Source organism: Trichosurus vulpecula, chromosome 8, assembly GCF_011100635.1.
Source record: "Trichosurus vulpecula isolate mTriVul1 chromosome 8, mTriVul1.pri, whole genome shotgun sequence".
Lineage (NCBI taxonomy): Eukaryota > Metazoa > Chordata > Mammalia > Diprotodontia > Phalangeridae > Trichosurus > Trichosurus vulpecula.
In genome coordinates, this window is record NC_050580.1 from 172004942 (window position 1) to 172149120 (window position 144179).

Genomic DNA, 144179 nt, shown 5'->3' on the forward strand with positions numbered 1-144179 from the left:
TGTGTGAACACAGGCGGGTAACTTCCTCCTTCTAGGCCTGGGTTTCTTCATTCCTCAAATGAAGGGACAGGAGACTGTGAACTTCAAGGTCCCTTCTAGCTCTGAATCTATATAATCCTGTGATTCCAGCTTTATCAACAACTTTCTGTGTGACAGTCTATAAATAACTTAAACCTCTGGACGTTCACTTCTCCATCTGTGAAATTAAACTTTTGTGAAGAGCTTTGAAATCTTTAGCTGAAGCAGACCCTATCAGTGTGAAGTGCCATTATAGTACTTAAGAATGTGTGGGAGTTAGGAGCTGATTCAGTTTGATGGGTTTCCCTTCTATCCTTAGGGAGGAAAAAAAAAATCATGATGATATTTAAAAACTCGTAATGGAATTTACTTGATTGTCCTCAAAGGCTTCAAACAAGCATGCGATAAACACATAATCAAAAGCTGAAAAATACTTGATATTTGCAGAATCCAGGGCAGGAATGTTTATGAAAAGGATAGACATTTTCCCCCCTCCCACGGACGGCTGCCCACAAAACTTTAAAGTACAACCCCATTATCGCGGGCTGAAGTCTTAAGCACCGGGAAAGCGCAGCAGCAGCCGCGTCTCTTGTCTCCTAGGAACCTAAAGCCGGGCACCAGGGGAGTGGGAATCATCCGGTCAATAAGTATTTATTGACTGCCCACAGGGTGCACACGCGCTGAGTGGTTTATTTGCAACGCTGCCGGGGTTTCCCAGGGGAGCAAGGAGCCACGGAGAGGTCCCCGAGCTTCGCACAGGGAAGCGTCTCCTCCGCTAGCGCCTGCGTCCCGGGCAGGGGATGAATGAGCGCCGGGGATGAGCTCGGTCCTAGTGTTTAGTGTCCCACGAGGGGACCAATGCCTTTGTTTCTCCCAACTACAGAAGCGCAGCTGGTGGTCTGGGTGCTGGGGGACAACTGAGCTACCCCCTCCTAAGGGAAAAGGGGGCGATCGGGGTGCTCCGGCTCCGCCCTGCTGGAGCGACAGGGTCAAGGCAGGGCCTTGGCCGCCGCGCACCTGGCCGACCCCTAGTGGCGCTTTCCCCCCCCCCCCCCCCCCCCCCCCCCCCCGCCTCGCACCCATCTCGCCCCATCCTCTCCCCCATCCCCTCCCGGACCAGTCCCGACCCGTTCTCGCGAGATCCAGGCAGCCGAGCGCTCTGGGCCTTTTCAAATCGGGATCCGTTACCGCTTCCCCCGCCGCCGCCATTGTCGCGCTCGGAGCCCCCCTCAGCGCAGGTGGCGGAGGCAGCGGCGGGCGGAGGGATGGCGGAGACGGACAAGCCCGAGGTGCCCGGAGCCGCCGGCGACGACACTCCGCGTCAGCAGTTGTCGCCCCCGGAGCTGCCGGAGGAGTCGGGTCAGGAACAGCTACAGCCACAGCAGGAGCTGGAGAAGCAGCAGCCGCCACTCGGAGGCAACTCCAATGGCGTTAAAATGTATTGTCTTTTCCTGGGGGTGGGGGAAGGGGACCGGGTAGGGTAGGGAGGGGCCGGGACGATGCAGGCCACCCCCTTTCCCGAGGCCTCGCTGCGGGGGCTGCCGCGGGGGTGGGGGGCACAGCCAGGCGGCCAGGCTACCCGAGCCCGGGGCTCCGAAGGATCCCGTTAGGCCTCTCCCGCAAACGATGCGCCCTCAGAGCAGGGCTGACCCCCTTCTAGAGGCCTCCCCGCGGAGGGGGGCGGCGCCGCGGGACTACGGCTCGGGTTGTGGACCCCGCGCTAGTCCGAGGCTTCCCCAGCCCTTAGGGGAGGTGGCGGGGGTGGGGGGGCGGGCTGCGTTATTCCGATTTATCATCATCGTCGTCATCACCATCATCATCACCATCATCATCATCATCATCATCACCACCATCATCACCACCACCACCATCATCATCCATCTCAGGGGCAGGAGGTCCCGGCCTCTTCATCTCGCCCCTTCTGTCCGGAGCGAGTGACTTTGTGTCCAGGAGAGGCCGGTGTTCAGAATCCGCTAGGACTTGCGGGGAATTTAGTGTTCATTCATCGCCGGAAAGTACCCGGCGATGACATCACTGCCATCTGTCAAATTGAGATGGTGATATTTTAAGAGGCTTTAAAAACATATGCCGGGTGTTCCCCACGTCCCGGTGTAGGTTTAAGACCTTTGAGAGGCACGCGTGTGTGTACATGTATGCACACATGTATGTACGCACCCATCTGTGTATGCATACGTGCGTATAGGCAGGCACAGACATTTACATACGTATAGATGCCTCTTAATTCATTCTGAATTAGGAAACCCCGCGCCAGTTCAAAGGGATGCGATAATTTCCTTAACTGTGAAACTTATTTTTTTGAATTAACCTTTACCGAAGGGAAGTTTAGTACTGTGGTGTTAACGTCGGATGCTTTGTGAATACCTCGATACGGGCTGCTGTGCTAAAAAGGAAAACTCTTCTCTTTACAATAAAACTTTGTCCAGTTCTGAGCCCCGATGTTTATCTGTTAAAAAAAAAAAGATGGAGCTGGGGAGGGAAATGTTTAAAAACTCAGGGCTGTTATGAGAAGGTAAGTCTCTTCTGTGGTAAAATTAAAAGAATTTATGGCATCATCGATTTAGAGCTAGAAGGGTCTTTGGGCATCATCTAGTGCCAATGTTTCCGCGTTACAAAATCGAGGAAACCCAGAGAGTGAAAGTTATTTGCCAAGGGTCACTCACATAGGTCGTTCACTCTCGTGTTCTCTACTTCCAAAGCAACACTATTTGCGCTGCAATAACTTTCAGCCTCAGTCTTCTCTTCACCTCCCCAAACCAACACACTGTTGTAAGGATTATCCTATTTGTGTGCGGGGCGAGAAGAACTTGGTTAATAGGAACTCTAAATAATTTCTGGGTACCTGAGAGTTTTGTGAGTTACCATTATCCTTTTTTTTCTGCGTGTTAAGAAGGGCAATCTTGTCATATGACACTAAAATTTTATTTGGCATTTCATAGCCCTTTTACAATAAAGTTGGAGACACATTAATCTATGAAAATATCTTTTTAATTCTCTCAGACATCTTGAAGAAGGTAAGTGATATGTTGACAAAAGAGAATATTTAGTTACTGGTCTTTTAATTAAAACGGGGAAGGGGGAATTTTGCTAATATTTTCACAATGAATTAGGGAAAATTATTTTCATTCTTCACCCTTTGCTAGGCACCACAGAGCTTGGAATCCAAGATTTGTTGGGGTCACCAGAGTAAAGGAGGAGGTTAGGATGCTTCTCTCTAGCCTGGTATTTAATTTTAGCTTGCTTTAGAGTGGGTTTAGAAAAAGTAGGGGTCACTTTTTGGATAAAGGGCAAAAACAGGTATAAGAAACTTTAGGTAAAATGAAGTTTCAGAGAAATGAAAGTCAATGAGTTTTATTTATTTATTTCTGCTGTGCTTATCACATTGTTTAGGTTGAGGGACTTGTGATCTTAAAGTGAGAGTAGGAAATAGTGGAACTGTTAACTTTGAAACACAGGTGAGCCTTTCTAGTTTATATGTAAACAACATCCAAAAGACAGTCTGGACATGAGGGTGGAGCCTTAAATTGTATGAAATGACATCTATTTATTGCAACCAATTACATTTAGAGCCTTTACTGATACAGTAAATGGTGCTTGTGTCCAATAGATCTAGAAATTGTCAACCCTCATTGTGCCTGCAAGTTCAGGTGGAGGGAGGGGAATTATGTATCTTCTCTTCAGAACTGAAGGAGACTAAATGATAACAGGAAATGATTGTGAATAAAGAGATGAACTAATTTTTTCACACTTCTTAGAATTCCACTGAGATGGCACAACTCTTCTCCTGAGGCATTTATTGCTTTATATTTAAATATTGCAGGCCATGCTTATGATATGACTCTTAGATTTCTGGACCATTTTGGTAATTTAGTCTGGATTCTACAGAAATGTGATAACTAGGAGCATTACTTTTACTTAAAGTAATATTTGAAAAAGATCATGGCTTGATAAGAATAGCTGTGAAGTACTTGGCTATCTTATCAGTTTTAAATGTTCCCTTTCTTAGTGTTGACTGACAATTTGCTGTGGAGTTGCTGATTTCTAGCTATCTTTGAGATATAAATAAGCTGTTTGGAAGTGACCTAGACCTAGTCTTTCAAGTTTGGAGAAGATCAGGACTTATATAGTATACGGGAAATGGCTATTATTTCTTCCAATATGGAATGTATCTTTGTGAATGTGTAGGTTATTTGTCAAAATTATTTTCACAGATTTCTATGGAAGCTCCTCAGAATGAGGTGAGGATCAATGTCATGTACTTCCTTAGTAGGATTTGTCTTTCTGCTATCAGTGTAGCTGCTGTAGTAATAAAATGTCAATTTTTTTATCCACATACCTCTTTACCCTGCTATAAAAGCAGGCAAGTTTTGTGTTTGCCAAGATCTTCACCTCCATGTCATAGAATCCTTAGCTTCCTTAAGCTCAACTCAGAAGCTTTCTTCTATAGGAAGTCTTTCCTGATTTCTCCAAGTGGTTAGTGCCTGCTCCTCAAATGGTTGTTGATTGAAGAAATGAATGAAACAAATAGGTAATCACTTTCTCTGTGATTTACCTGATCAATACTTAATAGACTTGGTTAGTAATCTTCTGAAAAAATGTCAATTAAAACAAATGCCCAGGTTCTGTTTCTATGATTAAGCCTGCTTGCTATATGTGCTACCTGTTCTGTTTTTCAAAATCTGCAGGTCATGCTGTTACAGCTTTTATTAATTCAGTTATGCTCAAATAACCTTTTTGAGGAAATAGAGACTAAGAATTTTATTAATTTTTGTTGTTGAAATAGGTAATAGGGGAATACTAGTGAAATAGCAAATATCAGCATATGTTGTTTGAGGAAATGGCACTGGATTGACTTTTAGACCTCAAACTATCATGGAAATCCTTTGATGTTACATATTAAATATTAAAAGTTTGGTGGAGGGAGGGAAATAACTTTAGGTTCTTTAGGCAGTATTGAAGCTTTTTATTAATAGGTGGAATATTGCATGTAGGTTAAAAAATGTTAAAGTTAGCTTTCATATTGCAAGTAAGCATTCTAAGTCTTTTTAAGCTATTGCTTTTGATTGGAGAAAAACTGAGAAACTCTAATTTGCTTTTTTTAAAAAAAATTTAATTTTAAAAGGATTCTCTGAATGTATTGTTATGCTAAAAAAATTGGATTATTTCAGGCTCTTAAATCTTTACTGTCAGGAAAAGTGCTCGATGCAAGGGTGGGAAACTTGGACCTCTAAGGCCAGATGTGGCCCAGATTTGTTCTGTGAAGTTTGGATTCAGTCAAAGGGCCACATTTGAGGACCTAGAAGGATACATGGCCTCAAGGCCATAGGTTCCCCACCCTTGAATAGAGATATCAAGTGTTTGGTGACTTACTTGAAGAACAATTTTTAGAAGTTTCAAAAATGAATAGCCCAGAAGGAAAGTACATTTCATAGTAAAAATATCAGCTTATTTAAAATGGCAACTTGTATGGCAAGTAGCAATAACATTTTCCGATCTTTTGTTTCTTATTTAAAAGGTAGGGATTCCCTTATATTTCATTTAAATAAATCATGGGGTAATTTTCCTTTTATATTCTCATTCTGGAAGGAATTTGAGATCAACAGGAGGCTAAAATCTATGGGGTTAGAGGAATGTTTGGAGAAGTAGAGAGAGGAGTGTCAAGTTGGCCAGAGCTCTGTTACTTTCGGCATACTTGAATGAGCCAATGAAATGGCAGCTGAGTTGAACGCACTAGTGTTGATTTAAACAGCCTGCAGCTGCTTGCCATTGTCATTTCCTTGGGACTGGTGCCCCCTCCTGGAGTCAAGTAGACCCCTTATCTTGTGCCAGCTCTAGAGAAGTAGGTTTGAAAGTGGTGATAAAACCAGGTCTCTTTGTTACATTCTGTTTCTTTTTTGTTGTTCATAGTTGTAGCTTGCATCAGGTGTTCCCTGTTCCTGAAATTTCTTTCCTCTATTTCTTCACCTCTTGACTTTCTACTCATCTTTTTAAATTAAAAAAATTATTGATATTTTGCTTTTTACGTTGCCTGCACTTCCCAATGTTTCCCTTCCTCTTCCTTTTCTCTCCTCTAGAGAGCTATACCTTATTAAAAAAAATTAAAAAGTTGAAAATGTTGATTAAAGTAAGCCAACATATTGTAATTATTTGACATCATAGACTTTGTTTCAAACCCACATATGCAATGAAGCAAGGGAAAATGCTGTCACATATCTTTTCTTTGGGACCAGGTTTGATCATAATTTTGTAGGATTTTGTTTTTGTTTTGTTTTGTTTTCACTTAACATTATTGTAGTCATTGTCAGTATTGTTTTCCTGGCATTTTGTTTGCTTCACTTTGGATCAGTTCATTAGTTCTTCCTGTGCTTATTTGTATTTATCATATCCATTAATTCTTACAGCACATCAATGTTTTATTAGATTCATATACCATACTTTTTTTTAGCCATTTCCCAATCGATGGGTGTCTACTTTGTTTCCAGTTCTTTGATGCTATGAAAAGTGCTACTATAAATATTTTGGTGTATCTGGAGTCTGTATTATGAGCTCTTTAAGTTGCATGCCTAGTAGTGGAATCTTGAGGTCAAAGGTTATAGACATTTTCTTTAAATAATTCTAGATTGCTTTCTAAAATGCTTGAACCAGTTCACATCTCCCTTTGCCAATTTGCTGCTTACCTAATCTTTTTAAAGCCACCTCAGATGTCATCTTCATGGAGCCGCCCCTCAACTTTCCTGTCCCTTCCTTCCCAACATACCCAACCTCTCTCTCACACCTCACATAGCATTTTTATGCCCTTATCTTATAGTAGTATAGAGATGTCTGTATCTTTTCTTCCCCCTCTCCCTCATTAGATTGTAAAATTTGATAACAGCCATCTTGTTATGTAGAAACTATTTCTTTCTTGGAGCCTGCTCTGAACAGAGTAGGTATTTAATATTTGTGGTTGTTACTGACCTGCGAGTCAGTTTACTAAGTGCTCAGGTTATAATGGTCTGTTAAATCCCACTTACTTTAAGCTGACTGTTTTTGTACAGGGGGGAACATAGTACAGTGGAAAGAGTGCTGGATTTAAATCCAACCTCTGATGCACTACCTGTGTGTGACTTGGGGCAAGTTATTTAATCTTTCTTGATCTCAGTTTCCTCATCTTCAAAATGAGGCGAGGGATTGAACTAGATGACTTCTGAGGTTCTTTTTAGCCTTAGGATTATGATCTTATGATGATAGTGCTATGTAATTATTGTTAACTTATAAAAATTTCAAAAAGCTTAAAATAGAATTTGATAGTATTTGTCTAGTTCTTTTTCTAATACAGATATGCTTTAATTCATCATAATTTTATGTATTTTCCTAAAGGTTAAAATTGATACTAAAAAGCTGTCAGTAAACTGAATTTTTATCAAATTAGTTAAATGTTCTAGGGAGTTTTGCTATTTTTCCTTTTTTAAATAATATTTTATTTCCCTCCCCAATTACACTTAAAAACTATTTTTAACATTTGTTGTTTTGTTGTTGTTTTTTAAGTTTTGAGTTCCAAATTCTATCTCTTTCTCCCTGCCCTTCCCCCTAAGCAATCTGATATAGGTTATACACGTACAATCATGTAAAACACTCCCACATTAGCCATTTTGTGCAAGAAGACAAGAAAAGAAAGGAAAGGATAGAAAGTGAAAAATAGTATGTTTGTGTATTCAGACAACATCAACTCTTTCTCTGGAGGAGGATAGCATTTTTAATCATGAGTCCTTTGGGATCGTATTGCTGAGAATAGCTTAGTCATTCACAATTCTTCATAGCACAGCATTGTTCTTCCTATATACAGTGTTCTGGTTCTGCTCACTTTACTTTGTATCAGTTTGTGCATATCTTTGCAGGTTTTTCTGAAATCATCCTGCTTGTCATTTCTTATACCACAATAATATTCTACTCCAATCATATACCACAACTTGTTCAGCCATTCCCCAATCGATGGGCACCCTTCAATTTCTAATTCTTAGCTACCCCAAAAAGCTGGCATAAATATTTTTATACAGATAGATCCTTCCCCCTCTGTTTTTAAAATCTCTTTGGGATACGTACCTAGCAATGGTATTGCTAGATTAAAAGGTATGCACAGTTTTATAGGCCTTTAGGAATAGTTCCAAATTGCTCTCCAGAATGGTTGGATCAGTTCACAACTCCACGAACAGTGCATTCATGTCCCAGTTTTCCCACATCCCCTCTAACATTCATTGTTTTCCTTTTTTGTCATTTTAGCTGATAGGTATGAGGTGGTATCTCAGAGTTGTTTTAATTTGCATTTCTTTAATCAATAGTGATTTAGAGCAGGGCTTCTTAAACTTTTTCTGCTGGTTATCCCTTTTCATGTTTCATAATTGTGTGGCCTGACAGCACGCACAGTGCAAAGTGCTCATGCTTTGTGTTCAGAACCAAGGCTCCAGTGAAGTTGCGTGATACAAGATGGGCAAGCACTGCCAGAAACACCTTGGATTCATTACATATTTGAATTTTAATTAATTTTTGGTCATTGTGTTTCCAGAAAAGTTTTGCTGTTGCCAGTTTTTTTGTGTCCCCGTATGGGGTTGTGACTCACAGTTTAAGAAGCTCTGATTTAGAGCATTTTTTCATATGACTATAGATAGCTTTGATTTCTTTGACTGAAAACTGCCTATTCAAATCCTTTGACCATTTATCAATTGGGCAGTGACTTGTATTCTTATAAATTTGACTCGGTTCTCTGTATATTTGAGAAAAGCCTTTATATGAGGTACTTGTCAAAATTTAATTCTAGTTTTCTGTTTTCCTTCTAATCTTGGTTGCATTGTTTTTGTTTGCGCAAAACTTTAATTTTATATAATCAAAATGATCCTTTTCATATTTTGTAATGGCTCTCGATAGCTTGTTTGATCCTAAATTCTTCTCTTATCCATAGATCAGACAGGTAAACTCTTCCATGCTTTCCTAATTTGATTATGGTATTACCCTTCATGTGTAAATCATGTGCCCATTTTGACCTTATCTTGGTATATGCTGTGAGATGTTGGTCTATACCTAGTTTCTGCCATGCCGTTTTCTAGTTTTCCTAGCAATTTTTGTCAAAAAATAAGTTTTTGGCCCCAAAGCTTGGATCTTTGGGTTTATAAAACTCTAGAATACTATGGTCATTTACTGCTGTGTATTGTGTTCTTAATCTAATCCATTGAAGACCCCTCTTTTTCTTAGCAAGTACCACCTGTTTTGATAATTACCAAGTTTTGCTATTTTCTGAAGTTAAAATACTCTGTAAGAGAAAGTCCATATATTCTTATATTGGGTTTGCTTAAAGTAGGGGGTACATGGCTTGCTATAGTAGTCTTACATTAAAATTTATTAACTTATAAAATCATACTTTTTCACTTATGTACTTTTTAACAGCTATGTTGTGGTAAAAGAAAAAATAACAGTATTGCTGTAAAGCGTTGTATCGTAGTTTGCAGTTAAAAAACTTAAGACATGAGAAAGTTAAAAGATCTTTTAAAAGCACCAGTCAATAAAAACTGAGAACAAGTTAGCCTAGAAGAGTTATTTTTTTAAAGAAGTGGTATGTGTAAGGAGAGTTCTTGTGATCCAGATTGCTTCCTGGGAATGGAATAGACTGTACAAAGATGAGAATGCTATTTTTCATTTAATTAATAAATTCCATTTTGGAGCGCACTCATATTAGTCCTGATGCCCCAAAAAGGGATAGAGTTTTACTTACTGTCATAAATGCTTACCAGTAGAATGACCTCTTTCCTTCTTCTCTGTCTCTTTCCTTTACCCCTTCAGTCTTATAAAAGGAGTGTTGGGATTTATTACATACTAGGTTAAGCAAAGAAAACTTACCTGGGAATTGGGAAACCCATATTTAAGTTGTACCATGGTCACATATTGGCTATGTGGTCCTGGGCTCTTCACTTTAAATTTCTTAAAAGTCCCAGGCAACTCCCTAAGATTCTAAGTTGAAGAGTAGTTCTGGTTCTGAATTGTGTCGATAGAAGGATTTTCCTTATTGAGAGCTCCGTACACTGATGAAATCATAAAAAAAAAAAATGATGTGCAGAACTTGATGGCGGTTTTAAATATTTGCAGCCTATTGGTGTATAATTCCCAGGTGAGGATTTGGGCACCATATTTTGAAATGGAGCTAGGTTAATTACTGTGCTTTGCTGAACATGAGCTAGTAGTCTGATACCCTCAGCTTCCTCTCTAGAGTCTATGCCAGGGAAGTGTTTTTTGAACTGTCAGATGTGAAATATTTATTTGATGTAGATTGTCACTTTCAAAGCACAGCTAAATTTTCCTCTTCCTTTTTTTTTAAATTTAGGGAGAATGATGACTCTGTAAAAGAAGAGAGATCTGACTTAAAAGAAAAATCTACAGGAAATAAGAAGGCAAATAGATTCCATCCCTATTCAAAAGACAAGAATTCGGGCACTGGAGAAAAGAAAGGTCCTAACCGTAACAGAGTTTTTATTAGCAACATCCCATATGACATGAAATGGCAAGCTATAAAAGATCTTATGAGAGAAAAAGGTAACTATTTCTGAAATAACTCACTCCTGATAAACCATTTCATATAGGAAAGGGAGATATGAGGGAAGTAGTTAATACAAATTTTTTATTACCCGGAGCCTCAGATTCATTTTTGAAATTTTTTTGTTTGATTTCTTGAGACCTGAATTATTTTTCACTCTTTTTTCCCTTGAGGCATCTGAATTCCAAGGTAGCATATGTAAATTAAATAGCTATATTTTGCAATATTAGTGTTATACTAGAGAGCCATTATATATGTATATGTAAATTATATACATATGCCACCATGAATTTTGTTAATCAAGGTTTTGTCTATAGTTGATGTTTTTTTCTAGATAAAAAGAAAACAAAAACAATATGGGGGTATTATATTTGTTAAGCAATACACTTAGCGAGCTAAAGTATGAATAAGGCTTGATTTTTTTTTTTTCAAAAGCTGTTCTGTATTTCCTTGGAGGAGTCTGGAATCTGGCTGTGGAATTAATTTCGTTTGCATTGTCATGACTGCCATGATGCTGTCTCTTCTGTTCTTTATAAAAATTGCGTTACTGCTGTTACAGTTTCGATATCAGAATAACCTAAAAACACTAAACTTATTGTATTTGGATGGTTTGGGGGGGATCATTCCAATACTTGATCTTGCAAAAGCTAGTTTTGTTTATCTTTTGATAATTTGAGTTTCAAAAAGTTCTGCAAAGTATGCACTTGGCTTTGAGGCTGCTCCCTTTCAATAAATAAAAACTTTGCACTGGTGTATCTGTTGTAAGGTGACAACTATTTGACTGGTTTTATTCATTGAACTCATTTAGAAAGTGTGTGGCTTGCTGTGAAATATGACTTGTAAATTTAGTTTACTGAAGGCAAACATGATTGAAGACATTCAGGTAGAAAGTCACCTTAAAACAGCTGTTGTGTGTAGGATGACAAAAGCTATTTGAAAAGTGCTAATGTTGATGTTTTTAATTTGATAGGTTAAGGGACTATCTGTATATCTGCATTTGTTCACCAACTATATCATGCTGGCCAAAATATGATCTGTAGTATGAATTAGGTTAAATATAGTTGTTTAGCTCCTTTAGAGAATGTGGATGCTGTATATTTTTGAAAATTAGTTAAACTTATATAGCCATTGATAGGAGGTATGTTGGTCTGGTTTTGATTGTTGGTGAATAATAGGTGCTTCTCTGTAGAGTTGTGCACAGGGGCACAGTAAAGCAAGATATTGGTGTTTAAATGCATTGTTTCTTGGTATTTTCCTTTTGTATGTCTTATGTAGTTGGTGAGGTTACATACGTGGAGCTCTTTAAGGATTCGGAAGGAAAATCAAGGGTAAGTGCTGTGGGCCATAATCTGCTAGAGGTTTAAAAAGTTCCTCAGCAGTTTAATTTTTGCTTAATAATTGTACCAGTTTTTGGAAGTAAGTTTCATTTTTATTTTACTTTATTTTGAAAGATTTGAGGTTTCTATGCTGGAAAGTTTGACACTGTCATGAAAATCAAACTAGCTGATGGAAGGGATGAGTGTTGTAAATGCTTACAAAAATGGTGTTTACTTTCCTAATGCTCTAAGGTAATGCTTCTTAGCCAATAGATTTTAACATAGGATTTTTGTTGTGTTCTGAATGTCTTAAGGGATCTTCTTTTTATTTTTTTAAGTCACCGAACTGATAAAATTTCCTAAGTGTAAGGCCTATGGCAGGCCTGTAGCTTAAAGGTGTTAATTCAGAATGTATGTTTGAAACGCTTGAAGAGCCTAATTTAGGAGCTTGCAGGACTACTTAAGAGGCAGTACTCTTACCCATTGGTATTAATGAACTAGATTATTAAATTGAAGTGGAAGGAATTGGTTGGTAGCAGACTTTGATTGCCAGCAACAAAGAATGTAATGTAGTGAAGGGTATACTGAGAAGTCCCTTTTTAAATAAATGATCATATTTAGCCATTTGTATCCCCAGCGCCTAGCAAAGTGCCTGGCACATAGTAGGCGCTTAATAAATGCTTGTTGATTGATTGATAGTGAGCAAAAATCTGTTGGGTGCATGAGAAATATAACTTAGTAACAACATTCCACTGCCAATTGATTGGTACTAATCATTTGTGTAATTATTTTAAAATTCTACAATTTATTTAATGTACCTGATTTTTTCATATATTTAATTTTGGTGCAGCCTTTCATCTGTAAAAGATCTATTTTTTTAGACGTGAGAATAGTTCTATGGTCAATGTTTTGTTTTTGGTAGAATTAAAGACTATACATTTTAAAAACTGTTTCCAATACAGGATTTGGAAATGCTTTTGACATTTTAATTATTCAAAAATAATTATATTGGGTATCTTAAATGATTCCTTCTGGCTCTTCTTATTTTTATTTGCGTAGTGGCATTTTTTTTACTTTTGTTTCACAGAAGATGTAATTTCAAAATAAGACCTTTTTTAACATGACAATGTTAGATGTCTGTTGATACAGTCTTATTTTAAGAAGTTTACAGAGAACTTTTTTGTGATTTGGAAATTAGAATTTGTATCTGTTCAGGAGGTGGAAATGATTGAAATGATTGTCTTACAGTGACTTGAAATGTCAGAATCTATTGTTAACTTTATTGACCAAAACCTTTTTTTCTCTTACATATATTGACAAATCTTCATGGATATAGGGTTGTGGGTAAGGATTACTTTTAGTATCCTAAAGTACAATTTTGAACTTCTGGTTTAAAGAAATATAATTACTTAGATACTTTCAATATTTTTTTCCTTCTCTAAGTGTGGTTGAGTTCAAAGATGAAGAGTTTGTAAAGAAAGCATTAGAAACTATGAACAAATATGATCTTAGTGGAAGACCCCTGAATATTAAAGAGGTAAGAATTTTTTTATTCTGAAAATGTAAAAACTGGAGCAGTTTTATTTTTGTCTTTATGCTTTCATTTTTGTTTTGTGGGTTAGCTTCATTAGGAACATTTTCTTTAGCACAGAAGCCTGCTAAAAATTTTATAGTAGTGGTGGTTATGCTTGTCATTTCATAAATTTTCTCTTTGCCCTTTAGTAGCTACCCCATGTGTTTGTTTTGCCCCATGTTACCATAAGCAGAAGTTGAGAAATTTAGTAATCTAAATGAGCTAGAAATTTAAAGTAGCCAGTTTCAAGTGCTCAGTGTTGTTTAGCATAGAAATTTTCCATTGTCTTTTAGGCAATTTAACTTTGTAAATGTATGTATTGTACAATTGTACAATTGATAATGTAAATTATGTAAAGTTAATATTTTGTTGCTTACCACAAATCAATAAGAACCCGATTTTTAAACAGTGATGATGGATTCTGCCCCATATTAGCCTGCTTAATGACTTTAGGACAATTTATAAATCAGTCATTTGAATTTGTTACTAAGACACAGAGTCCCTTAATTAATGGACTTAAAATATAAAACATTACATTTTGAGGGGGAGAAAGACAAAGGAGGAAAAGTACTCAAAAGATATATGAAGACTTATTTTAATTGAACATTAGGTTTTCAAAATGCTAAAATGATCATGGAAAGTTCAGTATGGGAAAAGCCAACTCATTAAGACCCTATCTTCTACAGCTATAATAATTTTAGTGTTTAGATTGTAGATTAGTTCTGCTTTTTTTTCTCCCAGAATTCTATGAGAGAAATTTTAGAGTTAGCATAGAGAAAAAACAGGTCCTATCACCATTGGAGATTCAGTTTGATGTGAGCCATTGGCTTGATGACAAATTCTCTTTAGATTAAACTACCAGTTGTAGTCTAGTGTGAGAATGCAATTGGATTGTCAGAGTGCAAAGCCTTAATAGCTTAAGATGAAAAGTTATGCTAAAAAAGATATAGCCACCAAAAGTGGTCCTTACTTAATAGTTGACACTTGTATTCTTCTTTTTTCCTAAATCTTTTTATTTTAATTTTTACAATTACATGTAAAAATAATTTTTAACATTTGTTTTTTAAATTTTTGAGTTACAAATTCTTTTTCCCCCTCCCTTCCCCCACCCTCCTTGGGAAGGTAAGCAATTTGATATAGATTATTATATATGCAGTCATGCAAAATGTATTTCCATATTAGCCATTTTGGGAAAGAAAACACCAATATTCTTCTAATTCTGATTCAGAAACCATAGTATTCTTTTGAGGAGTTTAATTATCTAAACCTCTTCATCTTAGAGATTTCTCTTTCTTATCCAATTCTATCCTATCTAAACTTTGTTTCCTCTGCTACCCAGCCTAGTATACAAATGCTAATAATTGTTTACTAAATTCAATTTTTTTTCTGGAGTGGAAAAGGAAAGAGATTTGGGCCAATGTGATTCATAATTAAATGTTTTCATCACCATTTTATCTGACCATATTTTTTAAAGCATTTTGTAAGAGAAATGTGAGTAACTAAGATTCAAAACTTCCTATAGTTCCTTAAATGTGTGACATTTATAATGTTTTATATATGGCAAATAAAATCATGGAAGTAGACAGAATGATAGGCTTGGAATCAGGAAGACCTTGGCTCAGATTCAGCTTCTAATACCAGTGTGTGAGCCTAAGCAAGTTACGTAGCAACTTTGAGTATCAAGACTCAGTTAACTCTCTCAGACTTATCTACTAAGTCATAACCATTGAAAAAGTTTGGGGGTGGCTAGGTGGCGCAATGAATAGAGCACTGGCCCAGGAGTCAGGAGGACCTGAGTTCAAATGTGGCCTCAGACACTTGACACATGTACTAGCTGTGTGATCTTGGGCAAGTCACTTAAACCCAATTGCCCTGCAAAAAAACCAAAAAAAAAAAAGTTTGCTAAACTGAGAAACTCTCAGGTCTTTTGTTCAATCTTCTATGAGGGATATCACTAATTTGGGGTTAAAAATTAGTTGTTCGGTGATAATACTCTTTTTCTTTTCCAAATATTGAAGTTGTAGTATATTCACACTAAAATGCCCATCATTTCCCTCCCTTCTCCACTCTGCTATAAAAATTGATTGTGAGATCATACGTTGTGGCCTTTTCAGCTTCTAGCACAGATGCTCCATTAATATTTGAATAAGGAGTCTCAAACACTGGAATGAAGTTTATCTGACCTGTCATACTGGTTACATGTATAATTACATGTTCCAAATGAAATTAATACCATGTTTTCACTCCTAACTTGTTTCTTTTTTTCTCTCTAATATTGAAGTTTAAAAGTCTTAGATAGTAAAGCTCTCTTAATTTTAATGAATCATTAATTGTCAACATTCGCACTGACAGTCTCCAACTTCTGAACACTCACAAATGACTTGAACATGAACAAGTAGTGTAGGTGGAGTCCTAGAACTCACAAGGCTAGAACTGGGAAGTCCTGCTGCTATGCATTTTCCCATAGAAATAACATTGTAAATTATGGTTAGGTATTATTTAAGATTGTGCTATTAGTACTATGCCTCAGGTACAATCCAGACCAAAAGGTTTTTGTAGTTGTTTTCAATAGGGCAACCTATAGTAACTGGAATAATTTATAACATTATTTCTATGAGGAAAATGTATAATGAATTTGGTCAGCCAACTTAAAAAATAAACTTTTATAACAAACATATTCCTAAGTTAGAGGCAGCTTAATTCAGATGAAGTAGGATGATTGTATTCTATTTTCACTCATAATTTAATGTTTTTGTTGTTATTTTGATAGATAAAATCTTTTAGGTTTCACTTTTTCATGTAGGAAATTGACCTATATTTGTTGTTTTTGTCAACATTGTAGTGACCTTAATTATCTTATTAAGTTAGCAAATTTAAAATTCAAGGTTTATGATTTGTTGAAAAGAGATAATTACAAAAGAAAAATGTTCATAGTGAGCACCTGGCTGTGTTGTGTGCTAGATTTTGTAACCTAACCTGTATCCTGAATCTGCCACTAGATGACCTTGGACAAATCACTTAACCTCTCTAAGCCTCAGTTTCTTTACTCATCTCTAAGACTATGGAGTTGGGACTAGACCTCTCAGGTCCCTTCCACCTCCTAGGATCTTAAACCATATTCCATTAATTGCATGAGTATCTTAGCATCAGCATCATTAGCTGTTTTTATCTACTGAAGTTTCCCTAAATATCTGTTCAGAATAAGCCATCAGTGCACCTGAAATTTATACTGCTTAGTTGATTTTTGTCATGGTTCAGTAGAGCATAGGTCATGGTGTTGATCTCACTCCAACCCCAGTTAGCTTTTTACAGAAAAACAACCCCACAATTTGTTCCCATGAAGTAGGCCTTCAACCCTAGTCAACTTTCCAGCAAGCATGCTGTTGATCACAAAGGTGTGAATAAATCTAGATGACTCTATGCAACCCTCCTCTATTCCTAATAAATACAAACTACTTATTGAAAACAAAACTCAAGGCATGTATGGTACTGGAGAAGTAGATAATGTTTGTCTTTGTATGCAAAAGACAGCCCATAGTTGTAGGGTAAATCCATTCTTAAATGAATATTCATGGAAATTCTGTACACATTCGTATTTATAAATTTGTCCCCCCACTCATGATAGATTTTTGGCTTGGCCTCTTGAGAAAGGTACTATTTTTATGTATTGGCTCATTTTTTATTATTGTCTCTGTAGTAATATTGGAGACCAAGTTTGTTCTAGAGATCCAGTTTCTAGAGAGTGCTTGTTTCTTCCCATTAATAGAACTTCTCGACTTTACTTTTCCATTTTGAAATATGACATTAAATTTTTAGGTTTTGTGAAAATTTTCCTCATTTAACTTAAAAAGCAAAAGTTGCTTGTTTTCCCACATACTTTCCCTACCAGTGTTAATTGTTCAGCAGTAATAACTTAATGTATCTAGCAACTTCAACTGTCTAGAACAGAGTGGAAAGTCAAGAATGAAGCAAAAACCAAAATAGATGTCACAAAGTCTGTGCGTTAAAGGTAATGTGCTCTATTCACAGATGAGCCCTTCTGGCCTCTTAGATTCCCTTTACTCTTATTTTAGGTCAAGTTCTAAAGAATTTGATTATTCTATTTTACCACATAAACTGGAGAAAATTAGAAGTAACAAATTAGAAGAGATAAGGCACTGCTAGAAGTCAGCATAGGGACATGTAGGAAAAAGACTAATAAATAGATGCTATTTGAAGTCAAATCAAAAGGGATTTATATAGTGCCAATTTCCACACCTAAAGGTCTTCACATTCATGAAATTTCAGGTCTACTTCACATGTCTGACCCAACAAACAAAAATAAAACAGACACCAGAGCTTTAAAAAGCATGACTATCTAGGACCATTTAGCACGGGGGCAGATAGCTCTTAACATGCTCCATGAAGACATCAGCTTTGGAGGCCTGAACCATTATTTCTGCCTTACCTCCTATGACTTTTGAGGCTCCCCACAAGCTCCAGGGCTCCTCTCCCTTTCTGATTAGCCTTTTGTTATTATAGCCTAATCGTTCTTGCAATGAAATGTATTCAATGGATGATGAAATGTATTCATTTATTTAGCACGTGGTATATTACAGATGCTATTGTGTATTTTGTAAAGTAGGGGAAGAAGTTCTTCACATTTTCAGCTTATTTCACTTCTTCTTCACTTAAAATTAAAATATTTCTTAGATAATAGAAATCTTGTATTATTGACTCTATGAGGGCTTTAATCTCTAATCCAGTTTGTAACTAAAAACTTTCTTCTCCACTTTTGGCCTCAAGATCATGATCACTTCAGTAGAGTGACAGGATTTAAGGAGTAGGTAAATATTCCCATTTAGGAGAGAAACTAAGACTTCATAGAGAAGGAATTTTAAAAATTACTTTTCCTTCAAAGCCCTGGGTCATGTAACTTCCAAGGCTTTAAAGCCTTGCATTTGCTAATCAGTCCAAATATTGTATTTCACTGGGGGCATCAGTAGTGACAATTCACTACAGCTGCATTTTGGAAAGAAAGAAGCCACAGGTAAGTACTTTTCTTCTTCTTAGGGTGTATATTTATGTATATATGTTATGCTATGTAGTATGAGGTAAACGTAAATTAATTTCAAGTTCTTTAAGTGACTTTAGTGATTGGAAAAAGGTGCTAAACTGACATCCCTGGAGATTGAAATCTTTTATCTATCCATAGACTTTGTACAGGGTTCCTTTCTATGTATAAGAATAATTCAGTCTCTGCCTGTAAGTCCTTGACACTTAAGCTGGGTCTGCAAGATGGTCATTAATATTGAGCCAGTTGTGTTAGTTTCTATAGAATTTCAAGTTGTTTTAAATGATTTTAGACATATTGATTCATCTAGTGGTATTTAATATTCAATGTGTGTTATAGGATCCTGATGGAGAAAATGCTCGTAGGGCACTGCAACGTACAGGAGGATCATTCCCAGGAGGACATGTCCCTGATATGGGTTCGGGGTTGATGAATTTACCACCTTCCATTCTCAATAATCCAAATATTCCTCCTGAGGTTATCAGTAATTTGCAGGCTGGTAGACTTGGTTCTACAATTTTTGTGGCTAATGTAAGTTTAAGTTTTAGTCTCAATTTTTTTGTTGTTCAGATGTATAGCTCTAATTTTTCATTAGTTCATTGTCATTGGCCAAATTGCTTGTGGGTTTTACAAGAACATTTTGCTTATTTTTAGTAAAAATAAGTGAAATAGTAACTATTTAAATTCTTAAATAAAAATACATTTGTACAAATTGGGAGTATCAATGCAATTATTTTAGTTTAGGTTTTTTCTTCCCCAGAAGAACTGTGGAATTAAAGATTTGTACAGTTCTTAACATTTATTTTATCTGCATGTGCTCTTATTTTTATGTTGGCAAATGGGTTTCTTCTTGGTAGTTTTGCATATCTGATCCATGAATTATATGTATTCATGAATTGTCATGTGTTGTAGTTGGTTTGTTTGGAGAATACCTGTCCAGCTGTTCTACACTTAAGAAAGTAAATTAAATTAACAACACTGTTCAATATTAATTTCTTTTAGTAGAATTAGATGTACAAGTATCAAATGTGTAAATTTTTGGTCAGGGCTGAGATGTTTCTCAGAGCTAACTGAGCAGGTGAGACTTTTGGGAATTAAACTTTTAAGGAGAAGGGAATGTGTAGATGTGACTTATTAAGTGAGTTTAAAAATACTTAAGGAGATTTACAGTTTATTATTTGAGAATTATTGATATGTTGTATGATGGTAGTAAGAATTATAGTTCTTTGGTATTTATAATTTTGGAGTTTAGAAAAGATTTTGTTGTGTATAATTGGGGAGACAGGTGTATTAGTAACATAACTTTGATATAATTTTATATTAAGCTTGACTTCAAAGTTGGTTGGAAGAAGCTAAAGGAGGTGTTCAGCATAGCTGGAACAGTAAAACGGGCAGATATTAAAGAAGACAAAGATGGCAAGAGCAGAGGAATGGGCACAGTCACTTTTGATCAAGCAATTGAAGCAGTTCAAGCAATCTGTATCCTAATTTACATTTTAGTATTATATCTAATGTGGTTGAAGGAGTCTGATACCATTTTTCCCTTGTTTTTTATTGTTAAAGTTCAGGCCAGTTGTATTTGGTATACTTTGTTGCCTTGTGCCTTTTTGCACTGTACTTGGCTTAGCTGTATGTTAGACTTTAGTCTCCAGTACACGCAGACCTTTATTACATCCAAGTACTAAAGTCACTCCTGAAACTTGAAATAGCATTACAGTTCTGTCCTGGTAAAATACTTGGGGTTTTTTAGCCATACATATAAAGGTAGCTGTTTTATATAATCCCTTGTACACTAATAATATACATTAAAATGAAACATCATGTTTTCTTTTTTCAGTGAGTGGATTAAATAAGTTATATGTGCCTTCTAAAAATAAATTTCTTATTTGCCAAGAGAAAAACTAAAACCTTGTATACCTAAAAGAGGCTATTAATTATAGTACTTAGTAACTTAGGAAATAATTGTTTGAAGTAGTTGTAATTGTTTAAGTATAAAATGGGATTTGTTTGGTTAATTTCTCCAATATTCATATGCAGTAATTTGATTTAGCTTTCCTTGACTGACTCTTCAGCTATGTTCAATGGACAGTTTTTATTTGATAGACCTATGCATGTGAAAATGGTGAGTCCTTGCCCCACCCACCAAAAACGCCTCCCTTTGCCCTTATATATATTATAACATCTTTGTGCTTATGCTTTTTCACAGTTTAACCGCATAATATATGTTTTCTTATTAGGATGACAAATCAGTCCCTCATGAAGACTATCGCTCACATGATAGTAAGACACCCCAATTGCCCCGTAAGTGAAGCTATAATTAAAAAATGAAATATTTTGAGACTAAATAACTATTTTTGGTGGACTGGGGAATAAATTCATTCTTAGTCTGTAACATGAGTTAACTACTCAGAAATGCTTATGGTTTTAGGTCATTAATTAGTAATTTTAAAATACATAGAGTTCTTTGCTATATTTAGTTAAATGGAAATAATATTATTTACGTGAAGTTTTCATCTATAGTTAATGGACATGGCTTTGTTGCTGTTGGTCCTTGAAATGTTTTTATAACTAGATTATTAGAAAGGCAGTTAGTACTTAATGGAAATTGTGAAAACATTATCCTGTTTTTACACGTACAATATATAATCTACTATTACAAATAAATTTTAGTCATTTTCAGGTCCTGTTTTGGAAAAAATAAGCAAAAATTATCTATAGCCAGTAGGAACCAAGATATGAGAAAATAAGGAGCTTAAACCAAGAAAACTTTGGTGATGGAGTGGGTCCTTTAATAAAAATGTGTTGTTTGGTGTTTTTTTTTTCCTATGGTGATGTACCAGAGTATTGTGTTCCTAAATTTCTTTGTCAGTTTTTTCGGGTCTATAATTTTGTAACAGCTTAGTATGTTATAATAATTTATTTGATTTCAGGACTGGATCCTTAATACCACCAGGTTTTGTGTATTGTTATCTTTATTTTTAGGTGGTCTTGGAGGCATTGGAATGGGGCTTGGACCAGGTGGGCAGCCCATTAGTGCCAACCAGTTGAACATGGGAGGTGGAATGGGAAATATAGGACCAGGAAGTAAGTATTTTTATGTTGTTGTTTTTTCTTGAAAATTGCTCTGCTTGGTTAGTAAGAAAGTTTATATCCTTTTCTGCAGTGTATTAAAAGCCTCCTTTAGAGCTTTGTGGATATGGTGGCATCACTTGAATTGACAGTGAAGCTAAACCATGAGAACAGCAAAGGGAAATGAGAGTGGAAGAAAGCAAGTTTTCTTTTGCAGACAGCTGTGCTGTGACTAATCATTTAACACAACATTAGGGGAGAAGGGAATGTGTAGCACATTGCCTTGCACAGAGTATGGCTAAAGATTTGTTGGTGGAATGAAATAGAAGTATATCACTACTTATTTATTAACAAGGTAGTATAAATTTGAATATCAGATTAAAGATAAATATAGGTAGATGTGTCCATTCAAATGAAACTTAGCTGAGATGATTTTTACATTTGCTTACTTAACCAACGAAAATTGCATGATTTTTGTTGGCTTCTATAATTATTCCATAGAACTTGAGGTCAGTGATAATAGTAGCTTTTTCAGTCCAAGCAGAAGTGTTCTTAGCCCCTTTGTTGTGTTGTTTTTTTAGCTTCCTTGGTTGAATTACCTCTACATATCCCTTAGTGGCTTTATAGTGTTTGTGCTATAAAATAGAGGTGCTTCTGGACTTGGAGATCTGAGGTTGAAGGTTTTATTGAACAGTTATAGCCAACTGAAGAGAGTATACTGCTACATAGATGTTTGATTTTCTAATACCTTCTCCCTTTTCTTCTCTGAAATGTTTGTTGAATTTAAACTGAATTCTTGTACTCATTAAAAAACACTGTGGGGTGGGAATTGGATCTGGGAGGTGGGAAAAATGGAAGCAACACTTTCCTTTCTTGTCCTCCAGTAATTTCTCAGGCCTAATCCTTGAACCTTCACAACTGGATGACTGGCATAGGGGGTCAGGCAAGTGACCCCACCCCAAATATTCCATTGTCACTTAAAGCATTTGTTTATGCTTTGTTGCATCATTTTGTGGCCAGACATGAAACATTACATTCTTTTCCCACATTTTTCTAAAAGTAAATATTTTGTATTTCATTTGAGGTATGGGAATGGATGGTCCTGGTTTTGGAGGAATGAATAGAATGGGAGGAGGTATGTACAAGACTTTACATTTTGTGTATATGATCATCATCATTTACTGAAAAACTGTCAAACGTGAAACATAAATTCCTGCTTCCCTTAATGCTAACTCATTTCCCTGGGAGCTTTTTGTAGGAATTGATTCTACACAAAGGCTTTTAGTAGAGTTAGGAAGCAGCCACATAAGGTTGGTGCAGTAGTCTGATGGGTAGAGGAAAAACCAACAGGTGGCACTTATTGCTGACAAAAGTATACCTTTAAACTATGTAATTAACAATACTATCTTCAAATTTATCCTTATTATGTAGGAGTTGGGTTTGGTGGCATGGAAACAATGAATAGCATGGGAGGATTTGGAGGAATTAGCCGAATGGGAGGTAGGTACATTATTAATTTGGAGGAGGGAGGGGAATTGGAAGTATGTTATGTGTATAGCTCTTCCCTACTATTAAATTGTTCCCTCCTTCACTTAGGAATGGGTGCTATAGATGACTTCAGAGGGAGCATGGGCAGTGGAATGAGTGGAGGGATAGGGACTGGCATGGCAGGAATGGGAACTGGTATGGGCGGCCTGGGAAGCAGCATGGGAGGTAAGTTAGGTAAATAACATTTTCATATTTACAAGTTTTACTGTCATCTTACTTTTATTTTAGGCATGTTCTTAAAGAAATATTGAAATGCTTGAAAATACTTAAATTGTTCCTACTATTATTTTCACATTCTTTACAGAATTGTACCGTGGTGGAATGGCTAGTAGCATGGAAAGAGACTTTGGACGTGGTGACATTGGAATGAATCGAGGCTTCGGGGATTCTTTTGGTAGAATTGGTAGGGCAGTGATGTCATGTTGTGCTTCTTTCTCTTTTTGTGGGTCATGTCAAAATACTTTTATTTCTTCTGTCTTAAAAATAAGGAATATTATGTATAGTGTTTCATTCAATTTTGTTTCTTTTAGAAGGGGATACTTTTGATAATAAGCTGGCAAGACTAACATCCTTGTAGTTTACTCTAAAAACAGAATATCTGCATACTTGAGAGTAAACTCTTTTAGAAAGTCCTCAATGAACTCAGTTTTCTTACTTTAGCTTCTTATAAGTGAAATATTAAAATGTTGTCAGATTAATTATACTCTATTGAAAGTAACTGTAGTTAATTAGCATATTATCTGTCTTTGTTAAGGTGGTGCAATGATTGGAGGTTTTGCAGGAGGAATGGGAGCTTCTAACATGGGTCCAGTAGGATCTGGCATGAGTAGGTTTTAAAGTTTTTCCTAAAATTAATTTTTAAATGTTTATTATATGCAAAAAATGCTAGGAATTTATAATGACAGTGTAAAAAATCTCATATTACGCTTATTCTAGAACTATACTTTTGTCTGGTGAAGACTGTTATATAGGAAAACCTTGGTAGTTTGATTGATGGCTCTTTTTCTTGACTATTGATTTTTACTTCTTTACTATTCCTGTGCAGATATCTAAACATGTATGAACTAAAGCCCCACTTTAGGTTTCTCTTGTCCATCAAGAGTTTCCTAAACATATGTGACCATGTGTAGAACAGAATTATTTTTGCCCTAGCATCAATCTTATCTACCTTGTTAAGCTTTGCAGCTGCCACTGTTTTTTAATTTATTTAAGAGGTAGGGAGAGTTGTCCAGTGGATTGCTTTACATTTCTCATTTGAGGGGTTCCTAAGATTGTGTAGGCAAAGATTGGGAGGTGGATTTCTTTCATATCTCATAAACTTTGTCAAGTAGAAAAGTACAGAAGAGTAGCTTTATAACCTTACTTAGAAACAGATGTTGAGTTTCTTCCACTTTAGTCCTCTTCCTCTTATTTGTTACCTTATTTTACCCTTCACCTTACTTACTATTTATACCCAGTTTATTGATCCCACTTCCTTATTAAACCATTATTTTTCCTATGAGCTTTTCTTGAAGTACTGGCTTTTTGTTGGTAGACCTAAAATACTCCCTACATTCCCACTTTGAACATCTAAACTCCAATTCCTGAAAACTTATTAACAATTCTTCCACTGAACTAGTCTCTTCTCTGGCTTCCATGTTGTCATAAACTGATCAGTATGTGATTTCTGTCAGCTTTTCTTATCCCTAACACAGAATCATAGAATTATAAAAGTTGGGAGTGACCTTTTAATAATGCCTTGCTTTGGTGCATTTTCACTGGCTGTGCCTGGAATGCTCTCCCTCCTCAGTTCTATCTCATGGTTTCCCTGGCTTCCTTTAACTCCTAGCTAAAATTCTACATTCTACATGAAGTCTTTTGTGTCCCCCTTATTGCTAACACCTTTCCTCTGTTAATGATTTCCTATTTCTGTATATAGCTTGTTTGTACATATTTGTTTGCTTGTAATCTCTCCCATTAGAAGATGAACTCCTTGAGGGCATAGACTGTCTTTAAGCTTTCTTTATATCCTCAGCTTTTAGCACAGTGCCTGGCACATTGAGGATGCTTAAATATTTATTGACTAATTGATTAGTCATTTAATTCAACTAATACCCAAATAGGAATACGTGGCAAGTGGCCGTTCAGCGTCTACTTAAAGACCTCCAGTGAAAGGACACCCACTAGCTCCTCAGACAAACTATTCTTTTTTGAAAACTGATTATTAGCTTTTCATTAAATCAAATCTAGATCTGCCTCTTTGTAAGTTCTACCCAGTGCTTCTACCTATGTCATCCAGGGCCAAGCAAGAGGAATATAGCCCACCTTCCACAGAATAACTCTTACGGATAGCTGTCATATCCTCCCTTCTTTCTCTTCAGACAGACATTGTCATTCTCTTTCCTAAAATTATATGCCCAGAAATGAGCATACATTACTCCAGATGTAGTATAAATAGGGCTTATTAAAGCAAGACTCCAGCCTATTTTGTTCCCAAACACAACTTAGAGAATAATAATATTGAGCATTTGTATAATGCTTTCGTTATTGTCATTCAGTCATTTTTCAGTCCTCTCCAAGTCTTAGTGACCTCTCTTGGGGTTTTCTGGATACTGGAGTGGTTTGCCATTTCCTTTTCTAGCTCATTTTGCAAATGAGACAAACAGGGTTATGTGAGTAGCCTAGGGCCACACAGCTAGTAAGTATCTGAGGCTGGATTAGTACTCAGGTCTTCCTGACTTCAGACATAGTGCTCTGTCTACTGTGCCATATCTAGAGCTGGAAGGGATCTCAAAGGCCATCAAGTCCAACCCTTTCATTTCATGTTTGAGACAACAGAGGCCCAAGGTCATATAGGTAGTAAATAGCAGAAACTAGATTTGAACCCAGGTCCTCTGACTTCAAAACCAGTGCCTTTTCTACTGCACTACCATTATCTAGCCTAAGGTAACCTTAACTTTTTTGGCCGCTACATTACATTGCTGACCCATAGTGAATTCATTGTTCATTAATATCCCTAGTTCCTTTTTTATGTGCACTGTTGTTTAGCTATATTATCTCCATCGACTTTATTAGATTGCATCTTATTATATTTAGCCAATTATCCTCCAGGGTTGGGGAACCAGCAGCCTTGAGGCCACATGTGGCCCTCTAGGCCCTCAAGTGCAGCCCTTTGACTAAATCCAAATTTCACAGAACAAATCCCCATAATAAAAGGATTTGTTCTGTAAAACTTGAACTCAATCAGAAGGCCTTGCCCAAAAACCTAGAAGGCCATGTGTGGCCTCAGGGCCACAGGTTCCCCACCCCTGTAAGCCTGTCAGGATCTTTGGGAGTCCTGTTTAACTATCCATTGTGTAAGCTATACCTTATAGCTTCCTTCATCTGCCAATTTGATAAATATTTTAATTGTATCTTCATTTAAATTATTGATAAAAATAGATCCAAGGATAGGTGTCTGAAACACTCTGTCAAAGACCTAGCTTGACACTGATCCATTAATTACCACTTTTTTGGTTCTTGTTATTCAACTAATTCCAGATCCAACTATCATCCAACCTACATCTCTCTACCTTGTCCACAAGGATGTAATGAGAAATTTTGTCAGATGTCTTGCTAAAATCCAGGTATACTAGGTCTGCAGAATTTCCTTGACCCACCAAAGTAGTAACCCTGTCACAGGAAACGAGGTTAGTCTGGCATGACTTGTTTTTTAAAATAAACTTATTTTTTTTTCAGTTACTAAAAATCTATTTCTCTCTCTACTACTTCTCAGCAACAACAGCAAAAAATCAAAGCCCTTATAAATGTGCATAGTAAAGCAAAACAGATTCCCGAATTCACCATGACTTGTTCTTGATAAATCTGTGCTGACTTTTAGTGATTGATAATCTTTTCAAAGTCCCCCCAAATCCATCCCTTTAATAATAAGTTCTAGAATTTTACCAGGAATTGAAGTTAAACTCATGAAGCCTGTTGTTTGAAGAATGTACTTTATTTTAGAAATTGCAAGAACTTTTGGTTATCTCTAGGCCTCTAGCATCTCTTCTATTCTCCACATTTTTCCAAGATCTCCAGTAACAGCTTAGCCATCACATTCACAAATTCTTAGGATATCAGAATGCCCAAGTTTGGTTACTTCAGTTCATTGAGTATCTAGGTCATCTAATTTTTTTCACTTACCTTGGTTCTGATTCCTTGCTCTTAGTTTTCCCAGTCAAAAGATCCTTCTTCTTAGTGGGGAAAAAAACCAAGCAAAAAAGGAGGTAATATGATTCTATCCTTAACCTGATTTCCATTATCATTATTCTGTTTACCTCTAGCAGTGGTCCTGTCCTTTTTAAATTTCCTTATGCCCTCAAAAAAAGAGTCTTTAAAAGATTTTTATTGCTCTTCAACATTAATTGTACACCTTGACTCATTTTAGCCTTTTTAGCATTCCTAACATCCATCTTAGGATTCACCCTTGCCTCTGTCTTCTGTACATGTCTTTTAATATAAATTAATCTAGTTCCCTTATGTATCTCTTCAGATAACTTCTATTCTTTCTCATTGGAATTATTTGTGTCTGTTATAAGGATTTAATTCCTCTTGAGATGATTTCCCCTTAGGCCATGAGTTCCTGCCTGTTCTTTTTCTGATCTCTACAAAACCTACTCTCCTAAAGTTTAGGATATTCATTAGATTATGCCAGGCATTCTTTCTCTTAACCTGCCCCTTTCCTGTTTTTCAGTTATAAGCTACTAGTAGTCAGTGTATCTCCAAAGGCTTGTTTTTTCTCATTTGACAACCAGTCTGGTATTTTTCATAACCAGGTCTTTGAAAAAAGTAGGTTGAAATTTCTCAGCTGTTCTGATTTCAGTGACTAGCAGACTTCATATGGCTGAAGTGATCCATCACTACTCTGTCCTTCCCCTATGCTATTTTTTCCTGCTTCAGGAACCCATCATCCATCTGTGATTATAATTTAAATCTTCACCATGCTTTTCTCCTACAGTTGGTAGACTTTATACCCTAGACTATATCTCCTTGATATTAATCTCCTGATTAATATTGAACTTAATGATCTTGCTGTTAGAGGATGATATCTATCTTATATAGTATCTATTGACTCTTACTATCTGAGGAAAACTGGGAATAATTTTAGCAAACAAGTGGAAATGTATAAGGAAAACTGGGGAAGTAATATAATAGCAGAGAATTTGTTTAGAGTGGCAAATTAAGAGTTTGTAGGAATTGCTATCTATGAATTTACTTACCATAGTTCTGGGTTTAGGAATGATCAAGTAAAATAAGGGATGAAAATTAAAGGCAAAAACCCAAACTATGCAATGTTTTGTGCAGGTTTTGTGTAAGTTGGATGTATTTGGTCCTGATAGAAGCACATAGCTGTATATATGTAATATGCTCCATGTATGTATAGTAGGTAGTATATTGTAGGTATTCAGTTAACCAACAGTAATCTAAATTAGATTTTGTAACAATTTTTAGGAAAACACTTGTATTTTAATGTTAAATGTGTTAAATACTAATATGATTATATTAAAAGAAGTAATTTTTTCCTCTCCCTTTTCTCCAACAATGACTTACTCCCCTACCTTTTTGTTTATCTAAAAAACAAATCATCAAACTACAAACTCCCAAATCTTCTTTTCCCTCTCTAAAAACCCCAGGTGGTGGAATGGGTGGTATGAACAGCATGACTGGAGGAATGGGGATGGGACTTGACCGGATGAGCTCCAGCTTTGATAGAATGGGACCTGGCATGGGAGCTGTACTGGAAAGAAGCATCGATATGGATCGAGGATTTGTGTCTGGCCCAATGGGAAGTGCAATGAGAGACAGAATAGGCTCCAAAGGAAACCAGATATTTGTCAGAAATGTAAGCAAATAAATATAAAAGATACTTTTTTTCTTTAATTTTCTTTGTGTATCTATTACTAATACCTGTTTTCATTCTAGCTGCCTTTTGACTTGACTTGGCAGAAACTAAAAGAGAAATTCAGTCAGTGTGGTAAGTATACAAATGATTGCAGATATGTTCATATTGATTGTGGAGAAGAAATTGGTTCTTAAAATTCTAAATACTGACAAAGGTACTTACTCATACCTATTGAAATTACTAATTCCTGGGTTGATTTCCAGGTACAGTTACTTCGGGCTTAAATGGGAAGGTAAATGTATTTTAAAATATTTTCTTGGAACAGTACAGGTCTGTGAGGTAGAAGGACAGAGATCCTAGGGAAGTCTGAAGGTGTTTCTCCTGCAGAGCCTTTGACTTGACGTATATAAGTTGAAATTGATGTATGTAATTTTATTGTTTGATTTTATTGTATTTCCATTATTGTAACTCACACTGTTGTCTAATTTGTTGTCAGTACTAGGCAAGTGACTTCATTCCATTCGTTAGTTCTTTGTTGTCTGTGTAGATGAGTGGTGTCAAACTCAAATAGCAATGGGTGCTACTGATCCATGCATAAGGATCCCCACAGGCTACATATAGGTTTAGTTTTAAAATATAATGTTACCTATGTTTTTTTTTATTTTGTCAGATATCGCCTACATTTTGTGTGGGCCACTCTCAGGAGTGTTGAGGGCCACATATTTGTCACCTCTGATCTAGGTCATGACAGGCTTGGGCATATAGCATAGAATTAGTAAAGTAGGGCCAAAATGATCCCTAGATTGAGGTTTTCATGACATTTCTGTCTCATGGTTCTCCCACTTCTCTGGCCGTTACTTTTCAGTCTTCTTCGTTAGGTCATCATTTATAGTCTCTTCCATATTTTCCCCTACCCTTTCCCACTACATTTAGGGTTACTCCAGATGTCCTGGTCTCTCTTCTTTCTCCTTACTCACTGTGAGCTCGTCAAATCCCATAGGCACAACTGTCATCTATGTGCAAATGACTCCAAAGTAATAAAATTCAGTTCTTTCTTTCCCCTTCCCTATTCATCTTCCATCTCTTCAAGCTATTTAATATTTGTCTTCTGTTTTACAACCATACTGTTTGGAAAAGCCTTCTACACTTGGTGTATGTTGGACTTTTCCAATTAGATATCCCATAAGCATCTCAGACTCAGCATGTGCAAAAATAGAACTCATTATCTTTCTCCCCAAAGCCTTACTTTTCTCACTTTTCTATTTCTTTTGAAATCTCCATCATTTTCTTCAAGTCACCCACGTTTGCAACCTTGAAGAATCCTTGATCATTCTCTCCCTTAACCCTCAAATCCAGTTACTTGCCAAGATTTGCTGATTCTCTTCTCTCCACTCTAGTGGTTACCATCCCAGTTCAAGCCCTTATCACCTCTCACTTGGCCTGTTATAGTAGCCTCCTGATTGGTCTTTTCTGCACCCATTCTCTTTCTTTTCCAGCTCAACTTCCACACAGCTGCCAGTGATATTCCTAAAGCACATCTGCTTAAGAAACTTTTGTGGTACCCTTTTGCATCTAGGATAAAATACATACTCTTCAATTTAGGATTTAAAGCCTTTCAGGCTGGCTCCAGCCTACATGTCTAGGCTTCTTGCCCGTTATACTCCTTCAGGTAGCCTGTGGTTTAATTGAACTGACCTACTTCCTGTTTCCTTTGCAAGGCATTTCATCTCCCTTTTCTGTGCATTTACACAGGCTGCTCCCTATGCCTAGAGCATTCTCCCACCTTACCTCTGCCTCTTAAAATACTTCAGCTTAGCTCAAGTGCACTTTGCTACACAAGGCCTTTGCTCTTCCTTCCTCACAAAATTATTTTTTGTTTATTTTGTGTATATTTTGTATTTACTTATCTGTATATATGCTGTTTTCGCCCAATAAAGTACAAGCTCCTGAGGGCAGGGATTCTCATTTTATGTTTATATTCTTAATGCCTAGCACAGTGATTCACACATAGTAATCATTTAGTAAATACTTTCTTAATGAAAATAGGCTGTCTTCAAGCAGTCTTGGGATGGATGAATGTGGTAATTTAGTTACTTAGAATAGAGGAGAAGTTAAGTGTTTTTGAGTACTTTTTTGGTTTGTTTATTTTTTTACTTTGAGGTTGACATCATGGTGGATAGCTTTGTTAATATTGGCACTAAGGGCATTTTATGGACAGCCAGTGATCATGGGCTTAAATACATGCCAGCCACTGTATTTAGTGCTGGGGATATGAAAAAAGGAAGGAAAAAAATTGCTTGTACCCTCAAGGACCTCACGTTATAATAGAAGAGAAAACATAAAATTGCTATATACATTCAAAGAATAAACAAAGTAGATTGAAAGTAATTTCAGAGGGAAAGGACTAGCAGTGGAAGGGATTGGGAAAGGCCTCCTACAGTGGGTGAGGTTTGAACTAAGTCTTGAAGGAAGCCAGGGAAGCTAAGAGGTGAAGGTGAAGAGGAAGAGCCCATCAGGCATGGGGACAGCTAGTACAGAGGCGTGGCATCAGGAGAAGGAATCTCATACATAAGAAATAGCAAACAGGCCAATCTAACTAAATCATGCATAAAAGCTATAAAAGTATAAACAACTTAGAAAAAGATGGTAAAAAGGGTAAAGTTGTGAATTCCCAAAAGAATAATATTTAATCCTGGCAATAAGAGGAAGCCACTAAAGTTTATTGAGTAGGGGTGACATGTTCAGATCTGTGCTTTAGGAAAATAATTTTAGCAGCTCATGGATTAGAGTGGAGAAAAAGTTGAGGGAGACCAGCCAGAAAGAAAGCTGTAGCAGACCTGAACTAGAGTGATAGCTATGTTGAGTGGAGAGAAAGGGACATATAGAAGACCTATTGTAAAAGTACAAATGACAATTTTAAAATACATTGGATATACAGAGTGAATGCCAGTGAAGAGTTAAGGATGATGTTGAAGTTGCAAGCCTAGGTGACCAGGAAGCTAGTGGTGCCTTCAACAATAATGAGAAAGGTAAGAAGAGGGGAGCATTTGGGGGCATCATCTTTAATAATGACTTCTCTTTTGAACAAATTGAGTCTGAGATGCCTATGAGACTTCTAGTTCAAGGTGTCTAAAGGTATATATGTGTGTATGTATATATATACATATGTATATAAACTATATCAGATCAATATAATTGGTTTCCTATGTAATTTATTTTCTTCATTTAAAAATATTAATCCAAGAGGAAACCCATAGTTTTCAACAGACTGCCAGAGGGGTCCATGACACAAAAAAGGTTAAGAACCCCTGGTCTAGAGGGAGAATAGGGCCCAGAACAGAGCCTTGGGGGATATTCATACTTAGTGAGCATGGCATGGATAATGAGCTAGGCAAAGGAAACTGCGAAGGAACACTTAGACAGACAGTAGGAGAATCAGGAGAGAGCAGTATCAGAAAAAAAACATTATCCAGGAGGAGACAGTGATTGACAGCATGAGAGGCTACAGAGAAGTCAGGAAGTGTGAAGATTAAACCCATCAATAAACAAATATTTTTCAGTGCCTTCTAAGTGCCAGGTGTGGTGCTAAGAGCTGGAGATATAATCACAAAGACTGAATACTTACTCACAATGAGCTAAGTACACATACAACATAAAGTTTGTAAATACATACACATATATACACACACGTGTATACGCATATGTACTTGTGGTTTATACACATATGTGTATGTGTATACATACAGAGACATATAGGCAAAAACATGTGAGTATACACAGACATTGTAGTTAAATATAAGGTAGCTTGGGAGAGTGGGCATTAGCAGATGGGGAGATTAGGAAACCCTTCACGTAAATGGTAGTTGAATTGTATCTTAAAGGAAGAAAAGGACTCTGAGACAGAGGTAAAGACAGAGTACATGCCAAGTATGGGGTACTGTCAATTCAAAGGCATAGAGATGAGAGATGGAGTTTTGTTTGTGAAAGACAGAGATGACTACTTTAGCTGTATAATCACAGTGTGGATGTGGGGTTAATATCCAATGAGGGTAGGGTCAGGTTGTGTAGGACTTTAAAACTTAACAAAAGAGTTTATTTTAGAGGTAAATAGGAAGCCTCTTGTTGGAGTAGAAAGTCACATGATCTGTATAATGGAAAATTAGCAGCAGTATGAAGAATGGATTGAAGGGATGAGAGAATTGAAGTAGCCAAGACCAGTTAGGAGGCTATTACAGTCATCTAAATAAGCTGGTGAGAGTTGAACTAAGATGGTAGCCGTATGGATAGAGAGAAGGAATTGAATACAAGAAATGTGGTAAACAGCAAGATTTGGCATGTAATTGGGTATATGGCAAAAAGGAGGGTGAAGAGTTGAGGAAAATGCTGAGGTTATAAACATGAGACATTGGAAGGATGGTGGTGCCTTCAACAGACAGGGAAATTTGAAAGACATGTTTGGGGAGAAAGATAATGAGATCGTCTTTGGACATTTTAAGTTTACATCCATTGTGAAATGGCCAATAAGCAATTGGTGATACTGGACTTAAGCTTGAGGGAAATATTGAGACATATGCACATCTGGGTGTCATCTGCATAAAGATTATATTTAAGCTCATGGAAGCTTATAATTTATCAAGAAAAGGATGGTAGAGGAAGAGGAGAAAAAGGCCCAGGACAGAACCTTAGGGAACACCCACAGTTAGATATCATCATGTGGATGATAAGTAAACAAAGGAGACAAAGATTGAATGGGTAGGAGGTGAACTGGGAGAGAGGAGTGTCATAAAAACCCAGAGAGGAAAGTGTGTCAAGGGGAGAAAAAGATGGTCAATAGTGTCAAATGGCATAGGGAGGTCTAGAAGGGTTAGGGTTGAGAAAAGACCATCAGGTTCGATAAAGAGATCATTGGCAACTTGGGAGGGAGCAGTCTGAATTGAGTGAGAGGAGAGGAAATTCAAGCAGCAAATGAAGAAACAATTTTAAAAGTTGAAAGGAGAGATCTAGAACAATAGCTTGGGAACATAGTAGAATTTTTGTAGGATAAAGGCTTTAAAATGTTTTTAAAGATTGGGAGACTTGGACATGTATGAAGGCAGTGGGGTAGGAACCAGTTAACAGAGGTTGAAAATTTGAGAGAGAGGGAAGGTGATTAAGGATGGAATCTGCTAGAGAAGGTAAAAGAGGATGGGATCAATACAGAGAGGATGGTCTTGGCAAGGAAGAGGGATGCTTGTTTGTCAGAGACTGGGGGAAAGAAGCAAAGAGTGGGAGAGAGAATTCAAACAGTTTTGGGATGAAGAGAATGGGAGAAGAAGGAGCTCGTGTTGAATGACCTTAATTTTTTCATTAAAATTGTAAACAATGTCCTTAGCTGAAAGAGAAGGGAGGTGGGATTTGGAGGGTGGGAGGGAGTTCAGAAAAGAAGAAAAGTCTTGGAATAGCTTCTGTAGGGAGTAAGAGAACCAAAGAGAAATAAAAAGATTGAGAAATGACATGAGATTTGGCAATGAAGAAATCATTGATAACTTTGGAGAGTACGTGCAGTTTTAGTTATGTTAGGATGTTTGAAGCTGCCAGATTATAAAGGGTTTAGAAGTGAACGAGAGGAGCTGAAACACCTAATGTAGGTTACTTTCTCTCAAGCAGTTTAGCAGAGAAGAGAAATATTGGATGATATTTAAGCTCATGGAAGGTTTATAACTTGTCAAGAAAGAGACTTCAGAGGGAGAAGAGAAAAAGGCCCAGGACAGAACCTTAGGGACACCCACAGTTAGATATCTGACATGAATTTCTGTATAAAAAAATGAATTAAGGACATTGTGGAAAATGGTAGAATGGCTTTCAGTCATTATTGGTAATTTGTATAGGGTAACAGATTAAGGGAACAGTACTAATGATTTCTTTTAATAGTTGGAAAGTGAAGATACTATGTTCAAAAGAAGAATTTAAATGATAAAAGCAGGGACTAGAGCAAAGAAGAATGTGTTTAAAATGTGAATTATGTGCACAAATTCCTTATAGGGGCATCGATTGAATCCTGTCCTAGCTGTGTAACAGAATTGAGAGTCAAGAAGGGCTTGTTGATATTTGTAGTTTGCAAGAGTGGTAGTCTTTTCAAGTAAGGAAGTAAGTTTTGAGGGAGTAGTTTTTCAAAGGGACCAAATATAAGATTAACAATATGGTTTTAAAAAATCAGTTAAGTGTACGGTGTAGTTAGTTAATAAAGTTAGTCAAGGTGGTAAATACGCTTTTCCTTCTAGATCCATCTGTATGTGATCATTAAGATTTGTATTCTATGTGCAGCAAAATTAATTCTTAATTCTTAATGTAAACCTTTAAGGTTCATAGTTGAAGTTAATTGCATGCTTGTTTACATGATTTTCTTATTTTCCCTCTGATTACTTTTTTGCTACAAAATGTGGGGATTGGAGGCAATGAAAGCACTGCCATGTTTGGGGCTCAGCTTTTATTCTGCCCTAGTCCTTAATAAATGTTTGTTAAAATGAATTGCTATCCAGCAGGTGATAAATTCAGGGTTTAGAAAGAGAAATTTTTTTGCACTTGGCCACTGTGGGAATGTATTTTGCTTGATTGTGCATGTTTGTTACGTGAGTTTTGTTTTTCTTTTCAATGGGAGAGGGAGGTGGAAAGGAAAGGAAATCTATTTTAAAGTGAAAAAGAAGTTAACTAAAAAACAAATGAACTAAATTGCTTCCTCTGTGCCTCTGGTAGTGTGAGCAGCCTGTTTTCTGTCTAACCCCAGGTGAATTCACTCTCGTTCTTTTCTGCCTTTAGCATTAAGCCCTAATAGAGGGTTTGGAAATAACAGCAGTTATCATAACATCCCTTGACTCCTAATAGATAGACAGGATTTATACCTTGACAAGTTATATAGCTTAAACTTATTGCTCCCACTTCCTCACTACCATGTTTAAATTTTATTTTTTTATTATTTTGGACTTAATAAACATGAACCCTGCCATATATAAAAAATAGAAGAAGAAAGGGTTGTATATGAAACCATGAATCTTTGTTATGTACATTTTAAAAACTATATAGTAAATGTATCATGGTAGTCTTAACACTTCCAGTTTTTTGGTATCTCCTTTTGAATTTACCTATGGTTGACTTTTGTATACTTTTTACACATTTAAGTGACTCTTCTTTTTTGTTCTTTTTTTTGCATCACTTTCACTGTCCCTCTTTCTTTTGCCCTTTATAAAAAGTATAGTCACAATCCATGCACATTCTGGAGTATGATTTCCTTCTTTACTCTTCTACTGAAATTGTTCTCTGCAAGTTCGTTGATGACCACTTAATTGTGAAATCTTATGGCCTTTTTCTCGGTTTTTAAACTCATTAATTTCTTAATGTTATTTAATGCTGTCAACTTCTCCTCTTCCTGTTTTTTTGTGAAAAGTAATTTTCCTTTGGTGTTATGATACTATGCTACCTTGGCTCTCTACTTGTTATTTCTATCTCCTTTACAGAATACCTAAATGTAGACATATCCCTGGAGTGATTTTTCTATGTTCTACTTTGGTAACTTTGCCTGCTTATATGACTAAGTATCCCTTTTATATAAATTAACACTTCATCTGTATCTCTAGCCTTGACCTTTTTTCTGAGCTACAGACCTATTGTCTATATTTCATTATTTATAATATTTGTCTATATGTCCGTATTTACTATTGGTACCGTAACTTCAGAATTTTCCAAATAGAACTCCCTTGTCTTTAGACACCCTTGTCTTTAGATACAGATCTAAATATGTTCTTGACTTGCCTGTTTCTGTTAATGGTTTACCATTATTCTAATTCACCCAGGCTGGAAACCTTGTGATTCTCTCTCATTCTTCTTTGCCTTTACCTTTACCCTTAATATCCAATCATTTGCCAAGTGCTATCATTCCTACCTTTGCAGTGTTTCTCCAACCTGCTTCCTCTCCATTTCCATTGCCACCATTCTTCAGTATTTATTATTTACACTGCTATGATAACCTCTTCACAAATCTCCATGCCTCTCATTTCTCAGTCAGTTACCCAGTATTTATTAAGTCCTTCTATGTGCTTGGAACTGCGCTAAATGCTGAGGTCATAGAGAATGGCAAAAAAGCAGCACCTGCTCTCAAGGAGCTCACAATCTTATGGGGGAGACATGCATACAAATACAACTACAAACAAGGAACACAAATTACGTATACATATATGTGCGTGTATATATATTTATATGCACATACATATGTCTACATGCAGAGAGGGAGAGAGATGAAAAATCCGTGTTAGTCTTAGAAGGAAGGTGACGCTAAGATTAAGAAGGACTGGAAAAGCTTTCTTGCAGAAGGTGGGATATTAGATGAAATTTGAGGGAAGCCAGGGAAGTTAAGGAAGTGAAGATGATGGGAGAGAGTTCCAGGCATGGAGACAGAGCCAATGACTTGTGCGAGGAACGGCAAGGAGGATAGTGTCACTGGATCACAGCATATGTGGTGAAGAATAAGGCAAAATCGGACTGGAAAAGTTAAAAAAGGCCAGGTTATAAAGGGTTTTAAAAGCCCAACAGGATTTTATATTTGATTGTGGAAGTAATGGGAGCCACTGGAGTTTATTGAATAGGTGGGTGATATGATCAGACCTGAGCTTTAAGAAAATCAGTTTGACAGCTGAATGGAAGATGGATTGGGGTAGGGAGAGACCTGAAGCAGAGAATGATCAGCAGACTATTAAATTTATAGAGAAGTGAGGTGATAAGGAATTGTACCAGGGTGGTTGTACTGTCAGAGAGAAGAGGGGCATTTAAGAGATGTTTCAAAAGTAGAAATTACAAGACTTGACACCTGATTAGAATGAGGAGAGGGTGAGAGAGTGAAGTCAAGGATGACACCTAGGTTGTAAACCCGAATGACTGGGAAGATACTGGTACCCTCTCCAATAATAAGGAAGTTAGGAAGAGGGGAAGATTTTGGAGGGAAGATAACGAGTTCAGTTTTTGGACATGTTGAACTTTAGATGTCTTCTTTGGAACATCCAGTTGGAGATGTCCATTTGGCAATTGGAGATGAGAGACTGGAGGTCTTAAGAGAGATTAGGCCTGGACAAGTAGAACTTAGAGTCATCTGCATAGAGATAATTGAAACCATGACAGCTGATTAGATCACCAGGTGAAATAGTATAGAGGAAGAAGAGAACACTCAAGACAGCATTGGGCAACACCCATGGATAGTGGGTATGATCTGGATGAAGACCCAGAATGGAAGACTGAGAGCAGTCAGATGAATAAGAGGAGAGAGCACTGTCAAGAAAACTTAGAAGGCAACATCAAGGAGAAAAGGGTAATGGATAATGTCAAAGGCAACTGAGAGGCCAAAAAGGTTGAAGAAGAATAAGAAAAGACCATTAGATTTAAGGCACTAGTAAATTTGGCGAGAACAATTTCTGTTGAATGATGAGGGTTAAAGCCAGACTGTGAAGAATTAAAAAGAGAATGAGAGGAAATGAAGTGTAGCCACCTGTTATAGCACCTTCTCGAGGAATTTCGTCAGGGAAGGGAAGAGAGCTATCGGACGATAGGTAGAGACGGACAGATCAGTCGAGGGTTTTTTTGAGGATGAGGGAAACATGGGCATATTAATAGGCAGTAGGAAAACAGCTAATAGGCAGTAATTAAAGATTAGTGAGACAGTAGAGGTTATAGAGGAAGCAGTCTGCTGGAGAATACAGGATGAAATTGGATCACTTGTGCATGTTGAGGGATTTGCCTTGGTGAGAATGTGAAATGGGTAAAGGAGGATATAGTTGCAGAAGGTGATGTGAGTCAGAGAAACATGAGACAGTGTTTTCACCTGAAAGGGCAGAGAAAGCTTTGGGAGTTACAAGGAGAGATGAAAAGGTTTGGAAAAGCCGTCTTGATAGGTTGCTAGTGAAGTCAGTAAGGGAGGTATAAGAGGATTGCCAATCCCCAGTAAGGGCCTGTTTGAGATTATATAATGTAATTTTATAGTAAATTCAGTTAGGAAGGTTTCATGATTTTCTCCAACTTCATTTAACAAGACATGAAGTCACCATAGAGTGGGAGTAACCCAGAGCTGGAGTTTAGTAGGGCAAGAACTTCAGTAGGATAAAGGGACAACGAAGAGAAGAAGCCAGCATAGCATTGTGTGTGGTTTGTCTTTTGTTCTTGAAGATGACTGTGACATCAGGAAGATGATGCTATGACTTGCAAGTGAATTGGATTTAAGTGAGGGAGCACTGTGCAAAGTCACCAGCCTCACTTTCTCCTCTACAGCCATCTGGGTTCAGTGGCCGGATATAGATTAGGACACCTAGAGATGGCCCAGTGTAGCATAGAATTCATTCACCAAAGGATCAAGATGGAAAAAGGAAGAGTGTATAGCCAGTGTGGGGGTAATGGCCTGGGAAAGACCTAAGGTGTGGAGGGATTGGAAATTTTGGTAAGAACAAAGAATAAATTTTAGGATTGCAAGGCCAAGGAAGAAGTAGAATCACAACAGATTATGATCAGATAATGGAATTCAGATTTAATGAATCTGGATGTGGAACACTTGTAGATGATGGCAAGATAAAGGGAGTAACCCTCTCTGTGTTGAAGCCAATAAATAGGTTAGGAGAAGTTAATAATTTGTGAAATTGGATATTTAGGGTATTTGAAGGAGTAACAGTGTGTAGGCTGAAGTTACTTGGTATGATGATGAGAAGATATTCTCTATTCTTACTGATAAATTAATTTTTCTAAATCATGGTCCAGTTGGAGGTGTGGTATAAGTAGGGTGTGCTTACTTGCTCAAAAAATCTTTCAGTGGTTTTTCACTGCCAGTCGTCTAGCAAATACTTGTTGAGTGATTACCATGGATAAGACAATATGCTGGATATAAAATTTGTAGAAGATAGCATACTGTCCCTTAAGATCTCATAGCCCCATTCAGAAAATATACACACGAAAAGGGTTGAGATACATACAAAAAAGGTTTTTACGTAGTGTAGAGAAGTGTGATTTTAGTGGAAAGAATGTAGCTTTGAAATAAAAGGATGTGAGTTCAGATTTCGGTTTTGCCATATCTGTATGACTGTGGGCAAATTAATTAGCCTCTAAGGGCCTTTTTTTCCTCAACTGGAAAATGAAGGGGTTAGACAAGACTACCTAAAGGTGGTCCTTTCCAGCTCTAAATCTATAATCCTATGAAGATAATGAGTGGTATGGATAGTAACTGCTTATTTGGGGAGTATGCCAAGGCATCGTACTAGAGGACCTCATAGAAGAGGTAGGCCTTGATAGATTTTGGTAGGTGGAAAGTATTCTAGGCTAGGAAAATAATGTGGTTGGAAAAAGTTGTTCTAGGAATAGCAAATATATCAGGATGGAAAAAGTAAAAGTCTGTATATGGGGGGATGGGAATGATGAGAAATAAGGGTGTAAAGGAAAATTTGAGAAGGCTTTGAATACCTTTTTTAAAGACTTGCCATTCATAGCACAGTTATAGGAAATAAAATACAGATTATCATTTGCTGTGTTCTCATCTACTAAAAGTCAGCCCTTGTTCAAAAACCTTCATTGGTTACCAATTGCCTGCTGAATAAAGTCCTTATTGCTCAGCGTAGCATTCAGTGTTCTACAGTCCGGCCCCAACATCTTGCTACTTTATCTTTTATAATTCTCCTACATGAATCCTACACATCTGCCATACTGGATTACTCATTATTCCTCAAAATGCATGTCCTTTCCAGTTTTTCTACACATTCTTACTTCTAGGTGAAATGTCCTTCACTTTTGTCACTGCCTGTCAAAAAACAACCAACCTTCAAAGTTTCTGTCAAATGTTTTTTCCCAGCAGTGATCCTCCAACCAAATGTGATCTTTCCCTGTTTTGGACCCCTGTGACATTTTAGAATTATAATAATTGTTGTTATCAGCAATGATGATGACAACAATAACAATGGTCATCATCTATGTAGTGCTTTAATGTTTCCAAAGCACTTTATAAGCATTAATTCATTTGATCCTAACAACAGCTCTGTGAGATGGGGGCTATTATTATCCCCATTTTACAGATGAAAAAACTGAGGTGAGAGGTGAAGTGCCTGGCCCAGTCACAGAAAGAGCAACTGTCTGAGGTGGGATTCAAACTCAGATGTTCTTGACTGTAAGACCAATATGCTATACATTGAGCCACCCAGCTGCCTAACCTATTTTGGTTATTAAACTTATAGCACTTAATAATTATTTGGATACTTGTCTCTTCCATATTAGATTGTAAGCTCTTTGAAAGCAGTGATTCTGTTGTAGTCATCTTCGTTTCCTTTGGTTGAAGGCACTGATGATGTTTAACCTGTAGAAGGCTTGTATGGAGAAATGGGGGTACTGGTGGGGTATCACTGTTTAACTTCAAATATTTGAGGAGCTGTTATATGGAGGAGGGATTGGACTTATTTTGTTTGGCCCCAGAGGGAAGAGCCAAGACTAAAAGACTGAAATCACAGAGAGACATATCAGATCCTTACCAGGAAAACTAATTGTTCTATAATGAAATAAGCTGCCTCTGGGAGTTTTCCCTGTTATTGAAGCCACCAAATAAACAAGAGTAGATGACCAATATATCCTCAATAGAGGATATATTAGAAAGGATTCAGATTTTAGATCAAGGATGGACTAGATGACCGTCTGAGACACCGTCTGTTTGTGAGAAACTATGATCTAATTTATACTTAGCAGAGTCTAACACAGAGTAGGCATCAAAGTATTTGTTGAATTAAATTTTAAATTTGAAGGGGCTCTTGGGAAGGAGGGGAAACTTTACTTCCCATTCTGATCTGAAGGAGGAAAGAATAGGTGAGTAATATAATTTGTTATTGTCACATTTCATGATCAGCGTTTTAGTTTTAAAAACTATGTTCTTTGTGTTTGTTAATTGCCACTTTTCAACATATTAGTGTAACAGAAAAATTACTTTTGTAAAAAACTATTAGATAGCATAGATAATAAATACTATTGTTCTTTATTACTAGGATGTCCATTTTGATTTTACCCAAAAGTATAAGTGTAATTTACTCATTCATACTTTTTTGGCTCTATTTCTCTTAGCATGCTTTTCTACAATGGCTGATGGCTGACTTTAGGGCTATAATTGCAGGCCATGAAATATAATAATATTAATTGGCTAATGGAATTATAATTCACCTTTGCCTCAATAACATAATAGTCTGGGCTAACCCTTTACAGTATCTGAGACATCCATTAATCCCAGGTTTTCCACAAAATTCTTCTACCTTGGTTCAACGAAGTATAATAGTGTATCTTTTGGAGCTATAGAGGAGAGAGAATCTTCTTCCAGACATTCCAATTAAGAAGTGGTATGGCTTGGGAAAAAGAGAATGCACTTGCTCTTCTTATAAGCTGAATAGACTTATTTTCATGAATTTCTATTAAGTGACTAACCTACTTATTCATAACACACAACAGCAACTTGTAATAATCTTTATCCATTAAAATATTTGCTGTTTCAATGGTAATAGTGCTTTGAAAACTTCATTGCCACTCTTCTGGGTAGGGAGCAAAATATATGGTATGTCTGTTGAAAGAACAAAGTTATTTTGTTTGGTCCTTATACTGAAATATCTTCTATATATTTTTTCGCTTGGTATCCCAATTCTGCTATATTTTATATTTTAAAATCAGTGTTTCTCAGGATTGTGCCTCCATTGGTTGATTCACTCAAGGTTATAGGATGAGCTGAAAAGGACCTTAGGATCAACTGAAATAAATTTTAGCTGCACGCAGTTAAAAAAAAAAAACAAAAAACAAAATAAGGTAGTGATCACATAAAAATGAAATTCTACAAATGTATTAACCCTCAGTTTATAACAATGAATTGGTAGGATCAATAGAATTTTAAAGCTGGAAGTGAACTTAATGATTATATATGATATAAGCTCTTCATTGGGCAGATAAAAAAACAGACCCAGAGAGGTTGAGAGACTTGCCCAAAGTCACAAAGCTAGCAGAGTTGGGACGTAAACTCAGATCTTCTGATTGTCAATCTAACGTTCTTTCTACTCCATGATGCAACCTCTTAAGTTTTTTGTCTACTGGCAGAGTACTTTTCCTTTATGGTCTGAAATCAAATGTTAGTCTGTGCAGGAAGTGTAGTACTAGAAAATAGCCGCAACTGTTTTCCTTAGTAAAGATCAGAAACTATCTGATATGTCTGTGGTTGCTACACAGACTTATTTACCTTACTTTATGAGGCGTAAGTATAAAGTAAAGAGATTTTTAAGAACAAGCATGCTAGAATTTAATACATCTAGATTAGTATCAGCCTAGAGTATTCACCATGGAATTCTATATTCTTATTAGTGTTGCAGTTATTGCTTAACAATTTAAAAACATGTAATGCATTCCTTTGATCATACCAGGAAATGGTCATTTCATTTCTGAAAACAGCCAAAAGTCATTTATTTAGAGGCAACTCTGGTGAATGAGGTGAATCATTAAGCTCGCTATAACTTGGTCTCAAACAAGATATGACTAAAAATTGAGTCTGTTTGATAATTTGTGTTTATCCTAAAGTTAGTTTCAGAACAGAAGTTGCAAACATGTTTTGAGCAATGGCAGTATATTCAGAATTAGTATATATCTCCCAAGATAACTTTGAAAGATAATGTGCACATGGATGTATAAATTCTGTGATGTTAATAAGTAATTAGTCTCTTGTTATGTTACTAGTCATATTACTGTTGTTAAGTCATGTCTGACTCTTCATTACTCTGTGGACTAGTACTTACATGGAGTTTTCTTGGCAAAGATAATTTCCTTTTCTGGTGGATTAAGGCAGACAGCAGTTAAGTGACTGGTTCAGGGTAACACAACTAATAAGTGTCTGAGGCCTCATTTGAACTCAGGTCTTCCTGACTCTATGACCAGCTCTGCATCCACTGACCTATGTAGCTGAGTAAACTTTTGTGGAAATGTTTACTCAAATATTTCCCCTTCAGCTAATTAGTTTAAGTTGGAATGGTATTTAGTTTTCAGAATTCTCTGCCTAGAATACTCAGCTATTAAAGGAGCTAAAAAGATTTTCTGTCATGCAAGGTAGGTTTTGATCAGATTCTAGTGTTTTATGCAGTTGGTACCTATTTGGAAACTTTTTGGTCTTTCATTAAGAAAAGTATGTTTATTTAAAATTAACTAAGAATGTCATGTTACATTTTTCTACTTTACATAAAAATATGGATTTACTTTTCTTACATTATACTAGGCAGAAAAACATAAATTTCACTTCTCTTTTGGAGAAGTAGAAAAAAGTGAGGAGAGGAGAAATATAGAATATATTCTAAAGTGCAGGGGTCTGTGATAGATAAAAAGTGTCCAAAACTATGTTAAGAATGAGGAAGCGTGTCATAGCTGCTCTTTGTTATGACCTCACATTCCTTCAAGTGTCCTTAGTTACTACCCACTAAGTTCTGTTACTCATATGCCTTTGTGGTTCTCTAATGAATTTGGTTGAGGTAGATATAGCTTAATAAATACTTTAACATTTTGGTCTTTCTTTTAGATAAAAGCATAGAAAACTTTTTATTTTTAAACATTAATATTAACATAAACATATGTAATCTACATAATTAGTGTGTATTACAGTTATATGCACAAACATCTTTTAATAATACTTGGTGATACATTATTTCATTCATATTGGCAGTAGGAATTATTTTAATTGTCTTATTTTTCCCATTTGAAACCTTACGCAATAAATAGGTATTTTGATTCTTTGACAAAAAGGACCAAGCTGTAAAATATACCCAGAAAAGCCAACCAGACTTCTCAGTAATGTGAAATGTACGTTTTTTTTTCCTAAGTATCAGTACATTTGCCTCCACTTTGAGTTCAGCATCTCCTAGTGTATGTTTGAGGCGTCAGGGAGTGTTAACTAACCCTTGCTTTCATGAAGCTTATGGAGTAATATGGCATGGAAGACATAAAAATAACTGGTACATAATCCAAGTTGCTGAGAAAGTGTCAGAGAAGTCTTTATCAGGGAAGTTCATGGCATTTGGGATGAATAAGCGGGATTTATAGGTGGAAATAGGCTGAATGGGGAGAACATACCAAATAGAGGGCATAGCATGGGCAAAATAAGGAAGATGGGAAAGAATGGGATGTTTTCAGACTTGGGAGCAGGCTGGCATACACAAGATACTTTGGGCCCTGCCCCTCCATTCTCTAACCCCAAATCACAGCTCTGACCTTGGGGGAGGATTTAGAATCTGCTGGTGGGAGAGGCTGTGTTTGCTAGTTGCAGTCATCTCTTCACTGTGCTGCCTGTACTCTGACCATCATCCTTATATCTCTTCTCTTCTGTCCACCTCCCCCTACCTTAGACTACAACCCTGGTCTCCCAACTCTGGTGGGTTAGTTTTTTTACCTTACCTTGTAGGAATCTGAACTTCATGACACTTCCTGTCCTTCTCCACACCATGTTACCACATGCATGCCATCCCTCCCTCCAGCTCTCCTTTATGTGTTGCCTTCCTTCATTAGAAAGTAAGTTCCTTGAAGGCAAGAGTTGTCTTTTATTTGTATCACCATTGTTTGGCCCAGTTCCTGGCACCTGGTAAGCACTTGATGAATGTTCTGTATGTATTTTGTGGGAGTTGTGACATAGTATGAAGCCAGGGCCTGGGAGACTGTGCTGTTGAACTCACTTTCTTAAATTTTTGTTCCTAATCTGAGACAAGGAGAGCGAAGGAGATGAGAAATGAGAGAAATGCTTAGAGAAAATTTGTGGGAGGAGGAGATGGTGCTGCCACTTCCAGGGTTCCTATGCCCAGCTACCTGTTGGTAGCAGTTGGTCAGCTCTTGTTGCGGGTGGTGATGAGGGAGTTGGGCCCCCTCTCCACAATGATTTCTCCTCTCATTGATATCTCTAGGGATTGGGCATTGATATTTCTGGGTAGTTGGTAGACACTGCTATTCCCAAAGTTCTGGGGTTCAGGATCCTTTCAACTTCTCATTAAGAACTGACTCCTTCCTTGCACTTTTGAAACATATCCAGAACTCCTTCATTCTTTAAAAAGAACAAAAACATCTTGCCTTGACTATATCATCTCAACCTGTCAGCCTATATTTTGCCTCTTTTTTCATAGCCAAACTAATAGAAAAACTTGTTTATACTTGCTGCTTCTGCTTCCTCAGCTTCCACACTCACTTATCAAACCTTTACCACTTAATAGACATTGTTCTTTCTGAAAGGCCAACAGTGATATCTTTATTGTTCTTTTTCTCAGTTCTTACCCATTTTGACCTCTCCTATGTTTGACACTGTTGATCACCCTCCTTCTGAATACTTTTACCACCTTTGGTTTTTTTTTGACATTGTTGTATAATGTTTCTCTTCTTACCTATTAGTCTGATTCTTCTCTTTCTCCTTTGCAGGTTCATTAGATGAGGGTCTGCCCCATGTATGTAGGTGTACCCCAGCGCTCTCTTATATTGCTCTCTTTTCCCTATAATTCTTTTCCAGCATTCTTGTGATTCCATGGATTCCTATACAGATGATTTCCAAATCTATCCTATCACCTTTATTTGAAAATAAAGTTTTCAAAAATCATCTCCCCTAGGCCCCAGTTTTGCACATTTCCATAATAACCAATATTTAGTGATTGAGTGGTTACTTACTATTTATAACATTATTTCTTCGGGAAATTGTGTTTTTGATGATCATGTTCCATAATACCTGGAACGACCTGTCTTGAGTTGAAAACTACCTCAACTAGACTTAGACTCTGAGTCTAACTGAGTATGGCACCTGTGTTCTCTCACCACTTTGTTAATAGAGAGCAGATCTGCAGAAGAGACGGGTATCTGACTGCTAGTTGAGACAAGAGAGAACAAAAAAGTGGTAGACTCAAGAAAAGAGAACCGATGACCCAGGATACTATAGATAAGAAAAAAAACAACATAGTTCCTATCATAACTTTAAAGAAATTAAAAGAAAAAGATCTCTATAGACCTTTGAAAATAAAGTTTGAACAAGTAGGAATAACAAAAGTTTCCATAATCAACATATGGGACTTGTTATTTCAGTGTATTACAAAGCAAATAATTAGAGTGAATATCTTGCTGTCCTATCTAGTTGTTAGAATAAAATTTATTATTGGTAACCTGGAAAATAAACTTTTTGAACCCTATCATCTTAATTCATATTTTGAAATTTGAACCTGGAGAGTTTCTTCATCAGGAGGGGAGAGAGATCATGAATAGTTATACATATAAGTTAGTAACCTTTTTGGGTTTTAACAAGTTACCTCAAATACCTGTCTTTTCTCTCTGAAGGGCCTCAGCAGTTTCTTCTACTGTCCCTGAGTGGGGCAGGAGCAGGCCCAGGGTGGGTCACTCTCTCTCTCTCTCTCTCCCTCCACTACTAATACCTTCTCTGCCTTTCTTAAATGCTAAGCCTAGGATCATATTCTCTCTCTGATTCATTTTCATGTTGTGCACTATTGGACCTACTACCAGGTTCTCAATCTGGAGTTAGTATAGAAGAAATTGCTGTGGTACCTGTGGTGTCTCCTACTAATGGCAGAAGGAGCCTGGGAATGATTATATTTCTGTGCTGTTACTTCCAGTTGAGGGGAGTAGAATTTGAGAGTACAGATGGGAGAATTTAATTCAACAATATATTTGTTTGAATATATTTTCTGATCTAGTAATTTTTGGTGAGTTCTATGCAATAGATTTCTGGGCAATCTGATTTCTTTAAGAAATTGACCTAAAAAGTCTTTTTAGTGGCTTAACATGAAAACTATAAATATAGAGCACCTAAACCCTAAGCAAATTGATTCTCAATCTAATTGCATATTGTCTAGCAATATACGTATAATTTTATACTTGTTTCCCCTCATTTTAAATCAAGGGTTTTTATTTTTTTCTGTCATGGACCCCTTTGACAGTGCTCAAATCTATGGACCCCTTCTCATAATAATATTTTTAAATGTGTAAAATAAAATACATAAGATTACAAAGGAAATAAATTATATTGAAATAGAGTTGTTAGCCTCAGGTGAAGAATCTTTGTTTTAAATATAAAAACTTCTCCGAGTATTGCTTTCTTGGACTCTTGTTTAAAAATCACTAGTCTTAAATGTACTTAATTGACTTATGATGATGTTTAAACCCATATAAATGAAATAAAGCCCTTTTTAATTGACTCTAATAATTGTGTATTTTTGCTTTTACAGGTCATGTAATGTTTGCTGAAATAAAAATGGAGAATGGAAAGTCAAAAGGCTGTGGAACAGTCAGATTTGACTCACCAGAATCAGCTGAAAAGGCCTGTAGAATAATGAATGGCATAAAAATAAGTGGCAGAGAAATTGACGTACGCCTGGATCGTAATGCATAATTTGAAACTACATTCAGAACATTCCTGCACATGTTTAGCTTCTCTAGCCTAGTAAAAAGTCATTTTAGTAACATTGTATGCTTAAAGAAGCTGTAAAAATGAACTTTTAAATCCCACCAGCCTTTAACAGTATAGTGTTAAAATATACTGTAATTCTTGCTAACAAACTTGAGTTTTAGTTTTTAAAGACAGTGGCTCTGGTCATTCAGTTTAAATGAATGGTTATACTGTTTTTAATGAGATAAGCCATCTCCCCATTGTTACTCTCAGTACTGCATAGTGGGATTTGTTTAGTGTTCAAATTTCCCCAGCTTGTACCTACTTTATTGTAATGTAAAAAAATAGATGTTTTTCCACAACTTGTTTTCTATATGCATTTTAGTCAGACTTTAACTTGAAAAGAAAGGGCTCAGATAAATTAGGTTGTGATTTTGTTTGTTTAAAATTAGTTTTATGCCATGGTGCAGAATTAGTGTAAATAAGTTTTTCAGCCTAGAGGGAGTTTGGAATGTTTTATTTGATTAAATGAAATGGCTACTTCCTGCTCCCTATCCCTACACCACCCCCATACCTCTGTCCCAAACAGGTGGTTTTATCCCCATAACACTAGTAAAAATCAGTCCCCACAGCCCCTTATTTTATTGTTTCCTATAATTCCAAGTTCATATAGAACTGATAATGTAGCAAGCACCAAGTACAGTACTAGACAAACTACCCCCAACTTCTTGTCTAGTTTCCAGCCATTCAGGTGAACAGCTAGAAAAAGAAAAACAATGGAAAAAATGAGAGAAATAACTGTGTAAGTCAATCCACTGCTGTTAACTTTGACAGGAGCCGATGTATTTGTGAATGCAGTTTGAATAAACCATGGAGCACCTAAACACAACATATCAAACACATTGGATCCTATAATGTTAGACATAGCCATATCTCCTCTACCTGCAAAACAAAAGAATATGTTGTTGAAATGTGCACATTAAGTTAACATTTTATTAATAAGCTGCTTCATCAGTTACACTGGATACCTTTTTTTCTGTTTTGGAAAACTTGTTTTAGAGCAGAATTCTTACTGAATTTGCATTTGCTCATTTGTTTTTAGTTAGTATTTAAAGACTTAACATTTATTTATGAAATAGTAATTATTTTATTTATTAAACCATTTTTGTAGACTATGTAGATTACTTGTTTTTAATTCTAATTTAACATGTTTAAGCTTTAATAAGTTTTTTCAGGTGAATTTAATTTTTTACAATTCAGGTTTAGTGAACTTAAGCTGCTAAAATTGTCACTTTTCTTTCTTTTGATTTGCTTTGTTCAGTGAAGTATATTGAGGAAGTGAATTACTTTTACAAATGTCTTTTCCCTGTGTATGTGAGCCAGTTTAAGGATTGGGCATAAAAACCTGAACCAGTTCTTACCTTTTCTCGCAACCAACACACTTGCAACAGTGTCTGGTATGCTTGTTCCTGCTGCTAATACCGTAAGGCCCATTACTGTATCTGGAATTTCCAATGTTTCTCCTATAGGTGACAAAATGCTGATAAGTAAAAAACCTCATGGTGGTTTTAATCACCAGTTTGTTCATTAACTATTTTGTAAAGAAACTTTTTTCCCTGGACAAAACTATTTAAGTTGCAACACTACTTTGTGCTCAGTCATATTTTCAGCAATACTATTTAACAGAGAGCTCAGAAATTTTATGGACTTTTAGATGGCGCTGTTTCAGATGTTTATCAGCTAGAATTCTACTACTGAGTGATTCACTTTGCTTGTGCCCTGACAGAAGTTGTGGATGGCATTCATTGTTAGAGACCTTTATTTTAATCTGGGGCTCTAGCCCTTAAAAATAAACATCCTTTGAAAAACACTTTTTTCCCTTTAGATAATTTTGGTATCATTGTAGTTTTAGTCAAGAATTCTTGACAGCTGTTTCTGAGCTATACAAATATAATTCTTTTGTTATTTAAGCAATTTTAAAATGAGTTTCTAAAAAAGTCATATTAAATAATGAACTCTATGTAATGTACTCTTTGGGAAAGCATGTAAACTCCCCAACAGAGAAGAAATAGGGCTCTATTGAAGTCTTCCTAATGCAAGGTCCAAATTTTTTTATATTCTTTGATGTTAGCTGATGGTTAGTTTTTCAGAAATGTAATAGTTCTAGGAAAGGAACTGGAGGGAAGTAGTTATTGTAAGAATTGCTTCTTTTGTGTTACTTTGAATGAAAACTTGCTTTAGAACCATTTTTTCTTGTGTATGATGCCAATTAAAACAGTTTAACTAGAAATGTAGTTTGTTTATTGGAAGCTCATATGTTTATGTTGGAATGAGTTTGTTACTATTCACTCATTTTCCATCTCCATCTTTCACATGTTCATTTTGTATTTTGGTAAAGCTACCCTTAATTCTCATGTTTGTGAGCTTGGGGACTCTGATATGGCATACTTGATAGATTCTGTTGCCCTGAATGTTGGCAATTCTAAAATAGTGAACTAATACACTGGCCAAAATCCTACATAATCTTTGAGAAAGATAACATTTCTTAATACACTGCCATCTCCATAATAGTGATGTAGAAAAGGAATTCATCGTAGAGAGTCTGTTTTGGACCCTATTCGAGGGAATTGAGTTACTGGAGGAACAAACCATATCTGAAGGTGGGCCTACAAGGCTGGAACCCTACAGACTGTTACACTGAGATGGCAGTACTTGGATAATGACATTGTTATTAACATTTAGTCATAAATCCTTCTAAATAACATTAAACTTTATCCTTGCTGAAGTAGTAAACACTTTACTAAGATACCTTTTATGAAATAAAGTCTTTGTTCTTACGTTAAATGGAGCTAAAATTTAGCATACCTGGATAGCCTTAGATAAATCACCCAGTCTAAATGTTGTGGGTTTCAGTGTCCTCCTCTGTAGATGAGCAGAGATGAACTGTAAGATCTCTTTCAGCTGTAATGTTTAAGTCTGGATTGTATACTCAGAATACATACCAGTTATTGTGACCATCCAAACAAGAACATAAGTAAATGCAGAAATCCATATTGCAGCCATGAAAAAGGTTATCATGAAGCAGCTTTTCCAAGACTTTCTTCTGCAGTCTGGTGTAGTTAGGAAAAGTAATGTAACAATAGGCAGGGTTAGCACCCAAAAAATTCTTTTCAGGTCAGCCTCAGGCATGCTGAAAACACTTGGAGGATCTGTTACAAAGGAAAAGTTAAAATGATGCGAATTTCCTCAGCCAGTTAAATTTAAAATGTACACTAAGAAAGCCATGTTGCTGTAAGTAAGTTAAAATTTAGAGACAGAACACATTGAACATTGAATACCAAATTACTCATATTTTTGGCACAAACAATTCAACTTTTAGAGTGGAAGACAAAAATATCAAGCAGTCCGTGCTCCCATTCTCCATCGTTTTATCCTCTGAAACGTGTAAGGAAAATCACTTGGTAGTGGGATTATAATAAAGGTTATATAGTCAACTCTCAAGTATCTTCATGGGAATTTTCTGCAGTCATGTTTTTCTTGGATCAGTTTTTTTTCTACTATCTAGCATAGCACTGGGCTGCAAGAGGTTCCAGATCTGGGAGGGACCTCAAAGATAAGCCAGTACAGTACCTCTGTTGGATAAATAGACTGAGAGCCTAGAAGATTAGAACTTAACCCAAGTTACACAGGCAGGAAGTGCAAGGACCGGGATTCTACTCAGATTCTTTAACTTCAAAGCTAGTGACTTAGGACATAGCATCTGATGGTCTAATCTTAATAATCTAAGCAAAACCAAGGCTTTAAATAAGTTGTTTAAAGACAGTCATCACATTCCAAAGGCAAATATAAAAGGATTTTGGGATTTACCTGCATAATCGTCTCTATGGCTTTAGATAATTGAGAGTTGGCTAATTCTAAGAGATAACCTTAAGAAAACAAAAAGTATGTCATCTCTTGTGTTAATTTATAAACTGTGAATGTTATTCAAAGCAACTTTTTCCTTCTGGGCAGTGGTAATTGTGCTCTGACTAAAAATGAAAGTTGTATAACATTTAGGACCAACTTGAATTACAATGTATTTTTATAAGTCATTGTAAGGATCTCAGTGCCCTGAAAACAGAAGAGGTAATATGACCTAGCTGAGTGGTATCAAGCTCAAATAGAGACGGGGCTGCTAAATCATACATAAGGATTATGAATGCACAAGTCTGCGTATTGACTTGGTTTTAAAATGTGATACCTATGTCTTAATATGTTTTATTTTTATTTTGTTAAATATTTCCTATTTACGTTTTAATCTGGTGCAGGTCACACCTGAGAGTGTTGTGGGCTGCATGTTTGACATCTCTGACTTAAAAGATAGGTGGCCAGTTATAGAGACTTAGGTTCAAGTCCTAGCATAGAGAAATACTCGCTTTGTGACCAAGATCAAATCACTTCACCTTTTAGTGCCCCAGGCACTTAGCTCAGCACTTAGCTCTTCTGAATTATAGACAAGTTTCCAATCTGCACTGGAGAAGAGAATTGTTACATGTAGGGAAATCACAAGCCTTGGTTCTACCCCCTTTCCCCTCAAAAAAGCAACTCATTTTAATTAATGTTTATATGATGAAGTTCTACATGAACTACCCAATCGATTCCACTATAGTGTAGTAACCTTTAGGTGTATCCTGTTTATTCCAGTAAAACAGGAATTTATACATTACTCCCCCCAAAGAAATGGTATGGTATGCTTCATTCTCTTGAAAAATAAAACAGTAGAAGATCTCATTAGAATCCAAAATAATTGAAGCAGGCGATAAGCTTCAGAACTAAAACCACCAGTATTTTGGAGGGACTTTCCCCCAATTTGGAGTTTTTTAAAAGCTTAGCTTTTAGTCTTGCTATTATAATGAGGCACTCATATAAGAACTTAAAGCATTTATAGGTTCTTATAAATGTTACATTTTAAGAATTTAAGTTAAACTTGGAATCTAGTTCTTAATGCCTAATCTCATACTTAAATCACTTAAAACAAAAACCATCAAAAACCGAAGCATCTTGCCTCTCACACCCATTCATTTGGCCAACTTTTGCTGATTTTTACCTGTGAACTTGTGAAATATATTTCTGATTGACTCCTTTTCCTTTCCCAGTGTTGGTATTTTCATTCAGGCCTTCATTACTTTGGGCTTGTACTACTCGCAATAACCCCCTAACTATTCTATATGCTCCATCCATTCTAAGGCACAGTTACTACTGATCATATCACTTATCCATTCACAAACCTCCAATGAAATCCCCAAGCCTACAAAATTAAGGTCAGCCTCAGTCTAGTAGTCTAGGGCTCCTCCATGTTCTACTCTAATATCACTTTCATGTCTTATTCCTTAGACTTTGCTTCTATGTGCCATACACTCCACCCAGCCTAAGTTAGTTTTTGTCCCATGAACATATTTCACCCTTTCCTGTCTGTAAGTCTTTACTCATTCCATTCCCTTAATTTGAGGATCTTTCTCTGCCCTCAGCACCCTTACAGTCTGTATTCTGAATTCCTTAATACCCAATTCAATGATGCTTCTTTCCTGAAGCCTTCCAGGATTCCCATGCAAAGATGATCTCTAAATTTGTATTACATCTTGTATCCCTTCTTTTAAAATATTCTTCATCTTATTGTAGTTAATCTGTGTACTTGTTATCTCTTCTGCTAGATTGTAAACTCTTTAAGAGCAAGGAATATGTCTTAGTTATCTTTATAGTCCCCATAGCATAAGAGATCAATCCTCAGCCCAGACCTTATTATTCAGCTTTTAGTTCAACTCTGTCAATTGATTCAATAAGTAGTTCCAAAGATGACTAGAGGGGAATATAACTATAATTCATATTAATGTATTATATTGACAAAAAAGAATACACTCCAGTGGATCGTTGGGTAACTAATCTCATGCCTTAAATTATATATTACCAACAAAAATCTACTGAACGAATTTAGTCATTTGATGTGAATGAATACATAAATATCCCAGTCAGATTACATTTTGAAATCACACTCTGAAGCTTATACAGTGAATAGGGTAATAAGATTGATGGGGGGCACCTCTTACCTTCAGGAACTTCATTAAATCCTTGCAAACTTGTAGACAATTGTGAGTAATCAGAGTCTTCATGAAATATTCCACTATCAGTTCTTGATTGTCGATGGATGAGTGGTCGATCTTCCCACCCCATCAATGACTCTTCAGCTTGTCCTTCGATAGCTTTAGCAAAACAGGTACAACAGGGACTGCATTTCTTCATGACATATTGATTAATTTTAATGTCAAAACACAGCACCAAAATATACACTCCATATATCAAAAGCAGCACAGTTCCTTCATACCTAGGGAACAAAGAAGGTTGTGGCTTATTTTTACATTATTTGAATAATTGGTTTAAAGATATAATTGATGACATTCAAGAAAAAATTAATTTCTGGTTTGTTTTAAAATTGTGTTTCTTCTAAAAGCAAAATATAGTAATATCTGGAAGTATATTAAAATGAATATGCATGTCACAAGTACTAATGAATTAGGGGAAACTGCTCAGTCAGTATTTATTATACACCAACTTTGTGTCAAATACTGTGTTAGACATTAGAGATACAAATGCAAAAAAAGAAACAATCTCTACTTTCAAGGAGCTAGGGGAGACAACATGTTTATATGTAAACATATAGAAAATAAATACAAAGCAAATACAAGCTAGGGAATGAGGGTGCTAGCATTAGGAAAATCAAGAAAGGCTTCATTGTAGAAGGTGGTGCTTCATTTCTTGAAGGATGTGAGACCAAAGTGAGGAGGGAGTGTGTACCTGGAATGAAGATTGGATGGTCCAAAGGGAGATGGAGTGTGCTGTTATGTGAGAAACATAAGGGCACACTGGTTGGCCCATGGGGTAGATTTAGGGGAGTAATATAGTGAGGCTGGGAAAAAAGGTTAGGACCAGATTGTTAAGGGTTAAAAAAAATTAAAGGAGTTTTTTATTTTATCCTAGAGGCAATAGTGAGCCACTAGAATTTATTAAGTAATGGAGTCACCTGTTCAGATCGGCATGTCAGGAAAATCACTGGCAGTAGTATGAAGAATGGCTTAGAGAGGGGTGGGACTTGAAGCAGGGTGATTAATTAGGAAGCTGTGGTGATGTTCCCTCTAGATGAGAGATGATGAGGCTGAACTAAACATGGTGGCTCTTGGAGTAGACAGAAGAGACCAGATACGACGTGTCATAGAGAAAGGAATGGCCCGATGGGACAAGTGATTAGATATCTGGATTGAGATAGCATGAGGAAGTGAGGATAATGCTGAGATTATGAACCTACAAGGTTAGAAAAATGATGGTGTCTTTGACAAAAATACATAAGTTTGGAAGTAGGGTGAGGTTGTCTTCTGGGGGATGAGGGGGGAATGGGTTCTGTTTTGAACATCGATATTTAGATTGTGTTGATGTTGATGATACAGGACTAGAACTCAGGAAAGGGACTAACTTAAAATTGCCCTTAAACTTTTAAGACATGTTGTATATAGATCTGTAAGCCATCTGCTTAGAGATGATAATTAAACCCATGGGAGTAATGAAGTCACCAAGAGGCAGATTGTAGAGAGAAAAGAGATGCTTTAAATATTGAGGTACAGAGATTCACTTTTCACCCACTTCCCTGATTAAATTTAAATTAAATTTAATTGTGATAAAAGTTGTGCTTAAATTTGCCATAAGACTTTTCCTACTTTCCACATGCCCCTGACCTGGGCTGTAAAGAGAAAGAAGAGTGGCCCCAGAGGGAAAAAATAAAAGACTTTTGTGAAGTGAAAGGAAATGAAGCAAAAAGAACAGCTCTCTTGGGTACCACAGTGGGTCAAGAAGACAGCAGTGAGAGGAGCCTGAGCATAGATCATTGAGAGGCGATATGGAGAATAATATTCCAGAATATTAAAGAAAATAGCTGTTTCTTTTTCATTTGGCAGTCTTCTCCACTGACTCCCTTGACCATAACTTTTAATGGTTTTTGTTGTCTTACCAGTAAACCTGATTGTCAAATATTATGCCAAGAACCGCTGCTATACTGATTGCATACACCACACAATCTCTAAACATGGGCCAACAAGATATCTTTGAAACCTGTAACGTAAAAAAAAAAATTACTGTTTCCATTATAATAGTGACTTTTTTCATCAGATGTTATACCCATTCTATTTTTAAATGGTTTATATATTTGTAGTTAAATGTTAACGCTGAGAAAATTATTCCAATATAGAAATTGTAAAGAAAAATATATTTTGCTACCCACACTGATTTTCAGAAATTGGACTAATGCTTTTGGTGGGTTAATTGATATGTTCTTTTACTGCTAAGTAATAAATTTGATTGTATTCATTAAGTGCATTTTGTGGCTTTGTCCCTGCATCTTAAAAAGTTTATCATTTTTCATTTGAAAAGATGATCAGTTGTGCTACTATTGAGTTTCCTTCCATACCACATTAGAGAGCAGCCCACAAGCTGCACAGATGCCGAGGAGATTATAAATTGCGGATCCAATGATGGTGCTAATTCCAATATCTCCCTTGGTGACAAATACCCCTAGGAGCAACATAGTAACTGAGTTAGTAGTTGAATTTGAAAGAAAGGGGGGAAAATCTAAGACCCAAATGATTTATTTGGAGCAGCAAGGTAAAACAAACTGGATTTACCTAGAAAAGCAGTAACTAATTCAGGGGCTGAGCTGCCTGCTGCCATAAAAGTTGCTCCTGCGACATCTTGAGACATCCCAAGACCTGAAGACACATGAAATGATTGTTACTTTCGTAGTGACAGAGAAACAAGATGGATATGACTTCATAACAAAAAGAAATATGCTTTCAAAGAAACAGCTCCCCACTGCCTCACATAAGAATTTATTAATTTTTGAGAAAGTTAGAAAATGGAATTCAGGGAATAGTGAAAAGAAAAGAAATATTGCTTTATTTTAGGATGTTCTAATGCAAGAGTTCTTAACCATTTGGGGCATTATGGACCCTTTTTGGAAGTAGGATGAAGCCTACAGACCCTTTCTCAGAATTTTTTTAATAATTCAGAGATATACTAAATTTCAGTTGGAGGTTAGTGAAAATCAAGACGTAAATTTTTTCCCATCTAAGTTCACGGACCCCCTGAAATCTATTTCAGGTTTAGAACCCCTGGTCTAATGGCCATTGGAGTTGTAATGAGACCTAGATTTGAGTCCCACCCCTTATGGTTATTGACTGTGACCCTGAAGCAATTTTCTTCACATTTCTGAAAGCTGTTTTCTAATTTGTAAAGTGGGGGTGACCGTCATGCCCTGACTACCTTTCCAGAGCTGCTGTGAGGAAAAAAAGGCTTCGCAAACCTTTAAGTGTTATAAAATTCTGAGGTTTATTTATGTTTTTTAGAAGATCATTTGTTGAATATTGCAGAAAGGGAGGAGGAGACAGGGGACCTGGTTAGAGCCCTAGAGTTACAGGAGGCAGTGTAGTAGAATGGAATTTGTGTCCACCTTGGATTCAGAAACTATGGGTGCAAGGCCCATATTGGCTCCATTCTATTCATATGATCTTACTAGTTCTATGACCATCTAACTTCTGTGAGACTCAGTTTTTTCATTTATTGAATGAGAATAAAAGCTATTTCGTAGTGTTGTTGTAAGGATCAGATGAGAGCTTCTATGTAAAGTGCTTTTTCCTTATCTGTAAAATGAAGCTGGACTGGATGGCCTCTGGGGTCCCAGCTCTGAAGCTATGGTCCTTGATCCTAATTTACCTGAGAAGAATATGTTACTAATTAATAGGAGAGTCTGGCCTAGGCCCTAGGTCTCTTGACTCCCAGTCCAGAGTGTTTTCTAACAAACATCATTGCTTCACTAATTAATAATATTGTTATTGTTAGGACCACTACCAAAACAGACTGGCCACACATCTCTAAGTTATAGGCTTAGACAATCGCCTGGAGTACTGAGAGACTTGTCTTTGTTCACTTAGGCAGGACATTTTGAACTAAGGTCTTCTGCACTCCAAAATTAGTCTTCTATCCCCTATTAAGCTTGTGCTTACTTTCCCAGAAGACAAAATTGCATAAAGATATGAGTAGGTATCTCTAGCTACTGAGGCTAGCAAGTATCAGCAAAACACATCTTTACTCTTTCCAGACAGCAAGGTGGAGCAGTGGATAGGGTGCGGGCCCTGGAATCAGGAGGAACTGAATTCAGATCTGGCCTCAGGCACTTACTAGCTGTGTGATCCTGGACAAGTCATTTAACTGTGTTTGCCTCAGTTTCCTCATCTGTAAAATGAGCTGGAGAAGGAAACAGCAAACCACTCCAGCATCTTTGCCAAGAAAACCCCAAATGGGGTCAGAGTCAGACATGACTAATCAACCAAACAACAAAAATTATGTACATAGTTTAGTCAACTGATAATTTATTCATTTGATCAATGTCACTCTTCTTTTTTCCGCAAATCACTCCAAGGCTTAACTAATATTTTAATTTGGTTTCTCTGTCGGAAATTGCAAAGAAAAACCACATTTTCACTTGCCCAGAGACACAGGAAACACTAGTATTATGTGGTAGCCTTCTATAGGTTAATGATGATAGCAATAGCATTTACGTTATATAGTAGGGCTGCGAGGTTTGCAAAGTACTTTACAGATACCATTCTATCCTCACAAATAAGGAAAGTGGGGGAAACAGATACACTTACACAGGGTCAGACAGCTAAGTGTGTGGGCTGGATTTGAACTCGTCTTTTTGACACCAGGCCCAATGCTCTATCCACTGCACTACCTAGCTCTTAAGTGGTCTGTTGCAGTGAAGAATGGGGTTAGCATAGCATGCTAGCCCTCAAAGGAACTCTAGTTTGCTTACAAATCTGAGTGACTCAAATTGTAGTGAGCTCTTGGTATAAACAAGTTCCTTGAATTCTTGCCTCATCTTGGACCCTATTTTCCTGTTTTACCCTTAGATCTCACCCTGATTCTTCTGGACCTCAGACTCAACTTCAGACTCTGGTCCATATTTCCTGGATATCTTGGGCCAGCTGCCCTGATAACTAACCTTATTTTCACTAAATGTAACTGGGTTCAAATCCCATGTCTTTGCTATACTACATGTATGACCTAGGACAGAGCACTTAACCTCTTGGTGTCATTCTCTCATCTATAAATGAGAGTTTTAACTAGATGACTTACAAAGACATTTCTAACTCCAGATCTATGACCTTTAAAGTAAAATATCAGTGCACTTCGGATTGTTGCACTTTGACCAAGTCATGGAAGGGTCTCAACCACAGCCTGTCTAGTCCAATGCAGTCAAGGGCAAACTGTGTGGGATGGTATTTAAGCCTGAATATTAAAACAATAGGTGATTTATTTCTTCATAAAGCATACCCAGTCCAAGTGTTGACTTAAGTGAGAGCAAACTATTAACCCTACTTGATTAACCAAGAGAGATTAAGAACTATGTATATTCTAAGCTTAATGTATTATCTTAAGATATTGAGCTATGGTTTTTCTAAAAAATTATTTTGCTCTAGTAATAAGAAGACCTGTAAAAAGTTAAAATAGGCAAATAAGCAAAATGAATATATTCTTTCAAGTGGCTATCAGTATTTTTCATTTCCATTTTCAATTTCCATTTTTTATCCATTTCAAGTAGGGACATATACATTTTCATACTTGCATGTTATTTCATTAGCTTAAGTAGTAATAAGATTAGAGCTTTCAGTATATCTCTTGAGATATTTTTCAGCCTTTCCATTTGTTCAGATCAAAAGTCAAACCTAGAAATGAGAAGAGAAAGACTACTAAAAAGAGATAACTATGCTGTGCTTTCAAAAGGCTGAGAAAATATGCTAATATATTCAGGAGCTAGATAAAAGGTTCTCAGTGAGTAGATCTGAATTCCCTGGTAGAGTTTTGAGACAGTATGAACCTGGGGAAAGAAATTCCAGGCAGAGGAAACACCATAACCCTTAACACTGAGGCAACAAGATATAAAGCAATGAGAAGGGGAATAATGAATTAGTTAGACTGGAGTGTAGAGTACATCCAAGTAGTTAACAATGAGAATAAGGTTGGAAACACAAGTTAAGGAAGCCTTTGGATACCAGGCTAATAATAATAACTAACATGCAGTACTCCAAGGTGTACAAAGAACTATACATATGTCATCTCATTTGATACAAGCTTGGGAGGTAGGTACATTTCTTCATCCTCATTTTACAGACGAGGAAACCAAAGCAGAGAGAGATGTAAGTGTCTTGCTAATAGTCACTCAACTAGAGTGCTTGAGGCACTGGAGAATCTGGAGTCTGCTCTTTCTCAGACCGATGCGCTCACCCACTGTGGCACCTAAAAAGTCGTTTTTTTCAGTCATTTCCAACACTTCGTGACCCTATTTGGGGTTTTTCTGGCAAAGACACTGAAGTGATTTGCCATTTCTCTCTTCAAAAATGTTAAGATATTATTTTGTATTGTGAGCAGTGGTGGAAAAGCATTAAGGACTTCCAGAGTTGGAAAAGCAAGAATGAGGGAGGATAGATGCCCAGCTTAGTGTTGTGCTGGTGTCCACAAAATATTAAAAGAACTGGAGAAAGGCTTCTTTTCAATACATTAGGTAGATCCTCTATGGAGGATTTACAGAAAAATACAGTGAAGAATCATCAAGTCTGAAGAGGCGTGGGTGATCCTGACCCAGAAGTGATGGACTCAAGATGTGATATGAAATATACATCTTTGGACATGACCAATGTAAGAACTCGTTTGGCTTGAATATGCGTATTTGTTACAAAGATTTCCTTTTTTCTGTTTGTAGGGAGATGGCTTGGGAGATAAGGGAGGACTAATAATAAGGTTGCGCACAAAAAAAAAGAGTGGTCTATAGAACTATTTTTAAATGTGCAAAAGAAAACAGAAGGAAATCCAGACGGAAAAAGACAAGCAAGACAGCTTTGAAAGTTACATGTTGATTTTATTATATTCAAAGGAAAAGCAAGCTGTATAGAATAGATTCACATCTCCATGTATAATTCTCTCTGCTGTACTTTGTACATGGAAATGCTCATTTAACTTAGTGTTTGCTATGTCCAGATTTTTTTAAAGCCACGATGGTTTGTGATTTACACTGCCCACATCTATGAGATGATATAGCCTTCTAATTATCAAATAATGTCACCAGCTAAAAGGCAGAGAGCCAGCTTCAGAGTTAGGTCAATTTGGGGGTCAAGTGCTGCCTCTGACATACTGTATGTGCAACCCTGTGGAAATTATTTAATCTTTTAATGCTCCAGGAGACTTGAAAACTATAAATTGTGGAGCAGAGTCCAGTCTAAATTAATTGAGGGAGTTTCTTCATTGAGCATTCCCTGTACCAATGAAAGTTCAAGTCAGGTTCCAACCCCCTCCCCTCTGCAAAAAAGGCATATATGCAACTGCAAACTATGCGTATTGCTATGGGAATAGGAAGGAAGAAGGCTTAGCAGTACTGAATAATAATTGTAATGGCTAACATTTTTATATAGTATCGACCATGTGCTAGGTGATATGCTAAGCACTTTAATAAATATCTCATTTGATTCTCACAATAATATTGGGAGGTGGGTGCTATTATTCTCATTTTACACATGAGGAAACTGAGGCAAATAGTGGTTAAATGACTTGCCCAGGATTAAACAACTGAGGCTGAATTTGAACTGAGGACTTCCTAACTCCAAGCCTGGTGTTCTAACCAGTATACTATTTAGCTGCTGAATCTCAAGTGATACTATGAAGCTATAATCATTAAAACTATTTAGTACTGGTTTTAAAAGTAGATAAATTGATTACAAATTAGGGAAATGATTCAGAAGCAATAAAACATAATAGCATAGAACTAAAAAAACCCAAAGACACCAATTACTGGGGAAAATACTATTCAAACAAAATTCTGGGGAAATTGGAAAGCAGTCTGCCAGAAATTGTTTTAGAACAGTATCTCACACCACTTACAATAACACCAAATGTATACATGACAAATATAAAAGGTCATATCTTAAACAACAAAGAAGAGACAGTGACAGCTTTCACAACTATGGGTGAATGGGAAAGAATTCTTAACTATAGGAGTACAGATGATCATAGAAGAGAACACAATTACAATTACACAAAAGTGGAAAGATTTTGCACAAAATGAAATTAGAATTAAAACTTGAAAAAAACTTTATAGCAAATTTCTCTGATTAATATCTGATATCCACAGTACGTAGGGAAAGGATACAAATACATAAGGATAAGAATCATTCCCCAATAGATAAATATTCAAAAGATATTACCCTTTACAATGCAACATCACTGTACCATAAAAACATTATGGTATGGATGGTTTCAGAGAAATCTGGGAAGACTTATGTGAACTGAATCAAAGAGAAATGAGAAGAACCAGGAGAACAATTTATATAATAATGACATTCTGAAGAAAAATAACTTTGAAAAGCTGGAGAACACTGATCAATGCAATGACTAACCATGATTGTAGGGAACTAATGATGAAGCATGTTACCCACATGCTATTAAAGATGATGGACCACAGATCTAAAATATGATGTACAATTTTAGATATAGCCAACGTAGGAATTTATTTTTCTTGGCTATACATATTTGTAACAAAGGTTTAGTTTTTCTTTTTTTTCTAATGGTGCAAAGGAATATATACATATACATATATATGCATACACATATATTTAAATTGAAAACATTTTTTAAGTTGCTTTTATTTGCCATTCACTGTACTAAGCATTGGGGATACAAACTCTAAGACTGAAACAATCTTTACTCTCAAGGACCTTACATTTTATTTTGAAGAGAAAACATATACACATATAAATATAAACAGAATAAATGCAAATAATTGCATGGTAGTCAGAGAGGGAGGTTACTAGTAGTCAGGAAAGGCAGGAAAGATGTTGAAGATGGTGCTTGAGTTGCATCTTGAAGTAGAAGAGGAATCCTGTGAGGCAGAGTTGAAGAGGGAGAACATTGTAGGCATGAGAGATAATTGGTGCAAATATATGGGATACAGGAGATGGAATGCCATGTGTGAGGAACAGAGAAAAGGCTGCAGGTACTCTATGAAGTTAAGTGTTGTATTATAATAAGACTGGATGATAGTAGCTTATATTTGATCCTAGAGGCAATAGGTAGCCACGGCTGATAATTGAGTAGGAAAATTACGTGGTCAGATCTGTGCTTAAGAAAAATCACTTTAGAAGAAGCATGGATGATGGACTGGAGAAGGGAGACATTTGAAGTAAGGAGTATAATGAGATTATTTCAATAGTTCTGATGAGATCTGAGCTAGGGCAATGGTCACGTGAGCAGAGAGAAGGGGTCAGATTCAAGAGATATTGTAAAGGTAGAAATGATAATTTTTTTCTTTTGATTGAATATTAGGGTAAAGGATGGTAAAATGGTTCAAGGGAAACTCTGAGGTTGCAAACCCAGGTGGCTAGAAGGATGGTGGTACCCTCAACAGAAACAGGGAATTTTGGAAGAGGGGTAGGAATAAAGGAGATAATGAATTCTGTTTGGGACATGTTGAGTCTGAGATGCCTATGGGATATCCATTTTAAAATGTGAGCAAGTGGGAGAGAGAGAGAGACAGAGACAGAGACAGAGAGACAGAGACAGAGACACAGTGACAGAAAGAGACAGAGAGAGAGAGAGAGAGAGACAGACAGACACACACACACACACACACACACACACACACACACACAGAGATCTAAAAATTACCTACGTAGAGATGTTAAAAGAACCCAAACAATATTTATGGCACACTCTTATTTTCAAAATCTTATTGATTTTTTGTATTGTTTCCTTTTACAAATACATTTTCCCCCCTTCTCAACTCAAAGATCTGTCCCTTGTAACATAGACTAAAAATGAAAGAGAAAAAAAGTTTAACAAAGCTAACCCATGTATCAGCAGAGTCCACCAGTCTATACAATGTTTCAAGCCTTGCAAATAGAGGAAAGTGTATTTTCTTATCTCTTCGGAGGGACAAAATTTATCCTTATAATTAAACAGAATTTAATTTTTTAAAAAAGATGTTATCCTTTCAAAATTTTTCAAAAGCAGAAAAGAAAGCTGTCAACAACCATATTTTGAAAATGTTCCAAATCATGAACAAGAGAAATACAAATTGAAAAGATTCTGAAATTATACCTCATATTTATCAGATATAAAAAGATGATAAATGAGAGAAATGGCAATCATTGGGAGGAAAGGCACACTAACGCACTTTTGATAGAGTTGTGAAAACATTTTGGAAAGCAATTTGGAACTGTACACCCAAAGTCACTAAACCGTATGTGTCCTTCAACCAGCAATACCATATCTAGGCTTATATACCCTAAAAAGATTTGAAAAAAGACAGAAATAAAGGAAACTTATGAATAAAAATATGTAAAGCAGCAATTTTTATTGTAGAAAAGAACTGAAAACAAAGTAGATGGTCATCCGTTGGAGAATGGCTGAATGAATTAAAGTATATGAATGTAAGGCCATAAGGAATGATGAGATAGATAGGTTCAGAGAAACTTAGGAAGATTTGTATAAATTAATGTGGAGAGAAGTGAACAGAATCAGGAGAACAATTTATGCAATAGCTGTAATAATATAAAGAAAAGAAACTCTGAAAGACTTGGGAACTCTGGTGAATACAGTGACCAGTCATGATTTTAGAAGACTGATGCTGAAGCCTCCCAGTACAGAGGTGGGGAATGACTCGTACGTTTTTAGATCTAGCCAATGTATTGATTTCTTTTGCTTGATAATACCCCTATTTGTTATAAGGGAAGGTTACTGTTTGGTGGAGATATTCAGAGTTTATGGATAATCATAAAGAAAAAAGAAGAGAAAAGTGTCAATGAAACATCAAAATAATACATAGATTAGATGTATAGAGTAAGTAGAATAGATGATAGAGTAGAAGAAAGTTCAGAAGGTGACAAGCAGGGCAGTTTTGTTGTCACTATAAAATTTATTGTGCACCTAAAATAAAAGATATACTGCATATATTAGATTTTTCACAGTTTCATATACAGTCCTATCTTCTGTTCTTCTTTGTATATTAAAATGTTCATGGTTGTAAAGTTTCTAATTAAAAAAAGAACTTTTTTTAAAAAAACCTGAATATTCAAACTTTGGGAGTCTACTACAGAGACTCCCATATGGAGGGATGGTTGTGTTCATATAATCACAGAATCTCAAAGGTTAAGGAACCCCTGTTTCAACTAGCACTTGAATGGGGATGTCCTCAACAATATTCACAGGTGGTCATTAAACCTCCTCTAATAGACTTCCAGGGATAGAGAATTCACTTTCTTCTGAGACAGGATATTCCCCTTTCAGACAGTTCTCATTTTGGGGAAACTTTCCCTGATTCTGAGTAAAAATCTACTTCTTAGTAACTTTCACCCATTACTTTTAGTTCTACTCTCCAGGGCCAAACCAAGCACATTTCATTCCTCTTCCAGATGATAGCTCTTCAAACACTGGAAGAAAGCTAAAACGTTCTTTTGTTTCGCCGTGGTGTCTTCCTGACTACACTCACTTCCCATTCATGTCCTTGGCAAAAAACACCTTTGACTGAGTAGCAGGAGAACCTGGGGAAATCTCAGGGTTCACAATTTTAGTGCTAAAAAGAACCTTATAGATCATCTAACATTGTTCCTGTGGTCTCATTTAACAGGTGAGGAAGCTAGTCCAAGGTTATAGGGCAACTCAGTGTCAGAGGTGCGACTAAGTACCCAGATCTTCTGAACCTTCATTGTTTGATGCCACACTGCTACTATCAGCTAAGGTTTTCTGAATCTTCCTGGAGATTCAGCTCCATTGGTTGATGATCCTGATCCAGAGATAGGCCTAAAGAACCCAGACCTCTTGACTGCAAGTTCTGTCCTCTTTTGTCTTTGCCACTTGAGATCCCAGAAAATTCTGGAGAATTAATCTATTTAGTTATACTGGACAGCAGCACATTGTTGTTGTTTGTCCTTTGTTCTTGAAGAGGACGAGTGACATCGGGGGTGATGCCTTGACTCGTGGGTGAATTGGATTTAAGCAAGGCAGAGTCTCACAAAGGCATCAACTTCACTCTCTTTTCTAGAGTCATTGAAGTCTAGTGGAAAGACAAAAGTCAGGAAGACTGGCGATAGCCTGGGATGCAATTGATGACCTTGGCATCTTTGATGTCTGACTAAGCTCTAAGTGTTCCCTAGCATCTGCGTTAGCTACCTTCATGGACTTTGGAACAAATTGTTCTCATTTGCCTATTCCATGGGGAGAAGTCTTCATGTGCTTGGGGTAGACATCCCCCCCAACTCACTGAAAGTTTGAGGCCTGTCAGTTACCCTCAACTTGGTTTAGCCTATCTGCCAAAATGGTTTTACTGGGGTGTGGCCACTGCACATGCAACAGTTTCTTGGAGCCACAGGTTGGGTGAATCAAGTGAACACCAAAGGCTGAAGAGCAGCCCTGAAAAGGCAAGCTCTCACACCAGAGGTGCTAGGCCTCCCTAAACACTCATATACCCCACAGCAGCATATACACTCTCCCCAAATGACATCACATTAAATTAGAAATAAAGGAGCTTAATGAAGATCAAGAAAATGCCCAACTAGAAATAGCATAGAAAAGTGAAAATGAAAATTGAAAATGAGTACGCCAGAAGTGAGGTTTAGCTTCATCCATTGCCGGCTACAATATAATGTGCTTTGTTCTTAGTAACTGGCCCTGGCCCTTTAGATAAATATATTCCTGAGAGTGGGAAAGGGTCATTTCTCAGGCTATAACATCTTCTGAATAGAAATGATTCTCTCGATAGTCTTGAATTCCCTTCAAAAGGGAGTAAGGAAGAAGCCTATTGCTATCTTTTGGGTCTTGCTCTAATTGGAGGTAGAAGGAGCACTTCTATGCAGAAGTGTGGGGCAGGCTTCATTATTAGTCTAGTCATGATTGCTCACAGCATTAATCAGAATCCTCTCCTTTTTATTATTTTGGTCATCATATAAATTGTTCTCCTGGTTTTGCTCAATTCACCCTCTGTGAGAGAAAGAAGTTCACCCCATTTTTCACTGTACATGCTTATATATAAATGAACATGTCTAACTTGATAGATACGTCAATAAGCTGTAATGTATTAGGATTCTAAGTGTATGGCACAAACTCTGCTGTCTTTGAATTCTGCAAAGCACTGCTTTCTGTCTTCTTCAAAATTCTTGAAACACTGACCTCTACCTTGGGTTAGCAGAATAGATTAATTGTTCTGTTTTTCTCTATCTCCAGTAGAATCATGAATTTATTTTCATTATTTTGTGGTCACTATGTTTTGTATCCTCTTTGAGGTGTGACTTTAAGGTAATGCAATTGATTTTTTTACATATACAAATGTATCAGAATTTATACATTTAAATGAGTATTGTCTCCAAAGTAGTCACTTGGAGAGGCCATATACTTAGTACAATTACTTAAAAGAAATACTCTTTTTTTTTTCCAAAGAAACAGTGTTAGGTAATAGTAAGAGGGCTAGCCTCAGAGTCAAGAGAGATCTAGATTCAGATCCCACTTCTGACAGTGTCTCGGTAACCATGAGTATGTTATGTAATCTCACAGTCTTAGTTTCCTCATCTGTGAAATGGAGAGAAGAATACTTATGATTCTTGCTTCATTGGGTTAGTAGTTATAAGAATCAAATGAGATGATTTATGTAAAACACTTTCAAACTTTAAAGAGCTTCGAGAATTGCCTTCAGAACCTGTGAAGTACTTTTTAAAAATATCCTGAATTCTTTGAGAACAAGTTTGAATCTGGGAACTAGCCAAAAGCCATGTAGAGTGAAGTATGATGATCAAGCATGGGTATGCTGTTTGTAGGGCAAACATTACAAGGTATGATTATAAAGCAGGGAAATGTGTTTTCTTATGTGGTTCATCAACTGCCTCTTAAGACCATCCTGTGCTTGCTAAAAGTCCAGTTTCATCACTCTGTAGTCTGATTTTATAAATTTGTGCATCTGAACCATCATAGACACCAGAATCTAGGAGTCATGTATACAAAGGAAAAAGACGGCCCCACCTCCAAATCTAACAGCTAATGGAATTGTCACGGACCTTCACTTGAACTTGAACCATTTTCTCATTTGTTAAAGTGAAAACCACATTACAAAGATTTATTTTTTTGTTTGTTCAATACTATTTGATGCATACTCCTAGTAGTGCACTGCATCCCCAGGCTGCTTGCTTGCTCTCTTGGTTCAATGGAAGGCTCTGTATCACTAGCCTTTCCCCCTCTGCCCCTTACATGGCCTACCAAGAGCACCCCTACACCATGAGACTGTATTCTGTATCTACTGACCCTTTCAGCTCAATTAGTTAGACTGCACTGAGAGTTCCTCATGCCCTGTGTAAAATTAGAGGTCGTCCAAGGGAATCTCAATCAAGCTGAAAGGGAAAAGATAAAAAAGAAAAGAGATGAGAGAAACTCTTAAGGGGAGGATGAGTGTCCTTATGCCAGGGAGGAAATACTATTTGTAGGCTCTTTGTCCTTCAGAAAGGCTTATCTTTCATGAATTTCACAAGGATCGATCAAGACCCAGAGTCTAAGCTATCCAAATGTTATAAGCACCTACTCCCTCCCAATTTTATCAATGTGTTGCCAATTCAGCTTAGAGTTAGAATCTGTATTTCCATTCTAGAAAACATGGAGACATCACTAAGCAGACAAGTCTAAATTAAATTATTTCCCCCTTTAAATTAAAAACATATTTATATTAGATTTTTAAAATTAATGTTTTTTGTTAAAACAATGAATTTTTTAAGTCTTTAAAAGATTTAAGATAACATTATAGAATGGGAATTATAGTTTCTAATTATAGTCAGATAGAAAAAAAAAAGGAATTCCATTATATACTAATATTCAAGCAGCATGTTTTGTGGTAGTAAAGAGCCAGAAATAAGACGAGTGGCCAGCATTTGAGCAATGGACACGAGAGGCCAGCAACTGGGAAACGGCTGAAAAAATGCTATGTGGTAGGACCTGGATTTCCCTGTTTCCCCAAAACAAGGATTAGTTTTTTTCTAAAAGGCAACAAAATCATCCCTGGGACTTTACTGTTCTCTCTCTCTCTCTCTCTCTCTCTCTCTCTCTCTCTCTCTCTCTCTCTCTCTCTCTCTCTCTCTCGCTTCCTGGTCACCTAAGGGCATAAAAAGTCCTATTTATATGGAATTGGGATCTGATTGGAATTGGAATTGGCAAAGTGTGTTTTGGAAGACAAGAATAATTTGCATGTGCTTATAAAGAGAGAGGGGCAGAGAATTTTTGAGAAGTTTTCTGGAAATCTTGAGGAATAAGTTTGTGTAGCCTCTATTGATTTGAGATCAAGTAAGGTAATGAATTTCACAACAAAATAGTATTTCATTTTATTTGTCTTAAATTTATCTTTTTCTGATGACCCCTCAATTTTCTGCTACCCCCTAACCATGACTTTAATCACACCCCCTCTCAGTTTTCATTTTCTAAGATGAAAGTTACTCACCTTTTTTAAGCTGTCTCCAAAGGGCAGCCCTCCCTTCTTGGAACAGTACAGGGCTTTGCCATATATACAATTCAGAAACATATTCAAGAAAGGAAATCCGTAAGAAGGTCCCAAGAAGGTAGTGTAGAAGTATGACCGTAACGTGGCAGCAAAGATCTCTGTATGGCTCTCTACACTTGGAAATCAGAGCCTTTTGAATCCTAGAACCAGAGCCAATCCCAGAGGCTCTCTATCCAAGGCCCTCCTTTTAAAGATGAAGAAACTGAAGTCCTAGGAGGTTCAAAGACCTGCCCATAGTCCACTTACATTAAGTGAAAGCTGGCTGTGGTTTCTACTTCAGAAAGAGAAAGAACCTGCTCTTTCCAGTGCCTAGAGCACAAAGGCTTGCTCATAGTCAGCATCCAATACATAGTTCTTGATTGATATTTTACTTTTGAACTATTTCATTGCAAATTGAGAAACTACTTGTCAAAAGGCTTTTTTTCTTTCTTTGTCTGTGACCAGGAGGAGGAGCTTCCTGGGTTGTGTCCATTAAGTATGGACTTGTAATACTCTATTTTTTTTTGTTGTTGAAATTATGTGTTGAAGCAGCTCTCAAAATGTTTGGTCTCAGGACCCCTTTAAACTATTAAACATTATTGGGGATCCCCCAAAGAGCTTGTGCAGATTGTATCCCTCAAAGAGTTTATGTGGGTTGTATTTATCAATGTTTATAGTATTAGATATTAAAATATCTTAGTGTTATTATGAAAATAGATTTGACTATGTGGACCCTTTGAAAGGTTCTCAGAGACCCCCAGAGGTCCTTGAACCACACTTTGAGAACCACTGGTATAGTGGATAGAGTGGTGGATTTTAATCAGAAAGACCTAGACTTGTGCTTCCAGCACTTATAAGCTATTTGGTCTTGGACAAATTACTGAACTTCTTATTGGATTTTCATCAGGGCATCAGGACATCACCTGTAAAATGAGGGGGCCTGATTCAGCTAACCTTTAAATCTACGATCCTATGATACCATTTGGTGTGATGGAAAGAACATTGGTTTTAGACTCAAAAGGCTTATGTTTGACACCCAGCTTTTTCACTTACTATCTGTATGACCATGAGAAAGTCATTCTACCTCTCTGAGCCTCAGTTTCCTCATCTGTAAAATGTGGATGATTTGTACCTCATGGTTGTAGAAGGAAGATACTTTATAAACCTAACTGCCACAGTATAAATAAAATTGATACTTTTGTTAAAAATAAATTGTGCAGGTCGTCAAAGATAAATGACCAACGCATGTAGGTGTATTTGCCTTTTTAAAATGCCAGTACTGGTAACAGATTTACATCTATCAAACCTCTTTTACTCACTTAATCTCCCTCATAACCAAAGAGATGCTTGCAAAAAAAATCTGGCCAGCTTATGATCACTGAATAACTGATACTTATATTGTTCCAAAGTTTGCAGAGCACTTTGTATATACATAATCTCATGTAAGCCTCACAGCACTTACAATCACTGATGACTTCCAGGGAAGGTAAGAAGTATTCATCACATACGATCGATATGGCCATGAACATGTAAAGGATTATTAGGAAATAAATTATGATTCCTCCATCTTTTTGCTGCTGTTTGGTAAAAAATCCTTCTGGAAACTCCGACGATGGAGCAAAGACACATTGGGTGTTGTTTTCTAAGAGAGGAAAGTGAAAGACAAGAATAGTATGTGTCAACTATGTACCACTCGTCAGCTTATAAAAAGACATTTTGAACCTTTAAAAGAGATTTTTTATAAAAAGTAAAAGGTATGGAGATATAATTTTGATATCGTAAGTGAAAATAATTCATTTTATCAGTTTTGCTTATATATAACAATGCTCATGTCATATTATATTATGTTTTATATTACATTACATTAACAGATAGATAGATAGATAGATGTATATTATTTTCTAGAGGCAGCTAGGTAACACAGTCGCTAGAGCACTGGCTTTGGAATCAGGAAGACCTGAGTTCAAATCTAGCCTCAAACTAGTCATGTGACTCCAGATGAATTATTTAACCTTTCTCAGGAGGTCAGATGAAATTAATAATAGTACCTACCTCCCAGAGTTGTTGTTAGGGTCAAATGACATAATATATGTAAAGCACTTTGTAATCCTTAAAGTACTATATAAACGTGAGTTATAATTATATATTTGCTATTACGATTACGCTTTTTTAACGAGACCTGTGACTTTATTGATACAGGGAAATCATTGGTTGGGAGCCGCCATCCCCTCCCCATTCCCGCCTCTCATTATAGGTCTTCAACTACTTTGCAGCTTCTTTTTTTTGAAAGTTGTAGTAGCAATTCAGACTTGAAGATCTTTCCCACTCATTAATAGGCCATGTGACCTGCTCATGTCACAGGAAGCCTAAGTCACATGTGATGGCAGGAGCTTCCTGACAGGAAAAGGAAGTTATGTCACAGGAAATGCTGAGAGAGAGAGAGAGGGAGAGAATATGGCTGCTGATGGCCGCCCTCGTGATTGTTAGAGCTGAACAGACTGTGGTAGCTGTACTGTGAGTTTGTTTTGGGGAAGACCCCAGCAAGGGGTCAGAGAGATTTTGGGATGGTGAGGCTCCAGGTTGTGATACTGTGTATGGAATGTTTTACTGCTGCGGTAAGACTGGATAAATGGCTTGTGGGATCTGGTTCTCTGGTGTCTGAATCCACGGTTTACGTCTTCTACCTTCTACGCGGAGAGTCTCGTATACTGTGCGACACAGAACCACACAGGCATTCTGACAATTATCATCTACGTTGTTATCATTGCCTTACAGATACAAGAGTTTCCTGTTGACCCTTAGAAGTGGTCAGTCAGTCAGTGAGCACCGTCTAAGCCCCTACTATGTGCCAGGCACAATGTTAAACGTTGGGAATACAAATACGAAAAAGAAAGGTAGTTCCTGCCCTCAAGGAGCCTACAATCCAATGGGGGAAGGCAGGACACAAAGGTTAAATGACTTTCCCAGGGTCTCACAGCCACGATGTGTGAGAGGCAGCATGAACTCCCTCACTCAAGCTAGTCATTTCTCTCTTCCCTAGATCATGCTAACTCTTTATTTTAAATTCATTATCATAATCACTAATGTTAATAACAGTGATGAGAAACAGTGCTTCATAAAGGATAGAGAGCCAGTCTCAGAGTCAGGAAGACCTGACTGCAAGACTTGCCTCTGATACACACTGGCTATGGGATTTGGGAGAGTTTTTAAGACTCGAAGTTGTGGAACGGCTGCCAATCTGTCAATAGAAATCGCCTCGCTGGGAGTTTCCCACACTGATGAAATCATAGGTTTGAGTAAAATAACAACATCGATAATGATAAAAATAATAATAACTATACATTATATACATTATTACTATATTATGATGATTATATGATGGTTATATATTGGAATTATATAATCTTTATATTATATAAATATATAATACAAAATATACAAATATGTAATGATTTTACAATGTATAAAATAAATTATACATATATAATATATAAACAAATTATATAAATAAAAGTATATGATATATAAAACAAATGTACAAATATATAATTATTCTATAAGAATATAATTATATTCAAATATCATGTAAATATCTAAATATTATTATAGTGTATATGTAATTATATTAACTATGCTGTATGAATATATAATTATTATATACCATATTTATAAATATATAATTGTGCACAAATTATATCATATAAATATATAGTTTGTATCATATAAATATATGCTTATATGACATATAGAAATACATAATTACTATATACTATGTGTTACATACAATGTGTTATATAAATGTGTTCTAGTTTTATCAGCTTGAAATGAGTTATATAAAAATATAATTATATACAAAATATATAATATAAATAATGATTACATGCTGTATTAAATATTATATTTTTATTTTATAAAATACATTATATAAATAGAATTATTATATAGTATATAATATTTACATATTTATTTTACATGTTTATTTATGTTGCTTGTTTTATTATTATTAAGAATAATGACAGCCAACATTTATATTCTCTTTAAGATTTGCAAAGCTTGGTACAAATATAAATGCTTTTCACTCCATCCTCTTATTTAATCCTCCCAACAACCCTTGGCCAGGTAAACACTTTCATGATTGCCATCTCATAAATGAGGTAGCTAAGGCAGAGCTAAGCTAAGTGTCTTACAGAGGGTAAAACATCCAGGAAACATGGCACAGATTCTGGTCTTCCTAATCTGAGGTCCAGCATGTTACCCACTAGGCCACCTACCTTCCTTCCCTCCTCCCTGCTCCCCCCACTCCAGCTCAACTAAGGTCATGCTTTGTGTAGCTTCGCCACTCTCCGTGCCCCCAGACAGGCACAAAGTTTCCTAGTTATGGCTCTGTCCATAATTCTGGAACATGTGTCATACTTCAGACTGGGCTCTGAGGTAACTGGACTAGTTTATCTCTCTAAAGATTCTTCCCAACTGGCTCTGAAGTCGAAGGACCCAGATTCAAATCCTGCCTCTGATAATCAGTTGTCGTATGCAGCATTCCTATCTTCAGCCAAAATGCAGTTCCTCATCTGTAAAATGTGGAGCGGGGCGGGGGACGACCACATGGCTTGTGAGATCCCTGTCTCTTGAGATCTGTGAAGCTATGAGCACAGTGTTCAAGTTGGAAATCACCCTAGAAACCAGCTCTGCTGCTGCTACTCATGTGGCAAATTATCTCCCCTGTCTGGGCCTGTTTCCTCATCTGGAAGATGAGGGGCTTGGACTCAATGACCTCTAAGTCATCTTCCAGCTCTCAATCATTGGACAAGAGTCATTATTTGAGTTGGTCCATGGTCTGCGGCAGGTAAAGACACTTCTATGAAAGGAACAAGCGACATGGGTAGAATTAAAGGAATCACCTCTTCCTTCCCCACTCCTCCAGCCCTCTTTACTGTTGACCCTAAATCTAAAAGGTGCCCCAAAAGAAGATCAGGGCCTCCTGAATCCCATTTACCCTGCAGCCCTGCTGGCACTTTGTCCTTTTACTACCAGAATGTACTCCCTACAAAGAACTGGCCCGTGGAGGAAGGGGGAGAGAAAGTCTGCAGGCGTGTGAATGGAGTGGATGAACTTTGAAGAAAGCATGTAAGAGCCAGATCCAGACTGGCTGTCCTCCTCCCTCCAGTAAACCCATTAATCCCTCTTGGGGTATCTCTGAGGCTCCCTCTAGGAAAGTAAAACCATTTGATCTATTTCAAGCTGATAAAACTAGAACAAATGCACCAAAAAGCGTGAAATGAAATGAGCCAAGGGAGAAGACATTCCCCTCCCTGGCAAAGTTGAGAGGAAAGATTACAGCAGAAGCAGCGGAGACGTCTACCTGTGTCCCTCGGGAGCTGCTGTGGATGGGAAGCCCCTTGGGGAGGCAGGTGGGCTGTGGCCCAGAGAATTCCTAGCAGCATGAGCCTCCTGCAGTACCTCCGGCTGGCTCCCTCCTCCATTTCCCTGCTTCTTGGATGTTCTGTGCTGTGGGAAGGGAGACAAAGAGGATTAAGCTCAATCATGTGAGGCAAGTCTCCTGCCTAGTACCCTGCCCCCAGCACATCTCAGCCACGCCAGGGTGTTGTTAGGCGGTGATGCTGGTTGGCTGGCTGGGTCCATTCGCCTTATGGTCAGGAGACTTCAGCAGTCCTGAGAAGAGAAAGGAGAGAAATTAGCAGATTAATAGTTTACGGAAAGAGAAGCCTGGCCTATAGCCTTCCCCAGGACTGTGAACCTCTTAGGGCATTTCATATGCCATAGTACAAAGAGAGTTGGATTTTTGAGTCAGTGGATATGGATTTGAATCCAGGTTTTTCCACTTGGACATTGGGTATTACTTCATCTCTTGGGGTCTCATTTTTTCTTTTCTACATGCAACGGCCAGAGGTATCTCCCACTCACAGGTGACTGCTCCAGATTTGAGGAACCCTATGGATCTGCATGACTATAACTCAAAAGCCTTCACTGATGTGTTTTTTTTCTAGCTAGCTGGGGTGCATAATTAGTATAAACTGCAGAGGTTCTTTAACCTAGGGTCCATGAACTTAAAAAAATTATAACTATTTCAATATAATCCAGCTCCTTCGTAATCTATGTATTTTATGCATTTAAAAACATTATTCCAAAAAGGGATCCATAGGCTTCACCAGACTGCCAAAGGTTCCAGGACACACACAAAAAAAGTTAAGAACCTGTGGTTTTAAAGCAAAGGAATTTAATGAAATAATAAAAGAAGTAACAAAACAGTTCTTGCCATAAACCCAGGGCAAACTATCCCACAAATACATGTACCATCAAGTGGGAAGAATGGATATCTGTAGGGAACCCTCATGGAGAAGCACAGATGTAAAGAAGCACATTGTAAGGAATGTGTGTGGCGTGGGGAGTGTGGGAGGGTGCACACACAAAAGCACATACATAGAGAATATATATGGATAAGTCACACATACAGAGGCAACTCACACTTCCGCACTGCAAGGCTCTTAAAGTCCTTAGTGATACCATCACGCTGCCTGCTCCCTGATGGACTTGCATGGCATGAAGTCTCCCTGCTTGCTCCCACAAATCCCATACAGTCTCTGTTTGGTGTGGAATCTCTGTTGCGGCCAGCACAGTGGAGTGGACTTCAATGTGGGCTGACCGCGGTTGAATAAAGAGACGGGTTTGTCATATGCTAGTCATACACAGAGCTGTTTATTCCAAGCATAGGTGCAGCTTATATACTCTGGGGAGGGCAAGCCGATAACATATACATGTCCCGGGCCCCCTCCACTTTGGCATGTAGCTAAGATCCTGTTTTTCTATATTATCGGCGCAAAACACACAGCACAGCAAATATCAGTCTTGGGTCATCTTGACCTGGTAAATAGTTTTAGGTGGCGCCGTTAAGCAACAGTCACAAGACAGGAATCCTGTCCTTTAGGGTGAAAAACGTTGCCATAGGGCAGGGGAACTCGAGACCCTGTCCAGGGCAAAGGTTGTCTTCATCTGTTGAATAATGCGGGGACAATGCACAATCTCTGCTGACCATTTGCTGCCAGCTGGTCTTTCATGGCTGCTGGTTGGCAGTGTTCTAGTGGGGTCATGGTGGCCATCAGACCTGGGCCCCCTATTCGTTAGCTTGGGGAGCCTCTCTCTGCTTTAGCCAGAGGAGAAGTGAGTTCTGTTACTATTCTTTTAGCTTCAAGTACAGGGGGCTTTGGCTTTATCCTGCTCAGAAAAGCAAAGCCTTAAAGCATCTAATTACCAGACTGGGGGAAAAAATCTCCTAGCTTTTCACTAAGTTTTTTGGTTTTTTAGTCTGTTTCTCTTAAGACTTGAAAGAATAAGGGTTTCTTTTCTAGAAACTACCTCAGTTGGGCTACTGAGATCTTTGGAATGCAGAGCGACCCCAGCAAATCGGTGGCTTCAGGCTTAAATCTATTTTTATAACCTCAACTTCCTTCGTTCAATAACTTGGTTGTTGTTGTTCAGGCCTGTCCAACTCCTCCTGACCCCATTTGGAGTTTTCTTGGCAAAGATGCAAGAGTGGTTTGCCATTTCCTTCTCCAGCTCATTTTACAGATGAGGAAACTGAGGCAAACAGGGTTAAGTGACTTGCCCAGGCTCATACGGCTAGTGCCTGAGGCCAGATTTGAACTCAGGAAGAGGGATCTTCCTGATCCCAGGCCCAGCATTCTATCTACTGCACCACCTGATAACTGAAGGCAATGTTTTCTACTCACTCTAATCCAACCTCCGCAAAGCTGCCAAAGTGATTTTTCCTAAAGCCCAGGTCTGACACGACACACCCCTAGAACTTACAGTGGCCCCCAATTGTTTGTGGTTTGTCCTTTATTCTCCAGAAGGACCAATGACATCAGGAGGGCGATGTCTGGATTTGTAAGTGAATTGGATTTCAGTGAGGCAGAGCTGTGCGAAATCATCAGTCTCACTCTCTCCTCCAGAATCGGAGTCCAGTGGCAAGACATAGGTCAAGACAACTGACGATGGCCCCGGATGCAGTGGGAGACTCTGTTCTTTTTAAGTGAAGGTCTTTCCCAGGTCTCAATTTGTCCCAATTACCTCTAAGATCAAATAGCAACTCCTCCATTTGGCATTTAAACCTCTCCCTATTTTTCTAGTTATCTTGTATATTACTTTTCTCCACATAACCAGAGGCAACTGGTGGTACAGTGGCTCCAGAGCTACGCCGGAAATCAGAAAGGCCTGAGTTCAAATCCAACCTCAGACATTTTCTGGCTATGTGATGTTGGGCAACGCATTTAACCTCTGCTTACCTCCATTTCCTTAACTGTAAATTGGGGATAATAATAGCACCTACTCCACAGGGCAGTTACTGGAATTAGTGCTTAGTGCAGTACCTGGCACATGGCAGGTGGCCTATGAATACTTATTCCCTTCTCTTCCCCCACCCCGGGATCTGCTGTTTCTTACACATAATAGTCCATCTCCTGTCTCCATGTCTACCATGCCTGGAACGCTCTTCCTTCTTACTTTTTCCTCTCACCGTACCTCGCTTCCTTCACAACTTGGCTGGAGTACGACTTTCTCCAAGAAGTCTTTCTCTGGTCCTCCTCCCCCCACCCCCAGTCCTCCCCAGCTGCTAGTCCTTTCCATCTAAGGTCCTGGTACCTGGTCTGTACCTATCTTGTATGGATACTCATATATACATCCACATTGTCTCTTTCATTAAAATGTAACTTCCTCAAGGGCAGGAACTATCTTTGCTTTTTCTTTGTAACCTTAGCATTTAATCAAGTGCCTGACACAGAGTAAGTGGTTAATGAATGTTGGTTGATTAATTGGTTAAATCATACCCAGAGTTTGCATATGTACGAAGTGATAATTTCACTTCTGGGAATGAGGAAATTTTTTTATTAAATTATATGTTTTCTTTGGTCTCTTAAAATTCTATTTCCTGATTTATACTTGATAAAAAAAAATTGACTCTTTACTCAGTTATTTGCACATCAAATTCAGCACAGGACTGGTCACAAATCACAGATTTGCCCCTGCATCTCTAGCGATAGCCAAAGGGGTCTTTGTTTCTTAATCCTACTTTTTGTCCTGCAATCCCTATCCTTAGAGATGGACTATGTGCATGCCCACCTTTTGATTACCTATCCTGTGCACTACAATATATATATGCATATATGTATACGTATATATATATATACATACACACACACACATGAGCTTGCTAATATATGTGTATATATGTATAGATGTGTATATTTGTATATATAGATGTATATGTGTGTATGTATACATATAGATATATACGTGTGTAGATATATATACATATACATACAGATATACATGTGTGTGTGTATATATGTGTTTGTGTGTATGTCACTGTGTGTATGTATATATATATATATATATATATATATATATATATATACACACACACATATATATATTAATAAGTGCTTGCTGAGTTTAAATTTGCTTTGGTCTCCTCAATGCTTCTGAAAGTTGCTAAAGATCAATGACAGTACAGATACATAGATAGGATGTAATGATTAGGGCTCTCATAGACATAAAAATGAGGAATAAAGGAGATGCCTGAGCAACTAAAAATAGTCTTTATGAGCAATTCAAAATTGATTACTTGACTCTTGGTCAGTCTTTATTCTCTACCCATCTAATACTGTCCCTATGAAAGGGAACGTCCACAAATTTCCCGTAGAAAGAGATATGCCTGAACAAATAACCACCAACATGAATGAAAGGAGGTATGTATGAGAAACAGCACAATTCAAGCGGTGCTAGAGCAAAAAAACATCCTTCCCTGAGTGTTTTTGGGAGGTTAGGGGACCTGATGAGGAGAAGTGAGGGACCATTCCCGGCTGACATTTCGAATAATCTCTGTTTCAGAGGCACCTTAAAGCTGCCCTATATCCTCTATGTTTTATCAACTTTTTAAGAAATCAGCAGGAAAAAAATGATGAGCTGGCTTGGTTTTCTATTTCTGGCTGTGATGGGAAGCAGAAAGTACAGTCTGGGTGTTCTGGTCCTGGGTAGGCAAAAATTCCCAGGCACAGTTGAGTTTTGCTGGGAAATGTTTCCCACCATCACCATTTCTGCCATGGCCATTTCCAGGAACTAGATATCTCAATCTTCTGTGTGGCTGCGTGGCTGTGCTATGAATGAGGTTTTGGTGAATCTGACTCACCAAAGTATAGTCCAGGAACATAGCAGATACTCTTCAGCGGCAGAAAACCCTGCATGAATATATCCTGTGTAATCAAAATGTGGTCTTGTCCACAGCAGCTGAGGCTGTGGGAAGGAGCTCCTCAGGTTTATTCTATGCAAAGGTTTCTAATGAACTTTTTCCTCTTTGGACCACAATAACCTCATTTATGCCTGATCCTCAGCTCCACCTTTTCCCCTACCCTCTCACAATAAAACCACACAAATATAGCCAAGTGGTCTATCCAGTCTAGGTGTGGGTAAAACACTATGGGAAATGAAGCAGTGGTGAAGAAAGGTACAGACCAAGTACAGTGGAGCCACCTATTTGTTGTCTAAAATACCTATTGATTAAAATTTAACTAACTGAAAATATATTTTCCCTAATGCAGGTGTTCCTAACTCTACACAAATCAATAAATAAACATATGGAAGGAGGGGAGGAGATGGGAGACAAGAAAAATAGAATTTAAAGTAAATCAAATGAAGAGGCAAAGCAGAGCAGGGAAATCACTTGAGTCTGGAGAGACCCATGTTCAAATCCTGGCTCTATCACTTTCAATATGACCGTGGAGAAGACAATGACCCCCTCTGAGACTCACAGTTCCCTCATCTTTAAATGGGGATAATAATATTTAACCTATCTACATTACAAAGTTGTTTTAAGGAATGCTTTTAAAAACAAATAAACAAACCCTGAAGCAATATAGAAATATAAGCTATTTTCTTTGCTCCATAAAAGCTCTCACAACAGGACCCTTTTAATCATAGATTCTCCTTCTGGCTTGAGGTACTAAAAAAAAACAATTTACACAAAATTTTGCAGGAATGTATATGGGACCAAGATTGAGACCAGACCAAACAAAATCCTGTGTAGACAAGCAAGTTTCACTACCTTGGATAAATGACTTGACTGCTCTAGGCCTCAGTTTCTTCATTTGTAAAGTGAAGGGGTTGGAATGCATGGTTTTTTCCCTGCTTTGTCTTCCATTTCTATGATTCTGTGATTAATGACCTAACTTCTTCCAGTTATATTTTTTAAATTTTTGGTCTTCCAGCTTTGAAGCTGTGTGCTTATTTTAGCAATTAAAATTACCTTATTACCTTCCTTGCTTTATCTGCCCCAGAACATTTCTAGTGTGTTCATCTTAGATACAGCTGCTATAAGTCTTCCTTTCACAGTTCACCCTCCCTAATTCTAAACTCTATCATATATATATATATGTGTGTGTGTATGTGTGTATCTATCTATCTATCTATCTATATATATATATCACTCTCTGCATCTCACTGTACCATCCAACCTCTCTCGCATCAAGCAGTTCCTAGGATTCATCATCCTTCATGATTCTTTCCTAAAGTTATCAGAGGAAAAATCACTTAAAATAGATTTCACATTTATTTAATTTAATAAATACTATTAAATTTAGTAAGTACTATTTAATAATTTAGCATTACTATGATTTGATTACTATATTTAATAATATTAATATTATTGTGTGTAAGATATTCTACTCAGAACTGGGGGTACAAAGACAAAAATAAGGAATTCCCTACGCTCATGGAATTACTGTTTTATTGGGGAACACAATATATACACAGACAAAAAACCCCACAAAATACTCAAATGTATCTGTGATCTTGTTGATTTGGGAATTCCTTCCAAAAATGCAGATGACAACCCATTCATGTCCATCCATCCTATGTGACTCTTGCCCATGTCCTCTCCCTACCCAAAGTTCACTCCAAATGTATTAGAAACTATTCTTTGCTTTCTCTGCTAATGAAGAGGGTACCAGTAAAGCATTCTAGCCATCTTCCTGTCACCCCCAGCCTTTGCCATGTGATCAGTCCATCTCTTTCTGTCTTACAATTCTTTGATGACGTTCTTTGCTATTGTTCTTTTTTGGAGTTTTTCTTTGGCTATATACCACAATCTGCTCACATCCACCATGTATCTTTCCATTGCCCTATATAGGATACTCATCTTTAGTTCTGCAGAGGTCTGGGTGCTCCAGGTCTTACTGCCATATACCAACACCAGTTAAATATTCGTATAGAAAAGATAGGATTCAGCTGTTATGGAATGGGTAACTTGGGATCGTTAAAACTGCTTTGAAATTTTAAGCCACTGTTTTCCTCCTTTTCAGTTCTGGGTCCAGAATGCTTCCTATTTGTATTGTCTGTCCTAGATAAGCATACTGTTGGACAATCTTTACATCATGTCTATTCAAATGCATGTTGCAATACAGGCAATAGAATTCTTCATCCACTTGGTCTTTCCTGTGTGAATGGATGAGCCAAACTCCTTTGAATGATTACAGATCTCTCCCATGAGGCTTTGCAATGTCTGCAGGCTTGATGCAATCAGTGTAATGCCATTTGTGAACATGAGCATCACCATCCGTAGAACCCTTCTTTGACTTGGACTCTGCTGGATTTCTTCCATCACAGTGGTGAGTACTTTTGGTAAGCAAACACCCCTATTTTATGCCCCACTTGATGTTTTGTTGTTGTTCAGTCGTGTCTGACTCTTCATGACCCTGTGGACCAACCACACTGTCGGTGGGGTTTTCTTGGCAAAGATACTGGAGTGGTTTGCTATTTCCTTCTCCAGTGAATTAAGACAAACAGAGGTTAAGTGACCTGCCCAGGGTCACACAGCTAGACAGTATTTGAGGCCACATTTGAACTCAGGTCTTCCTCACCCCAAGCTCAGTGTTCTATCCACTGAACCACCCAGCCACCTCCAATTTGATGTTTATTAGCAGACAAACATTAAGCAAGATCATTTTTGTAGTTACATTTTCCAAGAAATCTTTAATAATCTTGACAGACAGATGTGACACACTTTGTTGTAAAAGAGTCTGTAAGGTGGCATTTTGTTCAGCTGAGTCAAATGCTTTTTTACAGTGATAATAAGTACAAGGGGATCTTATATTTTCTGCATCCTTCAGGCAACTGAGATGTTAAAAATTGATCCATTGTTGAACATTGTTCATAAAAGCCTTATTCCTTATTAATATTGTCATTAAGGATACCCTTGACGCATGTATAGATGAACCTTTTAAAGACTTTGTATAAATGGGAGTGCAGGCATACAGGTTGGTGGATTTTTTTTGTTCAAGTTTTTTAAACCAATAAGGTCTGAGATTTTTTCCCCCTATAGCTCTGGTATCTCACCCTCCTTTCAAAACCTTGTAAATTCAATCCTTAATGCCCTTTCAATTGTATTGCCTTCAGCATGGTTCTCCTTTATACAGCCTTGGTGTAATTTGCTTGTTTTTCCTGTCTTTGTTTTCTTTAGTTCAGTTCTACCCTTTGTACAAAGTAAGTGCTGTACAAAATGAATACAAAGTAATTTTGGAGGGAGAGACCACTAATGACTGTGGGGTGGAAGACTGGGAAAATAACTATTCATGAAGATGAGATGAGACTAGAAAAAAGCTAGGGAACTTTTAGAGATGTAGCTGAGGAAGAAGAACATTTCATAAATGGACGCCATTTTATGCAGAGGCATGGAGGCCAGAGATAAAAGATCATTTATCAAGAGCAACAGAAAGTGAGCCAAATAGGGAGGCAATTATGTCAAATAATAGGCAGAAGCCAGATTGTAAATGCCTTTAAACATCAAACCAAGAAGTTTACATTTTATCCTAAAGGCAATTTTGGAAAAATGGTGAAAATTCTTGAACAGGGGAATGCACGACCAGACTTGTGCTTTAGAAAGGTTATTTTGGCAGCTAGATGGAGAGTGGGTAGAAGGCAGAGAATGGGAGCAGAGATACCAATTAGGAAACCATTTGCAATAGTCCAAGGAACAGTTACTTGATGAGGCCTTTTAAACAAGGGTGGCAGCTGTGTTTGGTGGAGAAGAGATGGAAATGAAACATTTTGCTGAGGTAGAATCAACAAGATCTGGTAACTAATTGGATATGGAGGATGAGAAGCAGTGAAGAACTGAGAACAACTCCAGGGTTGTGAGGACTGAGAAGAAGGTTGGGTTGGGGGAGGGGGACAAAGGTCCATGTTAGACACATGGAATGCATATGGAACATAAAATTGGATGTGTCCAGTAGGTAAGTTTGGTGAAGGGGTACTGGATTCTCGAGAGAGACTATAGAGAGACCTATGAGTCATATGAATTAGTTCCATGGAGCAGAGGAGATCATCAAGGGAGAGAGTGAAAAGAGAGAAGTGTAGGACATTACCCTGAGATAGAAGCATCCTAAAGAGCTAGACATGGAAAATAGTGGAACACTGAGTTAGCAGAATGTCAGTTCCATAAGTGTAGGATTTTCTCATTTTTGTCTTTGTATCTCTGTTGTCTAATATAGGATCTCACACATAGTAAATATTTATAATTGTATTTGCAGTTGTTCAGCTTGTTATACGATGAGTCTGACCAGAGTAACTATGTATTTCTGTTTTTCACTGCTTTGCCTTAGAATTGTCGTAGCTATACCCACTCTTCATATTCATCATATCCAAATTTCATAAATATTTTATCTTCTAGTATTACTTTTTATATTGGTAACATACTGCATTTGGTGTCCAGAAACCTGAGTTAAAGGCCAGGAACTTTTAGTTAGCAGCTGTGTGATTGTGAGTATGCTATTCATTCTCTCTGAGTCTGTAATAACAATTTAGATTTGAAGATCTTTCCCATTCATTAATAGGCCATGTGACCTGTTTACATCACAGGAAGCCTAAGTCACATATGGTGGGAGGAGCTTGCTGAGAGGAAGAGGAAGTTGTGTCACAGGAAATGCTGAGAGAGCTGTTATGGCTGTTAATAGCCGTCGTGAGATTTAGAGCTGAGGTAAAGAAAGTCAACCTGTGATAGCTGTACTGTGAGTTTGTTTTTGGGAAGACCCCAGCAGAGGGGTGGATGGTTTTGGGATGGTAAGGCTCCATGCTGTGATATTGTGTTTTAAGTTCCTTGTTGTTATGATAAAGTGGGCTGACTGGTTGTGGGAACAGATTGCCTGGTTATGGGATATGGTTCTCTGGTGTCTGAATAAATGTTTTACTTCTTCTACCTTCTATATGGAGAGTCTTTCATACTTTGCAATATAGAACTACATAGGCATATTCACAACTATTGTTAATGTTGTGTTAATTGCCTTGCTGTTACAGAGTCTCAGTTTCTTTTTATGTAAAATGGAGAAAATGCTACCAGCACTACCTCAGAGTGTAGTTATGAGGATCAGATGAGAGAACTATGAATACCATGTTTTGTAAATTGCTATGAATGCCCTATACAGATATTAGCTATTTTTCCTCTTTATTCTATTGTCTGCATACATCGATTAGGGCATTTACACGATTATCAATTCTCTCAATTCTCAAAGAGGTTTCTTGGTAGTGATTACATTTATATTGCCAACTGCTTCCTATCTTTTATTTGCAGTAGCTGGTCATCTTGAAAGATTCATAGTATCTAGTCTGATTCTTTCATTTTACAGAAGTGTACACCCAGGCTAGGGATGTCAAGTGGATATTGATAAGCCACAGGGACAGGAAACTGGCTAAGATGATGATGATGATGGGATGTGTGAGGATTAGTTGATGGAATTGAGGATGTTTAGCCTGAAAAAGAGATTTAGAGACATCATTCTACCTGACTTCAAATATTTCAAAGGTTATCATGTGAAAGAGGGAATAGACTTTGATCCCAGAGGACAGAATTAGGAGTAACGAGTAGAAATTATAGAGAATCAGATTTTGGCTTAATGTAAAGCAAACAAATAAAAACACTTAGTTATTAGATTAAATCCATCCAAAAGTGGAACAGACTATCTCAGAAAGTAGTAGACCTCTCTTACTGGCCTTTGAATGGAAGTCAAATGAGCACTTTGACTGTGGTAGAGAGTTTCCTTTGTATGTATGGGATACTCAGGATAGCTTCCTAGGCCTTTCCAAGTCTGAGAGTCTTTTATCTTTGTGTGAGGGTATGGCTGAAACCAACAGCACCTTGTTTTAGACTAGATACCTTAACTAGGTGAAAACTGGAATGACATTGCCATGCCCTATGGACATGTATAAATTACCAAGCTAATTAGAACCAGATTCATTAGAAAGATTGGAACATGGGTGGTAGTCTGGTTTAGGCCTCTGAGAAGGAAACTTCATGGAGGCAGGAAGGAAGAAGGGAAAGGGGGAAGATAAAAAGAGACTTTGGCTTTGGCTTTGTCCAAGTCTCCTTCCGTCTTCCCCTTTTTGGCCAAAGGAGGTCCTTGTCAGTCAGGCAATAAACATTTGTTTAATACCTAGTATGTGCCAGTTCCTCATCTGTAAAATGAGCTAGAGAAGGAAATGGCAAACCAATCCAGTATCTTTTCCAAAAAAACCCCAAATCAGGTCAAGAAAAGTCAGATATGAGGAAATAACACAATAACAACATGTGCCAGACACTGTGCTAAGAGCTGGGATACAAATACAAAAAAGAAATGCAGTCCCTATCTTCAGGGAGATTATAATTTATTGGGTAAATAAAACACCACACAAAAGGTGAGGGTGGGGGTGGGGAGATGATGGAGAAATCCAAAGGAGTACAGCTGGGTCCTCTCCTTAAATGGAGGCTTTGGGAGAAACTCTGTGCTCTCCCCTCCAGTCAGAAGGGCAAATAGTACTGAGGGTACTGGTGAGGTATGAATACCAGGACTGGTGCAATCTTGTATGATGATGAGGTTCCTAGAGGGATGATGGAGATGCCCAAAGGAGTACAAAGGAAGTGAGCTCCAAGGATGCTGAGGGTATTGGGCTTCCCATCTTCCCACTGGTGTTGAGCCAATTATTCTCATTGTTCCACCTTAGCAAAGACTCCTCTTTAAAAGCTGAATGGATGATTAAATGATTCTCAGTGAATAATCTTTGGTGGGGAAAGTACACCAGTCTGGGTTCAAACATTAATCACCTCCAACTCCTCAGGGGGTACCCCTAAGAACTGAGGTGAAAATGGAGTCAAGCTTGAAGGTGACTTTTCAGTGAAGAAAAGAATTGGGATAAGGATCTCCACAGCTTATATGGGCTACATTTGTGGTTTGATACAATCAATAAGCATCTATTAAGCTCCTATGAGTTATGAGCTGGGGATACAAAGGCAAAAATTAAATAGTCCCTGATCTCAAGGAGTTTAAATTATCTGTGTATCTATTAGATTGCAAACTTTTAGAGAATAGAGATAAAAATCTGCATCATCCTTTGTATATTGCCCAACCTATTGAGCGCTGTTTTAAAATCTTTAATATGGAAGAATTTCATTTCTCTCAGTGCCCTTATAGATAGTGCTACAGATATATTGCTCAGTACTTCAGCAGGGTGTTGGAACATGCTCATTTGGAGATGGTCAGTCTTGAGATGGGTGACCTCTGGTTCATGGAGATCAACTTTCTTAGACTCTACTTCAATTTACAACCTTCAAATTTCAACTGTGAATCAGTGATCCCTTATATGGAATTCAAATTCTTTAAGTTGAGACCACATGAGGGTAGACATGTTCATGTTCAGTGTGGTTAGATTCAAAATGGAAATAGGTGGGAGTTGTTTAAAAACAAAGCAAAAACCCCAGCATGCAAAGCAGTCAACTAATGAAACCGGTCAGAGTCAGGACTAAACGGTATTTTAGGCAGGAATCTGGTAATTACCTGCTTTTTTTAGAACCAAAACCAACCACATTGTTTCTGTACCCTTTCTAGCTACTTCTTGCTTCTCAGGCTTACCCTTCTGATCTCAATCCCAGACAAGGTGTTATTGAGTTAGACAGCATATACTTACAACCTACACAACTTTAGGCAGTTGATTCCATGGGCCTCATTTTCCAGATGTGTAAAATGAAGGGGCTATATTTAGATGGTTCCTATTGTCATGTCCAGCTCTAAATCTAGGATCACATAAGCTGGTAAGATCAAAGTCACTTACTGAAACCAGTCACTTAAAAACCTGCATCCCAGAAGTATAGCCATGTTTCTTGAAAAGAAAAATATACACAAAGACTACAAGTGTAAATGAAGGAAATGAATATTTATTAAGCACCACTGGGGCCCTGTGCTAAGTGCTTTATAAAATCTCATTTGATGCTCACAACAACCTTGGGCGGTAGGTACTATTATTATTTCATTTTGCAGTTGAAGAAACTGAGGCAGACAGCTGTTAAGTCACCTAACTAGTCTCTGAACCCACATATGAACTGAAGTCTGACCGGTTCCAGGCTGAACTCTGTCCCCTGCACTATCTAGCTGCCTTCAAAAGGATAACTGAAAGAAAAGCATGGTCTGAGTAACTAAAAAACTAACAACACTCCCAGAGAAATGATAATGAAAAATATCTCCCCCATCCCCACCTCCATAAAGAGGCAAGGAAGGAATTAGGGAAGGGCTACTGTGTAGCTCACAGGGAGGCAGAAAATACATCTCTAGCCTGTCCTCCGTTCTCCTCTAAAGGAGACTAATTCCTGCCAGGAGGGGAAGCAGAAAGTTGGGGTCAGAGGCCATGCTCTCCTCAGACAGAGGGGGTACTGGGCTAGAATTCTATCTCCATGCTCCCTTAAATATTATGACTAGGGCATAGAATCAGGTTTGATCTAACTTCTAACCACTTTGTCATTATTGAGGAGAAGGGTGGACCCCAAGCTCTATATGTAAGGCTTGACCCCTTTCCAACCAAATACCTGTTCTACAATGAACACACATAGAGAATACAAAGAAACCCATTTATCCAAATCATAGCAAGACAGAAATCAGAGAAGGCATACATAGGAGAATACATACCAGACGATGCAGAGTGAAGGATCGCTCCCACTTGGAGTTAAAGAACTCAGCTCATCCAACAGAGATGGTCTTGGATCTCACCCAAAGGGAAAGTCCCTGCAGTCTAGTGTAGCAAGCTGGAGACAGGGGCATGATAGAGACTGCCACCTTCTCTCATGTCTTTTCCTTTAGCAACTTGAAGTGGGGTCATCCCCTTCTATCTTCCTTCTTGAACCTGGAAGCCAAAAGTGCCCAAAGCAACTCAATGTTTGAAGAGTCCCCAAGAAGATTTGAAGCCTGAAGAGTCCCAAAGAGGACTGGAGAAGGCTGGAGCTTTTTCTCACCAACTCTACTCTACGGGTCACACAGGGCAGAGCATTCATCTCTACCAATATGTAAAGAGCCCCATGCCAATGGGCTTTGGAACAGGGCCTACACATGTATTGTTCAACTTGGTCACTGCGTTGTTTACTTTTGCTGAACTGTTTTTCTTTGTAATGAGCAAAAGTTCAATTTAGAAGGAGCAAAAAGTAGAAAATACTTCAAAATAAGGCTCTAATATAAAACAAAAGTATTGACAAGCCTTGTTTAAAACTAAATTATAAAAAAATGCTTATGGTTCTCAGTGAGTTTTCTCTATTTTCCCATTCTGGGGCTCAATTGCCCAACTCCTAGGTACTTTGTATTGCCCCATTTAACCAAATAGGCTAAGGTAGCTCTTTATCTCCACCTGCCTGATGCAAATAAATCAAAGGTTATTTTGCAGTTTGCAGCCAAAGAGGAAATAGGCTATTTGACCTATGTGGATTTTGCCTACTAAGAAAAGAGCTTTGAAGTTTTGTTGATTCTTCTTTTGTTCAGTTGTTTTAGTAATATCCTACTGTTTGTGAACCCATTTGGGGTTTTCTTGGCAAAGATATTAGAGTGGTTTTGCCATTTCCTTCTCCAGCTCATTTTATAGATGAGGAAACTGAGGCAAATAGGGTTAAGTGCCTTGCCCAGGGCCACCCAGTTAGTAAGTGTCTGAGGTCAGATTTTGAATTCAAGAAGATGAGTCTTCTTGACTCTAGACCTGACTAGCTGCCCTTGATTCTCCTAGACAGTCTATTTCAAAGAAATTTCCAAGTGTTAACAGCATTTTGTTGTCTAATGGTTGGTCTCGAGAGGCAATTGCATGGAAGATAGCTTTCCCATTTCTTTACCCCTCTATTTCTTCACTGGGGAAATTAAGAGAGGTGATAAGTCATAGCATGAGGTGGAGGAGTGGCCTAGTTTGGCTGTTTTAAGTGGGGAGATTTATTTTCTTGACTTGATACAATAAACATTCTCTTGATTTGACTTACCACATTTTTCCCTTGGTCAGCTGTGTGGAGGCTGCCATCCTGTGTAGTAAGAGATTGATGGGAGCTTTTCCTTCTCTTTTTTTTTCTTCTTTCTAAATAACCAGGACTACAGCATTCTTGGGGGAGCTTCCAGACCTATTAAATTTGCAGGGATTGTAAATTTCCTCCTGGCATGGGGCAGAGAGGCATTTAATTCAACTGAATTCAGTTCAATTTAATTCAGTTTAATACATTTATTGAGGACATATTATGTGTAAAGAACTGTGCTAGGCATTGAATGGGAAATAAAACACATGGTCCTTGCTCTCAAGGTGCTTATAGTCTAGTCAGGGAGATCCATCAGCACACAGAGGAGCTATTAAAAAAAAAGGAACAGGATGCAATGTACAAGAGTTACAAAGAGTTATTTATAAGTACTTAGTATGTTTACAAAACACTGTCATTATATGGATGATGTTTGTAAAGTACTGAAATAGAAACTACCCTCTAGGTGCTTACAATCTAGGCAAGGAGATGTATGTATACAATTCATCATAATAAGAGCAGGTGATTCTTTGTAAGAGAGGCATCAAGTGTTATGTTAGAAGTACCAGTTTGAAAACTACTATAATTACTTGGACTCTGTTTGTAAAGTATTATGATTGGAACTGCTCCCAAGGTGCATTCTTTCCAGTCAAATGGATATGGCCTATATACAAATTGCTAGAATAAAGGCAGAAAGTAAAATCTTTTAAGAGTCATATAAACCAAGGAACGTGAGAATTCAAGACATAATGGTTATTTCCATACAACCACCAAAATGATTTTCCTAAAGTAAGTCAGTCAGTCAACAAACATTTATTAAGTGTTTTCTATATGTCAAGGCACAGCACTAAGTGCTGGGGATAGAAAGAAAAGCCAAAGCTATTTTTGCTCTCAAGGAATTATAGATTCTAATGGGGAGACCACCTGCAAATAACGAGTTACATACAAAACATGTATAGCATAATCTGTAAAGTGGTGTGGGCCTTAAGTCAAGAAGACTTGAGTTTATGCTCAAAGGGCTGTAAAAATGTGCATACCCTTTGACCCAGCAATACCACTTCTAGGGCTATATCCCAAAGAGATCACACAAGTGGGAAATGGACCAGTATGTACAAAAATATTTATAGTAGCTCTTTTTGTGGTGGCAAAGAATTGGAAATAAAGGGGATGCCCATTAGTTGAGGAATGGCTAAACAAGTTGTGGTATATGAATTTAGTGGGATACTATTGTGCTATAAGAAATGGGGAAGATACAGACTTCATAATAACCTGGAAAGACCTACGTGATATGATGCTGAGCGAGAGGAGCAGAACCAGGAGAACATCGTACGTAATTACAGACATATTGATTCTGTGATGACTAACTTTGATAGACTTGGCTCTTCTCAGCAATGCAAGGTTCTAAGACAGCTCCAAAAGACTCATGATGGAAAAAGCTGTCTACATCCAGAAAAGGAATTACGGAGTCTGAATGCAGATTAAGGCAAACTATTTGTTCTCTTTTTTGTTTTTTTTTTCTTCTTTCTCATGGCTCATTCCATTGATTATAATACTTCTTTACAACTTGACTATTGTGTAAATAAGTTTAATGTGAAGGTATGTGTAGAAGAACCTATACTGGATTACATGCCATCTTGGGCAGGGAGGGGGGAAGAAAGGGAGGGGGAGAGTATTTGGAACTCAAAAACTTGTGAAACTGAGTGTTGTAAACTAAAAATAAAAAATAAATTAAAAAAAGAAGACCTGAGTTCAAATGTGCCCTTAGACATTTACTAGTTGTGGGACCCTGGGCAAGTCATTTAACCTTTTCATGCCTCAGTTTCCTTATCTGTAAAACTGTGATAAGAGCAGCATTTTCCTCCCAGGGTTGTTGTGAGGATCAAATGAGATAACAATTGTAAAATGCTTCACACATTGTGTGGCACACAGTAAGCACTATATAAATGTTAGTTCTTTTTTTTCTTCTTCTTCATCTTCTCTTCCTCCATCTTGCTATTATCATTATCATTACTATTATTACCACCAGTAAAGGTCTCTTGCAGAAGGCAGAATTTGACTGTTACTCAATGAATTTCAGTGTTTCCTAATTATCTTAAGGATTAAATATAGTCTTCCACTTAATAATTAAATAATTAATTGAATACTACAACAACTACTATCAATACATAATTAAATTAAATAATAATTACTTGTTAATTATTTTAAATATACTCACAAATAATTATTAATGTTGCTGGCTTAAATAATAAATAAATAATTAATCTAGGTAACAGGGACCATGAAATAGATTTTCTTTTAAAATGAAGAGCAACTTTCTAACAATTCAGGAGAGCAGAATCAATTGGAAACCAACTAGTTCAAAGTCTTTGCTTTTTAGTGGAGGGCCAAAGAAGTGAGAAGTGCCTTGCTCAAGGTATTAATTAGAACTGTCCAAAAAGGAGATGGGACTGTTTCATGGGGGGCAATGAGTTTGTTTTAACTGGAAGTGTTTAAGCAGAGGTGGGATGACTAATATTGGGGATGGTGGGAATTTATGATTTGGGTAGCAGCTAGGCTACATGATTTTATAAGTTCTCCCCAATTCAAAGATTCCATAATTGTAGCATCAAATTATTATATTTTATTTTTTACATTTTAGTAGTATTTTATTTTCTCCCAATTACATATTAAGATAATTTTTAGCATTCATTTTTACAAGATTTTGAGTTCCAAATTTTTCTTCCTCCCTCTGTCCCCTCCCCTCTTCCGAAAATGGTAGGCAATTTGCTATAGGTTACACATGTGCTATCATGTAAAACATATTTCCATATTAGTCACGGTTGTAAAAGAAGAAACAGATCAAAATGAAAAAGAAACCATGAAAAAGAATAAAGTAAGTGAAAATATGCTTCAATCTGTTCAATCGGAGTCCATCAGTTCTTTATCTGGCTATGGATAGCATTGCACTTCATGAATCTTTTGTACTTGTCTTGGATCACTGTGCTGCTGAGAAGAGCTGAGTCAAATATAGCTTGTAATCACACAACGTTTCTGATACTGTGTACAAAGTTTTCTGGTTCTGCTCATTTCATTTTGCATCAGTTTGTACAAGTCTTCCCAGGTTTTTCTGAAATCTGTCTGTTTCATCATTTCTTATTGCACAATAGTACTCCATTACATTCATCTACCACAGCTTACTCAGCTATTCCCCAATTGATGGGCATCGTCTCAGTTTCCAATATTTTGTCACCACAAAAAGGGCTACTATAAATATTTTTCCACATATAGGTCCTTTTCCCATTTCAGTTTCTTTGGAATACAGACCCAGTAGTGGTATTGCTTGATCACTGTTTGGTTGCCCTTTAGGTATAGTTCTAAATTGCTCCCTGGAGTGGTTCCATCAATTCATCAATATCAGAACTCCACCAACAGTGCATTAGTATCCCAATTTTGCCATATCCTCTCCAACATTTGCCATTTTCCTTTTTTTTGCCACATTAGCCAATCTGATAGGTGTGGTGCCTCAGAGTTATTTGGTTTTGGGTTTTTTTAAATTTCTCCAATAAAAAGTGATTTAGAACACTTCTTCATGTGCCTATAAATAGTTTTGATTTCTTCATCTGAAAACTGCCTGTTCATATCCTCTGACCATTTATCAATTGGAGAATTAGATAATTTTAGAAAAGTAGATTGGAAGAGCATAAAAGGCATTGAATGCCAGGTGAAGAAGCTTTAATTTTATCTTTTTAGCCAATGTGGAGCCATAGAAGCTTTTTGAGCAGGGGAGTGAAGTAATCAGAACTCTCTGTTAGCATAACTAATCTGCCAATAACACAAAAGAGAGATTGTAGGTAAGAGATAGAGAGGAGAGATTTATTGGGAGGAAGTTTTTTGTAATAACTCTAATGTACCCTGTTGTCCTTTATAAGCAAAGATGGCAGACTTCTGTCTGTATGGAGGAAGTTACTGAAAAAATTAAAACATTAATTTCATTTCTTTTTTTTCATCTCTACCACTACCCACTACCCATTACCACCTAAATAGAAGCTCCCTCTCATAATGAATAAATGTCATCTAGCAAGATAAACCAACACAACAGCCATGTCTAAAAATATGTGTCATTCTGTATCTCTAGTCCACTATTTCTTTGCCAAGAGGTGAGCACCGTGTTTTATCAACAGTTTTCTCAGACCATAATTGGTCACTTCATTGCCCAGAATTTTATAGTCTTTCAAAGTTGTTTGCCTTTAGATTTTTGTGGTCCTGTGTAAATTGTTCCACTTATTTAGCTCATTTCACTCTGCATCAGTTCATACAAATCTTCCCAGGTTTCTCTTCCATGTTCATGATGTCTATGTTGCAGTAATATTCCTTTATATTCATATGGTACAATTTGTTCATCCATTCCCCAATTTATGGGCACCCTTCCTTCTACAACAAAAAGACCTACAGCACCTTCCAACACAGAAATGGTGATTCTCTTCACTCTACACACATGAAGATGTTCTTGGAATTATGGCTATAGATATCCTTTGTCATCTTTTTGTTTTTTGTGACTTTGGCTTATTAATGCCATTTTAATATGTCAGAGTTTTAAGGGACTGTAGAAGATATCTAACAAAACTCTCTTATTTTAAAGATAGCTAATTCAAAGCTAAGGAAATGGGTTGATCATCCTTGATTCCTATGTGGAAATCTGGTCTTTATGGTGCTAGAAGACTCCAACACTCTACAGAGTGGTATAGGAGAAAGAAGACTGGATTTGGATTCAGGGGATCTGCTTCATAACTATGTGACCCTGGAGAAGTTACTTGGCCTCTCTGGATCTCAGTTCCCCATCTGTAAAATGAAATGGGGAGGAGGTTGGACCTCTAAGGTTCCTTTTGTAGCTCTAATCTATGTTCTTATGACCTTTTGTGACCTTCCAATTAACCACTGAATGGAATTCAAGTTCCTTAACCTGGTATTCAAAGGCCTTCAAAGTCTTGCCCCATTTTATTTTTCCAGCTTTAAGACACCCCAGCACAAACCTTTCATTCTAGCAAAACTAGTCTATTTGCCATTTCCCATAGATGAATCGGAGTCTCTTGTCTCCACACTTTTTGTTTGGCCATTTCCTCTCTTTGAATTACCTTCTCCCTCATTCTGTTTCCTCTTCTTTCTCTCTCTCTCCCCGACACCTCTCTAGGTTCCTCTTTGTCTAGGAAACTACCCTGCAAGGTAGGGTCCTATAAGGTTGAACTGTAACTTCTTCCTCCATGAAACTTTCCATGATTACCCCAGCTAGACAGGATCTCTCCCTCCCCTGAGCTCCTTCTGTTTATACTACTTTTATGGCACCTATTGAATAGAGCCTTGAATTGTAGTAATGTGTATATCTTCTCCTCCAGGACTGTAATTTCCTTGAGGGCAAGAGTTGTTCCTTATTCACTTCTAGATCCCTCACAGCGTCTAATACAGTTCCTTGCACACAGTAGATGCTCAAACATTTGTCAAGTGAATGCATTCTATTGCATAGCGTAGTGTCTGGCACACAGAAAGTGGGTAACACATGTAAATTGAATTTTGGAAGCTATGATAATAATAAATAATTATAGAATGCTTTAAGGTTTGCAAAGTATCAATATTATTTGATCCTTACAACAACCCTGTGAGACAGGTTCTATTAATCTCTATTTTTATAATAAATGCTGAAACTGAGGCTGAGATGTTAAGTGACTTACCCAGGGTCACACAATTAGTGTCTGAAGGAAGATTCAAATCTGGTTCTTCCTGATTCCAAATTTGTTCTATCCACTGTAATGGCAAGCAAAATGGAGCTTTTCATTGTTCTTTGTTTGAATGGGGCAGGTAAAAGGGGAGATAATCGAGAGTCATTGAACTGTATATGATGTGGTGCTAGTGGTTGGAGCTTTCCTACACTCTTGGTGTTAGTGATTTCTCACACTCTAAATGGTGAGCTTCGCACCCTCAGGGCCCTGAGACAGGTATATAAAAACCGAGGTTGGTGTTTGACCTTTGGGGGTACACTCATTGAAAGAGTGATGAAACTCTGGGCAAGCCGTTGAACCGGCTCCCACCCCAGCTTTGTAACCTAGACAGATAGATGTCGGTGTGAGTGGGATGGTGAAGACCTCTCATAAAATCTAAATCTCAGCCTTTCTGTAAATTGAGTGGGATAAATAAAAGTGAGGATTTTTCAGCATGGCTCAGGGCTTCTGATTGACAGCTAGGCCTAAGTGTCAAGTTACTTGACCTGTAGGAATCTGAAACTTAGAGCAGCCTGACCCCCCCCTTAGCACGAACCTCGCCAAAGAAGGATAAAAGTGTTCTTAAGAGTTGGCATTGGCTAAATTAGTGTTTCCTTGTTCCTTGTATCTGGGGTAGTAGATTTCTGCGTTTAGATTGCGAGCCTGAACTCTACCAATGAGAGCAAAAAGGTCAGGGGTGGGATGGGGGTTGTTTGCGTTAGGGTATATAGCTGAGCTCTGCTTTCTGGGCGTTGCCTCTCCCTACTGAGTGTCTATCGGTTCAGAGACGGCCCTTTCCTGCGGGATCATAATAAAATTTCTTTCTACTTTCTACTTTGAGAAGCCTCTAGGTTTAATTTTGGATGAAGTTGCTGTCCCACACAGGTGTTTCTCTGGTAACTATGAATTGTGATTTGAATCAGACAAAGTCTGTCTGTTGATGTTTGTAATTTCAATTTGTATTTGTCTTGAAGTTAAAGGGGCTAATCTTTCCGCCCTGAACTAAGTGAATAATGTATGTATGTTTGATTAAAGTGAGACTGTTAACCCCTCAAAGTTGCTTTCCTTAGAAAAGCAGATCAAAGAACCTGTGCTGGCGGCTCTTGTTTCCGGTCTTGTTGGGTCTTATACCCCTACAGTCGCTGCTAGCCCCATTGTTGCTACATCCACCATACCACAGACATAGGTATTCTTCTATGTCAGGTAATATTCAGGATTCACACGCACACACACACAAGAAAAACAATGATTTCCTTGCCCTGAATAACAGAAGGACAATGCTGCCCTTCTTCCTCTTGATGAGGTTGGGGGTTGAGGGGTGCTCGAGACCCCAAAATACCAGCATGTTGTGTCCTGCCGAATGAATTCGACTCAAGCCTTCTCAGCCAAGAAAAAGACAAAGTTTATTAAAGCTTCACCTTAATGGTGACGCTTGTTTTCACAAGCAAGCCAGATTCAATCTACTGAGCTAGACTGAATCTGAGCACCTTCATGGAGGTAAGATGAGACTTAAATACAGAAAGATTGTGGAAGGGATTGAGGGGTGATCTCGACTAGTCTGGGATGACTAGAGGAGGTGTTTAGAGCAGACTGGGGTGACTGCGGTGAGGTCAGACTCCAGGGTGGGAAATAGCTGAAGGCTACCTGGAGATGACAGATAATAAGAGACCTAGGGTAACAGAGCTAGGGTATAGATATTTTGATCAGGATCAAGGGTGGGAAACAGCCAGAAGACAATCCAGAGGTAGCCAGACAATGGAAGGCTAGGCTAGGCTAGGCTAGGCTATTTGGGCATGAAAAGCCAGATCAAGTGGGAAGATTCAGGGTGGGGTTTAAGGGTGTTTCCACAGTCTAAACCTCATCACTCTGGCTACAAAGGAGGCTGCACTTTACTCAAAGTAGGGTTGAAGGCTTTGGGGGTGAGAGAAAAGAGAGTGAAGGGAAGAGGGGAGGAATTGACAAAGCAAATGGGAATAGAAAGTATTACAGAGGGAGAAGGATTTTGCTTTAAAAACTTTAGATCCACTGTCAGATTTTCATTAGACTCTCTTACTTATGTTAGACTTGCCCTAACATTTTGGCCCTGGGTATGTGAGGCAGTCTTTATTTTTATGGCTAGACTAAAGATCTCATAGTGGTCTATCCAGTCCTATATGTAATTCTCTAATCTAGTATCTTGTAATGTAGGGGACCTGAAATTTTGAAAGAACAACCTCTATTTGCTTCCCAAGGACTGGCTTCCCCAAATCTCCAGTCTGGACGGGTGTCTATGGTGTTTTTTGTATCTGCATATGCACGTATGCATTCATTCTTACAAGCACATATAACTCTAGAAAATGTGGTCATGGAAGCAGTCCCCAACTTCACCCATGTACTAGGATTACACATAGGATCCTTTAGGGATTTTGTAGCCCAAAAGATTGAAGACTGGTTTGAGTACTTAACATTCAAGTAGCTCCTCAGTCCCCTGCAATGGATTGGTCACCCCTCTGACTAAACCACATTGCTTTTAAGGAAAGAAACTGGATCATATTAGAGGGAAAGAAGAGAGGCACAGGATTGGCAGAGCAATGGGAAGGCCAAAAGGGCAGTTTATTCCTATCTCTCTCCAGCTTAAAGCAGGACCATGTGTCCAATTCATTATCTCCCACTAAAGTTAGAGAAGAGCTGCGTGGTGTTGCTCAGTCCCTTCTGGTTTGGGGGTCTTTGCTCAATTTATAAACTGTTTCTGGAATTTCCATCGGGTTGATGTTTTAGAACTTCTTTATTTATGTAAACACTTTTGAGTTTGAGAGAAGTGATTATTTCTCTCATATATTAATAATCAATTAGTGAATTACATTGAACTGAAGGGAATTGTTGATCAATGAGATTGCTTAAATCTCTGGGTACATGCCTTTTAATCCTGGGTGAGAGACTCCACGTAACTAGAGAACCTTACAAAGAATTTAATCTAAGGTGAATTCTGGCCTATTGTGTTTCACTCAGTCAGGTCTGAGCAGAGGTGGACCCACTTTTGTCTAGTTTGCCCTAGGTGGGGGTAGTTTGGCTAAGAGATAAGTCTCCTGCTCCGAGATTAAGTGATCAGCATCATGTCCCCCAGCCCCTCATTAGAATAGGTCCACCTCTCATTATGAGTTCTCACTAATTGTTAACCAGAGTCAATTGCCACCCTCAGCTTCCAAGGGCTGATTAGCATTGAGTGGGTTCCGTGAGGGGTCTTTGGCATTCAAGAGGGCTACTATCTCCTTTGGTTAATTATTTCTAGCATGATTAATAAAATGGTTAACTACCCAGAAACTATGTTTCTTGAACTTTTTATATGTCCCAGATTATAGCTGAAAGACTATGGATAGGTTATGATACAATCTATATACAATCTCTTTTCTCTACTTCTTCATCATTCCTTTGGTTGAAACCTATACACAGATATGTAGATATGCAAATATATACTATATATATGCTCAAATTTCTGCATATATTTATATCTATCTATCTATTTATCTATCAGTTGCTTCCAATAGAATGGTTAAAGAGAAGTAGAGAAAAGGACATCATCAAACTACGTATAACACAAAAAGACTATGGACTGGTTCCATGTCAAGAGCAAGGGATAACAAAAGGCACTCAGCCACTGTCTCCTCTGCTATATTTTCCAGGTTAAGAGATATTAAGGTGCCCAGCATATTAGGTGGACACCCAATGGTAAACTTAAGGGAAAGACTTGGATAAGAGTAGTCCAGAATGGGCAGGCTTGGATGAGTTACAACTCTGCATTTTTAGAGACAACACTTGAATCATTAAGATCACAGATACATATGAGGGTGTGTGTGTATGTGTGTCTATAGATGTGTAGGATGTCCCCCCAAATCCTAGGTTTTTTAGCTTAAAACTGCACCAAGACTCTTGAGACAACCTGTATATGTATTTAGTCCACATACTGGAGGAAGCTAGTTTGGAGCCAGAAAGACTGGGCTTCCTCTCATATACCCTGGCTGTGTGATCTAACAATTGAAAAAAGGTCATTTGTGACATCCCAGCCTGAGGCCTTAAAATGTCTGCCAATTTCCTGGTAAAAATATTGCTATCCAAGAAGGCATTAGACACATTTCCCATCAGTTTACAGCCATGTTTCACCGAAAGCCCTGCATACACCACTGTACTGGAGGAGACATGGATGAAGAGGCATACAATGAAGCACAAAGAACATCACATGATTTTACTTCTGATTATGATAATTTTCAGGGTACCGATGGAGATCGCCATAAATCACACAAAAAGCGGTATAAACTTTTTTATTTCCTTATAAGTCTACTTTTCTGATGTCTCACTTCTGACACTGTTAATAAACCCCTTCTCTTGGATACTCTCTTCTCTCTAGGTTTCATGACACCTCTCTACCCTGGCTCTCCTCCTACCTGTCTGACCACAGCTTCCCAGTCCCCTTTGGTGTGCTATTCATGCAGGTCATTCCTTCTACCTGAAATTGCCCCCAGGACTCTGTCCTGGCCCCTTTTCTCTTTTCTTACTCTACGCTACTTCACTTATCCCTCTCATCAGCTCCCATGGTTTAAGTTATCCTTTCTTTGCAGATAACTCTCAGATCTATTGGCTCTAACTTCTCTTCTTACCTTCAGACTCACATTTCCAATTATCTTAAGTTGGATGTCTCATAGATATCTTAAGCTCAACACAGCCAAAATTGAACTCCTTATCTTTTCCCCCAAAGCCCTCTCCCTCTTCTGAACTCCATTATTACTGTTGAGGGTACCACTGCCCTCCAAGATACCCAGCCCCCCAGCCTAAGCATCATCCCCAACTCTTCATACTGTCTTACCCAGCATATCTCATTAATTGTCAAGTCCTGTCATTTCTACCAGGATAACATCTCTCTTATACACCCCCTTCTCTCCTCTGACACTGTCACCACCCTGCTGTAGACCTCATCACCTCACACCCAGATTTCTGCAATAGCCTTCTTGTTTGTTTCCCTGCCTCAATTCTCCCCACTCCAGTTCATCCTCCACTCAGCTACGAAAGGGATCTTCCAAAAATGCAGATCTGACCATGTCACCCATCCCCCTCCACCTAATTCTATTCAGTAAACTCCAGTGACTCCCCATCTCCTTCGGGATCAAGCATAAAATCCTCTCTTTGACATTCAAAGCCTTTTATGACCTTGTCCTGTCCAGCTCTTCTAGTCTTCTTATGCCTCATTCACTCCACATACTCTGTGATCCAGTGACACTGGCCTCCTCCTTGTTCCTCGCACAATACACTCCATGTTCAGATTCCAGGCATTTTCACTTTCTATTCCCCATGCTCTCCTTCCTCATCCCTGCCTCCTGGCTTCCCTGGCTTCCTTTAAGTCTCTGCCAAAATTCCACCTTCTGAAAGAAGCCTTTCCTGATCATTCCTTAATCTTAGTTTCTTCCCTCAATTGATTATCTCCAGTTTATCCTGTATATATCTTTTTTTCCAGAATCATATCTTTATTTATTTTTAATTTTTTAACATTTTTATTTAAAGTTTTGAGATCCAAATTCTACTCTTCCCTCCTTCCTTTCCCTCCACCCTCCCTGAGATGGTAAGCAATCAGATATATATCCTGTACATATCTTGTTTGTACATAGTTGTTTGCAAGTTGTGAGCTCCTTGAGATCATGAATTGTCTTTTGCCTTTCTTTCTGTCCCCAGAACTTAGCACAGTGCTTGGCACATAGCAGGCGTTTAATACACACTTACTGACTGACTGACTTGCTGTATTTTATACTTACTATTTTCATGTTCTTTGACATCAATAACACCATGACTTCCAGGGGCTATTGGTTGCAGTGCCATGAGGATTAGTGATGCTGCTGCGGTGGTCACTTAGCAATATAGCATGCTGAGTACTTGATGTGGGTGAATTTAGTTTTACCCAATACTATAATGACAGAAACTATATACTTTATTGCACTCATCTGACAAATATTTATTAGGCATCTTCTATGTTGGCAAGCACTACCAATATAAATTGTCCACAGCTCTGGAAGACCTGCATTTTGGTCCCACCCTATTCTAAATTAAGAATCCCATATGTCCAGGAAGAGTGATAAACTGTTCTTGGGTTACAGAGTATCTGATAGTAATCTGGGAATCTTTTTTTTCTCATGTGGCATTGGCAGGGGGGAATCTTTGGGAGATATATGGTACCATGTGCTATGTATATTTAAACCTTGTAATGTGATGATTTCCCTGCATAATGTTTGTATAATGTTGATTGAACCAATTGGGTTCCAACATCATTGTCCTCAACACTGATTATGCAAAATATAGTTGATTGTAGTGGTAAGACATCTCCCCCCCTCCAACTCAGTTCCATTTAATTTAGAAAGTTTTAATTAAGTGCTTATTATGTGCCAGGCACTGAGGATACAAAAAGAAAAATGAACCCTGCCCTCAAGAAGCTTACATTTTACTGATGGGGAAAATGTATATAGCTAAGTACATATAAAATACAAAGGAGATTTTTTTTACTTTAATGATATTTTATTTTTCCCAACTACAAAAAAAATTAACAGTAATTTTTTTAAAATTTTGAGTTCCAAATTTTTCCCTCCCTGCCTCCTTTCTGAGACCATAAGCATATGACAAAGGGTATACGTGTGCAATCATGAAAAGCATATTTCCCTGTTAGTTAAGTTGTCAAAGAAAACACAAACAAAAAAATCATGAAAAAATTAAAATAAATAAAAATAATATGCTTTGACCTTCATTCAGACTTTATCAGTTCTTGCCCTGGATGTGAATAGCATTTTTCATTATGGGTTCTTTGGAACTAGCTTGGATCACTGTGTTGCTGAGAATAGTTAAGTTATTCACAGATGATCATTGTACAATATTTCTGTTACTGCGTTATGGTGTTTAGGAACTATTGCAATATTTGACTTGTATAAATATAATTTCACATACACACACACACACACACATCATCTCAATATAAATTTGTTTGCATTTATAGGTTGACCCACACATATACTCTTTACTCCCTGGAAAAGCTGAAAAGCAAAATGTTGTTGAGTCCACTCAGTGCCTTGCACATAGTAGGCACTTAATAAATGTTTGATGATTTTAATTGAATCAACTCTTTTTTTTCTTTTAAATTTTTTAATTTAAATGTATTTTATTTTTTCCCCAAATACATATTGAGAAAATTTTTTACCATTAATTTTTACAAGATTTTGAGTTCCAAATTTTTCTCCCTCCCTCCCCTTCCTGCCCCTCTTCTGAAAATGGAAGGCAGTTTGATATAATTTATACATGTGCTATCATGTAAAACATATTTCCAAATTCATCACAGTTCTAGAAGAAGGAACACATCAAAAGGAAATGAAACCATTAGAAAGAATGAGGTAAGTGAAATAGGTTTCTATCTGCATTCACAGTCCATCAGTTCCTTATCTGGATATGAGTAGTGTTTTCTTTCATGAGTCCTTTGTACTTGTCTTGGATCATTGTATTGTTGAGAAGAGCTGATTCATTTATAGTTGATCATCACTAGATGTTGCTGATACTGTGTTTTTTTCTTGGTTCTGCTCATTTCATTGCATCAGTTTGTACATGTTTTCCTAGGTTTTTCTGAAATCCACCTGCTCATCAGTTCTTATAGCACAATAGTATTCCATTACACTCATATACCACAGCTTGGGTTCAGACATTCTCCAATTGGTAAGCATCCTTTCAATTTCCAATATTTTGCCACCACAGAAAGGGCTGCTATAAACATTTTTGCACACATAGGTCCTTTTCCCTTTTCTATTTCTTTGGAATACAGACCCAGTAGTGGTAATGCTAGATCAAAGGGTATGTACTTTTTGGTTGCCCTTTAGTCATAGTTTCAAATTGCTCTCTGGAGTGATTGGATAAGTTCAGAACTCCACCAACAGTGTATTAGTATCACATTTTTGCCATATCCTCTCCAACATTTATCATCTTCCTTTTTTGCCATATTAGCTAATCTGATAGGTGTAATACCTCAGAGTTCTTTGGGATTCTTTTATTTCTCTGATCAAAAGTGATTTGGAGCATGTCTTCATGTGACTATGGATAGTTTTGATTTCTTCATCTGAAAACTGCCTGTTCATACCCTTTAACTATTTGTCAATTGGGGAATCAGATAATTTTAGGAAAGTAGATTGGAAGAGTATAAAAGGCATTGAATGCCAGGTGAAGAAGCTTTAACTTTATTTTTTCAGCCAATGTGGAGCCATAGAAGCTTTTTGAGCAGAGGAGTGACATAATCAGAACTTTCTGCTAGCATAACTAATCTGCCAATAGCGCAAAAGAGAGATTGTAGGTAAGAGATGGAGAGGAGAGATTTATTGGGAGGAAGTTTTACGTAATAACTCTAATGTACCATGTTGTCCTTTATAAGCAAAGATGGCAATGCACATAGGGACTTCTCTCTATGTGGAGAAATTACTGAAAAAAATAACACATTACTTTCATTTCTTTTTTTATCTGTACCACTACCACCTAAATAGAAGCTCTCTCTCATAATGAATAAATGTCATCTAGCAAGATAAACCAACACAACAGCCATGTCTAAAAATATGTGTCATTCTGTATCTCTAGTCCACTATTTCTTTGCCAAGAGGTGAGCACCGTGTTTTATCAACAGTTTTCTCAGGCCATAATTGGTCACTTCATTGCTCAGAGTTTTATAGTCTTTCAAAGTTGTTTGCCTTTAGATTTTTGTGGTCCTGTGTAAATTGTTCCACTTATTCAGCTCATTTCACTCTGTATCAGTTCATACAAGTCTTCCCAGCTTTCTCTGAATCCGTGTTCATGATGTCTATGCTGCAGTAATATTCCTTTATATTCATATGGTACAATTTGTTCAGCCATTCCCCAATTTATGGGCACCTTTCCTTCTACAACAAAAAGACCAACACAGAAGTGGTGATTCTCTTCATTCTATACACATGAAGATGTTCTTGGCATTATGGCTATAGATATCCTTTGTCAGCTTTTTGCTTTTTGTGACTTTGGCTTATTAATGCCATTTTAACATGTCAGAGTCTTAAGGGACTGTAGAAGATTTCTAACAAAACTCCCTTATTTTAAAAATAGCTTATTCAAAGCTCAGGAAATGGGTTGATCATCCTTGATTCCTATGCGGAAATCTGGTTTTTATGGTGCTGGAAGATTCCAACACTCTACAGAGTGGTATAGGAGAAAGAAGGCTGGATGTGGATTCAGGGGATCTGCTTTATAACTATGTGACCCTGGAGAAGTTACTTGGTCTCTCTGGATCTCATTCCCCATCTGTGAAATGAAATAAGAGGGTAAACTGCTAAGGTTCTTTTGGTATCTCTAATCTATGTTCTCATGACCTTTTGTGACCTTCCAATTAACCACTGAACGGAATTCAAGCTCCTTAACCTGGTATTCAAGGGCCTTCAAAGTCTTGCCCCATTATATCTTTGTAGCCTTATTTCCTAATACAACCCCTAGGTGGAGGTAGTTTGGATAAGAGATAAGTCTCCTCATCCAAGATTGAGTGATCAGAATCATATTCCCTTAGCCCCTCATTAGAATAGGGCCACCTCTTGTTATAATTGTTTTCATTAATTGTTAACCAATCAGAGTCAATTGCTACCCTCAAGAACACTCACTATTCCAAGGGCATATTCGCACTGATTGGGTTCCATTAGGGATCTTTGACATTCAAGAGTGCCACTGACCTCTTTTATTAATTATTCCTAATATTGTTAATTACTCAGAAACTATATGTCTTGTACTTTTTATACATCCCAAGTTATAGTTGGAAGACAATGAATGTGCTATGATAGAGTGTGTGTACACAATATACTTTCTCTCCTCCTCCTCCTCCTCCTCCTCCTTCTTCACCAGTTCATTGATTGAAACTTATAAATAGATATATAGATATGCAGATATATACAATACATATGTCCATATATTTCTGCATATATGTATATCTATAAATGTATATCTATCTTGTCTATCTATCTATCTTGCTTCCAATAGAATGGTTAAAGAGAAGTAGAGAAAAGGATGTCATCAGACTATGTATTAGAAAAAAAGAAGATGGTCTGGTTCCATGTCAAGAGCAAGGGATGACCAAAGGCCAGCCAACGTACTCCTCAGGCATATTTTCCAGGTCAAGAGACATTAAGGTGCCCAGCACATTAGGTGGACATTCTATGGTAAACCTAAAGGAAAGACCTGGACAAGAGTAATCCAGGGTGGGTAGTCTTGGATGAGTTACACTCTGTCATTGTTGGAGAGAACATCTGAATCATTAAGATCACAGATACATATGAGTGTGTGTGTCTATATATGTATAGGGTATCCCCTGAAATCTTAGGTTTTTTTAACCTTAAGACTGCACCAAAACTCTTAAGACAACCTGCATAGTTAATTATGTAGTCAAGGGGACATAACGTGCTGGAGAGAAAGCAAATTTGGAGTCAGAAAGACTGGGCTTCCTCTCACATACACTGGCTGTGTGACTTAACAATTGAAAAAAAGGTTATTTGTGACACCCCAGCCTGAGACCTTAAAATGTCTGCCAATTTCTTGGTAAAAATATTTCTAGCCGATAAAGCATTAGACACATTTCTCATCAGTTTACAGTCATGTTTCAACAAAAAGCCTTCTTACACCACTATACTAAAGAGAACATGAAGGAAGACGTATTCGCTAAAGCACAAAGAACAGCACGTGACTTGATTTCTGATTATGAGGCTATTCAGGATTCTACAATAACAGAGGATGGAAAACCCCATAAATCTCGCAAAAAACGGTATAAACTCTTTATTTACTTATAAGTGCGCTCTTCTAATGTCTCACTTCTGACATTGTTGATCATCCTCTTCTCTTGGATACTCTCTTCTCTCTAGGTTTCATAACACCACTTTACCCTGGCTTTCTTCCTACCTGTCTGACCACAGCTTCCCAGTCCCCTTTGGTGTGCTCTTCATGAAGGTCATTCCTTTTACCTGAGATTGCCCCCAAGACTCTGTCCTGGCCCCTTTTCTCTTCTCCCTCTCTACACTACTTCACTTAGCCTTCTCATCAGCTCCCATGGCTTTAGCTATCCTCCCTTTGCAGATAACTCTCAGATCTATTGGCCCTAACTTCTCTCCTTACCTTCAGACTCACATTTCCAATTAACTTAAATTGGATGTCTCATAGACATCTTAAGCTCAACACACTCAAAACTGAACTCCTTATCTTTCCCCACCCCAAACCCTCTCCCTCTTCTGAACTCCATCATTACTGTTGAGGGTACCACTGTCCTTCCAGATACCCAGCCCCCCAGCCAAGGTGTCATCCCCAACTCTTCATTCTATTTCATCCATAATATCCCATTAATTGTCAAGTCCTGTCATTTCTACCAGGATAACATTTCTCTTATATACCCACTTCTGTCCCCTGACACTGTCATCACACTGGTGTAGACCTCATCACCTCATACCCAGACTTCTACAATAGCCTGCTGATTGGTTTCCCTGCCTCAAATTTTCCCCACTCCAGACCATCCTCCACTCAGCTACCAAAGGAATCTTTCAAAAATACAGATCTGATCATGTCACTCCTCCCACTTCCCCCTCACTTTAGTGCTTTAGTATCCCAATTTTCCCATATCCTCTCAACATTTATCATTTTCCTTTTTTGTCATATTAACCAATCTGATTGGTGTGAGGTGGTATTTCAGAGTTGTTTTAATTTGCATTCCCCTGATCAAAAGTGATTTAGAGAACTTCTTCATGTGCCTATAGATAGCTTTGATTTCATCTGAAAACTGCTTCTTCATATCCTTTGACCATTTATCAATTGGGGAATGACTTGTATTCTTATAAATTTGAATCAGTTCTCTATATATTTGAGAAATGAGGCCTTTATCAGAGACATACTGTAAAAATCGTTTCCCAGATTTCTGCCTTCCTTCTAATCTTGGTTGCATTGGTTTTGTTTGTCCAAAAGCTTTTCAGTTTAACATAATCAAAATTATTCATTCTACATTTCATAATGTTCTCTATCTCTTGTTTGGTCATGTATTCTTTTCCTCCCCATAGATCTGACAGGTAGATTATTCCTTGCTCTTCTAATTTGAAGGCTTCATTGTCTATGATACCTTTTTAGCAGATGTAGTTTCCTTCTTTATCTCTTTTAATTAGGTCTATTTTTGTTTTTACTTTGTCTAAGATCAGGATTGCTACCCCTGATTGTTTTTTACTTCAGCTGAAGCGTAACAGATTCTGCTCCAGATTCTGTGTGTCTCTCTATTTCAAGTATTTTCCTTGTAAGCAACATATTGTAGGGTTGTGCTTTTTGACCTACTCTGCTACCCACTTCCATTTTATGGGAGAGTTTGTCCTATTCACATTCACACTTATGATTTCTGCCTATGTATTGCCCTCCATCCTATTCGTCCTCTTGTGTGTCCCCTCTCTCCTTTCACCCTTTCCCACCCCACCAGTATTTTCCTTCTGTCTACCATCTCCCTTGATCTGCCTTCCCTTATGTCAGTCCATCCCCCCCTTTACTTAATTTCCTCCCCTCCTACTTCCCTGTTGAGTAGAGATAGATTTCTATATTCAACTGACTGTGTATATCATTCCCTCTTTGAGACAATGCTGATGGAAGTAAGGTTCAAGCAATGTTCATCACCCACCCCCCCGTCTGCCCCTCCATTGCAATAGGTCTTTCTCACCTCCTCATGTGAGATAATTTACCCTGTTTTACCTCTCCCTTCCTTCTATACTTTTGTACCTCTCTTTTTCATCCCTTAATTTTTTTTATATCATTCCCTCAAATTCACCTCATACCTGTGTTCTTTGTTTATGTATATTCCTTTTATCTGTGCTGTTAATGATACAGTTTTGAAGAATTACAAGTATCATCTTCTTCTGTGTAGGGATGTAAACAGTTTACTCTATTGAATCCCTTGTGTTTTCTTTTCCCTTTTTACCTGTTTAATGCTTCTCTTGGGTTTTGATATTAGAGGTCAAATTTTTGGTTGGGCTCTGGTCTTCTCCTTATGAAGCCTTGAAAACCTATTTCATCGAATGACCATTTTTTCCCTTGATGTATTATGTTTACTTTCTCTGGGTAAATGATTCTTGGTTGTAGTTCTAGCTCCTTTGCCCTCCAGAATATCATGTTCCATGACCCCTGATCCTTTAAGGTTGCAGCTGCTAGGTCCTGTGTGATCCTGATTGTGACTGTCAGATATTTGAATTGTTTCTTTCTGGCCACTTGTAGTATTTTTCCTTGACCTCATAATTCTGAAGTTTGGCTATGATGTTCTGTGGGATTTTTATTTTGTGATCTCTTTTCCAAGGTGATCGGTGGATTATTTCAATGCTTATTTTGTCCTTTGGTTCCAGGACATCAGGGCAGTTTTCCTTAATAATTTCTTGTAAGATGCTGTCCAGGTCCTCCTTTTGATTATGGCTTTCAGGTGTGACTTTGCACAGCCCTCCCTCACTTAAATCCAATTCACTTGCATATCGTGGCACCACCTTCCTGATATTATGGTCCTCTTTGAGAAGAAAGAGCAAACAACAGCAACAACAACTTGATTCTGATATTATCTCTCCTAGATTTATTTTTCACGTCAGTTGTTTTTCCAATGAGTTATTTTACATTTTCTTCCATTTTTTCATTCTTTTGAATTTGTTTGATTGATCCACGATGTGTCATACAGTCATTAGTTTCCACTTGTTCAATTCTAACTTTAACATATTGATTTCCTCAATTAGCTTTTGTACTTTCTTTTTCACTTGGCCAATTCTCCTTTTTAAGCAGTTTTCCAGGCTGTCAACTCATTTTTATATAATTCTCTTGCATTACTCTTATTTCTTTTCCCATTTTTTCTTCTATTTCTCTTATATAGTTTTTAACCTCCTTTTTGAGCTTTTCCATGAGTTCTTTCTGGGCTTGAGACCACTTCTTTTACTTTGGGGTTTTGCTCATAGGTGTTTTGACACTGTTGTCCTCTTCTGAGTTTGTGTCTTGGTCTTCACTGTCACCATAATAGCTTCTTATGGTCAGATTCTTTCTGCTCATCCTTTTTTGGGGGGCGCTGCTTTTTCCTTTCTTTTAAATTTGAGCACTGCTCCCAGGGTGGAAGGGGCACTGTCTCCAGCTTCTTGTGCTGCAGGCCCTGGCTGTTTACCTGGAGCTGCACTAATGTTGCCCTGAGGCCCACAGGGGACCCTCATTTCTGGTGTTATGCTGCAGGTGTGGGGTTGGGGGTTGGCTGGTGCTGCCGGAGGCAGGGGACATCAGATCCAACCCTCTAATTTTACAGGCAAGGAAACTGAGGCATGAGATCAAGCAGCATGCCCACGGTCACACAGCTAATGAGGATTTTAAGAGAAATTTGAAACCAGGTCTTCCTGACATACCTTATCCTGCCTTCTATCCACTATATGCAATGGTGCCTCTTTGACCGCCAATAGGGAGGAAGGGAGGAAGAAAAGGAGAAAAAAACCCAAAAAACTTTTTTGGGTCAAATGGTAAATTATGGTTGGCAAATGTCTGCATTCAAGAGACCAGGTCTGGGCTAAGAAATAGGAGCTGATCATGTTCCTCATGACTGTTCAGGAAATAAATTTGTTTGTCTTAGGTAAGATTGTTGGGATGCCTGAAACTCTCTCAATTTCCTGAATAAAATGGCACCCATTATTGTTGCTCAGTCCTGTCCAACTCTTTATGACCCCATTTGGAGTTTTTTGGCAAAGATACTGGAGTGGGTTGTCATTTCCTTCTCCATCTCATTTTACAGATGAGGAAACTGAGGTAAACAGGGTTAAGTAACTTGTCCAGGATCACACAACTAATAAGTGTCTGAGGCTACATTTGAACTCAGGACAATGAGTTTTTCTGACTCCAGGCCTACTAAGGTACTCACTATGCCATGGAGCTGTTGATTCTCCCTAGACAGTCTATTTCAAAGAAATTGCCAAATGTTACAGCATTTAGTTGTCTAATGGTTGGTCTTGAGAGACAATTGCTTGGAGGATGGCTTTCCCACTTCTTTACCCTTATTTTTTTCCATTAAGGGAATTAAGAGAGGTGATAAGTGATAGCATGAAGTGGAAGAGTGTCCTGCTTTAGCCATTTTAAGTGGGGAGATTTATTTTCTTAACTTGATGCAATAAACATCCTCATGGTCTGATTTATCATATTTTTTCCCTTGGTCAGCTATGTTGAGGCTGCCATCCTGTGCAGTAAGAGACTGATGTGAGCTTTTCCTTATCTTTTTTTTTTCTTTCTAAATAACCAGGAGTATAAAATTCTTGGGGGAGTTTCTAGACCTATCAAATTTTCTGGGGTTGTAAATTTACTCCTGGCATGGGGCATAAGGGCATTCAATTCAACTGAATTCAGTTCAATTTAATTTAGTTGAACACATTTGTGTTATTTTTTTGTGGGGGGGAAGGTAGGGCAATTGGGGGTTAAGTGACTTGCCCAAGGTCACACAGCTAGTAAGTGTCTAAAGCTGGATTTGAACTCAGGTCCTCCTGACTCCAGGGCTGGTGCTCTACTCACTGCGCCACCTAGCTGCCTCCAGTTCAACACATTTACTAAGTATCTATGATGTGTAAAGAACTGCACTAGAGGGGTGCACTAGAGGGGAGACAAGATGGCAGCTGGAAAGCAGGGACTTGCTTAAGCTCTCCCCCAAATCCCTCCAAACACCTGTAAAAATGTCTCTGAACAAATTCTAGAGCTTCAGAACCCATGAAAAAGGAGAGGGAAACAGGTCTGCAGCCCAGGAGAGCCTGGATGGTTGCTGGGAAGGGTCTATTGCACAGTGCTCAGAGTAGAGCACAGCCCAGCATCAGGACAGACCAGACCTGGAGTCAGCTGGCTGGAACAGGCCTTAGGACCATGAATCATTGAGCTGTAGCAGTTACCAGACTTCTCAGCCCACAAACACCAAAGAACAGGTTAGTGGGAAACTGCAGAATCAAGTTTAGAGCTGTCCGGCCCCATTCCTGGGGGTGGCGGTGGTGGTTCAGTGGTGGTGGTGGTAGCAGCAGCAGGAAGCTCCTGAGGCTGCTTCCAGAGCTCCAGCATCAGCTGCTTCCTGAGTCCCTGGCTCACACAGTGGGAGGAATCTAGCAGCAGATCAGAGCAGGAGTGCAAGGAATGCTTTGTGGGCACAGAGGCAGTTTCTCTTGCTGTGCCCTGCTTGGATCTGGATCATGGGCCTGGTTGGAAGTTCTTGGGGGAGGAGGAGCACTGCTGTGACAGAGCCTGCGGTGATGGTGGAGTAGAAGTAGCTCTGAAAACAGCAGCGCTTGGACCCTAAAGCTTGGGACAAAATAGTCTCTATTCTACAAGCAGTCATACTCTGACAAAAAGCTCAATGGTCAAGTAGTTAGTTGTCTGGAAACATGAACAGATAGCAAAAACAAACTCAGACTCAAATGCAGACTCTAACTCAAACCTTACATTCCTTTTTTGGTGACAAAGAAGATCAAAACATACAGCCAACAGAAGTCAACCAAGTCAAAGAGCCTACATCAAAAGCCTAGCCTACAAGAAAAATATGAATTGGTCTCAGGCCATGGAAGAGCTCAAAAAGGATTTGGAAAAGCAAGTAAGAGAAGTAGAGGAAAAACTGGGAAGAGAAATGAGTGTGATGCAAGAAAACCATGAAAAACAAATCAATGACTTGCTAAAGGAGACCCCCCCCCAAAATACTGAAGAAAATAACACCTTAAAGAATAGACTAACCCAAATGGCAAAAGAGCTCCAAAAAGCCAATGAGGAGAAGAATACCTTGAAAGGCAGAATTAGCCAAATGGAAAAAGAGGTCCAAAAGACCCACTGAAGAAAATACTACCTTAAAAATTAGACTGGAGCAAGTGGAAGCTAGTGACTTTATGAGGAATCAAGATATTATAAAACAGAACCAAAGGAATGACAAAATGGAAGACAATGTCAAATATCTCATTGGAAAAACCACTGACCTAGAAAATAGATCCAGGAGAGATAATTTAAAAATTTATGGACTACCTGAAAGCCATGGTCAAAAAAAGAGCCTAGACATCATCTTTCAAGAAATTATCAATGAAAACTGCCCTGATATTCTAGAACCAGAGGGTAAAATAGAAATTGAAAGAATCCACTGATCACCTCTTGAAAAAGATCCCCAAAAGAAAACTCCTAGGAATATTGTCATCAAATTCCAGAGTTCCCAGATCAAGAAGAAAATACTGCAAGCAGCCAGAAAGAAACAATTTGAATATTGTGGAAACACAATCAGAATGATACAAGATCTAGCAGCTTCTACATTAAGGGATTGAAGGGCTTGGAATATGATATTCTGGAGGTAAAAGGAGCTAGGATTGAAACCAAGAATTACTGTTTCCCAGTTTTCCTAGCAGTTTTTGTCAAATTCTTGTCCCAAAAGCTGGGTCTTTGGGTTTATCAACACTAGATTACTATGGTGATTTACTACTGAGTCTTGTGCACTTAGTCTATTCCACTGATCCACTACACCATTTCTTAGCTAGTACTAGATAGTTTTGATCATTACTGCTTTTTAATATAGTTTGAGATCTGGTAGTACTAGGCCATCTTTCTTCACATTTGTTTTCATTAATTTTGACCTTTTGTTCCTCCAACTGAATTTTCTTGTTATTTTTTTCTAGCTCTATAAAATAATTTTTTGGTAGTTTCATTGTCATGGCTCCGAATAAGCAAATTTATTTAGGTAAAATTCTAGGCTTCTAGGCTTGGCCTACCCATAAGGAATTAATATTCTTCCAATTGTTTACATCTGACTTTGTGTGAAAAGTGTCTTGCAATTGTGTTCATGTAGTTCCTGGGTTTGTTTTGGCAGGTAGACTCCCAAGTACTTTATATTGTGCACAGTTATTTTAAAAGGAATTTCTCACTGTCTCTTGCTGCTAGACTTTTTTGGTAATATATAAATGCTCATGATTTATGTAAGTTTATTTCGTATCCTGCAACTTTGCTAAAGTTATTAATTATTTCAACTAGTTTTTAGTTGATTCTCTACAATTTTCTATACCATCTGCAAAGAGTGATAGTTTTGTTTCCTTGTTGCCTATTCTAATTCTTTCAACTTCTTTTTCTTCTCTTATTGTCATAGTTAACATTTCTAGTACAATATGGAATAACTAGTGGTGATAATAGGCATCTTTTTTTTTTACCCGTGAACATATTTGGGAAGGGTTTTAGCTTATTTACATTATAGATAATGCTTGGTAATGATAGTGTAGATAGGAAAGCTCCATTTATTCCTGCCCTGTCTAGTGTTTTTAATAGGAATGGGTATTGTATTTTGTCAAAAGCTTTTTCTGCATCTATTGAGATAATCATATGATTGCTGTTGGTTTTGTTATTGATATGGTCAATTATGCTGATAGTTTTCCTAATACTGAACCAATTTTGCATTTGTTGTATAAATCCCATCTGGTCATAGTATATGGCCTTTGGGATATATTGCTGTAATGTTCTTGATAATATTTTATTTGAAATTTTTGCATTGATAATCATTAGGGAAATTGGACTGTAGTTTTCTTTCTCTGTTTTGACTCTTTTTCGTTTAGGTATCAGCATCATATCTATGTCATAAAAGGAATTTGGCAGGACTCCTTCTTTGCTTATTTTCCCAAAATACAGTATTGGAATTAATTGTTCTTTAAATGTTTGGTAGAATTCACTTGTGAATCCATATGGCCCTGGGGATTTTTTTCTTGGGGAGTTCATTAATGGCTTGTTCAATTGTTTTTTCTACGATGGGATTATTTTAAGTAGTCTATCAGCTTCCATTTTATGGGTGAGTTCATCCCATTCACATTCATAGTTATGATTATTATCTGTGTATTTCCCACCATCCTGTTTTTTCCCTGTTTATACTTCTCTCTCTTTTTCCTTTTACCCTGTTCCTCCTCACCAGTGTTTTGCTTCTGATCACTGGCTTCCACAATCTGCCCTCCCTTCTATCACTCTCCCACTCCTTTCCTTTCTCCCTCCCCTCTTACTTTCCTATAGGATAAGATAGATTTCTATACCCAACCATATGTGTATGGCAATCCTTCTTTGAGCCAAATCCCGTGAGAGTAAGATTCAAGAGATATTCACCTTCCTCTCTTATTTCACTCCACTGTAATAAGTGTTTCATACCTTGTCATGTGAGATAATTTACCCCATTCTACCTCTCCCTTCCCTCTTTTCCCAGTGCAATCCTCTTTCTCAGCCTTTATATTTTTTACATTGTCCCATCAAAATCAACTTATGCCCACACCCCGTATCTATGCATACTCCTTCTAACTGTCCAAATAGTGATACAGTTCTTAAGAGGTACAAATATCATATTCCCATGTAGATATGTAAACAGTTTAACCTCATTGAATAGCTTGTGTTTTCTCTTTTCTGTTTATTCTTTTATGTTTCTGTTGAGATCGTATTTGTAAATTGAATTTTCTGTTTAGCTCCGATCTTTTCAACAGGAATGTTTGAAATTCCTCTATTTCATTGAATGTCAATTTTCCCCCAAATAATTATGTTCAGTTTTGCTGGTTAGGTAATTCTTTGTTGTAATCTTAACTCCTTTGCCTTGCAGGAAATCATATTCTAAGCCCTCTGACCCTTAGATGTAGAAGCTGCTAGATCATGTGTAATCCTGACTGTGGCTCTCTGTTTATTTTCTGGCTGCTTGAAATATTTTCTCCTTGACTTGAGAGTTCTGGAATTTGGCTATAATACTCATGGGAGTTTTTATTTTATGATTTCTTTCAGGAGGTGATTGGTGGAGTCTTTCAATTACTGTTTTACCCTCTGGTTCTAGGGAATGAGAGTAGTTGTCCTTCGTAATTTCTTGAAACTTGCTGTCCAGGTCCTTCGTTTGATCATTGCTTTCAGTAGTACAATAACTCTTAAATTATCTCTCTTCAATTTATTTTCCAGGTCATTTTTTTTCCAATGAGATATTTCACACTTTCTTCTATTTTTTTCATGCTTTTGATTTTGTTGATTGCTTCTTTCATGGAGTCATTAGCTTCTACTTGCTCAATTCTAATTTTTAAGGAATTATTTTCTTCAGTTAGCTTTTGTATTTCTTTTTTCCATTTGGCCAAATCTACTTTTTCAGGAATTGTTTTCTTCAATGAATTTTTGTACCTCTCTTTCCATTTTTTGTGCTCCCTCTCCCAAGCTGTTGACTCCTTTCCCCCGATTTTCTTGTATAATTCTCATTTCTTTTCCCAATTTTTCTTCCACCTCTCTTATTTGATTTTAAAAATTCCTTTATGAGCTCTTCTAGGAGTTCTTTTTGGGCCTGCCTGAGACCATTTAATATTTGTCTTTGAGGCTTTGCATGTAGGTATTTTGACATTGCTGTCCTCTTCTGAGTTTGTGTTTTGATCTTCCCTGTGGCCATAGTAGCTTTCTATGGTCAGGTATTTGTTTGTTTGTTTGTTTGTTTGGTTTTTTTGCTCATTTCCAGCCTGTTTCTTCACTTTTGAAGTTGAGCTCTGCTCCTGAGGAACAGGGGCCTCTGTCCTACACTTCTTGTGCTGGGGTCCTGAGATCTAGTAACTGGCCTTCTGTGCCAAGGCCTAAGGGGCTGGTCATGCCTGCTATTGCTGGTGGGGGGCTACAGGCCTCATAGCGAGCCTCAGACCTATTGTGCCAGGGCCATGGAGACCTCAGTAGCTTATCTGTACCTGGGTTCAGGGGCCTCCCTCTGACTTGCCCAGAACACCACCTGCACTGGGCTTTACACTACTTTTATCAAGGCAGACAAACCTTTCCTGCAGTCCTTCTAAGTTGACTTGGGCTGGAAATTTCTTTTACCCTGTTCTTTTCTGAGTTCTGCTCCTCCAGAAATAGCTTTGAGACATTTTAAAAAATTGTTCAGAGGGGATTTTGGGAGCACTCAGGCAAATTCCTGCCTTTTCTCTGCCGCCTTGGGTCTACCTCATGTGAAATCTTTTAAGAGTACTATAAACCAAGGAATGTGAGATTCCAAGAGATAGTCACTATTTCTATATGACTGCCAAAATGATTTTCCTAAAGTCAATAGGTCAACAAACATTTCTTTAGGTTTTTCTGTATGTCAGGCACTGGGGATAGAAAGAAAAGCTAAAACAATCCCTGCTCTCAAGGAATTGTAGGTTCTAATGGGGAGACAACTTGTAAATAACTAGTTACATACAAAACATATACAAAATTATCTGAAAGATGGTGTGGGCCTGAAGTCAGGAAGACCTGAGTTCAAATCTGGCCTTAGATACTTACTACCTGTGGGACCCTGGGCAAGTCACTTAACCTCTGTCTGCCTTCATTTCCTCATCTGTAAAGTAATGATAATGGTAGCACCTCCCTCCCAGGGTTTGTGTGAGGATCAAATGAGATACAATAATTGTAAAGTACTTGGGATGTTGAGTTGACACCTAGTAAGCACTATATAAATGGAAGGTCTTCCGCTCTTCCTCCTTTGTCTTTTTCCTCTTCTTATTCTTCCTCTTACCCCTCCTCCTTCCTCCTCCTCCTCCTCCTCTTCTTCTTCTTCTTCTTCTTCTTCTTCTTCTTCTTCTTCTTACCAGGAAAGGCTTCTTATAGAAGGTGGGATTTGATCATATCATCCCCTTACTCAATAAGCTGCAGTTTTTCCTGATTATTTTTAGGATCAAATATAAAGTCTTCTACTTAATAATACTTAAATAATTAATTGAATACTATAGCAACTACTACTATTAATAATTAAATTAAATAAGAATTACATATATTAAATGTATTCATAAATAATTATTAACATTGCTGGCTTAAATAATAAACAATTAAATATAGGTAATGGGGGCTGTGAAATATATTTCTTCTATTTTATAACTGTGTGATCCTAGGGAAGTTACTTGGCCTCTCTGGGTCTCAGTTTCCCATCTGTAACATGAGGTGGGGAGGAGGTTAAATATCTAAGGTTCCTTTTTTTAGCTCTAATCTATGACTCTATGACCTTTTGTGGCCTTCCAATTAACCACTGAATGGAATTCAAGTTCCTTAACCTGGTATTCAAGGCCCTTCAAAGTTTTGCCCCATTTACCTTTCTGGCCTTATTTCCTAAGACATTCAACATAAACCCTTCCTTACAGCAAAAGCAATTTATTGCCATTTCCCATAGATGAATCATAGTCTCCTGTCTCCACCCTTTTTTTGTATTGGCATTTCTCCTCCTTGGACTACCTTCTCCCTCATTCTGTTTCTTCTTCCTTCCTTTTCTTCCCTCCATCTCTCTAGGCTCATCTTTGTCTAGGAAACTGCCCCATGCTACAAGGTCCAACTGAAATGTAATTTCTTCTTCCTCCATGAAACTTTCCATGATTAGGCCAGCTAGAAGGGATCCCTCTGTCCGCCAAGCTCCTGTTTATACCATTTTTATGGCATTTATTGAATAGAATCTTGAATTGGAGTACTGTGTATATCTTTTCCTCCTGGACTGTAATCTCCTTGAGGGTGAGAGTTGTTCCTTATTCACCTCTAGATCCCCCACAGTGTCTAATACAATTCCTTGCAAACAGTCAATGCTCAAACATTTATCAAGTGAATGGATTTTATTGACTACTGTAGTGTTTTGCACACAGAAAGTGCATAGCACATGTAAATTGTATTTTGGAAGCTACAATAGTAATAAATATTTACAGGGTGCTTTAAAGTTTGCAAAGCATTTTATAAATATTATTTGTTCCTTAGAACAACCCTATGAGACAAGGTTCTATTAATCCCCATTTTTATAATAAATGTTGAAACTGAGGCTGAGATACAAGTGACTTACCCAGGGTCACACAGTGTCTAAAGAAGGACTTAAACCCAGTGCTTCCTCATTTCAAATTTGTTCTGTCCACCATGCCATAGACATATATTCTTACATGTCCATTATTATTCAGGATTCACATGCATATAGTAAATAGGAGAAAAATAACGATTCTTTGCCCTGAATGTAGGTTCATAGAAAGAAAATGCAGCCCTTTTCCCCTGACTGCCAAGAGAGGCTGCTCTTTACTCAAAATAGGGTTGAAAGTTTTGGGGGATGGGGGAGAGGAGAGCAGAAGAGGGAGAGGGAAAGGAGGAGTTGATAAGGCAAATGGAATTAGAAAGTATTACAGAGGGAGAAGGATTTTGCTTTAAAAGCTTTAGACCTATTGTCAGATTTTCATTAGACTCTCTTACTTATGTTGGACTTGCCCTAACATTTTAAGCCCTGGGTATGTGAGGCAGTCTTCATTTTCATGGCTAGACTAAAGATCTCATAGTGGTCTATCCAGTCCTATATGTAATTCTCTAATCTAGTATTTTGTAATGTAGGGGACCTGAAATTTTGAAAGAACAACCTCTATTTCTTTGCCTCCCAGGCATTGACTTCCCCAAATCTCCAATCTGGAGAGGTGTCAGTGTTGGGGTTTTTTTGTATCTGCATATGAATGCATGCATTCATTCCTACAAGCATACGCAACTCTAGAAAATGTGGTCATGGAAGCAGTCTCCAAGTTCACCCATGTACTACGATTACACATAGGATCCTTTAGGGATTTGTAGCCCAAAAGACTGAAGACTGGTTTGAGTACTTAACATTCAAATAGCTCCTCAGTCCCCTGCAACGGGTCAGTCACCCCTCTGACTAATCCATATTGCTTTCGGAGAAAGAAACTGGATCATATTAGAGGGAAAGAAGAGAGGCACAGGATTGGCAGAGCTACAGGAAGGCCAAAGGGGCAGTTTATTTCTGTCTTTCTGGGGCTTAAAGAAGGACCATGTGTCCTGTTCATTATCTCCCACTATAATTAAAGAAGAGCTGCATGGTGTTGCTCAATCTCCTCCGGTTTTGGCGTCTTTGCTCAATTTATAGATTATTTCTGGAATCAAAGTACTCTTTTTTTCCATTGGGTTGATGTTTTAGAACTTCTTTATTTATGCAAATACAGTTGATTATAGCTGGAAGACTATAAATAGGCCATGATAGAATGTGTGCACAATTCCTCACAGGAGAAATTGTTTCATTCTTTGTATCTCTACCTGGCACAAAACAGGAATTTAATAGAATATACATACATACATACATACATACATACATACATACATACATACATGTGTATATATAACACACAACACACACATATATATACATATATGTAGGTATACATATCTGTATTAGATATACATCTAAAGATACACATACATGTATCATATTTTTGATGGCATCCTTTTCTCTATGTCTCCTTTACCGTTCCGTTGGATGAAACCTATATGCAGATATGTATAAGTATATATATATTTCTGCATATATATATGTATAGTTACATACAGGTTGCATTCAGTGACTGAAGCGATGTAGAGAAAAAGATGACATAGAAAAATGGGTGAGAAAAAAGAGAATATGGTCTGGTTCCATTTCAAGAGCAAGTGATAACCAAAGACTCACCAGTGTGCTCCTCTGGTATATTTTCCACGTCAAAAGACATCGAGGAAGGTGCCCAGCCCTAAGGTAAATACCCTAGGGCAAACTTAAGGGAAAGAACTGGATAAGAGAGTAGTACAGGTTGGGCCATCTTGGATGAATTAAATTCTGTACTGTTAGAGAGAACAGTTGAATTATTAAGATCACATATACATACGAGTGTGTATGTATGTATGTGTGTATACACACATATGTAGGATGTCCTCCAAAGTCTTAGGTTTTATAACTTCAAACTGCATCAAGACTCTTGAGACAATCTGTGTATGCAAGCATGTAGCCATGGGGACATAACATACTTGAGAGGATGTTTGGAATTTGGAGTTTGAAGTTGACTTTGGAGTCAGGAAGACTGGGCTTCCTCTCACATATACTGGCTGTGTGACCTCACAATGGGAAAAAAGAAAGTTCACTTGTGACAGCACACCCCGAAGCCTTAAAATGTCTTCCAATCTCCTGGTAAAAATATTACTATCCAATAACGTATTAGACGCTTTTCTCATCAGTTCACCACCATGTTTCACAAAAAGGCCTTAAACCACTCTCCTGAAAAGGACACGGACAAAACTACAGTACATAAAAAACCTCAGAAGGACCTTACCAGACCGATAAAAATAGGCCATATGATAATTTCTGTTTATAGGAATTTTCTGGGTGCTGCAGAAATGGAGGAAAAACATCGCAAATTAAATGGAAAGAGGTTTGAACTCTTTAATTACTTATAAGTGTGCTTTTCTGATGTCTCACTTCTGACACTGTTGATCAACCTCTTCCCTTGGATACTCTCTTCTCTCTAGGTTTTGGGATACTACTCTACCCTGGCTCTCCTTCCTACCTGGCTCTCCTCCTACCTGTCTGACCACAGCTTCCCAGTCCCCTTTGGTGTGCCATTCATCCAGGTCAAACCAGGATTGTCCCCCAGGGCTCTGTCCTGGGCCCTTTTTTTCTTCTCCCTCCCTGTACTGTTTCACTTAGCCCTTTCATCAGCTCTAATGGTTTCAACTATCCTCTCTTGGCAGATAACTCTCAGATCTACTTGGCCCTAACTTCTCTCCTTACCTTCAGACTCACACTTTCAGTTATCTGGATGTCTCATAGGTATCTTTTTTTAATTTAATTTTTTAATTATGGAATCAAACAAGCATTTCCATAATGTAGCATAATAAAAAAAGATGATAGCACATGAACCTGCAAATCTATTACGTACAACTTGTTATTCCTTTAAAATATATAATAAAGTTATCGTGTAAATTTCTTTTTATTCTCCCTCCCTTCTTGGCCCTAAAGATGTCCACCAATAGACACAAATAGATGTGCATACATATACACACATACATACACCTATGTATGTAAAATTATTCTATACATGCTTCTGTTTATCATTTCTTTCTCTGGATGCAGATACAATCTTTCATCTTATGTCCTTTACAGTTAATTGGGATATTTGTATAGTAAAAATGACTTAGTCGTTCAAAGTCATTCTTAAAACAATATTGCTGCAACTGTATACAATGTTCTCTTGGTTCTGCTCATTTTTGCTCTTCATTATTTCATGCAACTCCTCATGTTTTTTCTAAGATTATTGTTTCTTATAGCAGAGTAGTATTCCATCACAATCATATACCACACCTTGTTTAGCCATTCCCCAATTGATGGGCATCTCCTCAATTTCCAGTTCTTTGCCACCACAAAGAGAGTTGTTACAAACATTTTTAGAACACACAGGTTCTTTTCCTTTTTCTCTAATCATCTTTAGAAATAGACCTATTTTTTTTAGTAGGGGTTTGCTAGGTCAAAGGGAGTAAATTGGCAGTTCAGTAACTCTTGGGGGCATAATTCCAGACTGCTCTCCAAATTAGCTGGATCAGTTCACACTTCCACCGACAATGAATTAGTGTCCCAATTTTTCCGCATCCCCTCCAAAATTTGTCACTTTCCCTTTCAATCATTTTAGCCAATCTGATAGGTATAGAATGATATCTCAAGGTTGTTTAAATTTGCATTTCTCTAATCAATAATGATTTAGAGCATTTTTCATATGACTATAAATTGTTCTGATTTCTTCATTGGAAAACTGCCCGTTCATATCATTTGACCATTTGTCAATTGGGGAATGATTCATACTCTTAAAAATTTGACAAAGTTTTTTATATATTTGAGATAGGAAACCTTTACCTGAGATAACTGTCTATAAAAGCTCCCCCCTCCCAATTTTCTGCTTTCCTTCTGATCTTGGCTACATTTGTTTTATTTGTACAAAACCTTTTTAATTTAATGTAATTGAAATTATCCATTTTGCATGTAACTTTGCTCTTTATCTCTTGTTTATTCATAAATTGTTTGCCTAGACTTTAAGTCTGATAAGTAATATGTTCCATGTTCTAATTTTTATGTAATATCTCTCTTTATGACTAGGTCAGGTATCCATTTTGACCTTATCTTGGTAAATTGTGTAAGATATTAGTCTGTCCCCCAGTTTCTGCCATATTGCTTTCTAGTTTTCCCAATAATTTTACCAGATAATGAATTCTTTTCCTGAAATCTTAAGTCTTTACACTTATCAAATACAAGGTTGTTATATTTATTTACTGTTGTAAATTGTATGTCTGCTCTGTTCCATTGATCTACCTTTCCAATTCTTAGCCAGTACCAGATAGTTTTTATAATTACTGCTTTGTAATATAGTTTAAGATCTAGTATTGCTAAACCTCTTTCCTTCACATTTTTTTTTCATTATTTCCTTTGATATTCTTGACTTTTTGTTCTTCCAAATGAATTTTGTTGTTATTTTTTCTAACTCAGTAAAATATTTTTTGGTAATATAATTGGAATAGCATTGATTAGTTTAGGTAAAATTGTTGTTTTTATTGTATTGGTCCTGCCTAGCCATGAACAATTAATTTTTCTCCAAATAAATCTGATTTTATTTGTATAAATTTTTTTTATAATTTTGTCTATATAATTCCTGGGTTTGTTTTGTCAGGTATACTCCCAGGTATTTCATAGTGTCTAGAGTTATTTTAAACAGGGGATCTTTTACTATCTCTTCTTGCAAGGTTTTGTTGGTGAGATATAGGAATGCTTGATGATTTATGTGGATTTACCTCATATCCTGCTACTCTGCTAAAATTATTGTTTCAGCTAACTTTTTACTTGAGTCTTTGGGATTTTGTAAATATATCATCAAATCTACAAAAAGAGATAGTTTTATTATTTCATTCCCTATTCTGATTCCCTCTATTTCTTTTTCTTATTGCTATTGCTAGGTTTTCCAATACAATACTGAATGATAATATTGTTGACATTGGGCATCCTTGTTTCACACCTGATCTTGCTGGGAAGTCTTCTAACTTATCCTTATTACAAACAATGCTTACCAATGGTTTTAGATAAATTCTTTTTATCAATTTAAGGAAAAATGCATTCATAATAATATTTTCAAGGGTTTTAATAGAAATGAGCTTTGAATTTTATCAAAAGCTTTATCTCCATTTGTTGAAACAATCATATGATTTTAAAAATTTATTATTGTTATAACCAATTATTTTGATAGTTTTCCTTATGTTAAACCATCCCTGGTATAAATCCCACTTGATTAGAATGTATAATCTTTGTAATATATTGTTGTAATCTTTTAGCTAGTATTTTATTTAGGATTTTTGTATTCACATTCATTAATGAAATTGGTCTGTAATTTTCTTACACTGTTTTTACTCTTCCTGGTTTAGTTACCAGTATCATATTTGTTTTGTAAAAGGAGTTTGGTAGGATCCTTTCTTTGAATATTATTCCAAATAATTTATTTAATATTGGAATTATTTGATCTTTAAATGTTTTATAGAATTTACTTATAAATCCATCCGGTCCTGGTGCTTTTTTCTTAGGAACCTCATTTATGGATTTTTCAAATTCTTTCTCTAAAATGGAACTATTAAAATTTTTAAAAAATAAAATAGATCTATTTAAATATTCTATTTCCTCCTCTGCTAATCTAGGCAATTTACATTTTTGTAAATATTCTTCCATTTCACTTAAACTGTAAAATCTATTGGCACATAATGGGGCAAAATAATTCCTTATAATTGCTTTAATTTTTAATCTTCATTAGTGGTATATTCACCATTTTCATTTTAAATACTAGTGATTTCATTTTCTTCTCTCTTTTTATCAAATAAACCATTTGTTTATCTATCTTATTTGTTTTTTCATAAAACCAGCTCCTGGTTTTATTTATTAATTCAATGGGTTTTTTTACACTCAATCTCACCTTTAATTTTTAGGATTTCCAATTTAGTGTTTAATTCAGGATTTTTAGTTTGTTCTTTGTCTAGTTTTTAAAAAGTGCACACCCAATTCTTTAGTCTATTCTCTCTCTATTTTATTGATGTGAGCATTTAAAGATATAAATTTTCCTCTGATCATTGCTTTTGCTGTATCCCATAGGTTCTGATGTGTTGTCTCATCGTTGTTATTCTCTTTAATGAAATTATTCATAGTTTCTATGATTTATTCTTTAACCCACTCATTCTTTAAGATTAGGTTGTTTAATCTTCAATTGGTTTTTAAACTATGTTTCCTTGGTCCTTTATTAAATATAATTTTATTTCATTGTAATCTGAAAAGGATATTTTAAATATGTCTACTTTTAACTACAAAATTTTTATGTACTAATATGTGGTCAATTTCTGTAAATGTACCATGAACCACTGAAGAAAAAGGTATATTCTTTTCTATTTCCATTCAATTCTCTCCAGATATCTACCATATCTAGCTTATCGAGCATTCTATTTATTTCCTAGACTTCTTATTAGAATAATCTAGTTCTGAGAAGGGAAGATTAAAATCCCCCACCGTTATAGTACTACTATCTATCTTCATCTGTAATTCATTTAACTTTTCTCCTAAAAATTTAGATGCCATAGTATTTGGTTCATATAGGTTCACTATTGATATTGCTTCCTTGTCCATGGTATCTTTTATCAAAATGTAGTTACTCTGTTTATCTCCTTTGATTAAATCTATTTTAGCCATAACTTTGTCTGAGAACCAAATTGCTCCCTTTGCCTTTTTCGCATCAGCTGAGGCATAATAAATTCTACTCCAACCTTCCACTTCAACTCTATGTGTATCTCTCAACTTAAATGTGTTTACAAATTTAATTTACACATAAATGTGTCTATATCCCTCCAGATGTGCATATCATTTCCTCTTCAACCCAGATGAGGGTAAAGTTCCAATATTATCAGCCCTCCACCACCACCTGCTTCCTCTGTATTAATTCTTCCTTTCATGCTCCATTTTCATGAGATGATTGCTCCTTTTTACCTTTTCCTATCCAATTTTGTTTTTTTAGAATCACCCTATCATACACAATTCAGGCCCAACCTTTCTTTCAAGATACCTCAGTAATGATGACATTTTAAAGAATACTGATGATATTTTCATATATAACAAATAAACTATATAAACTAATATAAGCAAGTAAACAGTTTGACCTTACTGAGTCTTATAATTAGTTTTTAATATTTTCCTTATATTTCTTCTGGATCTTTATATCAAATTTTCCATTGAGTTGAGGTCTTTTTGTTACAAATACCTAAAAATCTTTCAATTTGTCAAATGTCCACTTTTTCATTCAAGATTTGCTGGGCAAGTTATTCTTGGATGTAACCCCAGCTCTTTCACTCTTTGAACTATAATATTCCAAGGTCTTTTAGTGTAGAAGCTGCTAGACCTTGTGAAATCCTTATTGTATTTCTACAATATTTAAATTGGATTTTTTTCTTGTTGTTTGCAATATTTTCTCCTTAAGCTGGGAGTTTTGAAACTTGGCTGTGACATTCCTCTGAGTTTTCCTCTTGGGATCTCTTTCAGGTGGTAAATGGTAGATTTTTCTTATTTCTACTTTACCCTCTTGTTCTAGAACTCTAGGGTAATTTTCCTTAATTTATTGTATCCAAATTCTTTTTTTGATCATAACTTTCAGGTAGTCCGACAATTCTTATATTGTCTCTCCATATCTTAAACTCAACACACCCAAAATTGAACTCCTTATCTTTTCTCCTCAAACCCTCCTCCTCTTCTGAACTCCATTATTGTTGAGGGCACCACTGTCCTCCCAGATACCTAACTTCACAACCTACGTGTCATCCCCAACTTTTCATTCTGTCTCACCCACCATATCCAGTCAATTGTCAGGTCCTGTCATTTCTACCAGGATAACATCTCTCTTATACACCCCCTTCTCTCCTTTGACACTGTCACTACCCTGGTGTAGACCTCATCACCTCACATCCAGACTTCTGAAATAGCCTTCTGGTTGGTTTCTCTGCCTCAAGTCTCCCCACTCCAGGCCATCCTCCACTCAGCTTCCAAAAGGGTCTTCCAAAAATGCAGATCTGACTGTATCAACTCCCCTCCCCCACCTAACTCCATTTAATAAACTCCAGTGACTCCCCATCTCCTGCAGGATAAAACAAAATCCTCTCTTTGGCATTCAAAGCCTTTCATGAGCTAGTAAACCCCTACTTTTCTTGTCTTCTTATGCCTTATTTGCCCCACATACTCTGTGATCCAGTAAAACTGGCCACCTCCTTGTTCCTTGCACAATACACTCCAACTTCAGATTCCAGGCATTTTCACTGTCTATTCCCCATGCCTGGAAAGCACTACCAATCTAAATTATCTATAGATCTGGAAAATCTGCAGTTTGGTCCCATCCCAATATAAATCAAGACTCCCCTATGTCCAGGAAGGGTGATAAGCATTTCTCGGGTATGGCAAGAGGGGGAATCTTTGGGAGATATATGGTACCATGTGCCATGTGCATTTAAATATTATAACATGATGATTTCCTTGGAAGATGTTGGCATCACATTGAATCCAATCAGATTCCACTGTTATTGTCATCAACTCTGATTTTACAAAATATAGTTTATTGTAGTGGTGAGACATCTCCTTCTTCTCCAACTCAGTTCCCTTTGAATTATAAAGTTTTTATTAAGTGCTTATATATGTGCCAGGCACTGAGGATAGGGAAAAAAAAGAACCCTGCCCTCAAGAAACTCATGTTTTACTGATGGAAAAAAACGGATATAGATAAGTACATTTAAAATGCAAAGGAAATTCTTAAAGGGGAGCAACATACCAAGATCTAGGGGAATCAGAAGGATTTCATTTATTTTCCCTGTCACCTTGTGTGCATTACAACAAGATGAAGTCACGGACCAGCCACCTCAGCACCTGTGCACACATAAAGGGAGTAAACCATTTAATTTGGTTAATTGGTTTGCCCCAGAACATTCTGTGTACCTGGATTGCTCCCAAGCTTTCCTTCCACTCACCCACCAACATGTATGAAATCCTGACTGGGTCACATCTAAGAGGAATGAAGACAGATCCATACAACTAGATGGCCCAGTGGGTAGAGTGCCAGGCCTGGAGTAAAGAAGACTTGAGTTCAAATATAACCTCAGACACTTATTAACTGTGTCACCTTGGGCAAGTCACAACTGTGAAATAGGAATAACACAGGTTCCAATTAAGTTGCCATGACTGAACATATCTATGTTTTTTTTTAATGATATCATTTATGTTCCTATGCATTGTCATTTTTCTCACTTTCTCAGGGTCTTTTCATTCCCAGAATGTCACCAAGTACATTTTTCCCTAGGATCAGACCTGTTGGGTAATCACAATGAAGAATAAGGCACCCAGTGGATGTGGTTCAAATCTAGCTTCAGATTCTTAGTAGCTGTGTCAAACCCGGGCAAGTCACTTAACCTCAGCTTTGACTGTAAAATGGGATAATGATAACACCTGCCTCCCAGGGTTATTGTGAAGATCAGATGAGATCATAATTGTAAACTGCTTAGCATAGTGAAGGGTACACAGTAGGTGCTTAATAAGTGCTAGCTACTATTATTACTATGTAGAAGGGCCTTGGCCCTTGAATAAGCTGTTGTGGTGGCTCTATCACTTGGAGATACAGAATCAAATTCTTAAAACTTTGAGTCATGGCAGGACTCAGCTTTATCAAGATGAATCATGAAATGTTAAGGGTTGGAAGGAGTCTATAGAGAGCCTTGGTCCAACTCCTTCATTTTACAGAAACTGAGCCCCAGAAAACTTCACACAGCTCCAATGATAATTATTGGTGGTTAGGAACTATTGCAATATTTGACTTCTACAGATATATGTCTATGTGTGTGTGTGTGTGTGTACGTACATATATACATACAAAAGTGTAAGCAGAGAGAGAGAGAAAGAGTGTCTCAATATAAATTCAATTGCATTTGTATCCTGACTGTACATACACTCTTTACACCCTGGGAAAGTTGAAGTGCAAAATCTTATAGACTCAGCTCAGTGCCTAGCACGTAGTAGGTACTTAACAAATGCTTGGTGATTTGAATTCATCAACTTTTGCCAATTTCTAAAGAGAAGTTAGGCCTGCTAGTCAATAACTTTATTTTATTTTATGATTTATGATCTGTTTTCTACATAAAAGCCTTCCAAATGATCGTTTTTTGTCTTTCTGTTGTTCAGTATTTTACATCCTTGTCTGACTCTTTATGACCCCATTGGAGGGTTTCTCAGCAAAGCAACTGGAATGGTTTGCCATTCCCTTCTCCTGCTCATTTTACAGATGAGGGGACCAAGGCAAACAGAGTTAAGTGAACTTGCCAAAGGTTACATAGCTGGTAAGTGTCTGAGGCTGGATCTGAACTCAGGACTTCCTGACTGACTCCAGGTCTGATGTTCTATCTGCTAGACCACCTAGCTGTTGCTCCCTTGTCTACACCTAATCAATTTCCTTTTCTTTTCTAGATGATTATGTAGACAATTGTGTTTTTGATTCATACCAAGATTCTGTGATTTTTTTTGTATTAAAATTCCTTTGTTCAACAGATCTTATTAAGTGTATAATTTAGTTAGATAAATCTTAGGGATTTGCCTGAGCCTCAGAAAGGGGTCAATCAGTTAGCCATGATATAGAATTAGTATCATAGATGGGATTTAAGCCGAGGCCATAAGATTACAGATTTAGAGCTGGAAGAGATGTCAGGGGACATCAAATCCAACCCTCTCATTTTACAGGTAAGGAAACTGAGACAGAGAGATTAAGCAACATGCCCAGGGTCACACAGCTAATGAGGATCTTAAGAGAAATTTAAAACTAGGTCTTCCTGACATATCTCATCTTGTCTTCTATCCACTATGCAATGGTGCTTCTTTGACTGCAAATAGGGAGCAGGAGGGGAGAGAGAAAAGGAAAAAAAGAAAAAAACTTTTCTGGGTCAAATGGTAAATTATGCTTGTAAACCTCTGCATTCAAGAGACCAGGCCTGGGCTAGGAAACAGAAGTTGGTCATGGTTCACATTGCTGTTTAAAAAATAATTTGTTTTGCTTAGGTAAGACTGTTGAGATGCCTGAAATTCTCTCATTTCCTGAATAAAATGGAGTAGTTGGTACATATGATTGTTCATTCCTGTCCTACTCTTTGTGACCCCATTTAGGATTTTCTTGGCAAAGATAAGGGTGTGGCTTGCCATTTCCTTCTCCAGCTCATTTTACAGATGAAGAAACTGAGGCAAACAGGGTTAAGTGACTTACCCAGGGTCATACAGCTAGTAAGTATCTGAGGCCAGATTGGAACTCATTGGATGAGTCTTTCTGACTCCAAGTCTGGCACTGTAGCCACTGTGCACTTACTGCATGTGGCTATGGTCAAATGTAGAAGGTGACATGGTGTCATTAAATACACCAGAGATAGATAATCAAGGTTTTTCCAGAGATGGGAAATTAAGCAAATCAGGTCACTGCAAACTAGCTTGGCTTAATATGAATGGAGCCAGTGGGTGGGGTATTGTGGCTCCCCAATCTGTCAGCCCCCCACTCTACAGAAGTAGGCCAGTGGGTCAATAGGACATTTGTTAGCTTTTCTGTGCATTCACACACACAGAAGGAGGGATATGATAATTTAAAAAAGATAATACACTCACAGTTTTTAATTATTGTGTTCCTCTGTAATACTTTTATCATGCTTGATCAGTAAGATAGTGTATTTGTGAACATTAATAATGAATTAAAACAACTTTTTTGATGGAAGAGTACTGATAGTCTACAAAAGAGTAAAACTCTCAAGACTATTGCTGCCTGTGAAAGGTATCAAATTAAGTGAATTTGCACTAAATTACATTCTGCTAGTTTATTTTCTTTTAAATAAATCAGACAATAAACCAAAATATATTGCAAAAATGCCAGCTGTGTGCCTTCAGTTACACTGCTATAATACTTATCCCCAATCTGGAAACATGAGCATGCATTGCTAAATAAACCTTGGCTTACTTGATACACATGGTGATGCTGCTCATGATATTACTGATGGTGTGATAACTGCTAGATCAGTAGCTTCATTCATCATTGCTTTTTTTTAACATCCTGATTTAATTATAGACTCAGACCTACCATTCCTGCAAGCTTCCCAAGTGTGCTAAAGATGACATCCTCCTAGGTACCCAAGTTCATGACCTTGGAGTCATCTCTTGACTCTCCCTTACTTCCCATCTACAGACTTCTAATCAGTTGCCAAAGTTCTACTGAGCCTTCTCCCATAATATCTCTAGCATCAGTCCCTGAAGATTTTACTCTCAAGGTCACCACCCCAGATTAAGCTCTTTTGATACTCTCTTGGACCACTTCTGATTTTTTTTCCACGCTTCTAGTCTCTTATTCACCCTTCACACAATGCCAAAATGCCAAAATGCCTTTATTCTTTATGTCTGACCATGCCACCCTCTACTCAAAAATCCTCAATCCTCCCTATTGCTTCTGGGATAAAAATACAAAATCTTCAGCCTGACATTTAAGACTCTTCATAATCTCACTTTTCTAGTCTAACTTCTTATCGCTCCTCTTTATAAACTCTCTTCTCATCAAACTAGACCGTTACTATTCACTGTAAAGAACAATACATCTCCTGGCTTTGTTGGGTGCACAGGTAGGGTCCCTATGTTATACCTGTTATTTCATTCTCTCCTTCTCTTTCTTAATTTTTCTCCCTGCCATACCACCCCCTTTCTTAACTGGCCATAATGTGGAACTGAAGTATATTGGTTGTATTTATTGAAATTATCATCATCATCATTATTATTGGTGTTATGTGTGCTGGAAAAAAGACAACAGATATCAGGCAGTCCTCTCTCCCTGCTGCCCTACCCCAAGTCCTATCTGTCTGGATCCACTACAAATTTATATTAGTTAGGCCCTCATTGTAGCAAAGCAAGCCTTCTAATCCTTCCTAACTGATGCTCTATTATACCTACCAGAGTGGTTGTTCCAAACCTTTCTGTCCTTCTCAAGCCTCCCATAGCTGTTCTCCCCACCACTCTCCAAGTTTAACTCATAGTTCACTGAAAAAAAATGAAATTATTTGCCAAGAGCTCCTTCTTGCCTCTTACCTCATCTCACATTCCCGCTGACCTTATCCCCCATCCACTCCTTTATTCCAGTCTGTATAAAGATATGGCCCTTCTCTTCACCCAACTCTCTCTCTCTCTCTCTCTCTCTCTCCATATATGTATAGACATATATATATATATATATATATATATATATATATATATCCCTTTAATCCTATCATCTTCCATTTTCTTCAGTAAATTTCCCCTACTAACATTCTCTCTCCTTCCTTCCCTCTTCTCTTCTCCTTTCCTCTCCCTTTCTCTCTCCCTCTCTTCTCTCTTTCTCTTTTTTCTCTCTCTTATATTCAGTCTCTCCTATATACCAGTCCCTTCCCTGCAACCTACAAACATATATAAATCTATCTATTTTTTTAAAAAAATCCTCCTTAGAGTCTATTATTCCTGTTAGTTATCATCCTATAATTCTCCACCCTTCCTGAGCTTTTTGACGGAGAGTGAAGAGTTGAGGATAACAAACTGAGATCTGGGAACGACCTTAATTTAAAAAGGCCAAAGTCACCCACTGCATTCTGGGCCGTTGCCAGTCATCTTGACTCTGTCTTGCCACTGGACTCTGATGACTCTGAAGGAGGAGAGAGTGAGGCTGATGACTTTGCACAGCTCTGCCTCACTTAAATCCGATTCACAAGCAAGTCAAGACATTACCCTCCTGATGTCATTGGTCATCTACAAAGGACAACAATAGACAACAAAAAAAGATATACCATCATTGACTATGCTCCCTTTTCTCTTACTCTTTTCTAAACCTTTGAAGTTTTTTTGTAGTATTTGACACCATTGACCACCTTCTCCTCTTACTCACTTTCTCTTCTCTGGGTTTCTGTAACACAGCTCTCTCTCTCTCTCTCTCTCTCTCTCTCTCTCTCTCTCCACCCCCCCACCCCTGCCACCCCCTGCTTCCTAATGTCTAAAGTCTTTTCAACTGACTTTGTAGGATTTTCATCCATTTCACATCCACTATCTCTGGTTGTCTCCTGTTGCAACAATTTGGCTAGCAGCTGTTGTGGGGGTGGAAAACCAATACAAGCCCAACAACAAGAACACTGCCACCACAGGTTCTTTTGACCTGCTTTACTAAAGAAAGTAACGTTAGGGGGTTAACAATCTTATTTCAATCCAACATACAAACATCATTCACTTAGTTCAGGGGAAAAAAACCAGTAACCTGAAATTCAGAGCAAATACAAATTACAAACATACATTACAAACAGACCAAATACAATTCATAGTTACCAAGAAACCATCAACATCTGGGTTGATGAGCTGGGAAGCTCTTACAGCAGCTGCTCAGAGTCCCCTGCCAACACTCCTCCAGGAGTGAGAGCCCCAAGGGAGAATGCCAGCCTCTGGGTTTATATATCTTGTTCAGGGTCAAAGGTGAGTCACATATGTGACTCACCCACATGACCTAAAAGTGTCACAAAAATGCGACTTAAACCCACGTGGTCTAAAAGCCTCTGATGTCACAAACATGTCACTCAAACCCATGTAAACTAGGCTTTCCCTTGAGGCAAGGAGGTCATCAAGGACTCCTAATTTAATAAAGGAAACAAGGGACAAACTCTTCAAGGGTACTTGATTGAATAAGTGCTAAAAGCCCTCCTTAATTACCAATACACTCTACCCCTGTTCCAGGATACCGTGACTTTACATAATCTAAATATCCATGGATCCTGGAACAAACAGAGGCATTATACATTGTGATCCAATCAATCAGGGAACTCAAACATATTCACAAAAAACATATCATTCAGTGTCATTCCTGAAATACTTGTTTACAATACATCCCCCTAGACTTTGTTCTGGCTCCTCTTTTCTTTCCATATTTTTCAATTGCTAATCTCAGTCGTTCCATCAAACAGGTTCAACTATCATTCTATGCAGTTGAGTCCTAGATGCATATATCAAGCCTTATTCTCTCTCCAGAGCTCCAGTCCCTTATTACCAACTACTGATTATATATTTAGGGAGGGGGAAGAGTAGGAAATAAGCATTTATTAGAAGCTTGCTATGTGTTAGGCATTTTGTAAATATTATCCCAGTTGGTACTCACAATGACTCTGTGAAATACAGGAGCTGCTATTCTCCTTATTTTATAGTTGAAGAAACTGAGGCAGACAGAGAGGTTAGTGACCTATCCAGGATCACACAGGAAGTGAAGTGTCTGAGTCTGGATTCGTTCTTCCTGAATCTAGGCCCTGCACTCTATGCATTGAATCTCAAACTTAACATGTTAAGTTAACCTTAATTTAACTTCTCAAACTTAACACGTGTAAAACAGAACTCATTATCTCCCTCAACACACAAACTCACTCCTCATCTGAACTTCTCTATTTTTTCAGAGAGAACTACTATCTTTCTAGTTATCCGGACATGCTCTCTCACTTGCTTTATGTATTCGTGTACTGAATCTTGTTATTTCTGCTTCCAAGACATCTGGGACCCCTCACTTCCTTTCCATTCACAAAGCCACCACCCTAATTCAAGTCCTTCTCAACCCTCACCTCTCTTGCAAAAACCTCCTACCTGTTCTCCCTACCTCCTCTTCTCTTATCTCGATTCATTCTCATGTACTGTATGTTTTCAAAGTGATTTTCTTAAGGCACAGATCTAAGCATTCCCCCTACTCAATAAGTCCTCTGGCTCCCTATTACCTTTAGGATCAAATACAAGACACAGGCAGGTGGCGTCGTGAATAGAGTGCTGAGCCTGGAGTCAGGAAGACTCAACTTCCTGAGTTCAAATCTGCCCTCAGATGCTTACTAGCCATGTGACCCTGGGCAAGTCACTTAACCCTGTTTGTCTCAGTTTCCTCATCTGTAAAATGAGCTGGAGAAGGAAATAGCAAACCACTCTAATATCTCTGCTGAGAAAACCCGAAATGGGGTCACAAGAAGTCAGACATGACTGAAAAATTACCAAACAACAACAAAACACAAACACTTTTATTCAGCATTCATAGCTCTTCCCAATCTGGCCTTTTATCTTTACAATCTTCTCACTCATCACTCCTTTTATACCCTGTATGACCCAACGCCATTCTCATCTATTTGCTTTCCCTCACACAGGACACTCCATCTCCTCTCCCGTCTTTGTGTCTTTGCACTGGCTGTTTCCTATACCTGAGATGCTTCTCCTCGACATCTAGAATTCTTGGTTTCCTTCAAGATTCAGGTCAAATTCTATCTTCTGCAAGAGGCCTTTCCTAGATGCATATATCTAAATGACTTCCCCTGTAAGATTACCTTCTTTCTACTCTGCATGTATTTTATAAATGTATCTATTTATGCACATGTTGTTTCCCCCATTAGAATGTAAGCTCTTTGAAGGCTTTTTATTCATGTCCCCAGCTCTTAATACAGCTCCTGGCACACAGTAGACTCTTAATAAATGTTTGTTGATTTTGATTTGACTAAGTGGAGTTGTTGCTCTCACCTTGTAACACCTATCAACACCTTTGTCCATGGGGTGCTACAGATGGGTTTGCAAAAAACAAACAACAAACCCTGCTGAATATTTTTGTCATATCCCTTTATATTTTGAATATCAGAATTCTACATGAAATGTTTGATGCAAATAATTTTCCAATTTAACAACTTCTCTTCTTGTTTAACTATATTGAGCTTGTTCTTAAAATATTACTTTAAGATTTTGTGAGTTCCTCTATCCCCTATCTGGTTATAAATTCTTGTGCTAACCAGAGCCTCAGGAAGAAATCGTCTTCCCTTCTCTAAGTTCTTTTTATAATGTGACCTTTTATATTTAGGTTACATCCAATTCAAATTTATCTAGCAATTCTTGTCAAATGTTCCACCATTAGTTTGAGTTCTTGAATCTACATACAAAGCAACCGTGTTGATTTGCTTCTAAAGAAATCTTGCTTATCTAGTCTGTTCCACTGATTTAGTTTTTTTTTTAATTTCAACTAATACCAAATAACTTTGATAATTACCGTTTCATAATATCATTTAAGATCTAATAGTACTTGGCCTTCTTTGTTTCCAATATTTCCTATTTTTCCCTTGAAATTATAGAGACTTTTTTTTACCTCCAAATGAATTCCTTATTTTATCTGGTTCTTTAAAGTAATCCCTTGGTAATTTCTTATAGCCCTCAATTTGTAAATTAAATTAGGAAGTATCATCACTTTTATTAAATTGCTGTGGCTCAAACATAAACAAAAAATGTCTAATTATTTTACTCTTGCCTTATTTCTAAAAAGAGTATTTTAAGTCATCATAATATTTTATCTATTTTATAGTTATTTTGAATAGAATTTCTCTATCATTTTCTTCTGAAATTCTATAGATACTGGTTATTTTGTGTATTTATTTTGTATTCTGCTGCATTACTGAAACTATTGAGCATTTCAATTATCATCTTTGTTTATGCTCTGGAGTTTTCTAAGTAAATCATTACATGGTCTATAACAGGGGAGCATTTTGTCTCCATTTGCTGGTGTTTATTCCTTTAAGTTCTTTTATATATCTTATTGCTATAGCTAGCACTTCTAGAAATGTGTTTAATGATGATGGGGATAGAAACATAATTTACCCCTGTGCTTCTTAGAAAGGCTTGCAGTGTTGGGTCTTGATTTTAGTTCCAAGCGCTAGATCTTATTAAAGAAGTACTGTGCATTCTTATGCTCTTGTTTTTTTTAACATAATGAATATTTGATTTTAGTTTTATCCCTTTCTGTACCTATTGTTATAATCATCTTTTGGCCTTCTTTTGTGTGGTTAAATGTGTTAATTTTTTCTAAAGTTGAACCATCTCTGCATTCCTGGCATAAATCCAATTTGGTAATAAGCACATATATGTTGCTATAATGTTTTATATTTTTAGCTATGTCAGGCCTAAGTGTATCTCAATAGATTAATTCCCAAATATGTTATACAATTTATACTTATTTTTAGAATTTCACATTTTTTAGTCTATTCTAGAAATATTGATTTTTTTTTTTGCATTTGGCTCCTTTATTGAAGCTTATAGTCATCCCCATTGGTTTCTTTACTAATTCTCTGGGTTCTTCTGAGTGAACTATTTGTATTCTGCAAAGGGGAATAAGTTTTTACTCTCCGCTTTGCTGATGTTTATACCTTTAATTGCTCCCCCTTATTTTATCACTTGAAGTAGCATTTCTACTTGTTTCATTCTTGCTTTACCCTTGAACTTGTTGGGAAAGCTTCTGATATTTTGGCATTCTGGATAATTCTTGTTTTAGAAATCTATTTTAAATCATATTGAAAAAGCGTCCTTCCATGCCTAAGCAGATGGTACAGGGGTTAGAGTGCTGGACCTGGAGTCGGGAAGACTTGAATTCAAATCCAGCCTCAGACACTAGCTATCTGACCCTAGGCAAATCACTTAACCTCTGTTTTCCTCAGTTTCCTCATCTGTAAAATTGGGATAATAACAGCACCTACCTCCCAGAATTGTTGTGAGAAGAATATTTGCAAAAAGAACTTAATATGGTCCCTGGAATATAGTAGGCATTATATAAATGTTTATTCCCTACCCTCATTCATAACAATATAAATAAGAATTGTACTTTGTCAAAAGCTTTCCCTCCACCTAAAAATATAATAATGTGAGTTTGTTATTGTTTATATTATTAATTAACTAATTGATTCCCTAATGTTGAACCATCCTCATTTCCCTGATATAAGTCCAACTTGAACATAGAATAAATTTTGTAATATATTGTCATAGTCTCTTTGCTCAGATTTTTTTAAAATTGTGTAAATATTTATTAGTGGAATTGGTCTGTAGTTCTCTTTCTCTATCAGGATGAATGTCACATCAAGCACCAAGCCCAGCTAATAGCCTACTAATAAACGGTACCATCCAACTTAAGCTTGTGAAAGCTAAACTTATCCTAGCCAGTTCATCAAACTCTTCTGCTAGTCATATCTATCATGTTCCACCTGAAAAAGCAAAATGAGGATTTACAAAACAAGGTCCTGGGCTACATATACAGTTCATGAGACTGAAAGTCAGGCTGCACCATTACTATTTAGTACAGGAGGACAGAAAACAACAAAACACTTAAACTGCTTTCTTCATAATTTACTGACATGAGACAATTGGTTCATACAGGTTAATGCTGATAATTTCAAGTATTGCCAAGGGCTTCTTTGCCTACAAGGATGATGAAAAAGGGTTAAAGTTGAATGGTTATAAGGTTTCTGGGGAATCAGGGCATGGAAAATTGACTATAAAATTCAAATAATTTAATATGATTTGGTTTTAGTCCCCCTAACAGCACTCCAAAATTTCTGTGTCAATTACTTGGGACAGTAACGTTGATAAGGCTTAATTTTGTGAAAACAATAGAGGAGGATATGCGCTTCTTCAGAGATTGATTCAAAACATCTTACTGACCGAATGAAGCAGAGACGAAACCAAAATGAGTTGGTTCCTCCAACATCAGTTAGTTCTTTGTCAATCAAGTACTAGATTCCATACTTTGCACATATTTCATTGCTCTCTTTTGTTGTGTTTTTAAGAATGACTACTACTCGAAAGAAGAATGCAAAACCAGTAAATCATAAAGAATGTATTGCAATTCCTGTTAGTATCAGACCGGTGGGTTGTTGCTGTGGCTGTTGTTGTGGCTGCTGTTGTAAGAAAATCAAGTACTTCCAGGACCCTTCCATCTCCAAAAAAAAGATCGGTCACCAATGCACAAAGAAAAATGAAGTAAGATATGGAAATCAATGTCAAGATATATGCTGTAATCCAGTCTGTTCGTCCGCCAGAAGATAAGCAAAGACCCTAAGAAGATGGAGAGATAAGTTATTTCTTCCTCTTCCGTGCGACTTAAACTTCTTGAAGTCGGAAGATGAGAGGGAAGGCCAGTTAAAAACTGATGGTAATTATTGCTACGAAGGAAAAAAAAACCTTTTAATCAACATGATAATGCAAAGACTGAATACTGAGCACAGTATTAGAAACAGGTCAATTTTTACTCACTTTGATGAAATTCACTTTTTCATCCAAGTCAATACTAAAGCAGTTATCAGAAGAAGTCTAGGTGAAACTATGAGATCCTGGGCATCTTCATCACACTAATAAGGAATCCATCTAGAAAATCTCTGTGACTTTTTTTGCTTCCATTGGGTCTAGAAGTCTTGTCCTCATTAAGTGAAATATACCAAGAAGAAAAATTGCTCCAGAATTGCAGAAATTCCCAAGTGGAGGTGGGAAATGGCAATATGACCTTACATCATGTCACATGTCACAAAAGCTTATGAAATTTATCTAAGAGTTGGAGATAAGCTTGCTTCAATAGCCTGGGAGCTCACTGAAACCTCACTGAACATTCTTAGATTAAAATAAAGGGGTAAGACTTGCAAAAAAAGGATCATTTGCAAAAGGTATGCTTAATATCCGATTAATAAAAGTGCAATTTTATGATGAAAAACTGAACAATGTGTCAAAATTTTATAAACTCTATGCCAATTATCTAAAACAAGGGATGGCATAAAAGGTTTGTTAAAGATGTAAAAATATTGTAAAGTGTATGGTTTAAGTCAGTATATTTATTTTAAATTATTTCAGGTAATTTATGAGCTTCTGGCATTGTCTCTGGCAGCCATCATACTTCCTTTCTGGTTCAAATTTCTAGTAAACAGCTTTTTTATTCTATCCCTTCTATCTTAACATGTACTCATATCACACACACACACACACACACACACACACACACACAGAGGGGAGAGAGAGAGAGAGAGAGGTGTATACATGTGTATACACCTGATCATAGCCAATTTAATGATATTACTTCACATTTATATAGCACTGCTGTTAGTATAATCTGTATGGCACAGAATTTGAGCTATTGAGGCAGAAAGGCAGCAGCTCCTGCTAATAGCTCTACCAAGGGTACTAGTATGATTCCCATTTTCAGAGTGCTTTCAGGAAGCTAAAGAAACCAGGGAAACTCAAACTTTCTTAACTGGTCCCTTATACTATAGTTGCAGAGTTGACTATTTTTGACTAGAATAAAGGAAAGAGACTTAGATAAGACTTCTTCACAGCATAGCAGTATAATTCTGGAAGTCTAGTGATCCTAGATGGTTTCCATAGACATCTATGTGTGTGTCCTCCTGGATCATGTGGGTCTCTGGAAAATTCCTGTGTGTAGATGATGCTATAAGTTACCTAATATCCTAGGCATAGACAACATCAAATGGCTACAAAACAAAGATTCTTTTAACTGTCCAATTAATTATCTATTCATTTACTTATCTATTTATTCATTAATCTATTTTTATATTTAATTTTTCACTTATCAAGTATTTATTTTTCTTACTTCCATCTTTCCCTCCCTTGCAAATAAGAAAAAGAAAACACTTGTAAAAAAAAAGGAGGGGCATTGTCAACCAAAACAAATTCCCACATTGACCATGTTTGAAAATGAATCTTATTCTGCATATTTAGCCTATTACCTCTCTGTCATTATTGGTCCTCTGGAATTAGGGTTGAATTTTATCACACGGTCAGTGACAGCTGCATCTTTGGAGAGCTTTAAAGTTCTGTTATTTGAGCAGCGACCAACGTCACGGCCAGGGAAAGTCACGCAACCATTTCAGCATCCCAATGCATGGCATTTCCCTGGTGTATTTAAAGAAGAGAATGGGCTAGTACTATAGCTATATAGTACTATATAATTAGACTTGTCAGACTTCTGCACCTTTAAATTTGGGGGGTGTAGGAAGAAGGCAGATTTGAGCATTAGACCAAGGTGAGCCCCTAGGGAAGGCTACCATTGCACGAGTCTAGATTTCCTAAAAGCAAAATTTCCAGATAAAAGAATATTTCTGTGACTCCTTGCTTTTGTACTAATGTGGAGGGAGGTAGCTGGGGGAAAATATGCGAGTCTGCTTCTCTCTTTTCTAGGTATCTGGTACCCTGGGCATGGATACTGGATGGTTCGTGGTTGGGAAGGCATCAGTGTTCTAGAAAAGGCTGGGTTTTTGATGAGATAGCATTTCTGATAATGCGTTTGTTCTGAGATTTCATTTCAGTACCCAAAGGGTAGGTTTAATAATAATATAATACTTACCATGTGTCAGACGCTGTGCTGAGCACTATACAAATGTTATCTCAGTTAACAATGCAGTTGAGTTATTATCCTCATTTTACTTGTTTATTATTTACAGATGAGGAAACTAAGTGACTTGCCTAGGGTCTCACAGCTAGTAAGTATCTGAAGCCAAATGTGAACTTAGGTTTTCCTGACTCTAGACCCTGTGCTCTATCTACTGTGCCACCAAAGCTAACCCTAGTTTAAGGGCACAGACATAACATCCTTCTCTATTTTCTTGGTCATGTCTTTGCCTGATTGTCAGAGTTTGCAGGAGAGTTATGTTTTCCAAAGTATTTTTCTTATACAACTCTGCAAGGTAGATGATACAAATGTTATTATCCAACTTTACTAGAATCTGAGGTTTGAAGAATTTAAATGACGTTGTCTAATTAATTATATAATTAATATAAAAACTGAAATTCAAACCCAGGTCTTGAATCCACTGACTTGAAGGTAAACTGTCTTTACACTAGGCCATGTTGTACCTTCTCCTTACCAACCCCAAACATTTCTGGACATTCTCCTGAGACACCTAGATAGCTTATTTCCTCAGTTCTGAGTAAACTGAAGCTAGCAATAGCAAATGGGAATCCACATACTATAGTAGCCTGGAGAGCCACTAAATACAGTGAATCAAAGCTACCTTCCCATACCCCCAGTAGCTGAGATCCCAATGAGAAAAGTCAATGCTTTTTTGTTCTCTGTGATTTCTCTTTCTCCTTGTCTCATTCTCAGAAAGATCTCAATGGAACAAGTGACTCAAGGCTTGAATTTCAGCCAAGAAAGTTCTGAGCTTACCCTGGGGAAATTAAGACCCAGCCTTCTGACTCAAATTTCAATTCTCTTTCCAAAATACCATGCTGCCTCAGACCAATGAAGCCAATGGTAATGATGAGGGGAAAGAGCACAGAGGTGAAGGGAAGATGGGAGGGGAAGGGAACCTGTCCAATAATTAGGAATGTTGATGCATCATTTATATTGCTGAAAGAAACCTTAAACATCATAGGACTGTGGGGTAAAATAAAAATCTGTGTAAATTCAATCAATTGCAGTCAAAATTCAATCAAATTCAATCAATCAAAACTGTAGAAGTTCTATTTCTGGTTTCCCCAAATTGAGGGAAGAGGATTGTCATGCACCTGCATTAAAAGAAATTTCTCCAGATGCCCACTAATGACTCTAATGAGAACAGAGAATTGCATGGAATGACAGGCATTTTGTTCTTTTTCTGCCATGGAGCAGTTCTGGGGCTAGCACCAATGATTCCTAGAGGAAGGGAATTAACTTGGGGATTAGACAAAAGGGAGAGATGTGGGTGCTACTTCTTCCTTGGAATAAGGTATTTGCCACACCAACTGCACTCAGAGTCCTCCCTGAAAGGAGCCCAACTAGGAAACTTAGAACCAGTTACAACCACTGTATTGTAAAAGGGAAAAGCCTTGCTTAGAATTTTTAGCTTTTCATACTGTTACAGGGTAACTCATAAGATCCTCTAACCTTTTCTGTCCTTGGTAAATTCTTTTATATTTGTAAAAAATTGTGCCTTATCTCTTATAAGTAATAAATACCTGCTAAAACTCACTTGCAATTTGGATCTCATGTGAAAGAGGGCAAACACACAGAGAGGAGGCTTGTGGAGGTGAATCCGAGGTGCATAGGTGATGAGGTAGAAAAGAGTGCCTTGAGGCAGATGGAGCAAGCAGGACATAGGGTGTGAGATATGAGATAAGATGCAGGGTGTGACCAGCCAGAAAAATGATCAAGAAAACTATGCATTGAAGCCCCCCACTTTGGATTATCTGGGTGCTTTCACAAAGCATCCCCCCAACTACCTGAAGCTCTAGAACAGCTCTTCCCCTCCCCTTTCCTGTTCCCTTTGCTTATCTGTATGGACTAGGTGACATTCTGGAGTAGCGCTCCTTCTCCCCTTCTCCTGCTCCCCCTCCCTCTGTCCCATCAAACTGCGCATAGACCAGACACCTAACCTGGCTCAGTGCTTTGCCTCCCACCAGGAGCAGGGCCCTGATGCTCTGGCATTCCATAAGGAACAGAGCCTGCTGGATGCATTACCCCAATAAATGTCTTTCTTTAACTCAGAGATGGTCTGAGTGAATTCATTCAAGACATTGGACCCATGAGTCTATACCTCATCATTCTGGTGCACCCCAGCAATTTGGGGTGCCCATAAACCCCAACATAAGGAGGTGAATCTTAAGTGTTATGTAGCTATGGCCAGAGTGCAGCACCAAAAAAGCAAACAGGAGACTTTCCCTGCGTGGGTCAATCAATCATTTAATCAAAAAGCCTGTGCTGTGCATCTGATATTTGCCAGGCCCTGTGCTGAGCCCTGGGGAACAAAAAAAAACAAAAGATGAAATAATCCATACTCTCAAGGAGTTTACATTCTGTCTGGGGAGATGACATGAACTTATTATAAAAGCATATACAGGATAAAGAAAAAATAAATATAAATGTAGTTAAAGACAAGGTGGTTAGGATGGAGGGTTAGGGTAGGGATCAGTGAAACCTTCAGGTAGAAGGTCATGGTTGAGCTGCCCAGTGAGAATGGGAGAAATCCTATGAAGCAGACATGAGGAAGGTGTGCATTCCTGCCATAGGGTGGGCACACTGTGACAGATGCAAAGGGCAAGGGATGGGGGATGGATTGTCATGTTTGAGAAAAAATAGCCAGTTGGCTTAGAGTGAGGTAAGCAGAGTTAGAGGGGTGCAAAAGTTATTACTTTTGGTAGGAGTCAGTGGATTTGATGGGTTTGTCAGGGATAAGGTAATGAGGATTATTAAACTGGAGAAAAAGATGGGCTCTGAAGCCTATGCTTGAGTAGACACTACCTTCCCAGTACCGTGCCAGGCACAATAGTAAGATATAAGACATTATTCTTTCCAATGAGGAGGTTATAATCCACCTGGGGATATGACATGCACAAAGCACAAGTAGAGAATAATGCAGAGACTT

The 144179-nt window shown here is 37.5% G+C and overlaps 2 protein-coding genes across 2 annotated transcripts; one reads left to right on the forward strand and one right to left on the reverse strand.

The window, feature by feature from the left end:
• The first annotated feature begins 1283 nt into the window (after window positions 1–1283).
• On the forward strand, window positions 1284–50711 carry MYEF2 (myelin expression factor 2). Its single transcript, XM_036736866.1, has 18 exons — window positions 1284–1456; window positions 10385–10593; window positions 11870–11922; window positions 13247–13254; window positions 13354–13447; window positions 18876–19067; window positions 19862–20015; window positions 20609–20658; window positions 20774–20837; window positions 21519–21620; window positions 22690–22740; window positions 23037–23105; window positions 23202–23327; window positions 23458–23556; window positions 23908–23979; window positions 28805–29013; window positions 29094–29145; window positions 48261–50711. Exons 1-18 carry the CDS (start codon window positions 1284–1286, stop codon window positions 48422–48424), a joined length of 1941 nt encoding a protein of 646 aa, XP_036592761.1. The 3' UTR covers window positions 48425–50711.
• On the reverse strand, window positions 49032–75532 carry SLC24A5 (solute carrier family 24 member 5). The gene is made up of 9 exons (XM_036736865.1): window positions 75412–75532; window positions 71515–71694; window positions 57124–57207; window positions 56910–57013; window positions 56454–56554; window positions 54505–54779; window positions 51424–51630; window positions 49843–49944; window positions 49032–49363 (listed from the first exon to the last, which is right to left on the reverse strand). The coding sequence occupies exons 1-9, from the start codon at window positions 75530–75532 to the stop codon at window positions 49041–49043; spliced, it is 1497 nt and encodes a 498-aa protein (XP_036592760.1). The 3' UTR covers window positions 49032–49040.
• Between the last annotated feature and the right edge of the window lie 68647 nt (window positions 75533–144179).

Coding starts and splice junctions, on each gene's coding strand:
- MYEF2 (XM_036736866.1), top strand. CDS start 1,284: ATGGCGGAGACGGACAAGCCCGAGGTGCCCGGAGCCGCCGGCGACGAC. Junction 22,741..23,036: donor AATGAATAGAATGGGAGGAG/GTATGTACAAGA, acceptor CTTATTATGTAG/GAGTTGGGTTTGGTGGCATG. Junction 29,146..48,260: donor AGAGAAATTCAGTCAGTGTG/GTAAGTATACAA, acceptor TTGCTTTTACAG/GTCATGTAATGTTTGCTGAA.
- SLC24A5 (XM_036736865.1), bottom strand. CDS start 75,532: ATGGAGGAGGGAGCCAGCCGGAGGTACTGCAGGAGGCTCATGCTGCTA. Junction 57,014..57,123: donor ATTAGTTACTGCTTTTCTAG/GTAAATCCAGTT, acceptor TGTTGCTCCTAG/GGGTATTTGTCACCAAGGGA. Junction 54,780..56,453: donor TTTGACAATCAGGTTTACTG/GTAAGACAACAA, acceptor TTTGTTCCCTAG/GTATGAAGGAACTGTGCTGC.